This window comes from Cyanistes caeruleus, chromosome Z (assembly GCF_971803275.1).
Source record: "Cyanistes caeruleus chromosome Z, bCyaCae1.hap1.1, whole genome shotgun sequence".
NCBI classification, from domain to species: Eukaryota; Metazoa; Chordata; class Aves; order Passeriformes; family Paridae; genus Cyanistes; species Cyanistes caeruleus.
This window is the reverse complement of record NC_141732.1, coordinates 49,507,912-49,652,090: the sequence shown is the minus strand read 5'-3', so window position 1 is coordinate 49,652,090 and position 144,179 is coordinate 49,507,912. Positions and strand designations below refer to the sequence as shown.

The 144,179-nt window shown below is 38.4% G+C and overlaps 3 protein-coding genes and 1 long non-coding RNA gene across 30 annotated transcripts; all 4 read right to left on the bottom strand.

Moving 5' to 3' along the window:
• Positions 1-576: 576 nt before the first annotated feature.
• On the bottom strand, positions 577-5,947 carry LOC147648431 (uncharacterized). Its single transcript, XR_015280292.1, has 2 exons — positions 5,823-5,947; positions 577-5,067 (listed from the first exon to the last, which is right to left on the bottom strand). It is a non-coding gene; the product is annotated as an uncharacterized LOC147648431 (long non-coding RNA).
• A 14,429-nt stretch (positions 5,948-20,376) lies between these two features.
• ZDHHC21 (zDHHC palmitoyltransferase 21) lies at positions 20,377-61,772 on the bottom strand. Of its 26 annotated transcripts, XR_015280286.1 has the most exons (12): positions 59,962-61,476; positions 58,673-58,765; positions 55,221-55,346; positions 52,703-52,903; positions 52,199-52,313; positions 51,847-51,945; positions 49,023-49,134; positions 47,909-48,047; positions 37,753-37,869; positions 34,732-34,853; positions 24,190-24,233; positions 21,975-23,697 (listed from the first exon to the last, which is right to left on the bottom strand). XR_015280286.1 is itself a non-coding variant. In XM_086867628.1 (11 exons), exons 4-11 carry the CDS (start codon positions 52,736-52,738, stop codon positions 23,565-23,567), a joined length of 795 nt encoding a protein of 264 aa, XP_086723754.1. In that variant the 5' UTR covers positions 52,739-52,903; positions 55,221-55,346; positions 58,673-58,765; positions 59,962-61,476; the 3' UTR covers positions 20,377-23,564. The 26 variants fall into 26 exon arrangements, 16 of the variants coding, with proteins under 16 accessions (XP_086723754.1, XP_086723753.1, XP_086723755.1 ...); XR_015280283.1 differs by lacking the exons at positions 34,732-34,853; positions 52,199-52,313 and adding an exon at positions 30,564-30,606 and having other exon boundaries at positions 20,377-23,697; XM_086867628.1 differs by lacking the exon at positions 34,732-34,853 and having other exon boundaries at positions 20,377-23,697.
• A 6,556-nt stretch (positions 61,773-68,328) lies between these two features.
• CER1 (cerberus 1, DAN family BMP antagonist) lies at positions 68,329-71,881 on the bottom strand. Its single transcript, XM_023943457.2, has 2 exons — positions 71,241-71,881; positions 68,329-70,357 (listed from the first exon to the last, which is right to left on the bottom strand). The coding sequence occupies exons 1-2, from the start codon at positions 71,760-71,762 to the stop codon at positions 70,064-70,066; spliced, it is 816 nt and encodes a 271-aa protein (XP_023799225.1). The 5' UTR covers positions 71,763-71,881; the 3' UTR covers positions 68,329-70,063.
• Positions 71,882-80,001: 8,120 nt separating this feature from the next.
• On the bottom strand, positions 80,002-143,171 carry FREM1 (FRAS1 related extracellular matrix 1). 2 transcript variants are annotated; one of them, XM_023943444.2, is made up of 36 exons: positions 142,901-143,171; positions 137,531-138,062; positions 132,258-132,352; positions 130,952-131,253; positions 130,292-130,488; positions 129,294-129,617; positions 127,776-127,884; positions 125,706-125,837; positions 123,794-124,138; positions 122,939-123,081; positions 122,194-122,390; positions 120,976-121,066; positions 119,784-119,951; positions 119,046-119,254; positions 118,169-118,262; positions 117,523-117,775; positions 115,508-115,705; positions 114,104-114,289; positions 112,911-113,107; positions 111,821-112,049; positions 110,067-110,211; positions 107,614-107,755; positions 106,015-106,210; positions 105,030-105,294; positions 99,769-100,183; positions 98,835-99,036; positions 98,233-98,377; positions 95,955-96,084; positions 94,482-94,554; positions 93,449-93,598; positions 92,024-92,262; positions 91,265-91,312; positions 90,831-90,989; positions 89,722-89,837; positions 82,794-82,879; positions 80,002-81,425 (listed from the first exon to the last, which is right to left on the bottom strand). In XM_023943444.2, the coding sequence occupies exons 2-36, from the start codon at positions 137,759-137,761 to the stop codon at positions 81,226-81,228; spliced, it is 6,411 nt and encodes a 2,136-aa protein (XP_023799212.2). In that variant the 5' UTR covers positions 137,762-138,062; positions 142,901-143,171; the 3' UTR covers positions 80,002-81,225. The 2 variants fall into 2 exon arrangements, with proteins under 2 accessions (XP_023799212.2, XP_086723741.1); XM_086867615.1 differs by having other exon boundaries at positions 130,958-131,253.
• Positions 143,172-144,179: the final 1,008 nt, after the last annotated feature.

Here is a 144,179-nt window from a genome sequence, read left to right as displayed (position 1 = left end):
TAAAGTTGCTATTAGCAGTTCATAAAGAAAATCAAAGATAGCTTCTAATCCTATTGGCCATAAAGATTTGAAAAAACTGATTTTATTTGTTCTCAGTGAAGCTCTTTCTTCTTCAAACTATCTTTGTCTTGATGCTATAGTCTCAGTACCAGTTGTAGCTAACACCTAACTATCTCTTATTTTCAATTACTAAAGGAATGACCTCACTTTTTTTCTGTGAGTAACTTCTATGTCTAAATTAAATTGCAGAAAGCTTCAACTGTCTTTAATTTAGCTCTTCCATTTCTCTCCTCATTTTGTTTCATTCAAGATCCTAAGTCTATTGTCTCACATAGGGATCCTGAAAATATATCTTAAAGAGTAAATGTGTTTTGACAGAATTTTCAGTCTATTAGTATCAAAACATGGAAAAATCAGGTTTATTTCCTCATGATTTGAATTCAGTCATCATCAAGTAATATTGAAGACCATAAATTCCAACTAGAAAACAACTTTTTTTCACATAATAATTATAAAAAGAAGCAAAGAAATCAAATATCTGTGGGGAATAAAAAAATGAAAGAATCAACTGACAACTTCAGAACAGAAAAAGCAACTTTATTATGAGTTGCGCAGAATTTCTGTAGGTCCTACAGAAGATTCAGTTACAGCAAGGTGCCATAGCCTTGTTGGCACACACATTTCCTCAGTCATAATACATGTTCAGAGAAGTTAAAAAGGAAAACTATAATTTAATAGGTACACAAAGCATCAGTGCTAATTACATCTTGAATACTACAGTTGTGTGAATCTCAAACACATTATTGAAAGTACAGTTGCATTTTACATGCTGTAGAGTGATGCTTTAGAATTACATATTCGCTTTCTCCTGTTTTTAGTGAATTTTGAATGACGCCTTAAGCCAACACAGTGCACACACATTTAGACACACAGTTATGAGCACACCTTCACACAAACTAATGTTCATAGTACTGCTGACAAGCAGTTTCCAATGTAAGAAAACTATAAACATTGCCAGAGTGATAAGACAAACCAAGGCACTAGCAGATTCCCAGCGTCCTGGATAAAAGTATGAAGCACAAGCAGAAAAAGTTACTCTGCCGAGAAGGTGCTGCAACTGCTAAACACCCCACAGAAGCAACTCTAACTGGAAACATATTCCTAAAATGGGTCTAAAGACAGAGAGGAGTTAGAGAAATATGTGCTTGTCAGTGAGCACAAATATATTTTTCTTGGCTAAAGGGACATGTTTTTTTAAAGTCATCAATGAAGGAGTATTGAGAGTGATCAACATCTTAATTCTACATTAGTGCATGCTGTATGTGTGTAATGTATGTGCACTGCTACTGTGTTTTTCCTTGATGAAGGAAGATTATTCCCCCCATTCCACAACAAAAAAACATTAAACAATAGAGATGAACGTGCATCCAGTATTTACAGTTCTCCATACAGACCCTTCTGATTTTAAACAAATTTATTCTGAGTTGTCCAATTCTATGGAGTACCTGAACCAAATATTTTTTATAGACAGAAATGCAGTGGTTCCGAACAAGAACTAAAAAGTCTATATTTATAATGTCTCATATGCCTAACAAACATTTCTTCAAAAAGATGTCTTGTGGGTCAGAATAACCATTAGATAGCTAGTAAATGGTCTTGTGGTATGCTGTTGGCACATTCATATAAAGAGAACTGAACAGCTTATGGATATAACCTTATATCCTTTTACCCACTCCTCCCCCTGATATTTATAGAATTAAGATATGTTGTTCTAGTTCCATGAATAAGCACAACATGTTCAATATGTCCACAGTTATACTGACATTTGTTTCTAAATCATTTAATTAAAAGTCATTATTGAGAACAAAGGATTCATTAACAAGCGGTACATCTGAACAACTGATGGAGTTGTTGTGTTATGAATATCATTTTAATCCAAATTAGAAAACTGCACAGATGTGCTGCTGCAAAATATTGACATACTGCAACTCCCCTGGAATGTGATTAACATTTGTGTTAAACCAAAAAGTACATTAAAACCTGGATTTACTAATAAATTTAGGATTGGAATAATTCTTTTTAATGCTGAAATACGGCATCTAAATTGTTATTATTTTAACCTCTACTTGGGATCATATGCCCTATTAATACAGCCATAATTCGATGTGATAAACTTTGTACTGATAGACTTTTTATTCCAAAATTTTTTTATGATGTTTTTGATCATTAGATCAAGCCATTAAGCATGACAAAATGTCCAGTATTTACAACAGATCAGGAGCTTTTCATTGTCTCTACACTGTTCTTAATAAAACTTGTGACTTCAATATTTTTTTTCTCAAGAGTGAATAGACAGTTTTTCATTATCTCTACTGCAGATGCATGTAAATTTGTGTACAAAAATAGGACTTTGAAATTAAGGAGAGATTTTCTTTAGAATATGTATTTTCCCTCTATAGAATTGCATGAAAATGGTCTGGAAACCAGAGACATCTTTCAGACTTCGGCACAGATTTAACAAAATAGCTTTCAATAGATGTCTTGGGTGTAAGTATTTGGAACCTTTTCCCACAAGAAAAACCCAACAGCCTATAAGCAATGTTACAAAGTTTTGTAAATAGCTACTTAGATTTTGATTTTGAGATCTGTAAAGCAATGAATTATTAAATTTGTGAAGTCAAGCACAAAACATAATTATGACTATAATCCCAAACTAGCCATTTGTCATTAATGAAGGGACAATGAAAAAATATCTAGTGTTTCTATGGATATCATTTTCTCAGTCACCCTCATCAGCATTCCTCCTCACTTTGTAAATGGAGATTTTACAGCAAAAAAAAGTTTCTAGATTATTTCTCAACTGTACTGAACAGCACTTCATAAACACATTCTGTCTCTTCATGTTCTTTCCCTCAACAAAAAGTTTAATGTAAAAATAGGATGCAGAACTAAGATGGTCATATTTACACAACCTGAAAGAAAGGGATAATGAGTTAACAGTTTTCTATATATTCACTTATTTAGCATATTAAAGGTTTACTTTTGTTTGCATTTGGTTGTTTATTGCATTCTCAGTAAAACTTTTGCCCTCTTGTGTTTTAGTAAATATGTCTGTGTTCAGGAGAACACAGATGGAGAGTGTATAATTTATGTTTGTTTGGTTGTTCCCTGACAAACCACATGTTGTTACTGTAGCCAAATAAAAGAATATGAAGGAAATAAACAGCAAGATGGGGAACAAAAAGCACCCTAAAATCTTAGCACTGTAATTCTACTTTGTTTAAAAAGAAAGACAGCATGCTGTCTTTCTTGATGAGAATAGTTGAATGTAATTACTTTAAAATTATCAAAAGCCAATATTCTAGGTTTTTTCAAATGGAATTTGATACTAATATTTACACACTGAAAAATAGTTATAGACAGCTTATGTGTAATAAAGCCCCACCAAGTTTATAATGATGCCTGTCATAAGAACATTTGTTAATTAACTTTTTTATAACTATGAGTAACCATCTTATACGATATTTACCATTCCTCATAAGGCATTTACAATTCTGTGTTTACAATTATTCAAGAAAAACAGAAGCAGAAAGATGAAGAAGTCTGTCTTCCTTGTTTTTCCACTCAGAAGTCTTAATGTTTTACTTACACTGCATATTTTGGATAGGAATTAACTGTAAATAAGTATATAATAAACTCTGTGATAGTATTTTTTGCATGGTATGGCATTGCAGTGTGAGGTTTTTCTTTTCTGAAAGAAAACAATTAGAATTGTACACAGGTTTGTCTTAGATTTCACAGCTGAGAATTTTTAAGTTAGAAATATGATGCAAAATAGATTTCTGAGCTAAAATATCATTGGATTTTTACTCATAGAGAACACTCAAGCATTCTTAAACTTCCTTTCCAAAGTGTGCATGAAATACACGCTCAAGACAATGAACATTTATATTACATGTATTTTACAGATTACAGTTCAGGATAAAATACTGCAGTGAAAGTATTGATTTTCTTTTCCCTTTGGAAGCAATGCCATCTCACTGAAAGCTATACTTAGTGAACACTATACTAAACTTACGATGTGCTCCTTAATAAAAGCAAGCCTTAGTACACACAATATTAAGGAAATACACTATGCAAACATTTTGTAGCATCTACGTCTAAACATCTGTCAGTCACTTTAACAGATCTTCTCAATAATATACAAAATTACAAGAAGAAAATCTGATTAAAGATCTAAACATGAATTGAAAGATGTTACTAAACAGTGTAACCCCCGGCAAAATAACAGGTTAACAAAACTGCTCTTCATAATCTACATTCTACTGTTCTTTTTAAAGTTACCCCAGCAGTTCAAAAGTAGCAAAGACAGAACAATTCTTCTTCCCTGTATTCAGAAACTACAGAAACAATCACAAGCAATAGCATAATTTAAATTAAATACTCCCTTCAGGTTTGACACTCTCACTGAAGGCACGTATCAACATCCACCTTTGGAAAGATAACGAAGTCCTTGCAAAGCAGTGTAGGAAGGCAGTTATAATCAGAAACCTGCCTTCCGTCCAGGCACTGGGATGTGCTCTCCACTGGTGCTCCACAGACCCACTGCCCAAGAATAAAGTGCCTATTGTCTCAGCACTGTACTAATTGTAAAAACACAGCGCATGCAGAAAGCATTATAATTATCCAGACAAACAAGCAAAGGCAATCAATGAAGGAATGAAAAGGATAAAAATATGCCACCAGACAAAGCAACCCAAGAATGAAATTAATATTCATAATGGAATGCAAGCCAGGCAAATGTCCCTTTCATGGCATGGTTATTGCATACAAGAGACCATTGTCCACAAGGGAAAAAATCCGTATGTGGAGAAAATTTCATGTAGTTCTGCTGAGGAGAAAAGCTTTTCATTCCCAGAATACTTTCTCCTGGTCCCACTGTTTTGATTAAGTAAAGTTTTGGGCTCCTTTGCCTAGTAACATTAAAAAAAGTTGTCTCTCAGGATCCACCCTTCCCTGAGCTCAGAAAGGTTTGTTTTTTTTCCAGCTCTCCGCTTTCATTTGCAGCTGTATAAATATGAACAAAAAAGCCATGCTCATCCAAACAAAGAAAAAATGGACTGAATATGCATATCCTCATTAACTAAATTTAATTATGACAAGCGGCATATTAATCAGTAGTTGCTCCAGTTACTGCATTCATTGGTAGGGAGGAGGACTCCAAATTAAAGAGAAGCGTGGGGGACAATTGCATAGTGATTAGGAGGCTGCTCACAACATGATACAATACACTTTCTAAATAATTATTCAGAGGAAACAGAATAAAGAGGCAGATTGCTCTATTTTTAAGACCAACTCAAGAACAATTAGCCAAAAGCATGATGACAAGGCTGCTTTCTTTTTTTCCGTGACTGCTTCCACCTCCACGTTCTCATACCAACTAGCCTGGCAAACTGAAAAATTTGCATTTCACAGAGTGCAAGAGTGGGGAGGAATTAAAAAAAAAAAAAAAAAAAAAAAAAGGAAAAAAGATAAAAGAAAAACGAGAGAGAGCTGAGGAGAAGAAATAAAATGAAGAAAAAGACAAATCCCCTGCTGTACTTGCTGCTGTTTTAATGAAAAGGCCCATGCCCCTACAGCAGCAGAGAAACCCTATCTATCTCACTGTGAGGTTCGGAGCTCTGAAGAGTCACTGAGCTGGAGCTGCAAACTGTGCGCTCTGAACTTCACAGCACGTGCATTGCAACAGTGAAGGAGGAGTTCGGAAAGAAAAAAAAAAACTCTTCCAGGGAGAGGAAAAAAAGGTTATCACACCAACTTACCATCCACCAGGTCCTGGCTGACATGTCATAGCAAAGCTGCCATTTTATGGAGCTGTCCGATGCTTTTCCTGCCATTACGCTGTCAGCAACCTTCATCAGATGCAGCTCAATGGAAGATAAGACACCTAATCAAGAAAACATCAGCAGTGGCTTGCTGGGCTACATGTAGGCCAATCCTTATCACACTGCATCATGGGAAAAGCTCCTTTATTAGCAAGAACTCCAACCTCACTGATATAAAGACAAGGATCAGGTCTTTTCTTCTTTTTTTTTTTTTTTTTTCTTTTTGTCTGAAGGGATTGGTGAAACTAGCCAGCGCTCTTTGTGTATCATGTGTACACCAGTTTAGTATCTCGCAAGTGGGCGGCTAGCTGCATTGCTGGGCTACACGGACTTAAGTTTATTTGCATTCTTCTCAGTTGTATATTGTTTGACATAATCCATGGTCAGCTCTGAGTGTAAGAAAGGAGGGGAAAGAAATTATTCTGAATTAGTCTCTCCCCCAAGAAGGACAGAGGGTTTGGCATGACGGTGGGGTCCTGGCCCAGAGGTCAGAGCACACGTGTGTGCACACGCGGATCTGGGCGCTCACACCAGCGTGCACGGGTGGGCGTCCCAGGAACACACAGGTAGCAGCTGCAGCTGGATGAAACAGGGGCTGCCAAAGGCTACAAACTCTGGAACCGGACATATGGAAATAGTTTAACTCTTTGCAACCAGCCTTTAGCAAGAAATAGGAAGGCTGTAAGTCGTCAGGAGGAGACGGGAGGGGGTGCAGTTAGAATTTCAGTGGCACAGACTTTTCCTCCTCCCTCTCCCATGGATGCTCTTGATCTCCTCTGCTCTGGATGATCTATCTGGGAAGGGGGGAGGTGAGTGGGCAGGGAACTATTTTAATCACGGCTCCCTTCTGCCCCACAGCTCCAGGTCACTTGCCTCTTCTACATGCTGCCACCAAGGTGAGAAGGCATTTTTTTTCTGCAAAGTTTTCCTTGCAGGGCTTTCCTCCTAATGAAAATTTGTCATTCCCTGAAGGAAGGACTAGCTTAGAAGAACGAATAAATCTGATTTTGTTTTAAGGTGCAGAAAAACAAAAGTACACACAAAAGCACACAGAAGAAACCAAGAAACTCTGGCTTACATTTAAAAGGTACACAAGGAAGTACCAGGATTTGCCAGTCCTGGATGAAATGATCAGCATCAGTTTTACTGATGTATTGCAGATTCTGTATGTGCCCTAACAATAAATCCCTCTGTAGCAAAAACCAAATCAAATCAATCACCCTCTCCACATCTCCAAAATTTTATCTTTAAAATTAACAATCAAAATAGTAACAATAAGAATAGCAACAGTAATAACAACAAAGCAACAGCAACAATTTTTTTTATATTGTTATTTTTATTGTTATTATTGTTATACTACTATTTTCTCTTTCTTTTTTTGTTTCCACAGGGGCAACTCCTGAGTTAAAGGCTCATTTATTTAGGTCCTGAAACACTGACAGCACCTAATGAAATGACCCTCTGAGGCTGTCCAGAATCCTGAAAACACAATAGCTCCGTAGCAGCAACCAGCACATCAAAAGATAAGAGCCATTTTCTCTTCTTCCAGTATGCTATTGAAGTTGGCTTGCAGCCTCAGTTTCTCAGTTGTTTTAAATACACTGATGAAGCCAGCATCAAAAAAGTCAGACTAAAAATTAATGGGGATTTTGGACATCCCAATACCCTAAATTTGCATAGCTTTTTCTAGAAGAACTTCTGTACAATAGATGAATGTTTCCTTTTTAATTTTGTTTAGGTCACAGTGATCAATTGGGACATGAGAAAATCTGTGAATACTGTAAAATCTGGCTATGATCGGGAGCTGTGGGGTGGCTCAGCACACTTAGAGTGCACAGAAGGGATTAAGTCTGGCTCTCTACCCTACATACTGCTCAAACAACCCAGCTTTGTGATAAACATTATAAGATATGAAGACCACCAGTTTATAAAAACTGGAGTTCTATCCAGTTTTTGGCAAGCAGTGCACAGGCAGATGTCCTGAGGCTGAATCTTTCACTGGCCTTCACTAACAGGCTCATCATGTTGGGGGCTACAGAAAGCAGTCAGCTGTGGGTGTGAGATAAACCTTGGACATGTGCTTTCACACAAAACCCCTAACTTCAAACATGCTAACAAGCATATTTGCCAGCGCAAGGGAAAATGGAACAGCCATTGAAGAGGGAGATTCTCTGCAGTTTCTCACCCACTGAAGTCTGATCTCAGGTGAAGAGACCAATTGCTTCAGCCACTAATCTGCCTTACTAGGGCAATTCACAAATCCCCAGCAACACTGTGACGGCTGGGAGTGTGAGCCCACACTTTAGGTAATCATGAGCCAGTTCACTGTGCTTAAAAGAGGATAAAAGTTTTATCACACAGTAGCAAGCTGAGAGTCTCAAGCTGCTCTCAGATGCCCAGCCTACAGGAGATCCAATCTTGCACCAGTTTCTTCTACTGTCTTCAGTGAACTGTGGAGCTGCTCCATCCCAGAGAGCTCCTGAAGTTTCAGAAAGACTACGCATCTCCTATATCCACAAACACCCCATGGATATTTGCTTTTGTATATTCAGAAAAGATAGAGTTAATGATGAGCCTCCCTTCTGCTGCTGCATGTTGCCTTCTGGCATCAGCTGAAGGCAGAATTGGGATTTCTGACACCCAGGCAAACAATGCCTGCAGTGCTGGTCAGGGTGTGCTTCCCCTACACATGCTGCTCCCATGCCTTCTCCTGCCTGCTGGGAGGTCTGTGTTTCCCCCAGCCATGTCTGTTTTGCAGATGGGATTTTTTAAACCCTGTAGCATGTGGAGATACCACATCTCGTACACAGCTTGAAGATACAGTCATACCCAACACAGACACATATATGTTATTTGACAAAATTTTTCAGATGACCTCTTTTTCCTTTCAGAAAAACACAGATTTATGAAGTAAGCATATGGTACAATATGCTTGTTACGTAACAGCAGTGAATTTCAAGGTAATTCAGGCTTCTATAGTGATATAAGTTTTTTCAAGTGAGCTAGATTATTCAAATTAAATTTTCAAGTGAATTTGACCCAAATCCTAGTATCTGTCTTCCTAACACATTAAGAAATAATTGCAAATCTGGCTTTTCCCCAAAGGTTTAGGTTTTTGTAAGGTTTGTTTTCTCTTGGCTGACTCAGCTTTTGATTCCTCTCCAAGGAACTGTTCCACTTCATACCCAGAAGGAACCTTCAAGAATGTTTTAATTTATTTCTATAAGGTCCCAATACCTACTAATAGGTTCAAAGAAAGAATTCACTCCACACTCCTCTGGAAGATAAGCAGTGCTGGGACAGAGAGACCCAAACTAGTATTGTAGATTTAAGTGATTGTAAAAAACAAACTCATCCATACTTGCACACACTCACTGGTGAGTGCCCCTGAAGCTGGGAGACCAGTTCCAACTATTTACAGTGGCAGAATTTATAGGTTTTAGACAGGTGTTTGGAAAGCCTCTTTGATTTTCCCTTCTTTCACCAGGTGCACATACAGCCCTGCCTCAGACCTTCGTGGGAATCCAGAAGGACTGCTGATCTCCAGAACCTATCAGTTCTTGGGAGACTCCTCCACACTGTTCCTCAGTATGTACTTTTCCTGTTTCTCCCATTGTTTTCTGGTAAATATTTCAATTCATTATCATTGGCAGCTGCAAAACTTGTTGAAATAAACTCACACAGAAACATCCTTAATGGCACAAGGCCTTTTCATTTCTATTAAGGAAGCAGTACATGGCTACAGAAGCCTGACAATCTGCTGCCTTTGACTGTTACATACCCTGGAAAATATAAATTGGATTATTCCTTTATAATGTGGTAGTAATGGGGGTGGGGAATAACTGCTATTGACTTTGCTTAGCCTTTCTATTTTTCCTCATTTGACATTGGAGAAGAGGCAAATAAAGCTTTTTAAAAGATAATTAAACCATGGCAGTGTTTACCCAAGAAACATCTTTGTTGACTGTCAGAGTGATGAAAACCCATCCTTCCTATGAAGCCATTTACTGGGCATCTTACAACCAGATGCTTCCACCTAAGCATTCTCCTTCTCGTGGGTAGAAATACTTCCTCTTTTGTGAAGCTCTAGGGGTTTCCAAGACATGGCAGGATACTTCCAGGAAAAGTAAAGAGCTCCATAGTTAAGTCACAGATTCCTGATAGAGGATCCAGTAGAGGCCACAACAGTTTCACTGAAAGTAAAAGCGAAGGCTGACAGGAAGGCTGACTAATAGTGTCCTTCCAAAACTGATTTTGCTGATAACTGACATTAATGCTGGTTTTGCATTAATTGACATTTGGTGAGGAGGGAAGAAGCCACCCATGGAAATTATTTTTCTGAGAGAAGCTGCTAAGAGCTTCCTCTGTGCCTTGAAAAAAACCAGTAGCTGGCTAGCTCTGGGAATTTACAACCTATTAAACTATTTAGAAGCTGAGTCCGCCTCTGTGAGATTCACATTTTAAACACAGGCAAGCCCTGGAAATCTCTCTCTTGGCTTCCAGCTTTGAAGATGTCACTGGGTGCCAGTCGGACTGGGCCTGCGTGGCCAGACCAGGCGTGCCCCATGCAGCCCAGCTGAGATTTTCTCCCCTGAGGGGTGCTGAGCAGGCTGCCGAGCCCCTCACCAGGGAGTCCACTGGGCCCCGTCCTGCCGGGCCGCTGGGACCCCTTCCCAGTGGGGCTGGGCCCTTTCCCGGTGGAGCCCGCCGCTCCTTTTTTCAGCAGCACCGCTGGGCCGTGCTGACCAGGGGCTCTGCTGGTGCTGGGAGCAGCCCTGAGGACAGGAGCCAGCAGGGGCAAGAGGTGGCTGCTGCCAGGCTGGGTCTAGGAGCAGCCACGAGGCTGAGACTGTGGGGCCGGAAAATCAGCGGAACCAGGACAACAGCATGCGGTGCTTGCTGCCTCAGCATGGCTCTCAGTGAACTTTGTTTGTTTAGCCGCTTTGAGCCAGCCATGCTGCAGAGAGAAGGACAAAAATGGCAGCAGGAGCTTTTCTTGTTTCCGGTGCTGTGCATGAGGGAAAGCGCTGAGGGGAACCAGCGGCCGGCACGGCTCACACGGTGTCGGCACAGGCCCCGTGAGCAGCAGCGAGAGGCACAGCCAGCGATCCCCCCGATGCACAGCCTGGATGAGGGCAACCTTTCAGTGCTGCAGAACTCTGTAAAAGCTGTTTCAATTGATAAAGACTGAGAGCAAAAGAACCTATGAACACCACTTGTCTCCCGAATAAGGAAAGGGTGAAGACATGTAAAGAAAACAACATGGGACAAAATTAGTATTTCCATACAGTTGCAAACTAAAACCACCACAAACACTCTTACTTTTTGTCCTGTCACAAGTGCCTGCTTCCAGGTCTAGCACAGCACTTTCTTGGGGCAGGCAGAAAATAGAAGGTGGCAGGTACCACCTGGGGTGGCCATGCTATGTTCCAAAAATCTAGAGACTCAGTTCCCAGTCTGATGACATTCAGGAACAAAAGTAATGTGAAAGTATTTGTTTCAAATAGCTTTTTGAAGCAATAGATGCTAAGTACTGACTAGCATGGAAATGTAGTGAAAACTGTTGTTATATTCAAAAGTACACATCAGTCCAACTGAGAGACAAATATGATGGTTTAACTTGAAAAATGAATAATGATACAATTTCATTATGTCGAAAGAACTGATGCATCTTGTGTGTATATATATATATATATATACACACACACACTTGTGGGCTACGATATATTGCAAATTGGGCAAAAGCCAGTCAGATAGCCAATGCTGAAGGCATGCCCAGAACTTGAATGTTCAATTGTACATTCAATTGTACATTCTAAGGCCAAGAATATTATTAATTTGCATTATTTCCATCAAAATAATTCATGTGTAATAGTGAATCCAATGCACAATAAATCAAAATGCTAAACTTCTAGCATTCTTTTACATTTATTTTTTAAAAAAAGTTTATAAAATACAGTACCTAACTTCTTTCATGTCTAAAAATACTTTTCCCAAAGGAAAACCATTATTCAAATGTGAAGGTGGAGTTACACTTGCCACTTAAAAAAAAAGGTTGATATTTAAGAATTGTGTGTCTCACACAAGCGCTCTTTATTCAATAAATGCCTGTTTCATGAGGAGGGTAGCCTTTAATGTTGAGTACAGGATAATACTCCATCCACCTCATTTGTGGATTGGATTTCATCCCTGTGAGCAATGTGAGAATCATACAAATCTGAACTGTATCCCCTGAGATTCAATGCTAAGAAGCCCAGTAATAAATGGAGGTCATTATTCTGCTTGCTCACAATCTCCTTAAAAGAAGGGGTGGATTCTTTTCACCTTCTCTTTGAAGAGAGGGGTATACTGATAGGCTTTATCAAATACAGTGCACTTTTGTAACTGGATGTGGTGCAAGCCCATCTCCAGTTCAGTGGCTGCCAAAACAGCTCTATCAGCCAAGACCAAAACACTTACATCATGTTCACTGTGAGCTGGCATGGACAACAGTAAAAGCAGAGGGCTCTAGGGAAAGCAGTGCCCTTACACCACACTGCATTGCAAATCAGAGGGGGTGGGGTAGGTACTAAAAAAAAACCAGAGCTGGTTGCTCTCCTTTCCTAGGACACTGTATGCAGTAAAAGTCTGGAAGACAAATCTACCCCTCAGCAGTGACCCCTTGCCATTTCACTGCCGTGAAATGCTATCCCTTTACACAACAGTCCCCAAAGACTGCAGTATCATGCTGTGCCGTCACAACCATGCCAGGTGCACTCACGGTGGGCAGGAGTGGTGGGGATACTGCTGGCCAAACCCAGCACCTGCATCTGGAGCAAATATATCACACACGATTGAGAAACCATGTATGCCACGTAGATATCAGTTCACAACTGCTGGACTTAGCTAGCTCTATCCCATCCTTTTCACACCTCACAATTTCTAATTAGTTCTTTACATATCCAGGCTAACTCAGCTGATTACTTGGACATATTAAATGCTATAAAAAAGTCTAGATGGATTTCCTTTATTTAATATGCCATGGAAATCAATAATCTCCAAACAGTATTCCTACTCTATTTGAGTTCCATTTCACAATCATTTTCACAACTTTAGTTGCTCCCAATATAGCTTTCTGTGTTTAGCATTATTGTTAGCTTGGTGTGAGAGGTGTCTCATGTTCATGTGTCTGCATCTTCCTTTTGTCCAGTTTCACCAGATAAATGTTAGCACACTGTGCACAGCGTATGAAGAAACTCAACAAATTGACTAATCCTCTGCTGCCACATTAGATACCACAATTCTGCAGGAAAGAGCAAGTATGGGTAATTAGAAGTCCACAGGGAACTCAGTGGCACAGCACTAAAAGAAGCTAGCCCCATTTCTTTCAGTTCATCATCTTTCTATATGAAAGCAGTGAAGCACAGAACAGCAAGCTGCAACTGAGAAGAACAAACTGTGTATAAATAGAAATGTAACATTTAACTCACATCTGGAAAAATTACTACCTATCTGAAAACTGCTCCAGGGTCTCAGTAGTGTTTTTTAAAGCTTGTTTCTGAAAGGACTTCATATAATAATGTAGTTCAATTCATCTAAGCAACTCAAAATTCTAAGGACATATTAGACAAATTTAATGAATTATTCTAACCATCTAGCTAGTGGTTTTATAATCACCTCCTCTGGGTGATTATAATCAAAACATATTTAGTTAATGATACAGATTTCTACCTTCAAATGACCTTTGGCCTTGTGAAATAACTGCACAAAATGTATGGATTGAGATAGTATATCCTGCAAAGAGATCTCTAAACTTGGAGCTGCTGTCCTCCTCACAAACTAATTATACATTGCATATTTGCTATCCATTTTACATGATAATTAAATTCAGCTCAACATCTATAGTATTGGTTTTGTACAAAACTACCACTGTAATACAATACAGACCTTCACATTCAAAGACTTCAGGCATTATAACTGACTCTGCATTTAAGATATGTTTGCCAAAACCTTTATTAGATCTAGGAACAGTAAGTGGACATACGGAGCCTTGTCAGTATTCTCCTAGATGGAGACATAGTATCTTTCATAACCCCTTTTAAGCAATATATCAATGTTTTTTACTGCCTATCTTTTGTGAGAAAACAAGCTGCTCTTTCAACCATTCACATATATTTTTTCCCCAAATTTGATAAACAGAAACAATGTGCTAAAAAAAATTTGATATTTTGTCAGAATCAGCTGCAACTAACTATCAGAAAATTTGCCATTGTTGACTTTCTCAAACAAAAGAGATGTAATTGAGATAATTGTTTCAACTAAATACTGCTCTGTACCATCTGCCATTCAGATTAATTCAAGATCTATTTGTAAGAATAATGGTTTCATTCAGACTTCTCCAAAACTGCAAAATTGTTCCTATGAATCATAAGTGCACACAGATTTCAACTGTGACAGTTTTTTTTTTTATTTTTCTTTTAATAAGCAGATAAAATGGGATATATAGGGAGTGACACATCTTAGGTGTAGTATTAACTCAGAGGTTAATACTTCTCAATTGCCTTTGAATTAATTTTTCAGAAAACAGCACCTACATTTTAATGAGAATACTCCCATACCTGAATTTTACTAATACCTGAATTTTAATGAGAATACTCTCTGAGACACATTTGGCTGGCTGGTACATTCAGAAAAGGAATAATTTTGCTGCATTGAAAAAAACATGCAGGTGAGAAATCTATCTACTGGACATGATTATGGCTGACGTTCAACAGTTCCATTTTCAGTTCCATTGAGTTCATTCCACTTTCAGTTCAACAGCTCCATTTCCAGTGCTACATTTTCTAAGCATCTGCAGTTTCAATAAATTTGAAATGTCTGGTTTTTGAAAAGTGAGATATCTAGGGAATTCGCAGGAAGACTCAGGAAGGGCACACTGTATGTCCCATCCAGATGCATCCATTCATAATTCTGCTATTCCAAAGGAAAGCTCCAAAGAGTTGTGCTTAATGGAACAAAAGCAGCTGAACTGATGGCAGCAGAAAGGATAGAGAGACCAAGTAAGACTGTTTTTCATTTAAACTGCTATTACTTGAAAGTGAATATAAAATTAGTGACAAAAATTTTATCTCCCATCCACAGGGAGTGTGGGCTGCTCTGAGATCTGGAGGATGGTGCTAGATCTCTGTTTGTGTGCACAAACAAGAAAGGGTCACAGAGCCACATTGCTACTCACAGACTCCTCTGCAGCCCCATCTCTGTGTGGTGTGCTGTGGCTGCAGTGCTGTTACTTCCTCTATCTGAAAACATTAGGTTAAAAAGACATGCCTTATTCATCAAACAAAGTTCCTTACTCTCCGATATGCAGCAAAAAGTAGTTAAAAAAAGAACATACTTGGACCAGCAGAAAAGGCATTGCATGTCCTCACCTAGTTCATACATGTAGCTGTTGCTTCTTATGACCCAAGAATACAAAGGTATTACCTGTTGAATTTGACTCTATAACAATATCTTTTTCAGAGTCATGAGGCTATGAGGTCATTTGACTACTCTAAGGAAAAAAAACCAAAAAATCTTACTGGCTTTTTTGTTCTGGGTACTGAGGTAGAAGAACGGGGAAACCAAATTCTGGGTTTTCAATGCCAGATTAAAACACCTTGACATAAAGCTGAACAGCTGATGATGCTGAAGATGTACTAATGAAGAGACAATTTCCAGTCCTGGCTGTTAGTGATACATAACCAGAATTATTCCTCATCCATACACATGCTGCATGTATGTTTTTGTAAAAATATGCCCTGAATATGTAACTGTGTAGAAAAAAGCCAAATTGGATGTAGAAAGGTATCTTCAATTTCCCTACAAGTACTTTCTATAATGAAGGCATATACATAAAGCTTCAATATTTGAAAACAAAGTACATTTTCTCAAATGATTACCTATCATATACTCATCAGTTATCCTTTAATCCAAATTTGAAGTAGAAAACTGAATAGAGTTTCTTATGTGATCTCTTTTCTTGGTGTATCCAATTTTATCAGGATGAGCCGAAAAACACGTATGTTTCAAATCCTAGTCACCGATGCACTGCTGGATGCTAGGCGGCCAAAATTAGGCGGCGTCACGTAAGGACATGACGTATGGCATATGGCTGTTTCTTCTGAAGTTGATTATCCAGGTTTCTGTAATGTAGACAGCACACCTTCAGCACTGCAGCTTTGCACAGCTCCCTCTTTAGAAACCCAGGTGTCTTCACTTATAGAACCACAGGTCACACAGAGAACTGAAGGCTGATATTCTGAGCCCCAGACTTGCAGTCTAACCCTGTGAGTTAGCATCCATTAACTATTAAAACAAATGATCAAACTCCATCTCTATAGGAGTCACATTTCTGCACTGTCCACATTTGAACATCTTACACTTTATACTTACCAAAAAAGACAAGCCCATTACCCACATGGAAGCCAACAGACTGGATTTTGGGGGTTTGGGCCACAGCTACAGGAAAGTCCAAGCTTAATACAGTAAAAGTGAGGTTGGGAAACATATGCTAAACAGCAACATCATGCTGTATTTCAGGAATAAATTATTACTTGGGCTTGAAGGAGTTGCTACTTCTCAGCAGTACCCTTCCAGTTTATTTTATGTTTATCTCTGTGCAAATGAAATACAGCTTTTTGGTTTACTCCATACAAAGAATTTGCTGCACATGTCTGTTCTCATACTAATCCTTCAGCAAAGAGAATGTTTTTGAGATGGGAAAACTAATGAGAAAAATATTGTGAAACTAGAAGACATAGAAAAAACGTGCTGTAACTGATACAAATTATGGCCTGTTTTCTTCAGCTTAGCTTAGCTTCATTTCATTCAGACTAACACATCCTCCATTCTTTCTCAAGCCTGTTTATTCAGCTTGAAATAGACTGGGTCCAATTTTCTCTCCAATTGCCTTTCCACATTATTATTTTGGCTCATATGGTTAATTAATCAGACTACAGGAGTGTTTGCATGTACTTGTTCATATGTACAACCTGGCCACCTCTTAAAATAAATTTATAGACTCAAAAATAATGCTTTATTCAGTTTATTAATTGACAAAACTCATCAAGAAATACTTTTAGGAGCAACACATCAAGAAATACTTTCAGAAGCCTTAGGCACTAAAAATACCAGAATGTAATTTTAAAATTATTTTTACGGGCAACTGGGAAGAGATCCCAGTTTCCACACATTGAAAAGATAGCATGCACTCATACAATCCAATTGTATCTGATGTGTAAACATCAAATAAATTTCACTTCAGAGATAATCAGATTTGAAACTATTATATGGGGAAAGAAGCCCACTGAAATTTCAGGCAAGAGAAACTGACATTTGGGCACAAGGTAAGAGCAGATTTTTCTGGAATACAGAACAGAGACTTTTATGTCTGATCTGTGGAAAGATCACAATGGAAGTGATTTTTATTACTGTTATTAACTGAATCCAGTTATTGGGTTGAAACAGAAGATGCAAGGCCAGTACCACAAACCATCACTATGTGGTTTATCCCTCCTGATCCATTAAGTGACTGTTCAGCTATGTTAATCATTTCATCCAGACATAACCACTGGTTTTATTTCTTGGGTTTATTAGGATTGCAGTGATCTTCTCAGGTGTCTAAAATCTTCCCTGTATTTCTAAAGCTGAGACTACTGCTTGCACTACACCCAGCAGCTTTTGCTTTATTTCTCTCTAAAATTTTTTCCTGTGACCATTGCTACACTTCTTTTTACATCTTTAAAGCCAGTACTTCAGTCTACTTGAAATAGACTAAAACATGTGGAATTTTTCTGCATTAAAATCTGACATAAGTTGAAATGTACACAAAACAGAAGAGCTGCTGATTCAGATTCATTTCAAAAACTGTTCCAAGGATGAACAATCTAATACACTGTAAACAAAAAAACAACAACAACAACAAAACAAAACAAAACAAAACAAACAAAAAACAAAAAAAAACCCAAAACAAAACAAAAAAATAACCAAAAAATAACCAAAACAAAACAAAAACAAAAAATACAAGCTGAAGATCAAAAAATCCCAAACTCTTATTTCTGTAATTTGAAAAATGGCAATTTATAGAAATCTTAGTTGATACCTGCATCAGAGGTTCCTACTCTGGCTGGAACTGTGATAATGTAGGCAAGAAATTTAACCAATACTGTAACAAGTGCTAAGTACTAACATTAGTTGGTAAACTACTCCTAACAGAGAAATTACCACCAACATTCAGCCCTTTTCTTAAAAGCAAACAAAGTTCAGGAAGTACCTCACTATTTAGCAATTTTTCACAGTTCATTTTTTCAAAACAATCATTTGGGATTGTAGCTTTTTCACTTGTCACAATTAAAAATATACGCTAGTGAGAGTAATTTGTACGATAATTAGAAAAATCTACAAACAGATCTGAAAAATACTAGTAAACAATTTACACAACTTTAAACCAATATAAATGAAATTCAGTGAAGAGAAAGAAACTTTTAAATTTTTTATTCAAAAATAAGATTTCATAAAAATACAGGACAAAATAATTCTCAGTAGAAAGTAAAAAATTAAACTCCAATTTAAATAAAATTTTAAAAATCTCACAGAAACTTTATATGAAATAAACAAAGATAAATTAAAAAAAATACATTGCTTATAAACTGAACATACTCTTGCATTTTCAGATTTGCTCAAAAGAATACCAGAGTATTTCCTGTTTTGATATTATTCAGTCATTCACCAGTACATTACCATTCAGTCATAACCAGTGTTAGACTTCATCATTTTCAACAACTCCAGTAGGAACTTCCTTCAGCTTTATTTGAAAACAGTCAAGATCAAACTGAGAACAAATGAATAAAATTCAGTCACATACAAAATTCAGAATGCTAGTTTACAAAAATCAGTCCTACTTTTCTGCCTGTTAAATAGATAGAGTGATAATTTTCTGTCTGTAGATTACTGTGATATACAGGTATTAGTCCTGGGAATATGCATAGAAATACCCAGAAATGCACAGACATTATTAGTTAAATTTTGTATTTTCTAACTTGAAAACTACTGTAAATATAAGTTATTCTTACAGTTATACAGTTGATACTTAGATGGCCCTTGTTTCAATAAGTGGCTTTAACCACTCTGCCATAGTCTGGCCAAGACACAAGATACCACTGGACAATTTCAGCAGAACTGGAATCCTAGGCCTTATGCAGTCCACAGATACAAGTATTTCAATGCCTTCCAAGCTCAAACGCTCAGCCACTGAGAAAGCAGGACAAAAATCTTCTGAGGAACACTTTCTGAAGTGTCCAGTCACATAGTATGTTGCCTAAGTATGGACACTGTATTTAGAAGTACCTATTCTTCCCAAAACCAGTTTCTAGCAGCATTCAGCATCGTACTGTTACTTTCGAGATCCTAATACTTCAACTAATTTAGAATTAGATTTAACTTACTAGTGGGACAAAATCACCTCCCTCAACCTGCTGGCCACACTTATGATGCAGCCCAGAGAACAGGTGGTTTGCAGTGCTGAAAGCACACATTACCAGGTTGTGTTGAGAGTCTCGTCAACCAAACAAGGTAACTTGAATATCCTGGATTCTGAATGTGAATAACAATGTGATTTGTCAGGATCTGCTGGTTTTGGATGAGGTAGTTTTCTTCAGGGTAACTAATGCAGGTCTGTGTTTTGGATTTGTGCTGGGAGGAGTATTGATAACACAGGAATTTTCTCCTTACAGCTGAGCCACAAGGAAACACAGTGACAGGGCCTTTTTTGCTCCTTACACCATCCTTACACAAGGAGCCAGGAGGGGACACAGTTGGGATAGCTGACCCCAACTGACTCCCAGGATATTCCATATGACATGGTGTCACACTCAGCAAATAGAGCTGGGGGAAAGAGGAACACATGAATGTTTGGAGTGTTGGTGTTTGCTTTCCCCGGTCACTGTCATGCGCACTGCAGCCCTGATTTCCTACAGCTGGCTGGACACCTGCCTGACCAAGCAAAGAAGCAAATTAATTCTTTATTTTGCTTTGCTTGCCTGCATGACTTTTTCTTTATCTATCAAACCTATAGATTGTCTTTATCTTGACCCAAGAGCTTCACATGTTTACTCTTCCAATTCTCCCCCTCATCCTGTTGTGGGGTGGGAAACAACTGAATGGCTCTGTGGTGCTTTGTTGCTGGCTGAGGTTAAACCAGGATACATGACATTCCACTTTGTGTTTTATTAACCATGTACTTACAAACTCATGAATCAAAATAATTATCAGGAATATCTGAATAACAGCTCAGAACATATTTTAGAAGTTATGTATGTAAATAAAGACTGATGTATAGAAAGTTTATTCTTAAAACTCCACATGTATGAGAATTCAAGACTCATAACTCCTCCTCAAGACTGATATTTGTGTACCTGAACTACTAGACCAGCTGTGTGACAGAACCTCTCCTTAAAGCAACAGATCAGAGGACAGATTTGCAGACATTTAATGCATTGTCTTTTATTTTAGACATCAGCATTTTTCAAATCAAATCTCAGATTATGAGAAAATCAGATCTCTGATTATGAGAAGATAGCAAGTTAACATTTTTAGGTCCTACCAGAAATTATCCCACACTGAAAATAAACCACTACTTTCAAACGTTTTCAAGGAGGAATTCATTGGTTCTTTAACTCTTTGTGCCTCTCAGGAAATCAAATATTACCAAGTCAGAAGACAATATTCATGTCTCTCAATATAGCATGTGTTTTCCTGATATTGTATTAGGATGAAATTTATTAACACTGTAAGATTTTTTAAATGCATAAAAATGACAAACACTAATCAATCTCAAAAATGCAGTTTCTACTTAAACAAAGAATCTTAAAGAAGACTTGGAGGGAAAGGAAGCAATGGTTCGAAGGATTCAAGAATTTAAAGGTCTAAAGGATTTCAAATTGGTTCATAAAAGTCTGATTTTTTCTGACAAAACAACTTATGCTGAGAATTAGTTTCAGAAACATTACTTGGAGAAACTAATAACATGATAAGGTCCTTCAGTTAAAATTGAGAAAAAAATTATTATTTTTACCATTTTAGAGGCCTCTCATTCAAAGAATAAAGTTTAGTACCTCCTAAAATATTAAGTCTCCCCAAATTCTCCCCTTTGTCCCTCAAATACTTAGAAAAGGGACAGAAATGTACTAGCAGACTTAATCATCTTACAAATTGATTCCTAATGTTATGATGAGTAGGAGACTGAGAAAATGTAGATTTCAAAGGAAATCAAACAATATGGAAACATTTGAGGATGTGAATTTGTGAAATTAGCACTCATGGCGGTGCGGGACACGGCCACTGCTCCTGAGGATGCTCCAGGGGCTGCTCCCAGGGACCTGCTATCCCACAGCAGCATCCTTCAGCTGCCCAGCGGCCCCAGGAACCATTGGCGCCCTTTGTAACTAAGGGTTCTGCCTCAGCTTGGTGCCCCATGCATGGTGCCATTCACTGACACAGCAGTACTGGGAAGCCAAACACACAATTGCATGCTCCATGGTAAATACACCAGAAACAGTGAAATTCTTGGTTCTCTCTCTGAATCAGGTTCAGAACTGTACAATCTGCTCCGATGACTGATTAGCATTAAAAACTTCAAACTACGTTTTGCTCATGGAACATATAAATACTGGCACAGAAAATGAAATATGATTTCCCTGTATATCCCAGAGACTAAAATGTTGGGGGGTGGGAGGGGGGAGGTGGGGCTGGGGCAGGGGAAGGAAAAGAAATAGAGCCATTACTTTATTATGTATATCCACATTCGTTTAAATTTCAAGCACTGCTCCAGCCTTTTCACACATTTCCTCAAGTTTCTTTTTGTTTAAATATTACTGCCAACATGCCAAAATTGTCAATACCCCTTGAAAGAAAGTCTAACCTCACTACAACTGGCATGAAGGCAAAAAAAAAAGGAAAATGGCTGAACATGAGGCTTGAAATTTAAGATAATAAAACATTACATCTATTTTTAAAAGGACAGGAAAAGTAAAGTTGGATCAAATATTAGACGTTTAAAAAAGTTTAAAGTTCAAGTGATTTTTAAAATATATATTTTGGAACTTTCAATGGATCATCAATATCTGTTAATTCAATAAAGGGACACCTAGCATTGGCAGTAATTGACTGTAAAAGAGTTGATCTGAAAATTTTTTGCAAATACCATGAAAAATCTTGCCCTTCTTTTTTGTAATAATAAGTAACAAATAAACTATTACCTTCTGCACATTCTACATATATAAAATCCTGACTCTGCATCTTTTATTGTGTCCTGCTGCATGGCTGCTGTTTAAAGTGGATCCTAGTCCTGTTAGACTATGCAACAAACACAGTAAGCAGCATAACTGGGAACACTGATCTGTGAATTTCTCCTAGAAATCCACAGTAGTTTTCACAATCATCTTACATTAGTATTTGTATAGATACAGAGGGCTAAAGTAAGTAAATAATTTTTCCAGATACAGGAAGACCAAGCTGGTACTTTGGAAATAGTTATCATTTTACCAGATCTGAAAGATGCTTTCTTTGGTTAACTTCTTTCATACTTAAAGGAACAACAAGCTATCTTCATCAACATAGTACTCTATTAGTTAGTAGCAAATCTATATTTATGTATAAATATTTATAACCACTTTTATTTTCAATATACAAACACTTAGACCAATTCCAGCTAATTAAGACTAAAGAAAAGTAAATATAAAATTTTTAACTTTATTGACAATATACTCTTCTTTATGGTACATTATGATAACTAACTACCTCTGTCATTTTTAAAAGTAATCATTCTAGTATTTGCACCAAGCAACTTCTTTGTTGATTATTGCTGATTCAAATCCTTGGTATTTAGGGAAAACATGCTTTGTATCTGCATAGTTTACCCTGAAATATTTCGTCCCTCTCACTGACATAAAGACATGAACACTTCTCATTACATATCTAGGCCAGAAAGTAACCGTAAACCATAAATTGTTCTCTATGTAAACACACATTTGTGTGCCTTTACAAAACCTCTCCGAGAAAGGTTTAGGAAGTACTCTGCTTCAGCTTTAAATGTAATCTTTAATAGTGCAGTGCTGCAGGATTACTTCTATGTATTATATATTACTGGCAGAATCATGGAATTTTAAACATATGTTGCAGGAAAAAACAGACATTATTATTATTATTATCTAGCTAGACCTATTGATAAGAATCTTGAAAAAAAATTAAAATTCAAGGCAGAAAAAGACACTTAGTGAGAAATCTAACCATCAATGTAAACTTCAGTGCTTCCTACACCAAAAATAAAAAAGAAAGAAAAAGGAAAAAAAAGGTAAACAAAAAAAAGAGGCAGTATCAAACTGGATGAAGACTACATTCCAGTTGTTTGCTTTTGGTATTAATCTCAAGGACAAAAGGAATCTCTTTGGAAAGCTAATTTTAAAGTAAATAAGCCTGAAGTTTAGTTGTTTAACTTGTACTAATTTCAGAATAGAATCAAGACCATAACTAAAATAATGCCCAGGTCACACTGTGATACCTACAACTGGATTTTAATTGACTTAAAGACTGTCATAGTCCTATTATCATAAAACCTGTAATGCACTTCCAGCATGGAGGACCCATCTGTGCCCAGCATCCATCTGTTTAAACATGATTGGCAAAGTGGTAGGGAACTCGCAGTGGTCGCCTCTGCCTGAAAGGAATAAACCACAGGATCTTCCAACGAGTGCCAAAAACTTCTGAGAAGGTCTGCTGCCATGGCTTTCGGGGCCTCGATCTACGGAAGACAGCATCATTAGCGAAAGACAGCATGCTCACAGTGCACTTCAGTCAGCAACAGAAATGTAGGTTGGCTGGAGTTCCAATACTGGACTCTGATGAATTGTGTCCAAGCACCAGAAATACAACTTTTATTTCATTATGACGTGCAGCTGAGACTTAAGTTTGGAGAACAGAAACTGTCTGTGTCATCAATCAAACAAAGGCACCTTTTGAAGCACAGGCAACCTCAATATTAATGAAATGTATGTCAAAGCACTGCAGAAAGTATCTTTTGATCTGTACTTTTGGAAAGAAAATATAGTTCCACTGGCTTTGGGTAGGGAAAGAAAGGGAACAACATGAGGCTATTTTGTGTACAACCACTATTAAAAGATTAGTGAGGTGCTACTAGAGATAGGAAGTACAGAGCACCATACCATGCAAAATCGTCTTAACAGACAGCTACTCCCTTACCATTTAAACAGTGTAGGAATTTTACAGAACTTACATGTCTTCGCAACAGTGTGACATTTTTTCTATACTTGTAGTGTCCTGTTAAAGAAAACAAAAACCACAATAAAATTGGTTTTTTTTTATGTTACTAACCTTTAAAATGTCATTATGTAAGTAAGTAAATATAGCAGGGAATGAATTATTAATGTACACTGTTTTACGTTAGTTCAGTAGGCTGCATATTACACATATGCCATATCAGTTTTAAATGAAAGTGAGATTACATACATAGATTTTAACTCAGTCTGTTAAATGATTTTACAAGCATGACATGAAACTATACTGTGCAGTTTGACTACAATACCAAAGAATGTCAACAAAAACTTACAGCATTATTACAGCTAAAAATAATTCAGATATTACAATTAATGCACAGGACATTTAGAAGCAATGAGGAAAAGGTCCACTCTTGCCATACTTTCCACAAGCACTCATTCCAGACTTGGAGTATCCCACTGAGATAGCCACAGGAAAAGCTAGTAAAATGCAGTCACTAACAGACGTAGTATTTTGAAAAGCAGGAGCTAGTCAGAAGTTTTAAAACCATTAGCTTCATGAGTCTTATAATGCAAACAGCACAACTGAAAATATACCATGAGTTTCTACAGTTCCTACAATACCAAATACAAAAATTGTTCTCTTAAAATATAAAAGCTAAATAATGTGCAGAGTGAAGGCAATCCTGCAGCTAACAGCAACTTAAATTCATACTTCAATTACAAAATGTTAAGAAAAGTTACAGATCAGTTTTATCTTAGATCACCCCCAAATAAAACTTAAAATTACCAATAGTACTTTTTTCTCACTTTTACTATGGATTTCACGAAAAAGCTTCCTTTGTGAGTATCATGTAGGGGTTTCAATACACATATATAGTTCATTGCATCCCAAAATCACTTGTGAAGTTCAAAACACAATTAATTGAAATATTCTTCATGATTTTAACTCATTTTCATTGATATCATTTTCATTCCCTTTACTTTTCATTGATTCAGACCTGCACTTAATGAACTTGTCAAATTACATTATAATTTGGATAAGACCAAGAGCTAATCTCAGTTGTCCCAACCACATACAGACAAAAGGACAATGGTTTAACTATGCTGCAACTTCATCATCTGGAAACATTACCTAGCACTAAAAACCATACTGTGCTCCTTGATTGTTCCTGCATGCAATTCAGTGGCACTCCACCACTATCTTTCATAAAGTTTTAAGGGGGAAAGGTGCAATGTGAGTGGGAAATAATGTACAGGAAGCTGATTTTCCTGCTCCACAAGACATGGCTGGCCCAACCCCCTTTCCAATTTTTCTCCTTCTATTCTACTTCCCACCTCTGAAGTGTTTTGGAACAGGATCCCTTACCACACTCTAAACAGTCAAAACCTTAATTCTGTCCATGACCTATCCAGCAGGATGCTCAAGTTCTTGTCCAGAAGTTTGTGCAGAGAAGGCATGCCCACTGAAGGTTATATAAACCATGCTGGCCCCATTGTTAGGTGGGTTTTAATGCCTATTCAGCAGTGAGGGAGGAAAGGACTGGAGGCAGCAAACTGTAAATACTGCTTCTTGTTTTGATTCCCAGATAAAATGCTGCTCCTCTCACATTACAGGCCTGTTTTCCCTCTGTTGCCCCAAGCATCAGGAAAGCTTTGCAAGACGCGAGTCATTCACCTTCTTGTCCTTATTACTTGACAGCACACCCAAGGAATACTTTGTTTCCTTGGACTGGCTTTTTGTTCAGCTTTTGTCAGAGAAAACACCATCTCTGCTGACCACAGAAATTAATGACTGGCTTTTTTGATAAAAAGGACTAAGTGAACAAGAGATTACTTCCTCGGCATTTCAGCAGGGTGGTAATAGCATTTTAATGAGATGCTATAGCTCCTTCTGTAACTGAAAAAAAATATCCCAGTCCCAGGAATTGTTCTCTGGTCAACTCAAAGCTGTTTATTAAATAGTACAAAATATTGCCGTATTTGAAAGCAGTGATGGAAAACTGGTCTTTTGTAACACAGTAACATGCAAGTCTACACGCTAAATTGACTTGTAGTTACAGAATATTTATGCTACCATTTCAGAAGAGGGGCCTTTAAACCAGCTTTAGGTCCAGAAGTAACATCTTAAACATGGCTTTCTGCTATGTTTCTGAACATTGTTTATTCATTAATACACTTGTACTGCTCCCTAAAATACTGTGTTTTAGATTTTTGGGGGGAAAAATCATAGGTTGGAAACTGGAGATTGTGTTTTAAGTCTTGTCATGGCATGTTATCAAGACCTGAAAGGTTCTCATGAGGGTCCACTCCCCTCAAAATTGTAACCTCTTAAATTAACTAATTAATTTAAATTTAATTTATCTTAATTAATTAGGGTAAAGCACCAAACCATGAACAAATTAACTAACTTCCTTTCCTTTCCCTCCCTCCCTCCTTTCCTTCCACACTTCCTTCCTTCCACACTTCCACACTTCCACACTTCCTTCCACACTTCCACACTTCCTTCCACACTTCCACACTTCCTTCCTTCCACACTTCCACACTTCCTTCCTGCCTTCCTCTCCCTTCCTGCCTTCCTCTCCCTTCCTCCCTTCCTTCCCTCCTCCCTCCCTTCCCTCCTACCTCCCCTTCCCTTAAAATGCCAACAAATACTTTAGATTACTTTCGCTTTACAGTAAAGAAACTGGGGCTGACCAGTGAGCCCTTTGCTTCTTGGATACTTTTTCAAAATTAAAAAAAAAAATAGAGCCACATTTTAAAAGCTGAAAACTAGCAAAGAAACATTGCTCTGAAGTTTAGCTGTTTAACAAGTGCTAGTGACTATATGTAGGAAACACAATACCCCTCATACCTTCCCTCCCCCAACACTGCTGCCAAACAGGCTCATTTGAAATGTACTTTCATTTGAGAGTGAAACCAATTTACCTTTTGACATGAAAGTGAAACTTCACAGCACCCCAGGAAAGTCAGTAGCCCCTCTTGAGACAGGAGATGAAGGAAAAGGAGAGTACCACAGCAGAGTTTTGACTGTTATGTAAGGCTTCCTTCTCAGACATGATTTTTTTTCTTTTGGAGACAAAGGACCAGAATAAACCACTATTCTTCTGAATGACAAGGTGGTCTGCTCACTAAGACATCTCACAAATGTGTTTCAACTAGAGTATCATCTCTCTTAATTATGCATTTGATGTATACCAAGGTTTTGCCACAACATCAGAATTACTGCGTTCAGCCTAAGAGGCTTTTGCTGTCTGCATCTACTATCAGCTTGGATTACCATTAATAGAAATAGAACTCTGCTAAGATTTTTTTTTCAGACTCAAAGCTAATGCTAATGTTAAAACCTTTTTTGAGCACTGGCTCTCATCCAAAAGTTTAAAGTAACTTGGTAGGAGCAAATGTATCAATAGATCTATATATATATCACATATCTACAGAGTCCTAGTAATCTCTAACTCTAAAAATACCTTATAATTTGCAACTGAATACAAGATGAAATTGACAAACACAACTGATTAACATGACATGATGGATCATCTGGATTCCCAAAGTCATCATCCAGATTGGAAATAAAAATTGTTTTTGCACCTGGTTATTCAGAGATACATATCCAACGTATCGGGCATATCCAATGATAGGCACCTTAAAGCAACTAGAGAAAAAAACCTCACACCTTAGTGAGATAGGAAAAAGGAAATTAGAGAAAATAAACACACTTGTAGGAATAGCCAAAAAGCAAACTGTTCTGATTCCGCTGAGGGAAGAAAAAATATGTGGGTTTTTTTGAGGATATACTTCAAGTCCGTAACAGCAGCTTGCTTGCTCTGAACTAAGTAAGCTACTGACACAGCTAAGACTGCTGTAAGAGGAAGGAGAAGAATGAAGAGAAAGAGACACACATAAAAGCACCAACAGAGTTCTGCAAACCAATTTCGGATTCACTCAGAAATGAATGCATCCACATTATCTCCAAAGACAACTGTACCTTTTGCATATATGCTTTTATGTAGCATAAACATCTGCCAAAAAAAACCAATTCAAATATCACTTGCACTGTCTAACAAACTCTCCTATAAGATGGGTTTCATCATGAACTAATTTATCATGAAAAAGCACATGCAAAGGGTATTTTTCACTTACTAATTAATGTTTTCGAAAGCCTAAATTGTAATTTGTAATTTACAGGACTAACTCCAATGCATGCAATTATAATCCCTGGCTCAATTTTTCTTTTGTGTTTGCTTAAAGTGACATGCAACCATTACAGCTCTATTAAATATCTGCAGTAGTAGAATGCAAGCATCATGAATGCTTTTAGTATTTTTGAATGTTCAGTAGAGGTGAATCAGCAGAAAAGTATCATGAAGCAGAAAAACAGAAAACAAAACTTGCAAGCCGTCCTGGATTTGCAGCTTCTGCTTTTATCTGAAAGTTCAAGACAACACATCCTTTATATAAAGGGGGTTTTTTGGTCTTCTATCTAACATCCTTTCATGCTGCTCATGCAAGTGACAGGTGAGAAACTCAAGAATATAAAATATTAAACATAGAAAGAATATATCATATTTTTAAAATTTTCTCTTTTTTGGTACTAAATACATATTAGGTTTACTTTGGCCACTTTTTAGCATTGTTTTCTTAACCTAGACTTTAATGTATGTATATATTGTATATATGTATTTTCTTAATCTAGATTTTAGATATGATGGTTAAGTTTATCAATTATAATTACATTCAGCTGAAAATTATTAGTTCCATTTTAAGTTTAAACTCCCATATCAGACTCATGTGCTAAATGAAAAATAAAGCTACACTGTTACTTCTAGGGAATAGTCCTGCACTTTATGCTCTGATTAATTCAGTTAAATAGATTTCCAATTTATTTATGGGATATCAGATAATGACTCAATGAAAAGAAACCATTTACAACAGAGGCAATATAAGCAGATCTCTTAACTTCAGACTATTCCAAATCCATGGCATGTTTGGTGTAGATAGCTGCATGACAAGATATATGACAAAACATATTATATTTATTGATCCTTACAAATACCTTAAGACAAAAATATAAGGGAAAAATATATAAGAAAGCTAGATGTTGTCCTCTTCCCACAGAAGTCATTTTAACGGTCTGGTGTCTAATTCTGACAAGCAACATGCAAACAAAATGTACTCAGCACCAGGGACACTCAAATATTATTTTCATAATTACTTATCTTCAAGTGGTTAAAGGTACTACCTTTACTACTAGAAAAATAGGTTAGTAAAAAAACTCCCTTTTTTGAGTGATGAACCAGGGATAATTTTGACATGATATTCCATTATATTTTATACTCCTTGTACAATATAAAATCTGATTGCATTTTCTAACTTGCACTTTTTTCTTAAAATATTGTAAATTATTAACTTCAATAAAAAAATTCATATTTACATAAGACCATGTAGTGACCTAAATATAAGAGATGAGAACTTTTGCTTCCTAGAGTCTCTTACAGTTCCATTTATTCCTACATTTTAAATACCTCATAAAATAGGGGGGGTTTAAAACAAACTAGTGTTTTATTTTTATGGTAAATAATTATTTAAAGATTTCAGAATATATTCATTAAAAACGCTAAACAAATTGCAATCCGATTTGAGGGAAATAAGGTAAAGATACAAAAGAATTTACATAGTTAACAAAATTGTATTCAAAGACCAGGACATTACTAATTCCTGACAATATAACTGATAGAATTTCATGCAGTCTTCTAATAGGAGATCTAGCTATAGGTGGATTAAAGGTAAAGACAGGAAAAGGGGAAGGGAGAAGAATAACGAGGAAGAGGAAGAGAGATAATGTTAACATTAAGTTATTTTCTGTTAGTAATTTCCAATTACTCTTTGGGGTTATATATATACTCTATAGTTTATATATACTCTGCTTTCCCTCTGTAATTACTTTATATCTTACACTATATTGTAGCCACATAAAGAACACAATTGCCTGGAAATCCTAATTTCCCTTACCAATCCTAATTTTTAATATGCTAAACTTAATTACGAGGATTAATAGTTCCTTGATTACACTTCTGCCATGTTTGAAAAAACAGGAAAAGCCCTTAGTACTTACTAATCAAAATAGAATTTAATAGATTATCTGATTAAAGATATGATTGCAAATATTTTTAATTACAAGATACTTATTATTAAAGACAAAAAGCATTTCAGCAGAACTAGATCGCTTGTCACTCTGTACAATAAATCAGCAATGGATTAATACTATAAAATTGCAAAGAATTAAAAAGCTCTTGCTTTTACTAACAGAATAACTGCAGCTACATTTTCATTATTTTAAAACTCAATCTATGTAAAAAGGTTGAAAAATTACCTCATAAAATATCCTTGCTAATTTAGGGTGAAAAGGAGAAACACTGCAACAATAAAAAACAAATATCAACATTTTTAAAAGCTTCTAAAGGGAAAAATGTATGTGGTAGGCACCATATCGTGCACGAGACAGGGGAACAATGTTTTTCCTTCTATCCTTCCTAAAGAAAATAAAGGGAAATTTCTCTTTTCCACATCCAGAAAGTACTGATGCAACAGGATACTGGCATATCATTGTACCTCATTCAAACAGTTAATTAACAGGAAACCCTGGTAGCATTAATTAAATTAATAAAGTCACTGTCCACTTAGTTTGTGATAATACATCCACTACCTTGCACAAAGGCCACATGGTATCTATTAAATTTATAAAAGCCTATCCATTAAATAGTTCTGCCTCAGAGAAACAAGTTAATTACTAAATAATTTCAACGCAAAGTTTTTTCTCTGCAATACTAGCATAAATCACATTAAATCATATTTAATGGACCATAGTGAAAGAATTAAGAAAATTTCTTTTCTTCTACAGAAATAGTTTGTTAGAACATATGGAAAAATGAAAACACTGTTTAGTGTTTGAGATAAAAACAATCAAAGGTAATCCTTTAAAATTAGGGTTCAGATTAGTCTGCAAAGGATGCTGTTTAACTGAAACATCTGGTACTGTTACGTTGAGAGACAGGCCTTTTTTAACTTTGGAAATGAGATTAGTAGATCAGTTATTTGTAAGTGTCCAAGTAATTTCTAATTATTTTATCTGGGTCACAGATAATCTGCTTTTACAGGGCTCCCACAATGACATCAGAGGATCACTGTTGAACTGATTATCCTGTTACCTTCCACCATCCATGGGAAGACTGGATTTTCCTTTTGTACAGAGAAAGAGAAAGAAGCGGCTGATTGCTTCAGACAGGTGGCAGCCAACAAAATAAAGAACACCACAGATCTTGAGAGGAAGAAAATCTCATATATGCAAAAGGTACCAGCTTTCAAAAAACAGTCAACAAACTCAGTACTTCTTAGCAGTGTCTGGTGCAATTTAAAAACTCACTAGATAATAAAAATAATCAGAAAAGCCATTATGTAAAAAACAGCATGCCATTCCATTTTTTGCATGTTCTATAGTAATGCAAATTGCTATAACATAAGCAATAGAAGAATCCTGCAGTATAAATAAAAAAAAATGTGTTTTGTCATCAATTAACTCTTAATATGAAAGACATAGAGAAATAATTTCTTAAAAATAAAATGGAATATGAGTGAGAGAAATAAAAAAGCCAGGGGCAGTCTTCTACTAATATACAAATGAGCATCCTGGCCATTCCACCTTTTTTAAAAAGACTGAATCAAAGTGCTCTTTTTAAAAGAGCTCTGTACCTTCAACCTTCAATACCATACATCAGAAACAATCAGGCATTCATAAAAGAGACTTTTTTTCCTAGGTGAATTTATGCCTTTTCCTATGAATAAATGAATAAATAGGCTAATTATGTGGGGATTTTTTTGGAAAACAGGTATCTGTTACATATAAAAATGAGAGAAAAATTCTTAAGAAACATGTCAAGAAAGCATGTCTTGCAAAAGCAATCAAGTTTCTGGGTAATATTTGACTTAGCTTCCCAACAAATTTTATTATTTCATATAACTAAATGAAAAAAAAAGGAAATGGAAATAAAAATTAGTAACACAGATACATCGTTCTCAATATTTTCTTCTAGCTTAAGCACAAAATACTGTATTCTAGATAAAATTTGGTTTTGTCATTTCAATACAAGGTCATTAATAGGTGCACACAACTGTTGCACAAGACAGACTGTCTATATTTCCCTACCCACCCCCCAAAATAAGACTTCAACACTTTCTGAAATGGACAAAGTGATAATTTACCCATAAATCATACTTGTACTACTTAGGACAAACCACCAACAAAACCATATCTCTACCTTCATAAAGTGTCTATACCGGACCTATCCTCTTACCCTGTAGAGATTCAGGCCAAATACTACTTGTGGAGTACAAGCAGCTAAAGGAGATCTGAAGTCAAGAGTAACAATAATCTTTAAAATTGCTACTTTCAGTAGGAGAGCAAAAGAGTTGCACCCTTGTAAGGTGCAACTCCCAAAATTCTTTCTGGTGTGTTTTTCTTTGTTTTACTTAAAAGTTTGCTTCTACTTTCCAAACAATGTCATTTAAAACTCATGCTGCCGGAGAATGTAAGAACACGGGCTCCAGTTAAGGAATATAAATATAAAATTTCCAGTTAAGGAATATAAAATTCAAAATTGTGCTACAAGAAATGGCGAATGATAAAGCAAGTAACAAGCACTAGAGGGAGGCAGGCCTTCAACATAAATGCATGATCATTTTGGAAATTGCCTCTGACAGTGTTTAATTCATTGGTGGAACCAATTTTTTCCATCCAGTTCTCTAAAAACTTGTATACTTTAAGTAAGAATACTAATGGTTGATGAGATTTTAAGTGGAGTATCTTTTTAAGAGTCCTAGAGTTCCTAAATTAGGATTTTAAATTTCTACCTATTTCAGAGGCTTATGAATTGGAGAAAACTTAGATACTTCTGTTTCCAAAGTATCCAAATAAAACTTCCCCAAGAGTCATGTAAAGTACATACTAGGAGAAGTATCAAAGTTCAGGATGATAACAAAATTAGAGGCATATAAAGCTAAGGGAAAGCAACTGGGGAAGGAGGATGAAAAGAGCCATGTGCCCCTTCTGATAGAAGTGTGTTTCACATATGCTAGTTTCTAGGGAGAAAGCACTAATCCTGTACACAGAGGCCACCTCAGCTGCTCCCCTCTTCATCGGAACAATTCATGTCAAAAGTTCCTCTAAGGACAGTTTTTGCCAACCAGCTGCTCTCCTCTCATTGTAGGAAGTCACCTCCTTTGCTCTTTGGCTTCCTGGACCTCCAAATGAGTTATGAATAGCCCTCTGCTAATGATACCCTAACAGTGATACCACAATCACAGTAGCAGCACATGTACTCAGAGAAATTACTGTGTGGTAGGTTACTTAGTCTATTAATCACTTTATCAAGCACTATAGCCTCAAGAACATTCCCCAATAAGAGACAAATTTTAGCATACAACTTAAAAAAGTTCTCATTTTTACTGGAAAGCACATTTTTTCCGAGCACCTTGATATCTATAGACCACACATGAAGCAGGATAACAGCAGAATACACACATATGCACAACACATACATCCTTTTCTTAAAGACCTTTTAAAAAAATTATCTGCTGTTATAACCAATGACAATTATGCAATGACAGGCAGAGATCAGTCAACTGTGCAAAAAATCTGAATTTTGCAAAGTGCCAGCACACATGGCAGAATACTTCACCTGCACTTCATAATGTGCTGCTTTGCTTTTTTTAGCTACTACCCCATTCTACAAAATATGATGGAAGATATCAAATGTATTCTTTCCATTATGCATTCAGACATTTTATGACTTCTCAAAAAATACAGCAAAGAGGAGAAAATGCCAATCCTATGAAAACCTATGAAAAACTTCTGCTCATTCTTATGCTTTGCCAATCTAGCACTATGCTCAACTCTAGTAGCGTGTAACTCAGCTTCTAAAAATGTACACAAACATCACAAATGCAAATTTATTCTACATATTAAACTTTATCTATCTGGATGCTGTGGCAAAAGCGTAAACCTCTGTAAGCAAAAATTAAAAATATAAACCAATAATCTGAAATTTTTTAAAAAGCATGTCCAATACTCCTCAAAAAAAAAGGGCCTTGGCTTTATATTACTAAGATGGAAAAAAAAAAAGCTTTTGGCTTCCTTTCTGGGAAATTATGTAATGATGGTCAAGCAAGTTTTCTTATGGAGAATCAGGAAGTCTTGTTACAAAAGGGTTAAAGTTTTATAAATCTTAGATTTATCTTCCTTTACAAGAATTTTTGCAGCACTTAAAATAACAGGTAAATAATAATGTTAAACAGCAATGAACCTTAGCCTATTAGACTCATTCAGCAACAGTTTGCACCCACCAAAGTTTAGATCACAGAGCTGCAACGCTTATTGTCTCTACTATTTAAAAATAGGGTTTTTTTCCAGGAGCTGTGGAATTAATCTTGGTATGTTAAACTGTAAGAAGAGGCACAAGAGCATGAACTACAAAGAAGTGTATTACCTGTTCACCCATACAAGCAAAGAGAGTTGCTTTGTTTCTGTCCAAAGGCCCCGTGCTCTTGTCCCTTGCACACATTTCTAGGCAGCTTCAGCAATCATTGAAATTAATGCTTTCAATAATAGCTGTGGAGCAATTCATATGACATGAATGCTTTAACTGTGCATATCCATGCCTCCAAGCATCATAAGTTTCTTTCAAGGTCCTTGTCTGCACAATTACACTTAAATGATTGTGTTCTGCTATTAAGTTTTGATCTATACCTTACACTAATTCCATATTTAATATAGAGTTCACTTCAGACACAATTTGCATAATTTGCACAGGAAGGCTAGATGCTGAACTGTAACTCCAGCACAGTACACAGTAGAAACATCACTGCTTCTTACTGTTCATGGTTCATTGCTTCTATAGGGCTTGAAAGTCTTGCACTCTCAATGTGCTCAAGCTTCTGGATGGGTATACCAGTTTTGTTGTTTCCCTACTTGACCACCACAGGCATGTCTTTTGGGAGCCTGCAAAGAAACTACTAACTCACCTGCTGCCTTCTCCTCTGCCTTTTCCAGCTGCTAGCCAAAGCTGTGAGTGCTTATGCAGGGAAGCAAGTCTCCACACTACAATGCTGGCAATCGAAAAACCATTTGTACAGAAAGAGTTTCTGACACCACTTGTGGACTAAGCACAACTGCATCAAACACACTTGTTTTTTTTGTTTGAAGCGTGACTGGTTGTTGTCATGCAGACTTCCTCAAAACTACTGTATTCTTGCTAATTCTGTATTTACAAAGAAAGGAATGAAAAGGGAGAGGACAATTGTGCTGCTGGTATGAAATGCCCTGAGTGAGGGATGAACTATATGACCTACATTCTTTAGTGAGTCAATGCAACAGCAGCCACATGGTGTGAATGAATTAATGACTGGAGATACACCAGCAATGGATTTCTACTTCCACACCAAGCCCATCAAGCCTAAAAACATATCCATGTGACAACAGTCCCTTTGCTATTGGGGGGATAGGTAGGATGTACAGTGAGAGACCTTAATGAACATCTGTACTTTTTAGCACCTTCCTCTCACAGACCATCCACATCCACAATTACTGCAGTATGTCTGTTTCACAAGGTTTGGCTTAGACAACAGAAAAGAGTGTCCAGGAATACTGCAGCTCAGTGATTATGATTTCAGCAGAAAAACTGAACTTAAAAATGCTATTACCCCACACTTGTTCCAGTGTAGCTGCCAACTCTGTAAGTAAATAGGATGTACTTCACAGTATACTATACAACTGACAGAGAAAGGAAACACTTTGCAGAAGTTTATAAATAGAGTGCAGTGGTGGCAACAGCCTGGAAGTGTTAAGGCTCGGGACAGTGAAGTTACAACTGGGACTTTGTGACTGTTGCAGTGGCAGCACAGTTGGTATCCTGTGTCAGAACAAAAACAGCCCAGGTTTCAGGTATATCTGACAGAAACAGGTTCAGTCTGAGAGGTCTTATTTCACATCCAGTAATAGTACCTGAATGGATGCTGATGGTCACTGTTAAAATTTAGTCCAGCTGGCACACAGAACAGAATGATAATCTTAGGGTCTGTTCCCTGTTTTCATCTATATCCTATCTGTGGTTTAGTGCGTACTGATCAGATGGGTTTTCTGATTCTTCTCATATGTATATCCATTTAACAGAAACTAGAAAGACATTAATATTTCAGTATCTGAGCAATTAGGCTCACTAAGTTTCTGCTTCTGTCTCACCTGTTACTAGTGAGCAGAACTCACCACTTCAGCTAGACAGCCACCATAGTGGTGGTCTAGGAAAATCCCAGCTCTAGATGATGCAGACATAAAGGCAACATTTAAACAGGGAAGAGAAAACCTGTCAGCAAGACCCTGGAACAGAAATCAGGCACACAGTAATGGTGCATAAAGGTAAATCTGTTGACTTGGGGATTGAGATTAAGTGCAACATGCAGTATGGTAGAGTAGCTGCAGAACAGTAATAATAATAGACAGCATAACTACCGTGACAGGAAAAGCAGAAGGCAGTAAATATGTAAAGGTAATACAGTAAAACCAAAAAGCAGGATTACTTTATCTAACATAATTAAAAACTACACTGTAATTTTTTTTTTTCCCTTTATTCCATACAAAAGAACTACACAATTCAGTTGGGAGGTTTTCTATTATGTACCTACAAAAGTTAGTGCAAACCTTTGTAATTCCAAAATGAAATCTCAGGCAGATATCCAACAGTTGTAGCAACAAAGATGCTTCCACCCTGTACATTACTGTCTTTAAAGAAAAGGTTCAGCAGGCAAGATCATAGACTCTTTCAACATGTACATATCCAATGTACTCACTCTCACGTTCAACAATATTTTAAACATTTGTATGGATTCTCAAGATAACTTTAAAGAATCTGCTGGCAGCTATTAACTTCTAATGTACAGAACACAATGTTATGCCAAAAAAGCTTGTTTCTTGTACTCATTTATTACCTTACCAAATTCATTTAACTGGAAATTTTTTCCATGGAGAGGATTTTTTTTTCTGTATATCTAAATGCAGAATACTAATCTGGACTATACACTGCATATGATTACATTCTGCAGTTTAGCAAATAAATAGATGAACATAAGCATATTTATCAAAATACTTAACAAAGACACTGCGTTCTCAAAATTTGATTTATCAGTTAGCCTCACTGTCACATAATTTTGACCAGGATACATAAGAGTTTAAAATAAAAGAAAAAATCAACTGTGTATCTTGTACACTGTGCAACTCCATGGCAAGGTATGAGGTTTTTTTACTAATACAAATCAGGAAACAGATTTCATGGTGGAATTATTAGAATTATTTGAATTACTGTTTGTTAGAAAGCTTCTTAGATTTCACTGGTGTCAAGAGGCTGGACAAACCAAGTGTTTTTCTAGTCTTCCCTTAAATGCAATCAGCTTTTATGCTTTGACTAATTGTTCTGAAAATAAAACTAAAATATATACTTGTAAAATTAGATACTTACAGTGAAAATACCCATTAGCTGAACGTAAAAGAGTCGACTTATTCCACCTAGTATTATTAGACCCATGAAGGCAGATATTCTTAGGAGAGCAAGTTCATGTCTAAATACAAACACATCCTAGAACAAGACAGAAAGAAGAGAGAGACTTTAGCAGTCACAAATTAATTAGTCTTTGAACCAAACAGAAATATTAGATAAGAGTTGTAAAAGGTGTTCTCAAAGTCTTAAAGCTGAAGGCAAATATTGGATTTTGAGCTACCTTGCACATTATTGATGTATTTATGTTTTCAAAGCAGAAACCAACAATCTTTTCTTTATACACATTAACAGTTGGGGGTTTATTTTGCCAGACTTAAAAAAAACTCCTTCACGTAGTTAAGGTTTTGGGAATAGATCAAGTTCAAATGAGTTATTTCTAAATCTTCCACCTCAAACTGTACCAGACTATTACACACAAGCTACATAATACAGGAAAACTACTCTGTTAAATAGTCTGATTTATTAAGATTCTTATACCTTGGCTACCAGGCACAGAACTTTTGCCTCACCTGTTCTGAAATAAAATAATATTCCAAGATTAAAACTTGAAGGTTGTACCTACAAAGTCCAAGTATCTGTACTGGATTGTATTCACTTGTAGTGCTGTCTGTTATCCAACATAAACTTATCTCCAACTTTTAAATTTTGGCCTTGAGTGGATTATTGCCAGTTTGGATAAGGATGAAGAGTACAGATGCTTCAGGGCACACAGAAATATGGATGTATTTGATCAGCTGCATAGGAAAGTCTGCTCTCATCCAGCAGAATATACAAAAAGCATTGCAGACAGTTATGTAATGTCTTCAAAGACATTATTTTTATCACAGGAGAACATTTTTACGTAGCAGTTACATTAGGTGTACTGTGAGTACTGTATTCACGCTGCTGTGAGTTCAGACTCCATTCTCTTATTTTTAAGTTACAATTATGTTCTGAAGACTGTCTTCTGAATGTACACATTTGGTTTTCCCCTTACAAAAGCTAGATCATGGCAGGAAAGTATTACAACCTTTCAAGTAAACTTTAAATTACAAACAGCGTATAGAAGAGAACTGAATGAAAAAACACAAAACAAACAAAACAACAAACAAAAAACCCAACAAAAATCCCAGCCAACCAGTAACAAAAAACAACAACAAATTACCCCCCCAACACTGCTTATGTTCAACTGCTTATTAAGAACTTGAGGATGAGGGATACTGTGTTTTAATTAAACAGAGAATAGTTAAGGCAAATTATGTTTAGCAAAAACAAAAATCTGATTTTTCTTTTAAATAATTTCCATGAAGGTTCAAAATATAGACCCTAGGAAAAAAGTTTAAACTGCCTACTAAATCTGTGAAGAAACTCAGTATTTAATGAACAAGTAGAAATCACTAGTTAGGGAGCTAAAACAAAAAAAAATGCCAACAGTTTTTTTCCGAAAAATTGTAATGGCACGTCCCCTCTCTTCTCCCTTGTTAATACTGGCCTTTCTTGCTGCTGTAGAAAATGTATTAATTTCCATTTCTTTTAAACTTTCTTACTCGTTTAATGAGTTAATTCAAAGATAAATCGACTCAAAATAAAAGGAGTCATACTATTCTTTATTTCCCTTTCCATTAGCTAATGAAAGCTTTAAAGAAAAGCAACAACAGTTGCACTTTTACAACTTCTACTAGCTGTAAAATACTTCTTCATATCTTCATCAGTATGTTTTATTATATTAGAAATGCTTTGATGTATTCAAGCAAAACTTCACAGAAAACAATAAAATGTAAGAGAAGAGTGCCAACAGGAAAGTTACATTCTTAATCTAGCATGACACTCCTCCATTACCACACCCTGCAACTTTAATTTAGAAGAGTTCCTCCTCTTGAACATCATTTTTAGCATGAAAAAAAAAAATTGCCAAACACATGACAAAAGAAAATCCTAGCATACAAAAGAGAGATTGAATTTTTATCTGATTCTTTTAACCCACATTAAACTAGGGGTACAAAAAAGGATAGACCTTGCACACTAAAGATCACAGAATCATAGAATCACAGAACAATTCTACAAATGCATTGGAAAGGACCTTAAAGATCACCTAGTCCCAACTTCCCTGCTGTGGAAGGGACATCTTTCACTACAGCAGGTTGCTCAGACCTCCATCAAATCTGGCCCTAAACACTTCCAGGGATGGGGCATCCATAAATTCCCTAGTCAACTTCCAGTGCCTCCTTATCCCTGATAAAGAATTTCTTCTTAATACATAATCTAAACCTACTCTTGTCAGTTTGAGACTGTTCCCCCCTTGTCCTGCCACTACAGGCTCCTATAAACAGAATCTCTGTCTTTCTTGTGGGATCCTCTCAGGTAACAGAAGCTTTCTCTTTTCTGAGATGAACAAACCCAATTCAGAGTATCACAGAATCATTAGGGTTGAAAAGTACTTCTGGAGATCCACCTGCCAAAGTAGGGTCACCTAGAGCAGGTGACACAAGAATGCATCTAGGTGGATTTTGAGTGTCTCCAGAGAGGGAGATTCCTCAACCTCCCCAGGCAGCTATTCCAATGCTCTGCCACCCTCAGTGTAAAGAAATTTTGCCTCTTGTTGAGGTACAATGTCTTGTGCTTTAGTTTATGGGCATTGCACCTCAACCAGTTGCTGGGCACCACCAAAATGTTGTCTGGCACCATCCTCCTGACACCCACCTTTGGGATGTTTCTATGCATTGATGAGATCCCCTCTCAGTCTTCCCCAGACCAAACAGGCCCAGCTCCCAGAGTCTCTCCTCACAAGAGAGAAGCTCCAGACCCCTGACCATCCTTGTGGCTCTCCACTGGACCCTCTCCAGCAGCTCCTTGTCTCTCTTGTGCTGAGGAGCCCAGAACTGGACACAGCACTCCAGGTGTGGCCTCACTGGGGCTGAGTAGATGGGGAGAGTCACCTCCCTTGACCTGCTGGCCACACTCTGCAGCCCAGGATACCACTGGCCCTCCTGGCCACAGGGGCACTGATGGCTCATGGACAACTTGTGATCCACCAGGAGTCCCAGGTCCTTCTCCCCAGAGCTGCTCTGCAGGAGGTCAGCCCCAGCCTGTGCTGGCACTTGGGGCTGTTCCTCCCCAGGAGCAGGACCTGACACTTGCCCTTGTTGAGCCTCATTAGGTTTCTGTCTGCCCAACCCTCCAGCAGATCAAGGTCCCAGAGAATGGCAGCAGAGCCTTCAGGATCAGCCACTGCCCACAAACCTTTTTTTTTTACATGCTTGGTCACAGCCTGCAGAGTGATCTGTGCCATCAGCTTTCCAGGCATAGAGGTGAGGCTGACTGGCCAGCAGTTTCCTGGGTGCTCCTTGTTGCCCTTTTTGAAGATGGGAGTGACATTGGCTTTCCTCCAGTCATCAGGCACCTCTCCTCTATTATTTTGCAAAGAAGATGCAGAGTGGGCTTAGCAACAACATCTGCCAGCTCCCTCAGCACAGGTGTATGCTTCCCATCAGGGCCTGTGGATTTATGGCTTTGTCTGCCTAGCCAATCTCTAACCAAACCCTCAATGGCCAAGGGCAAGTCTTCCTTTCTCTGGCCTTTCTCTCTTGCCTCCAGGGTCTGGGATTCCTGAAGAATGGCCTCAGCAGTGAAGTCTGAGGTAAATGAGTAATTCACTCTGCCCTCTCCGTGTCTCCTGTCACCAAGTTACCCATTTGATTTCAGCAACATTCTCACATTTTCCCTAATCTTTCCTTTGCTGCTGATGTACTTGTAGATGCTCTTCTTGTGGTCCTTGGTATCACTCGACAGACTCAATTCCATCCGGCCTTGTCTATCCTTGTCACAGCCATGCATTCTCTGTCAATATTCCTCCCATATGCCCTCTCTCTTTTTCTACATCCCTAGCAAATAAATTCCTAAGCAATTATGATCTGGAAATCAATACTGAGCCCTCAAATCTGCACAGACAGAACAACATTTTTCTATAGAAAACCAAAGTATATGCAGTAACTGAGTGTTTTGGCAATTAGACTTCAATAATAACATGGCTTACACAATTCTAAATAGTAACAGAAATATTTAACATTAACATAATTAATGTTTCTTCTGAAAACAGAAGAAAAGACCATTTTTAAAAGCCATTTTAAAACATTATTAATAATAATTATAATTAATATATTATAATTTATAATTAATAATTACTCCTTATTAATAATAAGGAATTATAATGTATTTAGGATGTTTCAGCTTTGCATGAAAGCTCAATGCAATTAGGTTTTAATATTCCTTTTTAGAACAAAAACATTTTCTAACAAGAACATTTTCAGTTGAGAAAACCAATCAAAACTATAATCAATCAAAACTACTCAATAATTAACCAATCCCTCTTTCAATGTGTTTTGAACAGATCCTCTTGATCCAACACCACTTAGTATTCACCAGTCTCAGTGCAGAGTACTGAGACAGTGTGATTTCTTGAGTTCAGGATGCAGGCTATTTTTGCTAACACAACAATAATACAGACTGAGACAGAAAGCATATACACAGATTAGCTGACATCATCAATACATGAAGACTTAGCTATCATGGCACAACAGGGTTTTGTGCCACTGCAGCTTATTTTACATTGTGCCAGGCTGTCATATACGGCTTTGGCACACATATTAAATGCACATTCTTAGTAACGTGAGAACTTTCCTTCAGATAGCCTCTTTCTACTCTTCTCTATGTCAGCTCCACAGCCTAAGTGGTCTGTCAAAACTTCAGTTCACATGTGTTGCTGCCACTGCCTTTCTAATTAGCATTTCCTACACCACATATATATGCACTCCCTCTTAGCTGCTGCCTGTTCTAAAGGTTTCTAAATTCCATTTAGCTGATACTTCTATCCATCCAGTCAAACTTCATGGATTCTTAGTTACCCATAAAAATGGATATAAATGTGTACAATAAAACCTTGGCACAAAATATGTGTAGGTCTACAGGATTATGTTGAAAAACAGACTATAAACCATGAGATCTGGTATCTTTATCTCAACAGGCAATACTAAAACATTCTACAGGAACAAGTCTTTCTGACAGATAAACAAGAGACTTCCTCAATACCACAGCAGAACACATGCCTCATCTGCATTTCTGAGCATCAACCACTATTGATGACCCCTACAATGAATGCTACCACTTACTAGGCCAACAGCTACCACACCTTTACGCTATCGTACACGAGAGAAGTCAAAAACAACAATGGGTCCAGCTCTAGATCGTAGTCCATTATAAGATCACTGTTTCCAAATTCAACTCTCTTTGCACCCTAACAACAATAAAAAAAAACCCAAAAAACCCTCAGAAACATATAGCAAGCCCCTGCCCTGTGCATCACTGTGTTGTTTTCCAGGATTTCCAGTATTCCTTTAAAGCAGTACACTGTACTGAGGACAGAGCTTTCTGCAGAAAACACAGGACTATTGCATCTGTTCCAGAACAGACTATCTTCATAATTTTTCATTTACAAAGGAAGATTGAAAAAATTTATCTTTATCCTCTACTGAAATACGACACACAGAGAAATTTATATACAAGAAAATATATTAAGAGGTCCCCTTTTTCCTGGGGAACAATATTTTGTGTAACACATGATAGCCTGCTTCTCTGTGCTCAGTTGTACATGCCTGGGATGTCTGGGATGTCTGCCCCAGCCTGCTGATGAAGCCAGTCTATCAACTTGGTTAACACAAAAACAGTGCATAATACAAAAGAAAGCCAGGCATTCCAGAAAGAAAACTGAAAAATACAGACTGAAGGTTTTATAGGAAGAAAGTGTAAGTACTTAATTCAGTGTTCATGTACTGTCCTTACAACTACACTGTAGGAGAGCAGGGCTGGGCTCTGGGCTTTGCAGAATGATGAGAAGAAAAATTTTGATGCTTTCATTTTTTAAAAAACTCTGCCATCCTGTAGATAATTTTGTGATCCTAAGAGAAAAAGTTTCCTTTAGTCTCTCTTTGCAGTGTAAATGGACTTTGGATGATACATATTTCCATATTTTAATTAATATTAGCCAATGCATAATATTAACAGTACTGCAAAAAAATCCTTTTCTGAAGTCAAAGACAATGAATTTTAATTGCAGAAACAGGAACAAAATAAAACTAAGCCAAAGCAAAGGAGCGTAGGTTTTTGTATGTCAGGACGTTTGGCTATGACAATTATTGTAGCAATATTTCTAGCAAACAGAATGTATCAGCAGAATTTCTTTTGCTTAAAAGATTAAAAGCCTTCTATAAATAAGGTAAAATACACTGCCAAAGCATTTACTTTTGCAATTTCACCAGCTGTATCTAGAATCTGTGCCAGCACAGCCATGGAGAGAGCAACTATGTAGTGATGAGAAGTCTGGTATTTATTCTTCTCATCTCACTATTCACAAGATTGACTACTTCCTAAAAGATACAGGCTTCCTGACTTTTTTTTTCCATGAAGATGTAAAATTAAAAATATTCCTGAGTTAACCTCTGAAAATCACTGAAGCTAGCAGAAGAACTAATATGCTGATTTTATTTGAACAATACATTTTTCTTGTGCTATCATCCAACATAATCAATTTAATTACCATCTCCTTTATTTCTAGCAGTAATTGCACTCCTCCTGCTGGACAAACAGAGGCAACAACCACAACCTAACTTCCTGGCAGTGTATCAGTTACAAGAACCAAGCAATGAAGCAATTTTCCGCAGTAAAAGGTAAAGCTGAAAGATTGCCTCTCTATAGAAGCGGCTTCCTCCAGTACCTCTAGAGCTGTCACCCTTAACTCAGAATAGTTAATTAAAAATTTTGGGAGTTTTCTTTCTTGACTCTTTAAAAATAAAAACACAAGTTTTAATTTGGAAGGAGATACTAACATGCTGATCAAATTTTCGTAACACATTAATTAGTACTGTAATAGAATTATTATTTCACAATAGCACTAAAAACAATTTTAATTCTGCAGCTTCTATGTTATGCACTACTTTATATCTGAATAATAAAAATTTAGATGAAGGCACACTGCCAAAAAATTCACAAGTATTTTTAATAAGCAAAAATAAGCTCATTCCAGATGGCTGCTTAGAAAAAAAATTAACCAGTTCTTCGAATCTAAAGTGCTAGTGCTATATACTAGCCCCTGTCAATTCAGAAAATATAAGCTCTCAGTTACAGCCAAAATTTCAACAAAGAACAGTGTTTTTGTGAAAGACTGAAGGTACTGCACTCTGGAATGCTGTAGTACTTCAGCTTTAATTGATATATGAAGATAAAAGGAATCTTGCAGAATGCTTGCCTAAAACCCTAACTACTACTAAGCCAATCTTCTCACTGGTCCTCACCTCTCACTGGTGTCAAAAAGACATAGCTCTGACAAATTATTCTATGGCACATACCTATACAGCATCACATCCTTAGCAACTCTTTAGAAAATCAGCTTCATGGAACTCTGGTGTCATCTTCCAGGCAGATATATTGACTAGGCATACCAACAAACTATTTTAGTTTTCTCTACTTCACTGTGTGCTCTCCCATTCTGCAGCTGAAAAACTGAGAAAGCTAAATACTATTCAGTCTTACACTATACTTAACGAAGGTCAGAACTGCCCAGACCTGCTGACCTGCTGTGCTCTCTGGGTTTTTATACCATTACAAACATATTTTTCTCTCTGGGGCACAGAATACTATTTTACATATATATATATATATATATATATATATATATATATATATATAAAATACTAGAATACTATGAGATATATATATATATATATATATAAAATACTAGAGTAATATTATAATACTCTATAGCACAGATTCACTTTTTTAAAAGGAAGAGTGTAATTTGAAGTGTTCACATACGGAAATTGATAAAGCCATAAAAAACCACAGGGAAAACTAAACAAAACTAAGCAGAGCAAACTACTCAATTTCTTCCACAGCTCTCTATAAACTTAGGCAGTCAAATACAGGAACTTGATCCACTCTTCAGGCAAACACATTAAAACAGGTTAAAATAATTGTTGCACATATGTTCTGCCTCCCAACCTGCCAACTGTCAAAGGGCTAGATATTAAAATTAGGCCTCTCTCCAAAAGACATCAAATGAATCCAGTTATACTGGTGAGAACAAGTTTTATACAGATTCATACTAGTTTTTTGAACTGTCATCATTAATGATTACTTTTTATCACCTCTTTAGGTATTGTAAAACATCTTACATGATTACAACATGATTTCCCTTTCCTTCTCTTGCACAGACCACCTCCAAGCAAATAATTTGGTTACTTTTCATAATACTTTTAAAAAGCAAGGCTAACAGACAGAACTTTGTCTTGTTACCTAACACAGTGTAATTACACAAAGTGATACATTCAGGCAACATTCACAATAAAAAGGAAATACCTACCATGATATTATACTATTAGAAGCTAACAAGTCTGTTTCAGTGCCTATGGAAACATGCTCCAAGAAGACAGCAGATTATTTTCTGTTCCATATTTCTAGTGTCCCTTTAATGATTAAAATGGAAGTATTGATGTAGATGGAAAAAATAATTAAATTCCTTTAGAATACATATTTTTTAAAGAAAGATTTACAAAACTCCTCAACTTCAGAATGTTCTACATAATAAAAACTTGTTATCTATGAATTTTAATATAGCACATTTATCAGTTTTGGATTATCCAAGGAATACAGTCCTCGTACAATTTCAGCTCTCCTTTGCCATACCATCTTCACATTCACTTTTATGGGAACATCGCATCCACTTCAGACTGGTACAGGAACAAAAAAGTAGATCAGAAGACTATGCCAAATCCTTTTTCAGAAGTAGAATTTTTCACAGAGTGGAAATCTTATATAATGTAAGATACAAAATCATATGACGAATTTTAGTCGTTCAAAAAAATGGAAAATGGGACTTGCCTTACCCACAGTGAAGAGTCAGGTTCCAGTAGCCTGGAAAGATGAGTATGACATCACCAGCAGAGAGTATGCTGGGGTATCACATCAACACAGAATTAAAAAATCTTCTGCACCTCAGTATTTGGAAAAACATCTCAACAAAGTTTAGACTGCGATATCTGAGATGGTCTTATTCTTTTCATTTGTGACATTTGGAATGTTACCCAATTTTGCAAATTATTTAAACTAGTTTTCTAGGTTTTTCTCTTTGGCGTACCTGTATTTGTTGTAGTCCAGTACAAATACAAAGTTCGTTTCAGATTTAGGTTAGAAGTTTTTATGCTTCTTCATAAGCAAGATGGCATAACACAGATATAAAGAAAAAGGTTCTAACTTTGCTATTCTGGCACTTTCAAGCACTGAGAAACTTTCATGCAACCTTCTTCAACATTCTGAATACTACAGATAATAGGCATAAATGAGCACCAGATAGTGACTTTACAATATAAGTTTCATAGTGGAAGAAATTCCTTAATTTTCTACTCTACTCCAGCCAGTAAGTTCATTTTCTCTCTGTATGCAACTCCCTTTTACCGATGACGAGACATGGAAATACCATAACTATTTATATATTGTCCACATAAAGCAAACCAAACTTCATTCTCCCTTAACCATATAACCTTTTCAAAGAAATAGAAAATACTGCTACAAAACCAATGTATATTTTTCCCCTTGCAGAATGATCATGTGTTTTTCTCCTTTCTTAAAAAAGCAAGTTCAGCTTTTTAAAGCATGATGTTAGGATAGCTTTATATTCTGCATAAATCTACTTTGGAGAAAGTAAAAGGAAATTTGAATACATCTAAAATAATTACCTTAATTCTTTCCAGTACTCATAATCATTTCTAAAGAAAGCTAACTGGTTCTTCCCTCCTTTCCTAGATTTCCAAGAAAACTAGTGTTAAGTTTTTAACACACAGAAATCATACACCCTTTCATAAAAATATTTTGTTACTTAGCATAAATCAGTTCGCTTTATGTAGCAATATCATATATCAGTTTGCTTTATGTAAATAATTCTGCTTTATAGCTGTACATAATATCATACAGCTAGTTGAACTCTCTTCACTGAGAGTGAAGCTGAGCCACCAAAAATGTGTAGTAACTAGACACCAAAACAAATTACGTTGCAATACTATTTGTTAGCTTCACAGAGAAAACAGGCTCTTACCCAGTTTTCTTTTTTCAGAGGCAAAAAGTAGTAGTAATGGCAGAAGTCAAGTATCAGCGTATAGGAACTAAGGATCTGGGTGTAGAAACACAGCTGTAAAAACAGCCAGTGATTGTCTTCACCAACACAATTATTAATCCTGCAGAGAAACAAAGTGTGTATATATAAAAAGAGAAAGACAAATACTTTAACACTAAAGTTATGATACTGTGAATAGACTTTATGATTGTTTATGGAGCAAACTACTGGATCCCTTGCACCACAACTTAAAGTGTAGGTTGCACTACTGAGATGATTGCTTAGAACAGGAGACACACTTGTCTGTACTTTCACATAGCAAAGATTCTGCTGCAATTTTAAGTAAAACTTTAGTAATAAAACTGGTTTTTTAGAGTCTGCAAAATTTCACAGTTATATGCCTTATCTTCTGCTACTCAACACATTTCTCAGGTTGTGAACTACAGAGAGTCCAAAAACTGGAAATGCAAATGCTTTAAAATAAATGTGAACACAGGCTACCCCAACAACAAAGAAATATGATTTAGAAATGAGCCAAAGGCACAGAATACAATACAGGCATCCCTATTCAGAAAGTCCCGCATACTCCAACATAAGAAGAGTAAAAGAAACACGGGATTTTATCTATATTAAGTACAAGATCAGAAACCTTCAAAACTGGGAGATAGTCTGCTTCACAGAAGTTACAAGGATGCAATTTCATGCAAGCATTGGCACAGACATCAGTACCAATCTAAGCCAGCATGACACTATACTGGTACTATCCTCTGAAGTAGCAAAAACATGACAAAAAAGGTAGTTTGAAAAATGCCTAAATCAACATAAGGGGATCCTGATGTCAGTTCTGACCTCTGCAGTTTGTCTTGCTAAACAGGATACTTCAGAACTATTTGCAGAAATGTTTATTTTCACTTACTCTGAGTTTTACTGGTAGATATATGAAAGCTCAAATTTATTACTTCTCTGCTTTAAATGCCTAAATGATTAAGCACCACTGGGAAAGAAAGAGGAAAAATGAGCAGCAGTCAAGATCACAAAATTCAAAATGATTCACTAAAACAACAGTAGATTATTAGAAGAAATGTCCTGGTTTTACCATGGACAGTGGTGATCCATCCTCCTCACACAATGTCCACAGCGACTGCAATGGTGTGAACGCTTTGGTCTCATCATATTGCATTTGTTACATAACTCCCAATGTTCTCGTTCTAGGTGAAAAGGTAAAGACACATTAGAGAGATTTAAACTCAGTAATGTGTGCTTACAATAAATCTGTATGCTTGTAATTCTAATTGAAAAAAAAATCTTACTATGATCTGAGAAGGATAAGCACCACATAAAAAGCTTTTTCCCACTGTGACATTAATTAAACTGGAAGATATTACTGCTACTGTGCCAGTTTCCCTCTTCAAAATGTTCTCTCTTCCTATAAATTTCTACAAAGTAGTTATTACAGTACAGAAGCTGTGACTCAGACAAGGAAGATTGTAAGTCAGTTATTTCATTACATTTCCACTGTGAAAAAAAATTATCTGCTAGACAGAATCAGGATGCAATCTCACTGCTATTCCAGAACCTCCTAAGAAATACTGCTACTGCTAGCTAACTAAAATATGACACACAATGCTTCAGGAGCATCTTCCACCTCAAAGCATTTTAAAGACATGCGTATCACCATAAGCAACTTTACACATAACACAATCAAAGAAAGTCAAAGATTAGAAAGAAAGAAGAGATAGGCTTGTATTTACAAATATATACTATATTTAAATTATTAATGTGACATTCTTTAAAAGCTAATCTTCAGAGATACTGAGAAGCTGAAGGTACCAGGAGTACTGTTCCCAGCTTGGCTATTCAAGTTGCTATCTCAAATTGCACAACCCAAACTAGAGGAATTCTTTGAAAATGAAAATTCAAATTATATGTTCAAAAAATTTATCTTCACATGGGAAACAAATAATTCCAGTCACAAAAAGCATATGATTTCTGTCTTTAGGGAAAAGAGATGGACAACTGAGAAACTTAAATATTTTGACTGTTCAACTTTGTTTCTACATAAATAAACATTTTTGAGGCACAAAAAATTTCTCAAATCTCAGGGATATAGGGGAAAAAAAAGGAAAAAAAGCTTAATATTTACAGTAGAAACATTCTGAAATTTTATACTGTAAAACACTGTCCCTATGTAAACAAAATAAAGTTATATTTAGCACTTCTGAGCCACCTGCAGGGAAGCTCTAATCTGGTCTTTCTTGCTGCAAAATAACATTTGGACACTAGAAGTAAAGAAACCCAGTATCTGAGATCATTAAACTAGTAATAAGGACAGATGGAAACTGATTTACAATCTGTTCCCATAAATCCAGTGTCACAAAGGTGTCACTCACTAATAGGGCAGCTACCAGCAGAGTTGAGACACACCCCAACTCATTTTTCAACACAATTTATACTATGCAAAAACGTATCCTCCTGTCAGCCTACAGAATACCAGAGAATTTAAGTGCTACCTCCAAAAGTACAAACCCCCTGATCTGTCACACATGGAATCAAAATGTTGAAGTCATGACATAGCCTAAATGTTTCACCTTCAGAAGTACTTATTAAGTATGACTGCCGTATGGACTGAATGGAGCATGCAAAGGTTGGAGAGCTATGCAAAGAGATACTTTAAATTAGGAAAAAACATTTGTGTACAAAGGGAATTTGCACTGCTCCTGGTATTTTGAAGGTAAATGAAAACTCCAATATAAATGTAACTAGGGAGTGTCTCCATTATCCAGCTCAGGTTGCAAAATCCATGTTGCTCTTCCTGCAACTACAACTCTTGACTCCAGTACCTAAGTCTGAAACACGATGTTTTGCTGGGTCAAAGGATCTGTTTCCAGGAGCAGAAAGAACACTGGCATGAGGTTTTCTGCAATTAGAGGTGACACAGCTGAATCGCAGTCAGATACACCCCTTTCCATGATCAGCTGCCTACTTCAGGGACACTTACCAGCGCTAAGGCTAAAAAGATCATGTTTCCAAATACATTATCCTAGATTTTGAGTAACATAAGGAAGAGAGAGCAAAATTTTATTCTGGGCATTCACAACATCTCAAGACAAGACTAAAGTATTCATCCTCTGTATGGGGTACATTTTCTTCACTCAAGAAGTGTTATCTGTTAATTTGACAAAGCTCATGCTGTTTAACAGCCCTACTCCATTCTAAACTCCTAAGTAAAAGCTCTGTGCATTAGATAATAGCACCCAACAGTTCATAAAAACACCATCTTTCTCTGTGGAGAATCATTAAGGTTTTAAATTTCCTCTGACCTCTGGAGCACTGGATACCATACAGGAATTGTGGGATAAATTTACAAGGACAGAAAGGACTTGCTCCATTAAGTTGCAAGTTTACAGAAATGCAACGTAATTAACACCATGGTTTGGGGTTTTTTGTTAACAGCCCATACAATCATAAGACTAAAAAAACCCACACAGGTAGAAAACAGCACAGGACTACCTTTCACCACCATTTTCAAAATCATATAAATTTTCTTAGACAGAAGCTACAGAATTAAAGTAACTAGCCACCTCTAAACATTTTTCATTAAGTATTATCAAGTTAGTAGCATATGCAATATGTTTGAAAGTCTAGAATGCAAAAAAAATCCTTCCATATAAAAATTTCCTAGCAGAAAGTCCTACATAACTGAACTTTCAGGTAGAAGACAAGTTTTAGAAAAATAAGTTTTGAGACTACACAAAGAGAAGTGCTAGAAATTTACACCTTAAAAACAGCAACATACTAACCTTATTTAGCAGGTACAGCTCATGCTTTCCATTAAATCTCACCCAGTCAAATTTATTCCTAATTAGTTTAAGGATATTAAAATGACTTTCATTGAATTATATAGAAACAATTTAACATACCTGTAATTGGTATCTTTGGATTTTCAGGTAGTTTTCCTGGATCTGCGACTGAGGCTCTAAATAATGAAGCTATACAAAACAATGAGCAGAAGTAATAACCTAAAAAAAATAAATAAGCATTTGTTAGTCATTTTCATATGTACCAAGTACACTACATCAAAAATACAGATGCTTCAGAACTGAGTTGGAAAATATTCAGCCTTCTCATTCAATTCCAGATATATTTTTGATATTAAGTATACAACATTAAATACTCCCCAATAAATAGAGTGAAAAACATAGTAAACAGTTCTGATAGCACGTGCTACTATGACCATACTACGGTTTTTAAGAAGGTCTGCCACAGTCTTACCACACAAGCACCAATTGTACCACACTTCAAAGCCTCCATATGGAAGATATTCCCAATAGTGCATCTTCACCTCAAATTTGCTCCAGCTGTAATTCAAGCCTTTTCCCCAGCAAACCTATCAGCAAAATATGCAGGGATGTATGACAAAACTAACAAAATTCAGTTTGTTTCCAGTCACCAGTACTATCACACTAAATTATGACAGGCACTTAGGGATGTGAACCCAAAATCCTGTCAAAAAGTTCCAAGTTCAGGACCTGAAAGCCACATTCAGGCTTTTCACCGGTTTCCACAAAAACAAGTTCTGCAATAACACCTGTGAAATGAAATGTATAGACTTCTCAGAACATACAAATGTAGGACACATCCACTACTCTTACCCTTTATCTTATCCTTAAGTCTTTACCTTCACCTTAGTTTTTATTTTCTGACGGGATTTTTTTTTTTAATGTATGTTAAGTAGAGACACTATTTTATTAGTAGAAAAAGGTTAGAATGACTTACACAAAACTGCCACAACTGAAATATTTCCCTCTTCATAATGAGGAAAAAGGATGACCTTTGGAATGAAGATTGTATTGTACAGCCACACGAAGATAATTAGGCTCATGCAGCACCAACCCTGAGGGTCAACCACAAAGTGAATTCGTTGCCCCATTGAATGCAAACAGGTAATAAATATCGTCACACCCTGGGAAGATAATCCTAAAGAGATAAATAAAAATATATTAAAAAAAAGGGTAAATTAACTAGTATAGTGCAACCTATAGGGTTCATACATTCAAATCCATACTTTCAAGTAAGAAAGAAAAAAAACCTGTCAGCTGTTGATTTAAGGAATTACATAAAATCACACAAACATTTCACATACATTTTTTTGAGCACCAGGTAGCAAAATATTATATCATTTCATTAATTATTTATATCTGGCTAAAAAGCAACATTTATCACCAAGATGCAAGTAAAAACATTATTGGAGAAAACTATTAAGTAATAGGTAAAGCAGCAACTGTCAGTCAGGCGGCAGCAGCAAGGAAAACTTCCATCAAAGTAAAAAGGTTGAAAAGCAAATGAAGAATAATAGGGAAATATTTATGTTCCACAGAGATTCACCTCACCTATCTATTGTAGTCTCCCCCCTACACTTCATGGTCGTTTTCTTAAAGCTTAAATAGTCAAAATCTTCACTAAGAATTCAGAGTTTCCTTGCTTAAAAAAAACCTCCTTTATGACATTAATAGCAAACCAAGGGAGAAAGGTGTCATTACCCTGAACTCTTTCACATAGATCATAAAAATATCACAAAATAAAACATTTTCGATTAATCACATACATTTTAGTGGACTGGGTTCCTTTTGGTTTTAGACTGAAGAAACCTCACCAAGTCCTATAATGTAAACTTCTGAGTTTCATAAACTGACCTCCACAACAACACAGCACTAAGTCCTAATCACTACTCACAACTATCACAACTGCTATTTTTTTTTGTCAGACTACCTTCATACACATATTTTATTATTACAGTGCTCATATAAATCCCAATCTTACCCATTAGCTCCCCCAGTTTGTGGGTTTCAGGAACCTTGTCCATTTCTTGATGGATTTCTTTTTATGATTTCAGTTTCTACTTGCTGCATTGAAATTTTGTTTATCAAACATCTCTGTTTCCAGGGGTTTGGCTTACTTTTTTCATGTTTCACTGTCCTCAATTGCATTCAAAATTTCTGTACTTAATACTATTCACAAATTTAATTAATTTCTGTTCTTCTTTTTTTACAAGTCTAATCAAAATCAAACCCAAGCAAGCTGTCATTTTTCCATACTTCTCCTTTGCATTATTTATCATAACCCTTTGTTTGCTAACTTCTAATGTAACAGTGCTCTCATTCAAGTAGCAGTGTACTAAAAGTTTATTTTTATTCTAATAATACCGAATTACCTAACATTTGCTTTTAGAACCATATTGTATATTGAATAAAGCTGCTGTGCTGTTAAAACTTGGTTTTGATAAATATAAATATATAATGATAATTATAAAACCTATAATCCCTATAATCTCTTTTAATATCTAGCACGCATGCACTACTGGCTGTTACATGCATTATATCAACATATTACACACTTATGTACAGACTCTAGACATAATATAATGTAATAAATAATAATATAATAATATATATTAATAATACAATAAATATAAAGTATCTATAAAGATATAAAATGAGGTTATTATACTACTGAGTCTGCTAGTTCTTAATGTGTCTCTGTGGTAAGCTAGCTGTGTGTCGTGGTTTTAGCACTAGCTAAAAATTACCAGAATACTTATTGATTTTTTTCTTTGAGATACGGATTAGGAGAAGGGAAAAACTAGGCTTAAAACTTAAAAGGGATAAAGAAAGTTTATTAATAGAACTACAAGAATAAGAAACCAGAATAAAACCTCCAGGAACTCTTCTTCCCCAGCACTCAACCTTTCCCTTGTCCAACTGACAAGAGACAAAACCTGGTGGTTAAAACAGTACCAACTATACAATAGTCTTTTCATCAGTCTTTGTAGAGAGAGGAGTTCTCTCTTGTCATTCCATGGAGAGTTCTCAAAACAGTTTTCTCATGGGTTTTCATTCCCATGATGGCAGCTGCCTGGGAGAAAAACTCTGCTATCATGCCCTCCTCCCATTTTCACACCACTCAGAGGTGTGTTCACAGGCCATAGACTAAAGGGGTATTACTTTAAGGAAGAGTTTTTCAAAGGCAAAGGTTCTCTTCATCTGTGTCTGTGATCATCTCTGGGAACAGAGGTTTTCTCTTTTTTGCCTTGGGGGCCAAGGGTCTTCATCAACTCTCACTTCTCTTTCTCTGTTCCAGCATCTCATGGGATCACAAGTACTTCACCATTTGCTCAGCTTCATCAATGGATACCTTTGCTCAGATCTACACTTTGAAATACTTCATTCCCCCCAAATACTCTTTTATGAATAAAAGGAGTTTTTCAGAACATTATTGTTCATCTCCATGGCCTTACCCAAAGAATATTTCAGCTTATTTAGCATCTCCTCATTCTCCTTCCATCTGAGGCTCAACTCCTTCTTTTACTGACTTTGATGGTTTATGTTGTCTCTTTACATGTTGATCACTCACTTTCCTCTCTCTGGAAAGGGATTAAATCTGCAGGTCTCATCTGGGTAGTGACAGGGTTAAAATCTGGCCCAAACTGCAGCAGATATTCACGGTGTCAGAGTTCAGGTGTCCCTCTCTCAGCCCAGCAGCCACAGGGAAGGAGCAGACAGTTCTTGGCCTGGAGCTGTCTGTGTGGCCCATGGGGGGGTGTCTGCAAGGGTCAACAGCTGCCCAGGGGTCCCCTGGGAAGGGCTGTGGCCACCCTGCTGGTACAGGACTCGGAGGCTTCCCGGGAGAAGCCAGAGCCACAGCACAGCCTGGCCTGGGGCCGATGTCCTGCAGCCTCCATCCCCTGCCCGGGAGCCACTGGAGTCCGGCTCAGCCCCTTCCCCCAGGCCAGACAGGCCATGGGTGGGGGGCAGCTGCACCAGAGCTCTGGGACCTTTCAAGGCCAGAAACAAAGAGAGCCAGAAGCTCCCAGGCTTAGGTTTAAAAGGTGGTATTCACAAAGGTCATTTCGCTTTTCAGTGGTCAAAAATACTGTCAATTCTCAGAACTGGCCAGCTATTGGCCAGGTCTCAGGCAGAGAAGAAACTCCCAGCAGCCTCTCTCAGAGCCCTTATTTACATGGGTGTTCCTTACTTTTTTTCTAAATGCCAATCCATCACACTGTGGCAACCAGCAGGTTTAGAACAAAAAAAACCGAAAACATTTTATATACTTCTAAGCATGCACTGATGAAGGACCCATCTCATCAAGCAGACAAGCTGAGGAAGAAGGTGAGCAAACTGTACATTTAAGTGCTGAAAAAGAGACAGACCAGATCCCCACCAAGTTCATGCATCTACAGAAAGCCTCTCTGCATGAGGAGAAGCAGAGCTTGTCAAGCCAGATATGGAGATGCTGAGCACAGCAAAGTCTGGGAGCCTCTGAGCTCCACCACCAAAAGGGGATGTTGAGATGAAAAACAAGGGATGGGACCACCATGCTATCTAAGATGATTTACTGCTCAAGTAAGCCAGATATGATATCTGACTCAAAGGTGTGAGATTTGGAGAGGAGTAACAAGTCAGCCGTAGCTCAGGGTAGTCATGGGTTTCTTCTTCACACGGCAATATATAACATTTTGGTCCAATAGGCAGTTAACACAAAACTTGTTTCTAATTAATAACCTATCACCTTTGCTTAATTTTGCCACTCTGCGTCTGTCTTTCAGCCAATAAACTGATAGGTCGTGTAGCTACACACACCTCTATTACAGCTTCTATATTCATAGCCTACCCTATAAGTCACATTATTACAGCTTAAACTTCTCACTATTTTACCTAATATAATTTCTTACTTACTCAAGGCATATTCTTACTTACAATATGGGAACATAAGTTATAATTTTTCTACTTAATGTTTGTGTACCTTTATCATTACATTAACTCAAGTTCTTTCTAAGGCTGCAGATTGAACCCTTCAGAATCCACGGAAGATTCTATTTTTCCACTTCCCACAGAGAGTTCCTGTTCCACCTGCAGCTCTGACCTGCAGAGCAGGTACTGAGCCCTAGCAGCACACACGGACAGGAAGCTCTGTCCAAGAAAGCCTCTGACCCATCCGTGCCCGAGTTCTGTGGTATAGGAAGCATGGGGTAAGGAAGAGTGGTGATTCCCTGCTTCTCTCTCAGACACCTCTGCTGGCTCAACCTGTCACCTGGCAAAGTATGCTGCTTGCCAGGGGTCTGCATCCTGGATACCGGGTCTGCATCCTGGATACCATGGACAGAATATTACTGAGACTGGTAGCAGTCTGGCCCTTAGACTATTACCCTCAGCTGCTCTTCTGTTCAGGCACCGTGGACACAGCCAGGGGAGACCAGAAGTGTACCAAGCATGACTACGCAGTTCACAGGGTGTTGGCCTGTAGCCAAGTCTGGTAGCCAAGTGGTGTTCCATTCATGCGCTTGGTGAACAGGGAGAACTTGAGGAGAAGGAGACAGGCAGACAGATCCTGCAAATGAGCAAGTGGATGTGCAGCATTTACATCCACAGAACCTTCCAGGAGGCTCAAGAACTGAGAGTGAAGGGGAACAAGATCCACTTGAAATTACATGGGGTAAAAGCATCTTTGCCAAGAGGCTGGTCAATTGGCTTGGGGAATGCTTAAACAAGGAATGATGATAGAGGAAGATGGTGACCTCTGAATGAGCAAGGATGTGGTGGTCACAGTTTGCAACCAAAGAAAGCAGGATGATGTGAAAAACAGAAATCTTGAAATCAGCCAAACTAAGGTGAAGTGGGGCTACACCAAGTGTATGTCCTGACACAGGAACACCACTTAGGTTCACTAGGATAGGGTTTGGAAAACCAAGGTCCTTCTAGAGTTGAATCTGGTGAAGGATATGAAATTCCATGAGAAAGATTTGTATGGGTAAATGAGCAGCATAATAAAGACTAGAGGAAATTTCAGCCTGCTGCCAAAAGTATCAAAATTATACAAAAATGTCAAAGTACCTTTTTCCTTCTGGAAATTTTCAGCTTTTTTCTTTTGTGGGTAAGACTACCTTCTAGAATCCCAGGTCCCTGAGACCTGTGGGAATGTGTAGAGGACAAAAGACTTACTCTGAGAGAGGGAGGATCAGATTAACAAATTTTTAAGTGAACTGGACCTAACACTTCCATGTGACCTGCTGAGGTGCCAACCTGAGTGCTGAGAGAACTGGTCTTGTCATTGTAAAGTCATTCTCACTACTTTGGAAGTTTTATGCTGATAGGTGACATTCCAGAGGACTTAAGAAAACAAGTGTCAATGAAAACCCTGTTTTCAAGGACAAGAAAGAGGAGTCAGGCAACCACAGGCCTGCCTACTAGCCTCACCCTGCTCCCTGGGAAGGTGAAGGAAACAATCCTGGAAACTACTTTCAAACACATGAAGGACAAGAAGGCGACTGGGAGGAATCACCATGAATTTACAAAGGGAAAATCATGCAGACTGACAGAAACAGAGAGGCCAAAAAAGCCAAATGTAGTTAGAAACACTGCTGACCACTGAGGAATCCATTTGTTTTCTATCTTACCAGAGCAGCAGAGATTCCATGACTTCATAGCACCTCCTCAGAATGGGGAAAAAACAGCTCAACAAACAAAACAGAGTGACATAATTACTGAAATACTTGCTCCTCAGTGACCTACTTTTACAATGTATAAGAAATAAGCAGTGAGAGAGATTAAAGAAAAAACAGAAGGAATGCCTATCAAGGGAATATATTCCAAATTTTTACCCCTCAGTGACTTACTTTTGCCTGCATGACCATATTCACTTTTAAAATTATGAAACCAAAATAAACATCAGCCCCCCTCAAAACCATACCTTGGATGGCAAATTCCAAAATTAAGCCAGAACTATGCAAATATTGGCCTCACTCTCAAGACAGGGTGATTTTTCATCTGTCTTCTGTATCTTCTGGAAGAGACAGAAAACAGTGTGATACACTAACAACCATTATCACTTGTTTTAAAAGCAGCATATAAACAGGTTACTTTCTATTCTGTTTTTCAAACCCCACATTACTGGGTAGAGCTCTCTCCAAACTGACCTGTTAATTTTAACTAGCATTCCTCAAATCTCAGTTCTAGGCCATTTCACAATTTTAATACATATTTAAAAGGATGTAAGGGTTCAGAGAAAGTATGTAAAACTACACTACTGACTGTATTTCAGTTACATGCATTTGCTTCCTGTCTACTATAATGATAAATAGAGTTTTATATTTTTCATTACATTTCATCGGCAATAGCCACTAAATTATGTTAAAATATAGACTTATTCTGGCAAAGTGAATTTTTTCCCTTCTTGGCTTAGGTACATGCATAAATAGATAAAGTGAGGAATAAAGAAAAACTAAGAGATTCAAAACCAGATAACTGGGAATGAAGTACTAGATTAAAATTTAAGTTACAAACAAAGTGAATTTATTACTTTCAAATACAGAGTAAAAAAAAAGAGACATCTGTATATACAAACAAGCAATGAAATACTCCAAGCAAAGCAATTTTCCAATGAAATAATTTAGGAGAAAATACAGAGCACTAATGTCAGAGGTTTTGTGGTTTTCTTTCTTTACACCCTAATTTATAGCTATTTCTTCTAAATAAACAACTCAAATACAAATAATTTGAAAGCAAACAGTAGCTGTGCCTATGAAAAGCTTCAGCTGCACCAAAACATGACTGAGTCTTTCCTACATGATCAGGAATTGTTCTTGCCTTTCCAAAAAGTACTTTTATTACAGGATGCCTGGACAGAATTTTTTCATAACCTTTTTCTTTTTGCCCACTTCCATCAATGGTATCATAAACACAGTATTTTGTTCACTACAGTCATCTACAATATGACACTTCGTGTAACATCCACAGAATAATGAGCCCACAGAATCAGGCAGGCAGGCAGAAAGTCAATTCCAAGAAATGAGAAAGCTTTGTGTTACCCAGAAGTGGTAACGTATATGTATACAATATGTATAAACTGCTTTAATAGACTCATTCTGCAACCCTAGAAAAATAAAAAGTATACAATTTTGCATCAAGACTGTCCCAAAACATAATTAGAAAATTGTATTTCATAAATTCACCCAACATGAACAGTACTCAATTTCTCACCTTCAGAAGCACAACAGACAGCTCTGGGGACATACTGTTTCTTGCACACTCATGGGTGTTGCATTGATACACAACTAGAAACTGTGCCTCACTTTAGCCCTGCTCATTAAGAAAAGTGTAACTTCTGAAATCTGACTTCCAGAACTTCTTTCACAAATCCTTGAACAAGTAAGTGCAGAACAACACAAATAAGTAACTCATTGTATTGTTCACCATGAAACCAATGTTCACCAATGTTAAGATTCCACACAAATTGAACAATAATACACTCTATAAGACACATCTTAAGAGTGAAAAAAAACACCACTTTCTAAAAAGGCTGTATCCTAACCAAGTCAGAAAAAGGAATATAAAATACAAACAAAAAGAGCCATACTCCTCATAATATTTGTGATACCTAAGGCAAGGCAGCAACAATCAACAGCCCCCGCAATTTCTGGATCCAGATGCATTTTTACACCAGTGACTTTCCTGAAATCTTAAGAATTACTACCAAAGATTACTGATACTAAAACTAAAAATACACTTCAACAGGAAAAAAACAAGGTGGACTTGAACCAGTCAACTAAACTTCTTTTACAAAGTAGATTTTAAAGAAGTAGCATTATATTACCAAGCATCAGAATAGAACTGTCATTAAGCTTTTTGCAACTCATCTGTTTAACCAAACAGAACAGGCATCAGAATATCAAGTTAACATAAGCAACAGCATATTTTTGGTATGACAAAATGCCACACACCTGGCATTTCTCCTGCTTACACAATGGATGGTTGCAGTAGGCTTTGGCACAACACAGTTGCTAGGTGGCTGTTGACAGGTTTGTTGAGGCAGGCAAGACATTCCCACCCAGTTACTTTTCATTGATAGGATCTAGCAAAGCATACCTGTAAACAGCTACTGCATCTATAAAAAATGTCACTTGTGCTTGGAGAGGGATGTGGCACCATATTGACATATGCATACCTTACCCTCCTTATCGCAACGAAGTTCTCGAAAACTATCTTCACCTACTGGTGACCAAACAGCCACTTGTGGACAGATAATGTGTGTTACTTTAAGAGCATTACTGTTTGGATCATCACTCTGAGGTAAACGAAAACCTGCTATTTCATGTGACTAACTACTGGAGCTGGGAAATCAAAGTGTGAAACCAAGGGAGGCCAAGGCCACCGCATTTCCTTGTTCCGTGCTGCTGGAACACACAGCCAAGCAAAACCACGTGTCTCTCCTACTACCACCTCGATACCGGCAAACACCCTCCTCCTCCTCCTCCTCTACACGGCATCCAGCACCCTAGAGCTGCATGAAGGCGACTGCACTATTTCTTTATTGCACAGCCGGGGAGATACCCGCCAAGTCTGCCCAGAGTTTCCCTAGCCAGCTCCCTGCACAGACAGCAGCAGTGCTGGAGAGGAGGTGCAGAGATGGAGGCAGCCCCGCAGGGGCCCGCCCGCCGCGGCGGGGCCGAGCCCCAGGTGCCGCCGAGGTGCCGCCGCCGCTCCGCCGCCCCTCCCGCCGGCCCGGCCCGCCCGCAGCGCCGCTCCCGGGGCAACGGGGGTCGCGCGCGCCGCCCCCCGCCCGGGCACGCGCAGGAACCAACCGTGGGCTTCCGCCGCTCCAGCCGCGCGTGCGCCCTCCGGGCGCCCCGGCGGGCGGGACCGCGTCCCGCGGGGAGGGAGCGGCGGGGGCAGAGCCGCCCTTCGAACCCGCCCGATCCGACCCGGCTGCCCCTCACGGCCGCGGGACCGGGACGTCTCGGCGGGCAGACGGCGGGCGCGGCACGGCTCTGGACCTCGCCTCCTGCGCGGGCGGAGGAGCCGCTTTGGAGGGCTGGTGTGGCCAGCCCGGTGGGAAGCCCGTGTGGCCGATCAGCCGCATCTCCCCAGGGCTGGAGGTTGTAACTGGTCCGTCCCCGAGCACAGACTCCAGTCAGCATGAGCCCTTCTCCGTACTTCATTTTTGCAGCGTCCCTTTGCAGTCCCTGACAAAAACGAGTGCTGCAGGCAATGCTTCTGCCTGAGTCTCCAGGCTGCTGCAAGGAGAATCCGGGCAGCTGCAGCCGGTAGGCCTCATAGCTTGAAGCTGTATTATCTCAGTAGTATAGACTCACGCTAGCTTCCTTGAGAGACACTTGCTTTACTTTGTATGTGGTTCCACGGTAAGTGAAACCACAGCTCACTGCAAGGAGGAGGAAACCCCCACCTTGCAGATAAGGACATTCTCTGCCTTGTCTCTCAGAATCTTAGGGCCAGCCATGAAGAAAAATGTCTCTGGACTACGAAGATAACACCAGAGCCCCAGTATTTTTAACACCTTTGGCGAAACCCTGCTATTATTTCCCATCATAGTAAGATGGTGCAAGACCAACTCCAGGGACACCAAAGTCAAGAAAGAAGCAGCTGTATGGTGACACCACAGATTTATCGCTGTTTTCCAGAATAGGAGCATGAATGTGGGTTATGTAGTGACTGATCAAATCATGTATATGAATGCGTGAAAGGCAGAGGAGCCATTTCTTAAGCACACTCCGTGTGTCCTGATTTGAATGCTACACTTGCCCGTGAACAAAGAATTACTCTTGTAATTCTGTACTTTGCATCCTGGCCTCTCTCCTCAGTCAGCACAGACCAGTTGTAACATTTCTATGACAATCAGGTTGCCTGCTGTGCTGTGCCCCTTGCTCACACGGGACCCTTACCTGGCCACAGAAGCCAATCTTCATTTAAAAAAGATAATTCAGACCCGTGAGGGATTAGCGGTGGCTGAGAGCCAAAGACAGCTTGTAATGGACAAAATTTTCAGTGTTCCCAGCTGGGAATCATGCCTTGAGCGCCCATTGCTGATGAACATATAGGATGTTTTGGCTACCTAAAGGTACCCCATCTGTCTGAGTGGCATGGTTCCCACTGTAAATTGATGGGCTCTTACCCTGGAGCATTTTTCCTTTATGGTGATGGATGGAATGTATGAAGAGTCATGTTGTGAGCACTACCAATGCAGAAAACCCATCTTTATTACTGATCACATTCTTCCTAAAACTTAATCATAGCATGACTATTTTGGGGAAAACAAAACAAAACAACAGCAATAAAAAAAAAAACTAAACCAAAATATGTTAGTGTTTAGGTAGTTTTCAAGCTATTGTCAAGATTTGGTGCCTTGTCCTGGACTCTGTGTCCACTGTCTCGTTGTCTTCTATTACACAGGGCAATTGTTAACATTTCAAGCTAAAGTTGCTCTAATCTGAATATGTATTTGTAGCAGAAACTGGAGGATGTCCAGAAGAAGAAAGAATCGTGTTCCAGGTAAATCACAGAAGATCAGTTCTTTCCGAACAATCTATATATGTCAATAGGAGCAGGTAACTCTGAAAATAACAGATGTATTAATTGGATTGTTAATATGTCTATTAAGGGGAAAAGAATAATTAGAAAAGCTGTTCTTCTATAAATATTTATAAATAAAAAAATCCAGCCTCTGGCTCTATTCCATGACAAATTTAATATTTATATTTATGTCTATATATAAAAGACCTAATAAGCTGTGAAAACTTTTCACTGATTTGAAGAATGAATTTTGATGGGGAAAAAACCCAAACCAAAACAATCAAGAAATTTAAAGGAAACCACGGACTAGGGAAGTAAAATGGAAATATAAGAAAAGAATAATAGTATGATCAATGAAGGTTTCATGTGGAATGAAAAAGAACCAGTCAGTAATATTATCTTCCATTTGAATACCAAGCGGTTCCATTTCTATAGTGGTACCCTGATAATGGTCAGTCTCTAGACCTGTAGTCCTGCCAGACAGGTTGTATGTTTTCTGTTCAGGAATGTAGAGTAAACACAGCTTGTGGAACAAAGGATGTTGTCTTTTCTGGCTTACTCATAGCACAGCATTCCCCTTTTGTTAATGTGTTTTTTGAGAAAGCACATTGCAGGAGGAAAAACAGGCAGCTGTGTGCTGGACTTCCCAACTGAAAAGTCTTGGCCTAGAGATATTACCTGACTCTTTCACGAGAATATCAAATCCGAATAGATAGATAATGATTCTTTCTGGTGAACTCCATTCTGTGTGAAAAAATGTATACCTACGGGAGTACTAGCTTTGCATATCAACTTTACATAAAATCCAATATGGATGTATTACAGAAAGATCATTAGAAGTCTGCAAAATTATTCACTTTCTTCAGTGCTGCATATTGCACAATGGCATAGGATTCCTCTTGGATTTTCTGATGTCTGTGTTGTGTTGTTGTTGCTGTTTATAAATTATCAGAGGAACCACCAGCTGCCATCCTATAAACTTTATTGGCACTCTGTAAATATTAAATCAGCCTGCTAAAATCAGGCCATGTGCAGTAACAGCTGAGGCTCTGTTATGGAGAACACATGCAAGAGAGAGGTGTGCACTTGTGATTGCCACGATTCTTAGAAGACCCTTGCTTCTTGAGACTGTTTTCCAGGATTCATTTTTAGCCCAGCAGTGCCCCTTGACCAAAGTGCAGAAGGGACATTGTCTGTGCACAGATACATACTGAGCTGAGAAGTTAGCAGTATTCAGTTTCTTGGGTCATTCTAAAATTTGTTGCTACCACATTCCTACTCAGACAGTGTCCAGCTGCAGATGGCCTAGCATTAGTTCTTCTAATGCCTCTCTTCCCCCAAGAGTTGCTGTCTAAAGACTAGGCAGGGCAACAGACTGCTTAAATATTCCACATCTTTGCAGTGTGAAGGTGAGTTTGAACAAGCTCCAGCTGATACAGCCTAGTTCAGAAGGCACCTTAGGTACAGGCCTGCTCAGTTTGAACACCCTGACTGTGGGCTGTAGCCACCAGCAGAATGTCAGATTAAATGACTGGTAAATGCAGTAGTTATACCAGGAAAAACTAAAATCCCTCAGAAAAGCCCTTAGAGAAACATCAGCCTAATCCTAACTTTCTTATTTATTATTGTTGTTGTTACCATTGTTGTAATTATTATCATTATTTTTATAATTGTTATTGTTATCGTCGTTACCATTATCATTATTAAATGAGCAGTAGTGGTAGTAGTAGTAGTAGTAGCAGCAGCAGCTTCTGGTTAATTTTTTAATTTTCAAGTGAAAATGCAGTTTGCTGATGCCATCGAGCCTGAGGCCCTGTTAACAGGACAATTTTGTTGTCAATGAGGATAGTTAACATTTTATCAATATTCTTGCAATAGCTAATCCCCATTCTTTCTCACCTGAGCAGAAGGAGTGTGCAGAGCTGTGAGGGAATGATTTCATGTGAGCTGAAGTTGGTGCTTATGTGCCAGATATTCAAAGAGTTAGGTTTAGCACAACAGAAAGTACAAAATATTTATAATTCAATACCAGTGTTTCCTGTTTCTACTGGTAAACTGTCTGATGGAGGACCCAAAGTAGCCCCAGTTCCACACCTCTTAAAAATGCACCATTTGGCACAGCACATATGTTTCCACATCTGGGAATCCTCAAAGAGCTGGCTGATGTCATTGCAAAGCCTTTCTCAGTGATTTTTGAGTGGTCTTGGGAATCCAGAGCAGTCCCAGCTCTCTGGAAGCTGGAGAATATTTTCAGGTTTTAATACAAAGAACTTGTCTTGAGGAGGACAGAAAATGCAGTATCCCGTCAGTCTCACTTCAGTGTCTGGTAAAGTTATGGTGTTTATTCTGGGAGATATTGAAAAACACCTAAAGGACAACACAATCATTGGTCACAGCCAGCACAGCTTCATGAGGAGCTGTGCTGCTTATCAAACCTGATTTGCTTTTATGACCAGGTAACACACCCAGTTATCAAGGGGAGACAGCTGGTGTAATCTTTTAGACATCAGCAGAGCTTTTGATACCATCTCTCAGGGGATCCTTCTGGACAAAATGTGCAGCCCACAGCTGGATACACACATCATGTGATGGGTGAGGAAGTGGCTCGTGGGTCAGGCACAAGGGGTTATAGTGGATGTGGTGACATCAGACTGGGGACCCCACTGTCACTAGCGGGGTTCCACAGGGCTCCATCTTTGGCCCTGTGCTCTTCAACATCTTCATAAATGACTGGATGTAGGACTGGAAGGAATAAGAAGCAAGTTCCCAGGTGATACAAAACTGGGAGAAATTGATGCCCTTGAAGGCAGGGAGGCCCTGCAGAGAGACCTTGACAAATCAGGGGACTGGGCAGTCACCAACCATATGAAGTTCAACAAGAGAAAGTTCCAGATTCTGCACCAGGGGTGAGGCAACCCTGGATGTATGGACAGACTGGGAAATGAGATGCTGGGAAGCAGTGTCAGGGAAAGGGACCTGAGGGTCCTGGTCAGTGGAAAGCTGAACAGGAGCCAGCAGTGCCCTGGCAGCCAGGAGGGACAACCCTGTCCTGGGGGGCATCAGGCACAGCATCACCAGCGGGGCAAGGGAGGGGATTGTCCTGCTCTGCTCTGGGCTGGGGCAGCCTCAGCTCCAGTGCTGGGGGCTGGTTTGGGCATCTCAGTATAAGATACTAAGCTATTAGAGAGCATCCCAAGGAAGCCAGTAAAGATGGTGAAGGGTCTTGAATGGAAGGAACCGTTATGCAGGTGAGCTCACTTGTCTGTTCAGCCTGACTGAGGAGCCTGATGAGAAACCTCATTTTGGATAACTTCCTTGTGAAGGACAGGGGAGGGGTAGACACTCATCTCTTCTCTGTGCTGACCATTGACAGGACTCAAGGGAATGGCCTGAAGTTGTGTGAGGGGAGGTTGAGGTTGGATATTTGGAAAAGGTTCTTCCCCCTGAGTGTGTTTGGGCACTGAAACAGCTCCCCAGGCAAATGGTCACAGTACCACCCTGACAGTTTGAGAAATGTTTGGACAATACTCTCAGGTACATGGTGTAACTCTTGGGGCTGTCCTGTGCAGGGTGTCAGGAATTGGACTCAGTGACCCTTGGGGGCCCCTTTCAACTCGTCATATTATGATTCCAGACATGATTATGCAGCTGTATAGACTGGCAGAGAGCTTCTGTCTGAGTAAGGAGTCTTGTTTGCTCTTGCAGCAAGAGGCAAGTGAGTAGATTTATGAGAAAGCACTGCAAGAGATTTCACCACCTGCCAGTAAAAGCTAGTCAGCTGAGAGCCATGGGGTTAGTTGTGAACGTTAGATGGTGAACAAAGTACTGAGCACAGCATGAAGTGCAGCCTCAGAGACTTTTCCCTGGAATGTATGGTTGTACAGAATTCAATAAGAGTTTGATGTAACCCTGGTGTTTGATGTATTTACAGGCATTAAAGCTAGTTGCATTAAATCCACAGAATCCAAGAATAGCCTGGACTGAAGATTTATTCTGCTAAAGCAGTAGGCAGGAAACAGCACTTCTCTTCGTTGTTTTCTACACAAAGCACACCCATCTGAGAAATAGACAGTGGAACAAATGAAAGGGCAGAAGTATAGAAGCTCTGCTTGAAACTGGTTAGAATTTTCAGAGAGCTCTGCAATAAAGTTTTGTTCTGTAAAGTAGGTTTGCACAATTGTCAGGTTTACATTGTCAGCATAGCTGCCCTGGGAAAGCTTTCATTACAGAGAGCATGCAAGCTCTGAGTAGACACTGGAACACTAGGGTGTGTCGCAATAATGTTCCTATTGAAAGCATGCACATGGTCATATGGATCACACCCATCACCTTTCTGATCCACAACGTTCTGCTTGTTGAGGCCATCATCATTATGCACAGAGAGCAAAATCCTGTCAAGCCCTCGATAAAACATATTCCTAATATGGATTTTTTAAATGCTGAGTTATCTGATCCAATTAACGCATTGATTGATTTTGCAAAATACTGTGCTAATTACATGCAACCAGTCATTGCTGGGTTAATTAAACATGCATCCAAGAAACCTACAGCACTAATCTAATTAGCAATTACCACAGCTGTCATTACCTCTTTTCACCTACTTTAAAGCTGTGCAAATTGACACTAAGAATCTCGTCCTGCAAACTCCTTACATGAATAGCTTTCTTTGACTCCAGTAATGCTTCAGCACAGAGAAGAAGCTTTAAAAATTAGGCTGAAGACTTCGCAGTCCACAATATAGTTTAAGTTCAGACATCCTCATGATAAACTCATAGCATAGCCGTCAGTTTTGTCAAAATTACAAGATTGGAAGATTTTTCTTTTTAATTGATATGTGATCATACTGGGAGTGTCCTAGCTTCAAGTGGTTGCTTGCAAGTATCAAACCTAAAAACATACTTGCATTTCAGTAAACAAAAACAATAAAAAATGTGGATGAACTTCTTATATATTCAGACAGCTTTAAAACATGTGTCAAACTCTGAGTAAAATGTCTCCGAACACTTGGCTTTTTCAGATTTAAAAAAAAATACATCAATAAAGAGAAAAAACTTGAGAACTTTAATGCTGTGAGTGCTTTTCTTTTTTAGGCTTAATTAAAAATGGACACCAATTTTAAAACACAATACAGGCATGATAAGACCTTGATAGGTAGTTACTCAGATGGCATCATTTTATATATATGCCATAGCATATAAACAACCATGTATAGTTTTCACATCAGTCCTTCATGTAAAAGAGTGAAGACTTTTCTTGAGTTTTAGTACACAATTTTTATTATTTAAAAACAGTTTTATATGTAGTAAAAGGTAACTATATACTAATCTTCTATTCATTCACTGCAAGTGGCCTGAAGAAGCAAACAGCTTCACACCCAGTATCAGAATGTAATTCAGACGCAAATTTTTGTAAATATTCAACATGGATCTTGTATTTCAAAGCCATGCTGCATGTATTTTCTGAAAGAATATTAAGATACTTCTAATCCCATTGCAGTTCAAATACAAAGAGTCATTTACCCAGCCCTTGAATTGACATTGAATAAGCTAAGTCAACAGTGATTTCCAGTACCCTAAAAAAGAGCTTTGATAGTTTAACTACAGTGGCCCAGAGCAGATCTGAGAGCAGATTCCCAGAGGACTGAAAAAACTGGCATAGAAATATGCTGAGCTCTGTTGCTGGAAGCTGATCTCTGTCTGGTGTACCAGGTCTGCAAGAGAAATCCAGGGAGAAGCAGCTGGAGAGAGCTGGAAAGCCAGCAGTTCAGCTAATCGTTAGTCACTGGTGCTGTGTTGCCTATCACAAGACTCCAATGCTTCCTAGCAGGGCTCTCTCAGCTGTTCCTGTAAAGTTGTTAAGGTACTGCTATATGATAAAGTCTTTCTCAGATCTTCTGTTGCACAAATGCCTTTCCTGCTTTAGTTCAAGCATTGAGAACACAATTTAAACTTTATCTTAGATTCTCTGACAATGTTAAAATTCACTGGACTGGAAAATGTGCATTGTCTTTCCACAGTGAATTTAAATAATAACATCAGTGTATTCATCTATGAGGTTTTCTGTAGGAGTATGGATTTATATTTTTTTTTCTCCTTCTGCAGTTGAGCACTTTGAGTAAAAATAAAAGTACAGAGCAAATGCAGACATGTGGAAAAGAGAGCACACAGTTTCTATGGCAAAATAACCCTTTGCCATTATCTATTGGTGTAAATTGTGTGGTATATTAGTTTTCAATGAGAACTGAGCTCCAAGTGGGATCAATCAGTATGACATTAACTAGTCACAGCTTCCTATGTACATAATGTTCATTTATGTTTTACACTCTACAGCCATTATCTTGATGTAAAAGTAGACCTGTTTTTGTAGAGAACAGACTAAAATCTCATCTTTGTTGCCAATAGAGCTACAAATTGGCACTCCCTGCAAGCAAAGGCAGTGAAAACAAGTTAACATTTGGGTTTTGCACAGAAAAAATCATGTTATTTCACACTTTGTTTACTAGCATTCTAGAAACAGTGATAGGAAGGGTAGTAATTTTTTTAAGTTTTCCCCTGTTAAAGTAAGACCTTTACACATAAGCTCAATAATTTTACCTCCTTTTCCTTAACAGCTGCAGGGAAACATTTATTATACTTTAGGTAAAGTTATTGTTGAAACGGAGATCATGTCAAAAGTCTACATTTTTAATGTTTTTTTGTACAAGGATGATGACAACTTGTTTGAATTTTTTCGTTGGCAAATTCTTATGATTAAATTAAGAAGTACTTTCCACAGGTTAATTGTGCTCATGTACATTTTCATGCAAGTCTGACAGTAGAGATCCAGTCATAGGGTCTTTAATCTTCAGAGTTTCACATTTGCACTCTTCTACAATCATGATTTCTTTGACCACTGGAACAGAATCAGTGCAGTTGAGATCCAGGCGCTTCATGGAGAACTTGCTGGGCAAGCAGTGAGAACAAAAGGTATAAAGATGATCTTCTGAACCAGGAACATGAAAAGAACTACATTTTCCAAAACACAGGTTATTCTGTATTGTCACCTTCTCACAGCTGTTATGAGTAACACCCTGAAACAGAAAGCAATGTTAATGTTTCTGATGCAGAAATGGCCCATGGACTTTGCTAGAAGGCATAAATGAAAAAAAAAGGAAAAACAAAAACCAGTGCACTTTTTTCTTCTCAGAACAAACAGTACAGGTTTCTAGACAACATCTGTATGCATGTATGTATGTATGTCTGTGTGAAATAACTAGTTCTGGATGTGAAAAGACATGGTCCTTGACAGATTGTGATTACAGAAACACTGAGAATAGATGGTGATTTACAAGGAATGCAGCACTTTTACCTATACTGTTTGCTTGTCTTGATGTTACAATGTGACAGAATGACATCATCTATGTATGGGACAATTTACCAGTTCTCCAAAATTCTCAGCACAGAATTAGACATAAGCATCAGTTTTCTAATTAATACAGGAGAAAACAATCTTTGCTTAGCTGTGAGAAAACAACCAGCTTTTCCTGTCAATACTTGTCCTGAGAGGCTGTATATGCACACACACACACACGTGTGTGTGTATACACATACTTATCTATACATATATATAGAGAGAGAAGATCATAATTCAAATCTACAAACAGTTGAAATGTATATTCATTGAATGGATAATTACTCATAATTTCCCTGCCTGCTTAGACTATGTCTGAATATCAATGCATAAAAATAATAAATAACTCTATAAAAATTGAGTCTGTGGCTTTCCAGTGCTGCAAATTAGCAGTTTGCCTCATCAGACTAAAACTTTTTCATTAGCGTCTTTCAGCCACTTATCGTGAGCAAGTGTTCTGAAACCCTTTGACTAAGCCACTTGAATAACCCATGTCCCTTTAGTTGCTGATTACAAGAGACAGGGGAAAGGCCTGTTTGTTGATCTTGGATACTTGTTCTTACCTGGGCAAAAGGCAGGGTTCTGCAGTTTTCTTGGTGCATTTCATTGGTCTTGATTGGCAGAACAACCTCTTCAGATGCTGAATTTTTCATGAAATGTTCCCAGAATTTCTTGGCATCTTTTCTGTAGGAAAATTCAGACTCTCTCTTGCTGGAATAATGGGGTGGAGAGAAGTTTTCCACAGGAGGGATCTCTCTGGGTGCAACCCAGGTACTCGGATTTTGGTCTGCGTGGAGTCTCGCATTGGGAAGTATGAATCTGGACATTTTTTTCTCCTCTTTCTTCTCAATTCCAGATGCTGTCTGTGGAATTGATACAAAAAAGCTTGGTACTTTCAGTGTCTCTTCAACTCCTGCTGGGTTCTCACTTACCAGCTCAGGAGAACTTTGACTTTTAAACAGATTTTTGTCCAGGTAGAGAAAGTGCTGAAATGGCCTTCTGCTATTCCTTTGCTGTGAATTTCTCTGTAGCTCTGTGGCTCCAAGACATGAGAGCACTAACATTTGAAGGAAAAACAGCGACATGATCCTGGAAAGGGCAACCAAGTAGATCTGCTGCTATTGCAGTGCATGTAGTATGCTGGCTTTATACAAGAACCTACAGTCAGATTATAGCAGAGGAGAGGAGGGCTCAGGGGAGACCCTGGTGGGGTCTAATTGCATTCATTTACTGTAGATTACAATTATGATAGGGAAGTTTGTGCTAATGAAACTCTGTTTTCAATCTGAGTTATGTGTATTAGAAGCGCCTATCTAAAATCTAGTATCCCAGGATGTTGTGGAGGACAGAAGGAGTCAACAGGAGGAAATGTTTGGATAAGGTGTCTAGTTTAGGCTGAGGATTTAGGTAAACATTTGAGGTTGTGTATTAGAATGTTCAATGTGGTCTTCATTGTTTATTTTGACTTTCCATTCCATACAGCCAGAGACTGTCAAAACAGGGAGTGTTATTTCATTACAATAGGAAAAGGCAAGCTGATTAAAGTTTGCTGAAACAGTAAGTTCAATCTAGAGACTGTGTTTTTAAAAGTTAAGTCTAACTTGGACTTTGAGATTTGGGATATGACCCAAGGTGTGCATGACTAGCAGACTGCTGCTCAGACAGTCAGAAGAATCTGTCAGGAGGCACTAGCCGTTGTTTCATCTCCCTCACAGCAGGTTTGCAGCTGCTGGAGTGCAGACATGTCACCAGCACAGAGCAGAAGGTCTCAAGTGAAGAAACTCTACTTCCTGGGTTTTCAAAGATTATCTAACAGTGCCATATCCTGTTCAGGCACCAAAGCCACTCCAGGCATCCTATAAAGTGATAATAATGATAAAAGAACATTTAAGTAAAATGTGTTGAAAAAGATACATTTATGATTCTGGCTATCAAAGTCTCAACAGCAATACCTAAAGACTACTATGCACCTTAAAACAGAGGCATCTCTTGCAAAATTTCTATGTTATGCAACATGTAAGAAAAAATAATCTGCTAGAACAGCACATAAAGAAAAGCTTTGGGAAAAGGAAAAGTTATTTTCAACAAATATTGCAAACAGTAATCCTAATATTAAAATACAAAAAAGAAATTCTGCTTCAGATAATTTGCCATTTAGGTACTCCACACACTTCTGTTTCTGCAAAGTTTGTATTATTATTGAAAAATTAAGTTGTGCTTACCAGATGTATGATGTTACTTGACCTTAATTTCCAGGGAATTTATTTATTGCCTAGAGCTGCAGGTTGAATCCTCATATCATTTCTGTGTTCACCAAAAAAATTGAACTGAAGCAGTTGACTTTTGTAACTAAAATACCTTGTATCTGATTTGTATTGGTAACAGTCACTCAAAAGTATTCAGCAATGACAAGAACATTAAATTTTGAGTTTTCCTTCTTTTCCTCTCTGTTGTAGTTGCTGAAGAGCCCTGAGACTATACATAGAATATTATACTATATTGTATTATGTTGATGCAGAGAATGTGGCACATTTGTCAATGCCTTTCAAACATGAAATTTGGCTGTTTGAAGCAAGATACATATTTGCAGGTCATCTAAGTATGTCTCTGATAATGCACAGATAAAAATTAAGTAAATTGTAGAACTGGAATGACTTGGCTTCCCAGACCATCTAAACTAAGCTGGCCTGGGTTTTTCCTGCAGTGTAAATGTTAACAAGGTATGTATAGAAATCTTAGTATTGACATATATGTAGAGATGTTTTGGTAGATGTCATATTGCAGTGCAATGGCAATGAAAAAACCTCTTCAGAATCAGAATCCACTCCTGGTACATACCATTCTCTCCTGTAACATACAGCAAGAAGAAAGGCTTTTGAGGTCTTCAGATGTAAATGCACACATTATTATTTACAGAAGAGTAGGAAAGAAGACTGAAGGAAAGCAGTATCAACAAGTCACACTGCAAGCTGTTCCACAACCCAAAGACTGCTTAAACAACTCTCTTCACTTCTAGGTCAAGCCATTTCTAGTTCCTGATTCTAGATCTGATGAGACCCAAAAGCAGCACTCCAGCTTTGGTTCTGCCAACGAAGTCTAACACTGCTCCTTCATGCCTATAATAGTATGCTATGGCTGTTTTCTAAGAGGCAAAGTCGGTAAGACATGGAACGTGATACATTTGGGTTTGTTCAATATCCAAATACTGCCATGATCTGTTTTGAAGTCAGCTGCCTATGTAACTGTGCAGAAGTAGCAGGTCTCTCAGCCTCTCTGCTCAGGCTAAAGCATTACAGGAAGGTATCCCAGCTCAGATGATCATTTTGAAGTTAAAAATAGCACATGTTTGGAAGTCTCTTTGTGGAGTCATCAACTGCATAGACTAATAATTGACTACAGGGATTGGACTGGGCATATAATCATTAGTAATCCAAATATGCTCCTAATCTCAGTTTTCCACAAAAAAAAACCAACAAAAAACAAAACAAAACAAAAAAAACCACCAAAAAACCCAACTGTTTCTTTTCTAAAAACTTGTTTTCCTGCCTGTTTACCCTTTCATATAAGCATAACACATTTTCACTGTGCTCTAGTTGTTTAGTCTTATGGCTATATGCAGTAGTGTCTCTCAAGCAGGGTTTGGTTTGCCTTCATAGTAGCAATTTATTCAGGATATTCTGTTATCACTAGAAATAGCCACTATGACTGTTTGCCCATCCTTTTAAAACTGTCAGGTCTATAGATGATCAGTGCTATGCAAATGCAAAGTGGGATATTATTCATTTCTTTCAAAGCTGGAGTTTATTCAGTCATTAGTGGACATTATCTACAAAGCCAGTTGATGCCTAAAAATAATTCTTGGGCACTGCTTGAATTACTTGCCTCCTGTTGAGCTAAATAGTCTCATCATACTATGATTAATGGTATAAAATCATTAAAATGGATTTTATATATAAAGTCCAATTCAATATCTTACAATTTTCAAAACACATGCTATGTAGACAAACTTGTATCCAGATTTATCTTTCACAGATCCCATATGAAGACCTGAGAACTAATGAATTATCACTATGCAGTTTATTCTCCAATAATTGTACTTATCAAAGAAGGCCATCTGTGGTCTTTGTTTTACTGAGTTTCAGGGAAACAGATCACATACAGGCCTCATGGGAAATTTTTAATTATGAAACCAAGAGTCTTTTAACAAGGCATGAGATGAAAAAACAGTCAATAGGTTTGTTTAGTTTTGTACCTCCAACCTTAGTTACTCTACATCACAAACTCCCCTCTGTTTCAAATACTCTCTTGCCCTGTTTTTTTCTTCACTCATTTATGTTTTCCTGTTTACATTTCTCCGTTTCTTTTCTGTGTTCTGGCAACAGAACAAAGAACAGCATTAAGTTTTATAATGCAGCCAAAATGACGGTGCTCACACTTTAGAATGTTTTACTTATGTCTTCAGTGGGGCTAGGACGAGCATCCTTTCACATATATTGGCCCATGTTCTCCTGGCTGTAGGTACATTCACAGGATGCAATGGGTGCTTCCGTTTCTGAGCAGTACTGGCATATATGTGCTGCCTAATTGATAGTGCATCCAATTACAGACCCAGCCTGAGGAGTTCTCTTGGACATGTAATTGATTGCTGCAGATTGCTTAGGCATGGGATGAGGAAGACACTGGAAAAACCTGTGGGACAGGGAAAAAGGAGTCTAGGAAAAGACACATTTCAGTTTTCAGTAAGATGCATCTTCCTAGGTGAATAATTTGAGAGAGAGAGAGGTTATTCACTGAAGAATTTGACACCACCAACAAAATGTTTGTAATATAATCCAAGGAAGGTGCACATAAGATTAATTTTATTAAAATAAAAAATATAGATTTATCTTAAATTTTTTCTGTATGCATAAAATACTATTTTGTTCACTCTGGTTATATGAAATACTTCAGATACCAGGTTCTTAATCACAGAATCATTAGAGTTTAAAGGCACCTCTGGAGATCCAACCCCCCTGCCAAAGTAGGGTCACCTGGAGCAGGTGGTACAGAAATGTGTCCAGGTGGATTTTGAGTGTCTCCAGAGAGGGAGATTCCTCAACCTCCCCAGGCAGCTATTCCAGTGCTCTGCCACCCTCAGTGTAAAGAAATTCTGCCTCTTGTTGAGGTAGAACTTCTTGTGCTTTAGTTTAGGGCTGTTACTCCATATTCTGGTTTTGGGCACCACTGAAATGTTGTCTGGCACCATCCTCCTGACACCCACCTTTGGGATGTTTCTATGCATTGATGAGATCCCCTCTCAGTCTTCCCCAGACCAAACAGGCCCAGCTCCTGCAGTCTCTCCTCACAAGAGAGAAGCTCCAGACCCCTGACCATCCTTGTGGCTCTCCACTGGACCCTCTCCAGCAGCTCCTTGTCTCTCTTGTGCTGAGGAGCCCAGAACTGGACACAGCACTCCAGGTGTGGCCTCACTGGGGCTGAGTAGATGGGGAGAGTCACCTCCCTTGACCTGCTGGCCACATTCTGCACCCCAGGATACCACTGGCCCTCCTGGCCACAGGGGCACTGATGGCTCATGGACAACTTGTGATCCACCAGGAGTCCCAGGTCCTTCTCCCCAGAGCTGCTCTGCAGGAGGTCAGCCCCAGCCTGTGCTGGCACTTGGGGCTGTTCCTCCCCAGGAGCAGGACCTGACACTTGCCCTTGTTGAGCCTCATTAGGTTTCTCTCTGCCCAACCCTCCAGCAGATCAAGGTCCCAGAGAATGGCAGCAGAGCCTTCAGGATCAGCCACTGCCCACAAACTTTTTTTTCACATGCTTGGTCACAGCCTGCAGAGTGATCTGTGCCATCAGCTTTCCAGGCATAGAGGTGAGGCTGACTGGCCAGCAGTTTCCTGGGTGCTCCTTGTTGCCCTTTTTGAAGATGGGAGTGACATTGGCTTTCCTCCAGTCATCAGGCACCTCTCTATTATTTTGCAAAGAAGATGCAGAGTGGGCTTAGCAACAACATCTGCCAGTTCCCTCAGCACATGTGTATGCTTCCCATCAGGGCCTGTGGATTTATGGCTTTGTCTGCCTAGCCGATCTCTAACCAAACCCTCAATGGCCAAGGGCAAGTCTTCCTTTCTCTGGCCTTTCTCTCTTGCCTCCAGGGTCTGGGATTCCTGAAGAATGGCCTCAGCAGTTAAGTCTGAGGTGAAGAATGACTTCAGTTACTCTGCCTTCTCTGTATCTTTTATCACCAGGATAGGCTTCCCATATAGCCTCTATCTTTTTCCACATTTCATAAATTTCTTCTGTTTGATAGAAGGTCTCTGCTCATCCCTGTAGGTCTCCTGCCCGTTTTGTTTAATTTCTTGCTCATGGGAAAACATTGGTCTTGAGCTTTGAGGACTGCTGAATATTGACCAGCTCTCCTAGACTCCCTTGTCTTCTGTACCTCTAAGCCATGGAATTCCTCTAATTAGGTCCTGTTGATTAGGGCTGCTTCTGATGAAAATAATGCATTACCTCAATGCCATTAAAAAAGCCTTGACTAGAGCCTGTTTTGTTCCTGTTATTTGAGTACAATGATATCAAGAACTAGAGTCCACATAGTTTCTTAAAGGGTAACAAGAGAGGAAAACTTCTTTTGAAGATGACTGAGGTTTCTGAGGGACAGTGACTTTTTTCATGTTCTTCTTTAAATCAAGAATCATATTAAAATTCATTTTTATAGACTGACAGTCTTGCTTGAATTCATTCTTGTTGTATATCTGCTTGCAGACCTATAACTTTTCTTAGATTTATTTTTCAAAATAAACAGCATTTTCTCTTTTATATGTCCTCATGGTACAAATGTCCTTATAGTATTCACTCAAGAATAGCCTCAAACAGAAGAAAAAACTGAATTCAGAAGCTGCATAGAGTAAAAAGCAGGTATATTAAGTTAAGTGCATTTATACTATGTTAAACACTTGAGTAATTATCACTAGAAAACAAGCTTTTGTGAGATTTTGAAATTAAGAAATTCATATTCACCAAAGTATATATTGCAGGTTTTTATTACCACACATTACAGAGTTAAACATGACAATATATATAGTGTTCTGAATAGAAGACTTACAGCAGCACCAATCTTGAGATGTAAATATTGCTGAATCACTAGTATTCACTGAATCTTATGCATAATTATATCAAAGTTATTTTTGTAATTTGAATGAATAAAGACTTTAATACATTCATGATTCAATAAAGTATCCATGTGTAGAAAGAAGATCTGGAAATTTTTTTTGATATTTTTCAGACTAAGTACTTGATGATATATATATATACATATATATATATATATATAAAGTTAGTAAAAACTCAAGTGTTTTAGAATATTTTGGTTTAGAATAAGTGCTCCTGTGACCTGTTGCCTATCCATTTTCTTCATAACCATTGGCTTTGAGTTAACTACCTCCCTGTCAAGTTTTTTTTAAATATTGATGTATTTAAAAGATACTTGACAGGGAGTGAAAGTGGTTAAAAGTGACAAGCACACACAATGCTTACAGAGCCCATCCCTGAATAGAAATCTAAGGTAACTCCTAGGTTCTTTTCACTGAGCATCTTGATTCTGTTGCTCTTTGGTATGGATATATGGATAGTTCTGGTGAAATAAATCCTTTGTTTATCCAGAAAGTGTGGCATCCATATGTGAACACCAGAATTTACATGCTCCTTTTCCTTACTTTCAGCCATTTGAAATACTCCTGGTGATGCTGATCCTCTAAATACTGATTTTTCCTGGAGTTTACTCAGAGTCTAATTGAAAAATGCTGAAGACAAAAAGATCCCCAAAGCTTCTCCTACAGTCCTACAGATAGACCTACAGTCTATCCATTACTGAACTCCTTAGAGGCAATAATATCCTATGCCAACAGAAAAAAAATAATTATTTGTCCTTTCCCTGATTTGTTTTGTTCTTTGAACTCCAGTATTCAAATAATAAAAATAAAAGATGTAAAGATCTGTGGAAAAATACTTATTTAAAGACAGAAAAAATAAAATTTTTTGATTAAATGTTTGGAACAGTTAATTGTATTAGAAAAAAATTCAGCAGCCTTTCAGGGCAGAAATATATTTGCTCTGTAATAGAAGAAATTTAGTTTCATTAGTGTATTGTGTTAGATATACTTCAATCAGTAAACTCATGCAGTTTGCACAGCTAAGAATCTTTTGTGTAGTGAAATCTTCATACTCTGCAATCACTTTAAAGTAGTTAAAATGAAGTTCAGAAAAGGGAAGATTTCCCCTACTCTCACAAAAGCAAACCTGAGGTCACTGTTGTGTCAGATGGCAGAAGTAATTTATTAGTTACTGATCAAGTAACAAGCACCTTTGCAGAATCCTTACTCTGTTGATATAATTCATTTATTATATAATTGGGAGAGGTATTTGAATAGGCTTTGTCTAATTAGCACCAATAAATTCTACAGCTTTCATTTTAAAAAGCCCTAAAGAAATAAAGTTTATATTTTTGTCTAAGTCAATTTTCCCTGGCATTCCAGAACATACCACTAAGAGATATTGAGAGTGCTTTTTAGACACTTACTTTTTTTTCTGTAACAAAACCTTTCAGAAATAAAAACAGATGTAAAACCAGATATTTAGAAGTAGTTGTTTTGAGACAAATAGCATATCTATGCTGACCTACAAAACTCCTTAAACAAAAGAATTTCTGACTAGAAACGTCTAGAAACTTGTCATAAATATTACCATAAAAAAAAATTCCTGGAAATCCTTTTGTCTGCATCTGTTGATAGCAAAAAAAAAAAACCCAAAAACGGTGAGGAGGTTCTCTCACTGAGTATGTTTTTTTCTCCAGTTCTGTGATGCACTCATACTTATTGGCAACAGTCCTTTCAGGAAGGTTCTCTCCTATACAGAAAGACTGTTCAGACTTTTCAGCTGCTCACATTTTGATTTGACTTGTCACAGGCAAGAAGGAAAGATAAGTCACCAAGCATAACAGAGGCAAATATATAACCCCTGAAACAGTGTCCATCTCAGAAAGGAGAGGTGATTCTGCTCTGTCTATCCCTTGCAAGACTGAGAAATTGCTATGAGGAACCCAAGAAGGAGGTTTTGCAGCTCTGTTGCAAAACTGATCCAGTGGCTGGCTGAATAAACCAGCAAAGGGGGGATGAACTGCTGGCAGCAGGCAGGCAGATGGGAAGGATGAGAGTTCATAGGTACAGGGCAAACTCACCCTACTCACTTCCAAACCAACTGTCACACACTGACTCCTGTTGAGAGGAGCTTTAATTTATTTTTTTTAGGAAGCCTATGCATGGATCCTCATTTTATGTTTGGTTTTGGGTTTGTTTGGGTTTTTTGTTTGTTTGTTTGTTTGTTTGTTTGTTTTGGTTGGTTGGTTTGGGTTTTTTGTCATTTTAAGGCTGGCAGTAAAATGTCCCAAAGCAACCTTTTGACAGGTAAAATATAAATCTACTATACTGTTACAAAATAGTTATAATGCAGCTATATTTATCTAACATAATAAATTCTGGCCAGCTGGTTTTTTTCTATTAATTGCTGGGTTTTAAGCCTTTCTCAGAAATAAATGTGGGTTTTTAAATATTATTTTTAAAAGCCTCAAATCCCTAATAAGGACTTAGATTAATACTTTTCCAAAGCCATAGCTGCTTTACTACAAAATATATCTCATGATTACATTGGTTTATACACACATACAAATCCTATTGATGTTCATGTATCAGTGAATATCCCCAGATAATATCCTAGGATTAAGTTTACATGGTTTTTTTTTAAATAAATCATCATTTGCTATAGTATTTGATTTAGAGATGTCCCATTATTTAATTACACTAAAAATTACAGCACCATCCTGCAGTTCTGGAAAAAAAAAAAAAAAAATTAGAAAAAAATTCCTTAGGAATGGGAAACAGATGCAACTCTGTGTGGGCAGACCCATTAGGTTCTGAAGCTGGCCTTAGGAGGTGGAAGGTAAATTCAAGGCTTTGCTCCTGTTAGTACTCTGTCACCGGGCAATGTCCAGCTATTTGTACCTTTGTAAGATGTACTAGTGCATCACCAAAGAAACTCCAGTACTCACGTGATGTCACTCCCATTATCACCCAAGAACATCTGTTTTTAAACAGCTGTTTACCCTCATTTTCAATCCCAGCAGTATATCCTCTTTTTGTGCCTGCAGAGTAAAACTGCAGTTCACAACCCTTCCTTTAAGAGCAAAGCAAATCAACTGACATGGTACTTTCTTTAAAAGAAAAAGTACTATTACACAGAAGTGTGATGAAAGACTTGAGACTCTGGTATAAAAATACGTATGACTAAGTGACAGATCAAAATCTTTGGGGAGATTTCAAAACCTTAACCTGAGATTAATTTTTGCAGCTGATCTCTGTACCTTGGTTAGGTGTATATGTAAACGTCTCTGACAGCATATAAAACAAGCCTTGTTGATAACTAGGAAGGTTTTGTAATGCACCTAACATACTGAAATAGCATGAATGTCCATATGCTTTCAGAGGCATCCTCCATCCATTACAGCTTTCTTGAACACATATAGCTGTTTGGCTTAACCTTCTTGCAGTCAGTTGCCTGCCATTTTCCTTGCTTCTGCACAAATACACAATTTCTTCCTTTCACTGGAAAGTGGTGGGAGCTTCTTCTCCAGTTCATGTAGGTTACAGGCTCTCCTCCATTCCACTCCCAATGTCCAGGGTTGACTTGGTCATTCAAACCTGTGTCAAATCAGTAAGACCAAATCAGTGATGTTTATTGTCATTGGAGCCAGATGTCAAGAGAGTCATGTTGTTCTGTAAGTTGCTCTTCATTAAAAAATGCATACTGAGAGAAAAAGAAAACAACTGGCAGAACACAAGCAAAACACAATTTATGATTTAATTAGTCCACTTTAATCACAGTTAGTGCCATATGAATAAAGGAAAGTACACTTTTCTGCAATAGCATATATCTAAAATGTTTTTTTCTCCTTTTATCTATTATGTCTCTATCATCTCATAGGTTTCTCTTTGGATACTTGAAATAGCAAGGAGTCTGGACAGCATCAGATGCCTTCAGATTTCTTCTGAATATAAAATTCTGCAGATCTTTGTAGACTAGGTTTACACTGTTTAACAGCTGTAAAATTAGCTTGTGTTAATTAGTACAGTATAAATCATATCTTTTCCCCTAGCCTCCTCAGAGTTACTAAGATCAGTATGTGCTGCATATAATTTCATACATGACCTGTCATCTTAGGAGGGACCAAAATAAGGAAATTTGCATTAAGAATCTTGTAGTCTTTATCTTTGTCAAACAAGCTTATTTCTTTCAAGTTAGCAGAATTATGATACCATTAAACATCATCCAAAACTAACTGTGTTTTTTGAAGTTAATTTAGTTTACCTAGTGTGTCCATCTCAGAAAATTACTAACACCTGATAATTGCAGTTCAGAATCAAAGAAAAAGAGCCAAATTGAAGACAGTATAGCAGAAACAAGAAGGGTTAGATAAAAGTGGTAGCTCTAGTATATGAACTAAGACAGTCATTCACAGAAAGGAGGTACTAAGAAGACCCATGCAAATTCTTTGCATTTTTCATTAAATGTTAAGTGCTTAATAAATCTAAAATTATATGATTAAATGTTCTTTAGCTTATCATCTAATTAATTAACAAAATTTCTTACACAAGATGACACCATTAAATTAGAAGTAACAAATAATTATTTAAGTTAAAACAAAACAAAAGAAAAAGCTAAATTATGGATAAATAAAGTAACAGTCAAAAGAAAGATGAGATAAACAAAATTGAAGGAGCTGCACCAGAACTATTTTCACAAGTTTGTGCCAAAATAGGAAAGGTTTCAAAATAAAAACAGTCCAGCAATAGACATCATGATAAACTCATCTTTTTGATAAAGACTTATAAAAGTAGCCAGCTAAATTATGGCTTTTGGTTTATGCCTTGCACTGAAATAAGAAAAACAGCAGAATTTGAGGACAGTACACTGTTTGAAAACTAGACTTGAACTGTTGCAGCATTTCTGCTTTTCAACACATACAGGAACTGCAGCCTGCAGAGGGGACTTGCAGCCAATATACTTACCTATCCAAAAGGGCCTCTTCCCACTGAAGTCCCACAGCCACCGCATATGTTGTTCATTAGCCACACTTGTTAGACTCCCCAGGTATCTAGGCTCAGCGAGAGAGGACAGAGTAGTTAGCATTCCACAGAGTGACAGACTGCTCCCGTCAACTTATCAACAATGGATGTTGATTCTATTATAAAGCATATAAATAACGAGTCACAGGAAAACCACAGCTTACTGGCATGAAGGAATAATTAATTACCTTAAGATGAGGTCATAAAATTGTGGATTACATGGGGAGGAACCAAAATCCTAGTCTTATTTTTCTAACAGAAAAAATAAATCAGCTGGGCAACTGAAAGAAATGTGTACAGAAAATATGTGCCTCATACTCATAAACCGTGTTTTAAACTATTGGTACAATTCTTTATACCTTATTTTCCATGCAATAATAAACTTCCTACACTGAAGTCCAAGCCACTGAAAGATACAACTTCACCTATTTGGTAGCAGAGCAGGAGATATCTTTTTAAAATCATACTTGGACAATACTGAAGCTTTGGGTAATACATTTAAGTGGTAATGTGGTTTTGAGAAGCAATCATAGAATCACAAAATCATAGAATGCCCTGAGGAGGAAAAGATGCACAAAGATCATCAAACTAACTATTGGCCCTGCACAGGGCAGCCCCAAGAATCACAAAATGATTCTTAGAGCATTGTCCAAATGCTTCTTGAACTCTATCAGGTTGGTGCTGTGACCATTTCCCTGGGGAGGCTGTTCCAGTGCCTGAGCACCATCTGATCTAAATCTCCCCTGTCACACACGTTCCCTAAAATCAACACTCAGGCTGTTACATCAATCACCCCCTCCACCACCCCCCATTTCCTTCCTCTCCTTCTATCCCAGCCCTTTCTTTGTTTGCATTTTCATCCTCTTCAAAATTTTGGGTTTCAGCTGAGACGTTCTGGTTCTCCATCCTGTGAACCTGTGCACAGTAAATGCAGGTATCCCATGGGTTCCCCCTGTTGTTCATCACAAGAAATTTGGTATCTGAAAAGACTAAAAAAGCAGTGCATTTTTCAGAGGGCTGTCTGCAGTGACTACACATTTAGTTCAGATTGGAGAGAAGCTGTGGTATGTATTAAGCAGACTATTTGTGAACTAAGTCAACGCATAAGCTCTGCTCTGTGTGTGTACTTACAGTGTGCCTGTTCCAAAGGAGAGTTTACAAACCCTAGCCACTGAGTGGCCTTGCCACTGACAAGTCTTCCAACCAAACATACAAGCACCAGCTACTCTTAAGGCTACTCTTAAGTCATGTAGAGATCAGGCTAAATCTTTAGGCATTAAGGGACAAATGTCATTCTTCACATTTGCTGGGGACTGTCAGCCATCAGTGGCTCCACTTTCTTATTTATCCATCTTGGTGTCTGCGTTGATATCATATCACCTTTTTACATGTCACAGCTGGTGTTGCCATCCCTCTGATGCTGAGCCTCTGGTGCTGACATTTCTTTTGTCCTGTATTTCTGATTGCTGCTCAGTCTAAAAGTTATGCCATCCCCTTCAGCCTCCCAGAATATCCTGGGTGACAGTTGATAGGGCCAGAGCAAAAAACACTGCTCATAAAAACATTTTAAGAGAGCAAAAAGTGTTTCTAACATCAGAATAATTAAATGGTACTGTAAGGATTTCGTTCATTTTATTACTTTTGCTAGATAACAGAGACAAAAGATCACTATTGCCCCAGATGAAGTAATGACTGTGCTTTAAGACCTGGGGCAACAACCAGGCCTGAAGAATGGCATAGCTGACTTGAGCTAAGTATGGAGACCATGAACAGATATTAGAGTGAAAGCCCACCATTAAGCCTGCTGCCCAGTTAGAGATCCATGCCTGGAGCTCCATTCCTTTTGCTGCCCTGTATGTCTTCTAAGAGTACTGATCCCATGGATTCCATATGATGCCACTCAAGATAGGGGAGCAGGAAAGATATAAATGAGGAGAAGTTCAAAGCAGCAATCCACAGTATTCTGCACAGTCCTTACTGCATGAAATCTGGACTGTTTCTTAATCTAGGCCCACAAGGTTAGGATATGAAATAAATTCATTGTGTTTCTGAGGGGGGATGCTCCTGCTGCAAAGTCCTCCTCCATTATCCCTGCAGGCCAACCAAAGCAGCAGGGGTTGGAGTTTCCCTCTGCTCCATGCTCATGGTGGATCTGCCAAGGCCAGCAGGACAGCCAGGGGATAGCCCTCACCCTGCAATCATAGCTGCGCTGGGGCAAGCACTGTGCAGTAATGTGGGGCTCATCAGGGGCTCTCTGAGCTCCCGGGCCAACAGAGCATGCATGTAAGATCACACTGACATACAGAGGTACACTCTCCTCACCTAGAGGTGTGGCAGAACAGCCTCAGCACTGTCTGGTAGGGGTCAGGATTGTGCACCCACTGTGGTAGAGACCCCCAAATCTGCACCCTGTGAAGGTGTTAGCAGGGCTTCTGCTGTGCCTCTCATCACGGTGAGACATGCCTGTATGCCCCAAGGGTGACAGCCTTCCACCCTTCTGGGCAGATTTGCCAGGCACAGACTCTCCAGTAAGCTAGGAACAAAGCTGTTACACTGACAAACACTGCCTGGAAGTTTCGTACTCCACCACCTTCTACAGACAGGGAAAAGCAAGCATATTTAATTCAGGGTGTTCTCCCAGGCTAACTGCTTCAGCAGCAGCCTTCCATTCTGCCTCACAGTGACTGTGATTGCACTGACCCAATGGACCTGAGAAGAGGTTTGTGCAGCAGTTTCTGTGGCATCACTACCAGGTGAGCAAGAACAAAAATGGAGCATTTTTTCTGGCTTCTGTTTAAGGACACTCAAAACCCAGGAGCTAAGTAATTTACTTTAGGTGAGCATATCTTACTTCTGATTGTCCTAGAAAATGTGAAACCAAAAAGCATCAGTGTGTGTCAGCAAATGCTCTATCATTTTTGACATACAGGTATAGTCTGAGTAATAACAGTTTCGGACTTCAATCCATGTACCAGGGAGAAACTTCATCACTGTGAAAGGAAAGCACTGCAAAAATTATTTTGTAGTTTAATGTTTTCTCTGTAGGAGTGCTTTCTAACTACAGCTCAAGAAACACAGTACTGAAGAGAGAACAACTGTTCTAATTGTTACACCTAGTTAAGCGGGATTATGTATTTCAGGGAAATGAGAAGCATCCTGAAAGAACACAGCACTTCCATAGTGCTACTCACTGAACCTCAAGGCATAGCATCAGACACCGGAAATTACAAGATAAGGTTATTTATGGAGCTGTGTGCTTCTAACACTTCCTAATGTAAATTAGTCAAGATAAGAGGTTATAATTCCTTATTAGGGAAAGAAACAAAAAAAAAAAAACCAAAACCAGACAAACAGTAACCAAAAGAAGCTACAATAAACCCACACACATCACTTTTTTTCTGGGCTAAACGAGCCATTTAAAATTGTTCCTGCATACTTTATGATTTTTCTTATTTAGTCAAGAGCATACTTTATCTTAGAGCAGTTGCACAAATTAAGGAAACAATTTGGGTAGCTTTTGACCTTGAAGTATTATATGGAAAGTACTTAGCACACAGACTTTACTGATTTTCCATTAAATTGTGTGATACCTTTCAGAGTCTTGTACCATTTTGGTAAATTTAAGATTGGCAAAAACAACTTGACTAAGTATAAAGGTGTCCATGGGATTTTATTTGAACTGCTGTAGTAAATCATCAGCCCTATACTGATGCTGAAGGGGGTGATGGGGGTGGTGACTGAAAGACTGTGCCTATATCAGCCTTTTGTTTGGTCACCTAAGGAGCTATGTGATACCTTGAAATAGGTTTCTAGTATATCAACACCTCGTGTAATTCAGAACATTCAGATGAGAGTGGCAGACATGATGCAGTGCTTGCAGGAGCCCTGCACTTCCAGACTAGCAGCTGAAAGTCAGTGTAAACAAGGCCTTTAAAATGACTCTAGGTACCGGGATCCTCTGCTGGAGTAACACACAATGAGTTAAACCATATTTGTTAGCAAACCAGTACTGGGAGAAGAGGGCTGCTGTCCTGCTTTGCACCAGGGAACACTGAACCAATATGAAGAATGTAATATATTACTTTAGATGTGGTTCTGCCTGTGATTCCCAAGGACTGAGGCCACATGTAACTGATATAGAACTATCAAACAAAATAACATGTCCTGCCTTACACAGCTAGCAGTAAACTACCTGAAATCTAATCATATTTTAGCTTAAATTAAATATTCAACTTCAAAAAAGATAAAGGTATAATATGACTAACAAGGCAAAAGACACAACTGTGGCTTCTATATATCCAGTTCTTCCATCCCTTCAGTGGCAGAAATGAAAGCATCTCACATACGAGTGAGCCCTGCTGTACTGACCCTTGGGGAGGACATGTTCCTGTTGGATAAACAAGAGCTGTGGCATAAATCATCAAAATTGCTTCTAAATTAGGCTGCTGTGGGATCACTCAGCCGTAATATCCCCCAGATGCTTCTCTTCACGTTGCCAAGAGCCTCTTCATGCATAAAAACAAAGCTAGAAAAATGAGTTCTTAAACCACCTTTCTCTCCAATGAATTGGAGAAGGGTTAGAAGTAGTGCAAGATTTTCACAGCAATTAACTGAGATTTCCCTGTCCGCCTCCCCCATCTCCAGTTTAACACTGACATACAGAAACTTGCACCAAGACAAGCACATATTTTTGTCTGCTTCTACCCCTGTACATGGGAACTGAAGAAAAGTGTTGTATTCCACCTCTAACAGATGGATACAATGTATGTCAACAGGAACTCCAATAGGCTTGCATTAGCCCGTGCATATGTAGTTACATCCAGACAACAACTGCTTCCACAATAAATTGGTAGTATGACTTCGATGGAATAGAATCACAGACTATCAGGCTGGAAGGAACTTCAAGGATCATCTGATTCCAACCTTTCTTGGCAAAAGGACAGTCCACATGAGATGGACCAGCAATCTGACTAGGTGAACCTTAAAAACATCTGATGTTGGGGAATCTCCCTGGGGAGAGTCTTCTAAGGGCTGATCTCACAGTGAAAAAAAATATCCTTGTATGTAATTGGAATCTTCCCAGGAGTAACTTGTTCCCATGGCTACTCATCTTTTCTATGTGACTCCTTGTAAAAAGAGAGTCACCATCTTCTGCTTTGCTACCCTCTAAATACTGAAATTTGGTGATAAGGGTTCCCCTATGCCTTCTTTCTTCACATGGCAGGCTTTGCTGTCCTTTGATCATCTTTGTAGCCCTTCTTCAGACACTTTTCAGCCTGCCTACTGCTGTATAGTTTTTGTATAGCCAACTCCCAAGTCCATCACGTCAGGATTGCAAGGTTGTCTCAAAAAGGGACAAAACTTGCAGACTGTTAGTGAATCAACTTGCACAATGCTTGGGGTCTTTTCCCTCTTCTGTATAACAGAAAAATTCTAGCAAGACAAATGAACAGGAGCTTAAAATTATGCCATTTTTGTAGTTATAAATTATTATTCTTTTTTTCATGGAAGTTGGCTGGTTTACTGAAAGTCAATTCAAATATTTTCATTTAATATCTAGTTTGTTGATCTATTGACAATTGAGGACCTACCTCCATGGTATTTTTATTTCCCTGTTGTAAACATTTAAACATCAATAGAATCAGTATTAATAACTGAAACACTGCAGTTATTGGTGGTGATGATTGCTGGAGGAGCTGGGGAAAAGCACAAGATAAAATGTAATAAGTTACGTTCTTGTACCACATTTAAGCGTGTTCCTGGAGCTGTACTTTTGTAAATCAGTTCCAGATGGAGGCAAGGAGTACTCCATTTACTGCAATAAATCTTCCTTAGTCCATGCTAGTATGACATTAATTGAATTAGGACTCATTCCTTGTGGATTCAGTGATACGCCTTGATTTTTAACACTGTCATTTAGCTACTGTTGTTTACATTTATTTGCTTTTATTCAGGTTAATACCTATATTGCACACTATAGCCTTCATCGAGAAGCTACCACTTACAAAAAATATGGGTCACAAAGATCACACTTTTTAGAAGATAGGAAACACTTCCTGGTTGAGTGACATATGGTTCCAAGAGATCAATTCAGTGTTAAAGCCTTCAGAAAAAAAATAAAATATTCACAATTCATAGCTTTGTTTGCTAATAATAGCATAATAAAAGCAGATAATAAGTTCAGCATGATAATAAAAAAAAAGCATGATAATAAGTTCAGGAGCTGAAATTGTAAGTAAACCAAGTGATAACATAATATTTGGGGTGAACTCACAGGATCACATAACATTTACATTTTAGCAAAGACTATCTTCCATCAGTTGGGAGCTAGTAGTATCAAGACTTTTCTTTTGCATGTTACCAAGACAACATAATCTGGCATAACTGAGTGGAATGAATCAATGCTTGTTATGCATGCTTGCCCATGATTCAGCATGTCCTTCCACTACTTACGGAACATACTCTGTTTCTATAATTTCCAGCTCTTCCCTGCTTCAATTTTCCTTTGTTGTAATGGAGAGGTCTGGAGTAATGTAGAGGTTTGTTTGAGCCCTTCCCATTTTTCAGATTGGTTTTCAACCTGGTGCTCACAATTCCAGACAAGGTACAGAGTATGGCTATCCTTGGACAAGCTTCATGTTACCATTGCTAGCATTTTTTTCCAGGGCTAACCTAATACCCCTACAGCCAAAATCTCAAAGCAAGTGACCAGAAAACAAGACTGGTAGGTTTTTTATCTCATACTTTGAGACAACTGGTTTTTTTATTGTTGTTGTTGTTATTGTTGTTATATATAAATAAATTTGGCCTCAAGAGCAGCATTGAGCTCTGGGCAACAGCAGTGCACAGCAAATGCATGATGGTCTCTTACTGTTCTCTGCAAGCCTGAGCAGCAGTGTTCCAGGTGACCTTGTGATTCAGCACCAGGAAGTAGCAGCTGCCCTCATGATAAGTCCATCCAGAGGGACATTTCTTCATAGCTACCTCCTAAAATAAAAGAGGAAGAGGTAGAAGAGACTTCTTTCTGTGCACAGATAGTCTGTGCAATAGTTCGTGCAAACCAAGCATGAACTTTGGTGTCTATAAATAAAGCTACAGTATTGCTTAACAGAGTTAAATAAATAATGCCTGACAGAGGATCCTAAGATTTATAATTAGTAGCTCTAATGGTGATAGTAGTATTCAGGGCAAAAAATCCTCTAAACATTTTATATTAGTTTGGACACCATTTTCTGTCTCCTGTAATCTGTACTGAGAAAGCAGTGTGACAAAATTCAGTATGATATCTTAAATGGTGGGGGGGAATGTATGTTTACAGAAAACCTAAGAAAGCTTATTTTACTCAATTCCACCTGTTCTCCCCACAGACTTTGTTCACTGACTGTGTTATGCCCACATTGTCACAGGCCCCAAGTCACTAGTACTCATGCGGTTTGTCACAGGAGCACTCTGGATGACAGGGAGGAAAGACAATGGCATCATTGAAGTCCTTATCATATTCCTGGGAAACTTTTGTTTCTGCTGGAAGCAAACCTAAACCTGGATAACATTTATTCCCTGTTTGAGTAAATAATAGTTACAGGAAGGTCGTCTGCTTTAGGGTATCACCAGTCCTAAATTTCATGCTCTGATATAGACATCTATACATGGCTACTTTTTTATCTTGCTTTGGAAATTCCAGAATTTCCATGTTATCCCATCACACTGAAATAACTTCTTTGTGCTTTCTTCATAATGCAAGAGACCCTTTATATGTGGTGTACAAGCCTTTTGAAAAGAGTATAAGCGCTGGAATGAGAAAATGTCATTTGAACATTTGAAGGAAACTAATTACACAGAACAAGTGAAATGAAACAGATTAATTAGGTCTTATATTAGAATTTTATGCCGTGAAAACTCTTCTAGATGTTAAATAATTTTGGAAAACAGCACGACTGAAAACAGATGGTGAAAATGCTCATGGATAAAAAGGTTTCATACCTTATGTCTTGATCTTGGTTGAACTGCAAGTTCTGCCTTATCAGCCTGTGGGATTTCTGTTTTCCTAAAGGAGATGACATTTATCTGTGGTTGTGCCTTCTTGTTGGTTTCAGCGAAGGAGGTGTCTTCCTCTGTTTTGAGTGATATAATCCCATGATACTTCATTTTACAGTATCACACACACAAGAACAGGAGAGGAAAAGAGAGGGTTAGTACATACAAGCAGCTCTTAAATAAACTAAATAAACAAATAATAAAAATCAATTATTATAAAAATTATTGTAAATCAAGGGAAATTACACCAAAATAAAATAAAGATACATAGAAAAATTAAGTATTGGACATAACAAATTATTAAGAGCTATAAAGCCTGGAAAGAGCAGAATCAGAAAAAAATAATGGAAATGTCCAACCAATACCCATAATACTCTTACTTTGAAAACCACATCTGTTTCATTTCTAAATACAGATGAAGGCTGAACCTGAAAAATATAGAACAGCAGAATGAGATGGGTATATTCATGCATCATAGAAACAAGAAGACTTTATGCAATAATTACCTCTAGGTTATACATCATGCAGAGCATGTCTTGGGTTTAGTTCTTTCTCTTTTACTATAAAAACATAATTTCTGAAAGGAGCTATTAAAAAGCACAAAGTATACCATCCAGTGTATAATATTTAATGTTCATAAAAACAGATTCCAGTAACATTTAAGGTCACAATAGCAAAAAGTTACTAAATACCTAACTAAATCAATATAGCTTAAGCAGGAGAATCAGTGGGCAAGGTTTAAATACATATTCCTTGCTTAAGCTAACAGTATTTTCAGCTTTATAACTTCAGTACCAGATGAACAGCTTCTATACATTTGCCTGGCTCCAACATCTAACTTACATAGCTTTTATAAGATTAGAAGTTTCATAATTGCTGAAGTTGCTTCATGCCTGTTTCCACCCCCAAGTCTTGATTTTATTCCTCTCTTGAATAAATGGATCCTCAAAATCAGCTTGGTTTGTTTTTGGCTTTTTCTTACAGTTTTTTTTAAATAGCCCCCAGGTCTGACTCACAGCAAACTCATGTAGTTACTATGTGGTCAGAGAGAATTGCTACAAAAATGGCAGTTAAATGAAGATATCACATCACAATAAACTCACTTATCAGTCCATCACTGAACTAGAGAAGTTTCTTACTATTCTGCCATTTCCAGTTACTCTCAGCCTGGTCCTTGACCGATTCGCCAGGCTGCGCTCCTGCTGCAGGTCCCCTCCGTGCTCTCTCATCCCTTTGGAGGGAGGCAGTGGGATCCCTTCCAAGGAAATATTGCCAGGCCTGGAAGGTGATGAGGAGCCCAAGGAAACTGGGAACAGTGTGCCTCTCCCCCAGAAGTCATGCTTGCTTTGGCCAGAAGAGCGGGAATAGCTGCATTGACCTGAAAGCATAAAAAATGGCAGATGGTCTGTTCTAACTGCATGAGCAGAAAACTGGTTGTGTTGACATGGGCACATAAACAGCTTGTCCTTGAAAGCTGGATGATTCTTTCATTTGAAGTAGTTGATTTGCTGTTTGTTCAGTCACCCTCGTTTCTGGGGTTATCTTTAACTATAACTGCAATTAGTACCTATATAAGATTTTATATGTGATGCATCTGTCTACCCACAGGTCAGAATTTCAACCAAGCATCTGCTGAAAATACCTGGTTTTATGCTTATATTGGGCTTTGAAGTGCTGGGGGTTTTGGCCATGAATATACAGGTATCTTTAACTACCACAGATGGTACTTCTTGCCCAGAGAAGATTCTTCTTGTATATCCAGGACACTGTTGGTTCAATGAGATCATTGCATCAATTAAGTCCTGATTTACACTAGGAATGCTTAGGAGAGAACAAATCTGAAATTTTAAAAGGACTTTTTTTAACATGAAGCCTAATTCATTGCAACATGGATATTTTAAATGTTGTTTCACTAAACACCAGAAGAAAAAACACTATTCAGAGGCCAGAGGATGCAGCTGCTTTTCTAGTTATTTCTACAGTTTTCTTATGTTTCTGTTTCTACATTGCCTCCTTTTTGATCTGATTTTAGGCACACCACATTTCATCACTGAAAAACACAACACTTCAAAGACTAAACTCTTTGCTGTGAAGTTTTAGACTGTAGTTTTTAAGCATTGGAAAATATATTGCTAAGACATGGGTTAATTTGTTATGTTCCTTTTTTGAGAGGGCAGTAAATCTCTTTTAGAGGTTGTGTAACAACTAAATTATAGCTGGAAAAAAATTCTCATGGATCTAAAACCAATTTTTCCCACTTTAATAAATGAGAACTGAACTCATGTTATGAAAAGTAATTTCTTTCCTGGCACTTCTCTCATTTTGTACTTGTTGCTTCCTCCATGCTAAAGAAATGTTTCCTAAACATAAAATGTTTCCTAAGAGGATGCATATGATTTTGTGAGTGAATAAAGAGCCTGCAATTGTTGAGCCGTTTTTTTCTAAAAAGATATTTGGCAGTTTGATCTAATGATGAGTGTTAGGAACAACTTGTGGTTGAAAATAGGTAGCTACTCAGGCAAGATTGTCCCACCTTCTCAGTCATGAAGATCAAAACAGAATACCTCCTTTTGAGTCCAAAATTTTCACTACAGCTTTTGTCCGTGTGCCAAGAACAGCATTCACAGGGGAGTTCAGAACTACTTCAAAGACTTCATCATCTTCTTCTAATCCGTCATAGGTAATTGCTACATTCCACATCTTGGTTGACACTCCTAACAGAAATAAACATTTTAATTACTCTTTAAGTGCTATTTCAATCAGTCAGGGTGTCAAAGAAATAGATTAATTAACATGTCTGCAGCTAGAATGGAGTAGATTGTGTATGCTATTGTGCTCCTACTGACTGACTGGGCTCCTGCTGTTCTTCCAAATAACATTTAGTTTGAATTTGTTCCTGGGTAATGATGATTCAGTTGAAGTGCATACACTGTAACAAAAAGCTGCTGTAGATGTGCAAAATTGCACTGCAATGCGTAGACTTAGAACTTCCACTGTGATTTTCAAGAGAAAATGTATCATAGGGTTTTTATCTGAAAATCTTAACTTTAAAGATGGAAGAGTTATTTAAAATACCTACAAATGGACCAAAACCTATGTCAGATTGAAGTTCAACCTTCTAGGCAAATCTTAGCATTGTTTTTTCTTGTTTCCTTGTCTTTACTGGGTACCCTCAGGCTTGTATGTGAATGAAAAAGGGCCTTGGACATCTTGAATAACCTAACTTGTTCTCAGTTTTATCTAAAATTGACTTGTGTCCTGAGCTTTACCTATAATGACTGAAGTCTTTAAAGCATGCCACAGCTCAGCTCAGGGTGAATCCTATCCAGTGTAGTTGCTGGGAGATTAGGAAATATTATTTCAGCACTTTTGATATTTTAACTGATATAAAAGACTGTAGGCAATCTCATGCTAAGTAAGAAGGATATAAATTCACTAAAGAAGCCCACAGTGCTTCCAAAAAATGAAACCAAGTCTTAAATAGTATTCAGATTCTCTAGCTATAGATATTTAAAAGATTGCACTCTCCATTGCAAGAGTTTACTGTTCCAGAATCAGTGAATTAATTTTAGAGTTATTCAGTGCACTATTTCATACCTGGATCAAACTGAACAAGCTTGGAGGAAGTCACAGTGAAGTCCTTTCCCAGCCTAGCAGATATTTCATTGACCTGAAAAGAAATCAAACAGTAAATGCCATGCTGTGACCCATTTCACTGAACTCCTTCTGCTGCGTGCTGAAGGTACTTTGCACATCTCAAACAGACAGGCCAACCCATACATATACTCAGGCTGGGAAAAAAGATAAGGACCTGAAGAATAAACCACCTTTATGTGCAAGTCTCATTCTGTCCTTGCTCATGGCTTAGAAAATGCTTCATAAAAAAAAAAAAAAATAACAAAAAATCCCTATCTTACAATTTTACTCATTCCCCTCTCAGACTTGACAGCTCCAGGTAACCCTGCTGCTCACCATGCCTGGGTACCCTGCCACACCTGGCTCCTAGACCAGCATGTCCTGTCATCTCACAAGAGCAGCAGCAACCTGGCCATGTTTTCCTATTTGGCCCTTTGTGATATCTTGAAAGAAGGTTTTTCACACAGAGCCTTCTGTCATCCCGAAAGACTCATTAGGATAGATGTGAGCCCTGCATGTGTAAATATAGGGATTCCAGCAACTCCCTGAATTTTCAGAGGAAGCACCAGGGGACACCAGTTTCCACACTGTGTATGTGTTCCAGCTCTTGATGCTGGAATCAACAGTACTGCAAGTGAATTTTCTGCAAGTGACTGCTAGAGTAGAATCACCAGAGTCTGTGAAGGGTAGGACAGGATGGCCCCTGACGGCATCATTAGCAGAATACCCACTAACTTCAGTAGAAAAAAAACCAAAATTATGTTTCTAATTAGTGCTATAACCCTGAGAAACCATCAGGGTGGAAAATGGTATTTCTCTAGCTAGGGGAGCCGATAAAATACTGGAATTTCCATTTCATGAGGAAATACAAAATTTGTGAAGGCAAGTTGCACAAAACCTCTTTTACAAAATTATAGCCTGCAGCTTTCAGTCTAGTCTTTTTGACATAAGACATAGGCAGTCGTTGAAGATACAGGGGGTTTTCCTAGGCTATGGGCAGTAGGAGGAGAAATGGAGAAGGCTGCCATGGCTGTGTGGTTGAAGACCCTATACCTCCTGGGCTCTTCCAGCCTGAGAAGGCAAAACAAAAGCCCCAAGACCCCAGATTGCCCAAAGCCTGGATTTTAAAGTGGCAGACCCTGGAAACCAAGCTTCTGAACACAGTGCCAGAGGAAACTGCCTGCTCTGTTTTTTCATCAATACTGAAATGCTGCTCCAAAACATTCCAGGTTTGGTTAATTAGTGTTTCTACTCAAAACTCAAGAAATTTTGTCAGAAATGTTTCAGCCATCTGTAGTAGCAAGGACAGTGTCCCAGCAAGTATGAATTGAATCACATGGACTCTTTGATGATTACTGAATTATCTTTATGTCTGAGGAATAAAACAACAGTCTGCACTTATTATTAATTGAGGTTGTTAGCTTTTGGCTTTACCTTCACGGTTATAAAGGCAGACTCCCCCGAGTGTCCTGCCCTGGTGATTTTCAGAGACATCACTCCCATGTTTTCACACACCTCATATTCAGTTTGCAGCATTTCAATTCGAGACCACCGCAGCTCCAGCCTGTGGGAGAGAAAGGAATGTGCATGTAGAGCAAAGCCACCTGGCCAGCCACCCCCCAGCCCCTGCTGCTCAGAGGCTGTGTGAGGAGCCCTCTCTCCCGACTGCTGATTTAGCCAATACACATACTGAGTCTTTGTCTCCAAATCAACACATTTGTGTGATTTAACTGATTAGGAAAAGGCAGTAATAAACCTTCCAGACCAGCCCTGATATACCCTAAACCACACTTGAGTCTTGTTTCACAGCCAGGGGAATTCTGCAGCAACTTTAAGAAGAGCAGCTTGTCCATAACAATAGGCCAAGACAAGTTATCACTGTTTATCCTGGTTCCCTTTAGCCTTGGAGTTTTATCATACTCTCGCTTCCCAGTCTTTTCTCAGCAATATCCTCCTTTCTACCCATCTATCTTCATCTATTCCCTAACTCTCCTCCTGCAGCATACGGAGTATGCCCTGGGAATTTCTGTCTCTGTACAAGGGCCTTCTCTCCTCCCCTTACTTTAGTCTCTGCATACTTCACTCTTCAACCATTCCCCTATCTGATTCCAGGTGTCTTATGCACTGAATTTCAGAATTGTTTATGGAGGATGAGGGCAGTGTCTGAACTTCAGAAGATTGTGTGCTGCACAGGACAGTCAAAGATCTTTCCTTTTTTAAAGCTGTTATAAAAATTAGTGGGAGTCAGAAAGGAGTGAATGAGAGTGCAAAGAAGCAAAATAAGCTGAGCTGTTTGAATTTTACTCAACAAACTTCTAGGCCTTTCACACGTGACTAGTTCTGTCAGCAGTGGAAATTTCTTCCTGTCCCCCTCTATCCTCTGATGCTAATTTTGTGGGAAACACATTTAGAAGCTGTGTTGCTTTATTTTTGCTAAAGAAGATAGATGTGCCAGATGTAGTCCAGCAGCATTCAAATAAAAATGGGACATGAACAATAAATTGTGTATTTTGAAACAGTGATCAGTAGGTGATAAATACTTTAAACTGAAAAAAATATCTCACAAGCTTTTAAATCCAGTATTAAAATAATGTTTTGTCACTAAAATTCCCATTTGTTCTTCTAGCTGATAACTTCACTTTAACACCTATTTTCTGCAAAAAGAGCTTTCTCTTTGCTCTTTTCCTAAAGCTGTGCTATGCATTGCCATTAATTTACAAGGAGTTGCACTTTCCCATGAGAAGTGGCATCACAGAATGGTGGTTTTAATGTTGGCTCATCCGCAAGCCAGCACAGAGCAGCTGGGCTGTCCATGCTCAGATGTGTTTGTGTATAGGGACATCTCTTGGCACAGCACATAAATGCTGCCTCCAGCTCAGCTCAGTCCTTGTCCTCTCTCCAGCGTGAAGGGAAACGCTCTGCCCCTAGGTACAGCTCTCTGCTCCTCTTTCTTTACCATGAGCCCTGGTTTGTGAGTAGCAAGTTTAGCCCAGAAAAACTACATTGTTGTTGGTTTTTTCCCCCAATTTCTTCTGATTAAATAAGTTTTTTGCACATGTAGCCCTATTTTCAGAAATAAAGAGAAGCACTGCCTCTACTGAGGAGCTACTCTCACTTACGGCTTTTATCACCAAAGCACAGTTTGGATGATATTTTAATTTTTCTACATGAAGCTTATCATATGTACATACAAGGAGGTGGTGGGAAGTATGCTTAATACATGCAGCAGATGACAAAGAAGATGCTGTGTGATTTCCACCTTCTTTGAGTGCTCTTTTGCAGAAATATGGCGCTCACAGCTTTGTCATTTGAGAGCATCCCTTCCATTGTAGTCTCAAGCTTGCAAAAAATGTATTGCCATCAGCTAAGGGCAAGAGTGACCTGCAGCTGCAGGACCATGTTCATGAAGCAGTAGTCCCATCCTTCAGCACACAGCATCTCAGCTCTCCAAATGTCCAACTTCCACTAAACGCAGTATGTTTCCCGGGGAGGCCCTGAAGGCCCTTGAGAACTGTGACACAGGCTAACCTGGAGCTCACCCCTCGTATGTCACCTTCTTGAGGGGTGTATTTCACCTCTCCTACCCCAACAAAAGCAATGTCAGGTTGCATTGCCCATGTCTGCATGGTTTCCAGCCCAGCACCTGTTCATCTGCCCCAGGGGGCAGCGAGCACAGTGCAGCACAGCCCGTATCACCAAGGAGTGGAGCTACCTTTGGGGTGCTGCAGAGTTTCCACTGGTGTCTGTCACTCGAAACTCCAAGTTGTCTGAATTCACTTCTTGTGATTGGTTGATGACATAAAGTATGATTTTGCTGTTTAAATCCTTTTGGCTAAATCCTTCCTGAATGAATCCACCTAGGAAAGATGAGTAATATGCAGGTAACCAAAAGCCTGATAATAAGAACCACATTGTTAATATTGACTCTTTTCAACTTTTCTTTTTGTCAAGAATCTGAACTTAGAGAAATGCAGGTTTATAGCTAAACAGCAACATCTGTTCATTATGAGCCCCCACAAATTTCTTCATGTGTAACCTGTTTATCAAAAGGCCAAATTCAATAATAATCTTTTTTTTCCTTGATAGAAATAAAAACATTTCTCAACAGCAGCTATTAAAAATTATCTCAAACTCTTTGAGGACTTACAACAAACTTAAGACTCAGGTTTCATTGCAAAAATTTTGTTACTACAGTCAAACTTTGCCCAAAGTTTGCTAAGAAATTTTGATTCTCTCTGTCAAGCAAACATTAACAGGATAGGACTTAAAATTTGGTCTGGTATGGCCCAAAACAGAGATTGTAAAAGAAACCACCTGTTGTTATATTTTCCAGGTAGCCATAATGAGGACCTCGCAAAATCTTAAAAATTATTTTGTCATCTTCTGTATTGGGGTCAGATGCCCTCAGGGACTTGGCAGTAATAAAGATCCCATAATTGCCGTTCTTCAGCAGTTCCACATCAGAAAAGCAATGGAGATGAATGATTTTTGGTGCCATTTTGTCCAAATGATCCACCTAAATCAAAGTTAGAGATTAATTTTACAACATCAGGATATTCTCTGTCCTGCTTCTGCTAAAATCTTGAAACTTGGTCTTCAGGAAATATTAACAGCCTCTTCATTAGTATCAGGGTTTTGAAACACAGAATTTTGACATGCAGTGCAACCAGGCATACTTTGCTTACTGAAACATGCCACATAGATACATACAAAAAATCACAGTAAACATATATGAGCCTATGATGAAGTATGAAGGACTTGAAAACAGGGGAAATTGGAAGTGAACAGAAAGATTTTAGCAAAGAAAGAAGAGTAGGAGCAGGTATCTTACAGAAACTCTCAGAGAGAAGACAGGATATCTAGGTGGGGAAGCAAAATGGCTGTAATTCAAGATTCCTGTGACATGAAGATCAGCAGTCATACTCACACCCCCATGTGTGCAAATCACAGGGTCAGGCACCAAGTGGGAAAGCAGAGCAGGAGAAAGTTCTATCCTTCCCACAGTTGAGATTCCTATTTAAAATTTTTAGCATGCAAGTATTAAGTATATAAGTATGTACTTGCTTATCTTTATGCATTTTTGCAAGTAGTTAATTCCCCAGGTTAATTATTCATGGAGCACAGAAAGCAAATATTTTAGCTGCACAGTTAAATCAGAGACTGCATCAAGTACTAGCTGTAAAACTGGTACATTTTTGACCTTATCATGCTATTTATCTCTCTTAAGTAGGCCTGTGGTCACACTTGCCTGAATGGTGAATGCCACTGGCTTGCTCTGCACCCTCCCATTCACGATGAAGCCTTGGTTAGTCCTATCTGTGGCAACAAATGTAAATCTGTCAATCTGGGAATTCCCACCTCGGTGCTTGTATGCAACATCCCTGTTGTCCACATCTTGCTGTGTGAAATTGTACTGCAGTAGCACATCCCCATGATAATAGAGATGCCCATACTGGGGGAGCTGAGCCAAGACAAAGGTAAGGTTTTCTTTCGCAGTATCTGGGTCTGAAAGCTGCAGGACATCAGAAGTAAGAAGTGCCATAGATCCTTCTGTTAATCTTAACCCCATGTTCCTAGAAAGAGTGGGCAAAGCCTGGTCAGCTGCCTCCAAGGCGATCTTGAATGTCCCATGCTTAGTCCTCAGTCCATTGCTGATGATGAATCTGGCAAAGAGAGGCAAGGCAGTCTTCAGCATCTGTTCTTGATTCACCATGTACTGAAATGAAATGATAATGCAGACCTTTACTACAGGACTTGCCTGTGTTGATACTGCAAAAGTGAAAGAGCTGGGTGGAGCACAAACCCAGACACTGAGTAGAGTGGATGTAAAACTTAAAAAGGTGAGAGCAGACAGCCAGGTATGTGACAGGAGTTACAATGCCCTGGCAGGGATTGAGCAGATGCCAGAGGAAAGGCCTTGAAGATCAGCGGTCAGAACAGAGCTGATCTAGTCTTCTAGCTGAGATACAGGTGGAGAAAATCTAAAAGGAAAGGCTGCCTGGGGGCCTTATTGTAGCTTCTGGCATATATATTTTACATATCATTACATATCAAATTCTCTTCACTTTACCTGGCAGTAGCACCTACAGCTTACAGAAAGAGGTATGAGAAGTGCATGACCTGCCTGGTTTGGTTTGAGATTCTTTCTGTTCAGTGTTACAGATCTTTTCTACCCAATGCCCCCAAAATCATCTGAAAAACAAACTGGATTAAGATTCAGCCTTTTCCCACATCATGGGTTTGTTAGGCACTACCTATATCTTTAAATTTTCATATATTCAGAGGGGCTGGTTTATGTTTCTTTAAAAAAGTGAAGTAAAGTTTCACTGAAATACTAAGATAATGGACAGAACTGTGCAAATTGCATAGAGTGATGTTACAAACATAGATATCCATCACATAAATTTATCAATGGTCATATCTGCACAGCTCTTCTTCCATGCTGGTAATTTCTATCAACAGCCACATCGTTTCTTGTAGTTCTCACTCAAGTAGTGATGTTTCTTTAAGTGCAAAGATTTGTTTATTCACTACAGATAGTTCTCCTTTCAAAACTAAGAGAAAGGTTCCCAAGGCTGTAGAAAAAATCTGTTGGAAGCTCTGCTGTTATTGACTGGGGTAGAGTTCATTTTCTTCATAGTCACTTGTATGGGGCTGTGGTTTTGATTTGTGCTGTAAATAGTGTTGATAACATAAGGATGTTTTGGTTTTGTTACTGCTGAGCAGTGCTTACACAGCATCAAGGCTTTTTCTGCCTCTCACACTGCACGACCAGTGATTGGGCTGGGAGTGCATAAGGACTTGGGAGGGGGCACAACCAGGACAGCTGACCCCAGCTGACCCAAAGGATATCCCAGACCATCTGGTGCCATACTCAGTGTATAGAGACGGGGGAAGAAGGAGGGAGGGGGAGACATTTGGAGTGGTGGTATTTGTCTTCCCAAGTCACTGCTGTGCATGATGGAACTCTGCTTTCCTGGGGATGGCTGAACACCTGCCTGCCCACAGGAAGTAGTGAACGAATTCTTTGTTTTGCTTTTCTTGTACGCACAGCTTTCGCTTTACGTATTAAACTGTCTCTATCTCAACCATGACTTTTCTCACTTCTACCTTTCCAATTCTCTCCCCAGTCCTACCAGGTGGGGAGGGAGTGAGCAGCTGCCTGGTGCTTAGTTGCTGGCTGCAGTTAAACCATGACAGAAGCCTACCAGCTGGGTATGGGCTTTTGCCATATGAGTGACAGCATGGCCTGCAGAAATTTATTATTAAATTTAGTTGTGGAGAAAAAGAAAGAGAAAAACAATCTTTTAGCCTTTTAAATTCCTCTTAGATTTCATTGGGAAGATCATTATTTCTGTATTTTCTTCTGAAAAGAATTACATGCAACATCTTCATGCCTGTTAGAAAAATTTTTGAGGGTATATGAAAATTGCTCTGAAAATGTCTCACAATCCTTCATCTCCCATCAGTTTACAGCATATAAAGACAGATACCTGTCTTTCTTTATAAATTGCAGTGATTATGCTGCACAGTATGTGCAAAAACATTTTGGAAGGTGGTTTTCACACAGGTTTCTCTGAGTCAAAGCAGAGTCTGCTGTGCAAAGAAATTTGTCTCTAGTACAGTGGGACAGTTGTTTCAGACAGTATGAGGGCCAGCCTAGCTGGCTGCTTTCCACCTAACAGTCTTTTCTACCAGTGAAATGGGGACTGGCTGACATTTAGTAGATTATCTGTTTCCCTTTGGTCTTTTGACTGCAGACCTTGAAGAGGTATTTTTAAAAGTACAGGGTCAACACCTGGTGTATTGCTGTGTGACTTGAATGTGAGTGACTTTCAGTAGGTCATGGGGCAGCTTACTGTGTCACACAGACTGTCTACCTAAAGCTCCCATTGCCTTTCACCAACATTGGATGATTAGAGCTTGATCACTTGTATACTGGCATTGTGCCATGAAGCAGATGGGAATGAGCATAGGCAGACCAGGGACTATGTAGCAGTTAGAAATATGTTTACTGAGGATGGTATTCCCAACTGGGAACCTAGAGACATCTGTCTACACTGACCTAATGCTATTGTGCCAATGGTAAAAAGGTTGTGCTATTTGTAAGCTTTCAGAAATCAAATACAGAACTAGAATAATGATGATAAATACTGTGTTAGGAGAAAAAAGGGTAAAGCACCTTCAGTCAAGACCTTAACCTCCTCCCAAAATGCCTAGAGGATTGAAGCAGAAGTGAATTTTCTCTCATTCTTTTGATTGCTCTAAAAACATTTGGATGATATCTTTAGTGAAAGACTTAGATAATTCAGTTCATGAAACTGAAGATTCATCCAGCCTTCTCCAGAATACCAGACACGAATAAAGCTCACGTATACATCGGACTGAAATTTACCATGGATTTCATTCATTCATTTCTGCTGAATTTCACAGGTAATGAAACTGCCTATGTCTAAGATGTCCTTCTTCTGCACTTTGGGAGATTTTGGTTGTTTATTTCTGGTTTATGTCTGCTTTGTAATTTTACCTCAGGAGTAAAGAGCAGACAGTATTCTCACTCTGATGAAGTTTGGGGTACAATTCCCAGGCAAAGTTTGGAGGACATGTTGCATGGTTTGATTTCACAACTACCAACATTTCATGCTTTCTGCAGCTTGATGGCAATGGAGTTGGCTATAGGACCTACCATCTGTCATGGCATTTAAAAGATAAAAATGGAATCATAAATAGTGCCAACTCATTACAAAATCGAGCCAGCATGTCAAAATGGAGGACATTAGCATGTTCTTTTAGCATCCTGCTGCCAGCATCTGATGTCAGGTTGCTAATCACTTGAAGTCATCTGTCCAAACAAGCGCTGCCAAATCTTTCTTCCAGGCCAACAGCACCAAACAATACAGGTAAATTTATGTCTGAAGGAAGTACTTTAGTGGGAAGTAAAAATCTGGTCAGTTAATTCCTCCTCCTCCCACAATTACCCATATAATTAATTCCTTGTTGAAATAATAATACTGTTCTGCCAGAATATTTATATGTCTACATAAAACCAAATTATTTTCTAAATGATAACATTAAGTAACACAATTGTTTGGATTAAAATAATTATCAAATATCAATATTTATTAAAGCATCATAACCTTACCTTTATAAGACTGACTTTCTAGTTTGTTCTTAGTCATTGGCCTAAACAGAAAACATTGGGTTTATCCACTTTTGCAATTTGCCTAGAATTGTTTGATCTGTTTTCGTTAGTGTGATATGGAAGTCATACTGACACAAGCCACTATGCTACACCACCCAAACTAAGGCTGGCATGACTGCAACCTTACTCAAATAATCTAATCTAGTTTTGGTGAAAATGTTTCAAAATTAAGAAACAAAAAACCAGGGAATAAGTGTTCACTTTTCCTGTAGTGAGTACAAGTGAATCAGACAAATCTCTTAACTAGAATTTCCACCACACTGAATGCAGAGGAAGGGATAGTTAAAAATGTTTAATCTGAGGAAAGTTTCAGAAGAACTTTTGGGTTAACTCTGGACAATGCTACCTGACCCAGTATCACAGGGAGATTTATTTGATGTCTCCAAGCCCCACTTGCTTGACTTGCCTGCAAAAAAAGTTCTCGAACTGGATGATGCAACGTGTTCTCCAATTTCATCATGCCTCACAGAAAAAGCCGTTCAGATCAGGAATTGATTCTAGGTGGCTGTAAAAAGGGTTTTCTCCTGAACTGCAGCTCTTAGGAGCCAAGTCTTTAATTTTTCTTAGTCACAAATGAAAAATAATAAGCTCTTAATTTTGAATTTTACAGTAAATCCATCTTCTGTCAAAAGCTATTCTCAGAAAAAAATTACCAATATTAGCAAAAAGTAATTATTCTTCCTTTAGAAACATTTTCTTTATTATTGAGCTGTGGATTTACCCCAAAATTTCAAGTGTCTACATGAATTTCAATATGGTATTGTCGTATTTGACACTATGGTATTGTCGAATTAAATTAAGTGGACTGGTTTTCATTATATTCCAGAATACTTAGGGATTCAGAAAACTCATAATCAAATTAATAGGACAAATTATATCAGAGAAGAAAGCTTGCATTTACCTGAATGGACCAGCTTTACCACATCCAGCTGTAGTGAGAAACCAAAGGAAAATTCTACCATGTTCTCAGTCCTTCTCTCTCACTTAAATCTTAACAGCTGTGTATGCCTGGGTGCTATAGTAATGTTGAAGCTAGTATTGAGTAAATGTGTCTCTGGTTATGTTTTCAGAATCCTTGAGAAAATGAATTTATTACCAAATCATTCCCAGCTATACTTATTGCAGTAGAAATAGATGTGCTATGTAAACATTGAGAATTCACACAGAGCCTCCGGCTCTTTTTAATTTTTTTTTTTTTTTTTTGGCGGGGGGAGGGGGTTGGGCATTTTGTGTTGTGCAGTGCAGGATTTTTAAACACCCCAAAAATTCAAGGGGAAGAGCTTGAGGGGTGGGGTACTATGCCTTACCTGAATGTATCTTCACGAGCAGCTGCCTTGGCTTTGTGAACATAGCAGACAATCTGTCGTGCTACATCCATTTGACTGAAGCTCGTAATGGAGATGCCAGGATAGCTGATATACTCTATTTGTCCATACTGGGGTGGGGAGGTTATCACATAAAGGAGCTCCTCTGGCTTGTCAGTACCATCCAGTGCAAGGAGGACATCAGTTGTAATGCAGCTGTGGTCCCCTTTTGGCACACTTAAAAGTTTCGTAAAAACCGCTATGTCTCCTGCAGAATAGACAGAACAACACTAAAATAGTCATATTGAACTGGATGATCTCTTCTGCATTGCTTAGTCACAGGAAAGCCACCATTGGTAGAAAAATGATAAGACTTTATAGAGAAATTCAGCATGGAAAGAACTTCACGATATCTTTATTCTGACCTTCTGCTGAAAGCAGGGTCAGCCATGAGATCAGCCAAAGCCACATTCCTTAGGGCTTTATCCATTTGGAACCTGAAAACTATTATCCTCTTGGGGCCAAGGATGAAGAGGCTACAGCTGCTTTTGGCATGTCTTCCAACCTTAGCAGGAAAACCTTTATGTTTTTAATAGAGTTGTAATAAAAGAAGAGGGACCATGAGACTGTAGAATAACCTGGGAGAGAGAGCTGTTTCTGAACAGTCTTTTGCCTACCTTTTTATATTCTTGCCATTTTCCTGTGCTGATTTACTCAGACATAAAAATAGTTTCAGAAAGATATTTTCAGTGCTATCTTCAAAGCTGCTGGGAGTCTTGGGAGGCAAACTACAACACATTGCATTTGGCAGAGGCTTTTCAAATCCCAAGACCTGGCCAACAGTGAAGTCCAAGCAGTTAAACTTACAGGATCTGCAGGGACACTTGCCAGGATGTATATAGTGCTAAGAAAAGGATCAGGACATGCACTCAGGTATCTTGGTTTCAGAAATAGGCACTGTAAAACATCAAGTATAGTGGATCTTTACCCTTTTCCAAGTCCTTGATATTTACGTAGAAGTCCACAGCTGGGGATCTGTTGTACCCATCCCAGAGGTAAAATGTGAAGCTGTCTTTTTTCTTGGATCCCACAGCTCCTGTGTGGACATATCTCACAAGGTTCATATCCACCTCTTCCTGAGTGCACTTCATTCCTGTTCGGAGAGTCACCCACTCTTGTCCTACCTAGAAAGCATAAGCATCCTTCATTAACTGATAATCACAAATACATCCTTCCCAGTTAATTGTGTTTCTTTGTAGTTATGTAGACTGTTAGTGGCAGCTACCTGGCTTTCCTTCTATAGGCTCTTTCCTCACAGTATGTTTTGAAAGGCAGCAAATAACTGGAGTTTTTTTCCAGCAGATACAAGGCTAGAGAAGATACAATGATCATTAATGAAATAGAGTAATAATAGATTAATAAAATAGAGTAATATGAAGTTTAGCCACTTTTACTCTAGGAAATAAATTTCTGCATACTTCTCAATCAGACACAAAGATAAAAATTAAATCGTCCCGGACCCAGCTTATGTTTTCTATTTTTTCATTTCAAAAATCTGCTCTTGGTTCTATCTGAAATCGTAGCTAAAACTGTATCAGAAATAACTTCAGGGAATCACAGAAATTTAGAGCCCCAGAGGTCCTTAGCTAAAAAAAAAAATACACTGAATCACATCATAACATTTCTTGCTGTTCTAGTACCCTAAATTGGACTGATCCGTGAATTCGACATTTAGCAGAAGTAACAGCATCACTAGATTTACAGCAAAGGTTATCAAGGGCAGAGAGCATATATATGTGCCCTATGTGTTCAAACTAACAGACTCCAGTCAGCAGCTGTCTCTTGCCTCAGACTTAATTCACAAGTCTTATGTGATCCACAGATTGAGGTTGAGATCCAGCATCAAAATGCTTTCCAAGTTCACAAGTTTTAGAAATGGAATTTTATTTCTATCACATAAGCATGCTATTTAAAAGAGGAAGTTTTTTCCAGCTTTGTTCCTTTTGCTTATTTGAGGTCAATGGATTGTCATCTCATCTTCCATTTCTAATCTTATTTTTTGCCATTCCTTTTGATATATCTTTTCCATCATCTTGATTTTCCCTTCCTTCCCCCTGTGCTTTTCTTCTACTTGATGAGGTATTACTTACTCCTTCACATGCAACTCCTTCTATGCTTTCTGAACCATGAAGTAACTGAAGTAAAGGCTTGTTTTCTTTTTTATTTTCCTTTTCTTCTTTTTTCTTTTTTTTTTAAATAAAAGACTTTCCCCCCCAGCTTGACTTTTCTTTCTCTGTGGGATGATGGGATGATTATCCCCGCATCTCTTTCAATTTTCAATTCAGATTATCTGCCGTGGTTTTTTTTTTACTTTCCATCTTCTCCTGTTCAGTGTCTGGGTTATAGTGCCAAAACCTCTTGGGCAGCATCATTGCTTGACTCAAACACTCCTTTAACAATCAAACTGGCCAAGTGTTTACTTTAAAATATCACAGGCATTTGGGAGAAAAGGAAAATGATCTTCATTTTGCACTAAAAAGAGAGAGTTCTTTGTATGGCTGCTTTTTGTTGAAGTACAAATACTAACCTTGAGCTGAAGCTGACCATTTTCTGGAAGTCTTTCAAATAAGTAGTAAATTCTCTCCCTGGAGGTATCTTTATCTTCTGCTGACAGAACAGCGCTAGAAATTATTTGAGTTTCACCTATGTTCACCTCTATATTGTTCTTCCTGAAAAAATTAAAAGTCATGTATTGATGCAATAAAAGCAACCTTTTCAACACGTAATTTCTCTGCCAGAAATAACCAAATGCTGACAGAAAATACATTTTCAGAGAGAATTGAAGAAGCGTGCCTATTTCTGTTCAAAAGAGAGAAAAAAAAAGCAAAAAGTGCATACAAGCTTCTCCTTACAATGGTGACAAACAGCTCTCTTATTTCCCTGGACCCTATTCTGCTTACCTTCATACAATTTATAGGAAGAAGACAATGTAAACAAATAGACTGCATTGTTACTGCTAATATAGAGCACAGCAATGATGAACTGATTATTTAGGAAACGACTGCCTTTCAAGCAACTGGTCTTCAAGGCTCACCTCTATCTGTAAGAGAAACAACCATATCTAACTGGATTCTTCTCTATGCTCCTTCTAGCACCCACATCTCATTCTGGGAAGAAGCTCTCAAGAGGAATGTGTAAAGGCCTTAAATTCCCCAAGGGCACTTTCTGTTGCAGGATGCAATCCAAAAGGTGACAGATTGAGGTTTTGGCAATCACTGAGAATAAGAGGCACTGTTTTCCAGCCAAAAACATCCCATCACAGGATCTTCAGTCTGTTGACCATAACTAATGGAGATGAGAGCTGAAAATCCCTGGGGTTCCCTGAGCACCAGAAAGTGTCCAAAGATGAAAACATTAAGAAAAGATTACAGGTACTGCCCAATATTCACCTGTAAGACACTGCACTAGCATAAGGAACTTTGAAGCCTACACTGAATATGTAGAATGTGTCAGCCAAATCACCTCAGTGCCAAACTGAACATTTTCTTAAAGCACTACTGCTTAAATACTGGCAGAATTCTCAGTGGAGAAGTAACAGGCAAGAGCTACTAACTTCTTATAAAGGAATAGCTATTTTGGGAGTAGATGTCTCAATCTATGCTACTGTTCATCACAGGAATGTCGAGTGGTGGACCTAACATTGCCAGACAAGGAAGCAACAGTTTCTGGATCTAGCTGGGCAAAGCTAAAGACACTTGACTTCTTGCACTTCATCATCTCCTTTTAGAGAGAGAAGGTGGAAAATGGCAGATCAATCTATAGCATTATGTGAGGGATAAATAGGCAATTATCAGTAATTATCTGTACATGATATATGCATACATAAATTATACTTTTTATTCTAACTGAAAATTGTCATTCTCTCATGTTAGCTTTATGTGGTCATTGAAAATCTTTTAGCTAAGAAACTAACATTTGTTATTGTAGGAAGCTCTACTTGGGAAAAATAACATTAGAAATTCTTTGCAACGGGAAATGTAACTCTGATATGAAAGTAAGCCAAATACCCTGAGGGATCAGAAATTCCCTCCTTAGTGGCAGTCTGCTTGACAGGTTGTGAGTCTGAAATGCAAACTTTAGTGTTTCAGAGCTATACCCACAAAACCTTTGGACTCTTAGCTTCCCATCTGCCTGTCTGGAGCTGGAAAACAGTCACAAATATGTAGGTCCTGATGCTCTGTGACAAGTCATCAGTTGCAGATCCCAAGGGATGAGCTCCTTTTTAAAATGTCCAGGAGGTTTGGCTCTTTTGCAGCCAGCTGCCTATCTATAAATGGTCTGCCAGGCCATTTCTGACCATGTCTAATCCATCTATGAGTCCTGGTTTTGAAGCATTAGGGAAGTTAGTGTGTGCCTTTGCAGCAGCAGAATTATGGCAGAGAAAAAGAATTTTAGAATATAAAAGAAGAGAATTACAATCTGAAAGCCCTTTCCCTGCTTCAACCTTGTGGATCCTCTCACATTTTCTTCCAAAATCCAGAATTGCTTTCAGAGAGGTGTTTTAGGCAGGTGTTTATTTCTCTCAGAGAGAGGAAAAACAGTACCATGGCAGTCAGTGTTCAGCAGAGGCACAACACCTGGCAAACACCTTGTGAAAAACAACTTATGAAAAAAAAAAAATGAACACATTTCCCCAGGCACTTTTTCCTCTATTTGCTTAATATAGAGCAATACTAAGCATGCACTTCTTTCATTAATTTTTATTTTTTTTTTGTTAAATGGATCTACAGAGATCTATATAGAAACATTTTTACTGACATTAGTCTGTTACTGGTTATGGCTTCCTCTTTGCATCAGACACCAAAGATGTGGTTTAATGGTGAACATGATGGGAGGCTAGGTTGATGGTTGGACTTTATTATCTTAAAGGCCTTTTCCAACCTTAACAATGGTATGATCCTAGGATTTGGTGTTTTGTGCACTTTTCCATCATTTTTTCTGAACACATCCCACTGTCATAAACAGGAACATGTGACTTACTTGCTCAGCACTGGTTTCTCATCATTAACTGGAATGACTTTCACTGAAATGGTTCTGAGGACTTTATGTTTTCCATCTGATAGCTGAATTCTAAAGCTGTCAGTGAGGTTTTCAGAGTTGTCATGCATGTACATCAGCTTCATTCCTATGTGAGGCAGGAAGAGGGAGAAAAATAAGAGAGAAAGAAAGGGAGAGGAAGAATGAGTGAGAGAAATGGAAAGAGCAACTTAATCTGACTCCTGCAAAATCCTTCATCATTTCACTCTGCTTCAATCACCTTTCTTCCATCTCCCCTCCCCATATGCCAGGGTAACAATAAACTTGCCTTAGCTACCACAAGATGAGTTTTATGAGCCACTGCTGTTCAGTGATCTAACAACATACTATTGACTCAAGGTCACCAGCCTGACCTAAGCAAGGAGTGACTCTCCAAAAAAGGGCTCTCTGTCAATCTGAAAAAGGTACATTTCTTCTCCTCCTCTCCTTATTCCAAATCACTTTGATAGGGACCATAGAGAAGGTGAGACCGCCTGGAAATACTTTCCTGTGCTTTAAATAGCCCTCAGGCGACTTTGAAGAAGCCTTTGGAAGGACAGCTGGCTTCGTATCTATGACCATGGACAATCAGAAGTTCTAGGACAAAGGTGGCTCCTTCACCATTGTGGATAACAAAAGGAAAAAGCCAAGAAGGAAAGTCAAAACCAAGACTTGGGAAGGCAGAAGAATTTGGGGTAGACACCTGATATTTCTGGAGGTTCATATTGGACAGGCAGAGAGACATAAATTCTTTCCTCAGGTTTTGAGGGCTGAACTGAAATTTGAGTGACAGTATTGAGTTCATGCCTCTCTTCATATTGATAGATTCCACATTTCACTAAATAGCCACAATCATGAGGAATCCACTATATTCCTTGCAGTGTTAAATCCACTTTTTTCATTACAGGTAGTTGAAATAGATTTGCTGTTTTAAAGCAGTCTGACTGATCATGCTAAGCTGTGGAGTCCCAATTTGTACATTTATTACTAGACATATGGTAAATTGCAGCCTTTCAATGTCTGAAGAAGGTTTATAGGAAAGATAGAGACTTTTTACCAGTGCCTGTAGTGACATAACAAGGGGCAGGAGTAGGTTTAGGTTGGTCATAAGGACAAAACGTTTTACAGTAAGAGTGGTGAGACACTGGAGCAGTTTGTCCAGAGGGGCTGTGGAACACTGGAAGTGTTCAAGGTCAGCTTGAATGGGACTTTAGGCAACTTGGTCCACTGCAAGTTGTGCCTGCCCATTGCAGGGGAAGTGGACTAGTAAAGGTCCCTTGCAACTCAAAATGCTCTACAATTCTGTGATCATTTGAAGAAGAACTTATTCCCATGATCAGTTAACGTGTTTTTAAATCAGTCTTGTTGTCTCTCTATTCTAGGTGCTGTAAAATGTTTACAAATCTGTTTGAGGATGTTACATTATGTTACACCATATTACATAATTCCTTTTTTTTTTTTTTTTTTTTTTTTTTTTTGTGATTTTCCTACTCATATTACTACCCTTTGTGATACAGAGGTCTCCCAGGATGATTTTATTGGCAGTTCCTCAAATCAATAGACAAGAAGAACATTAAATGGGACAACTTCCATTCCTCAACACTTTCTTGAAAATAAACATAAGGCAAATGAATAAATAAATGATGAAGATTTCTTTAGTGTGCCACTTGCCTCATTAAAGGAAAGAAAGACCATTGTCAGAAAAATGCTGCACCTACCATTCCTCAGTAGCTCCATGGAAAAGTCATGAACAAGCAAGCCATGGCTGTGGTGATCATGGTTAATTAAGTCTCTATAATGTAGAACATCACCGCCGTGAACACCATTAATAAGGAATCCGTACAAGGGCCTCTGCACAACCCTGAACACCAGAGGGTCTTGAGGCACATCCAGATCAACTGCATTGATAACAGACAGGTTCAGCTCTTTCATCTCTCCTTCCTGAACCTGAATGTGAAAGAAAAAACACCCAATTCTTTTACATTAAAATAAATGATAGAATTCTAGCATGGTTTCATGAGTAGGGTATTTTAGTGTACAAGTGTATCTTTTGATTCATCCACCCCTTACCCTGTGGCTTTTTAACCAGCTACCGATTTCAACGAGTTTAAGAGACACAGAGAAATTTGCAGGTTGCAGTGATGAAGAGAGTTGAGATAAGGAGTTTATATTTGCCCAAATTAATAGAAAATGTGTTACATAAGTCAATGCCAAATCTAATGTTCAGAAATGCACAAAGGAGAAAGCCTTTAAATACATAAAGGTATCTAAAAATATATATATATATTATATATATATATTTATATATATATTATATATATATTTATATATATATAAATTTATATGCATCACTTTTTATTTATAATTTATAAATTTGTATGATCACTTTTTACTTTACAGTAAGAGTAAGTTTATACTCTGTGCTCACAGAGCTATTTATATTTAAAAAAGTCTACAGAGAGGGGAGAAACTATGCCAGAAATATAAAAAATACTCTATTAAAAATGTGAAAGCTCTTGAGAATTCAGAAGAGGCCTAAAGATTGCTCTGTATTCTAGATTACTTATTTGTTTAAAGATCTGAGCTATTCTTTTTACTAAACTTCAGATTTCCAAGAGCTATGCCCTGCTCCTATCTCACTGAAGCCCTGTCTTACAGGTTTACATAGGCTGTTTCTGAAGTAGGCTGAACTACAAAAGTAAGGGAAATATACAGGGGAACAGATATCAGGTCAGTGCTCTTATTTATGTTAAAGAATGGTTTCTCCTTAAAGTAGTTCTATGACAGGCATTTTGCTTATTTCCTTACAGTAATATTCCTGGTTATGAATTCTGGAACTTCATCATTGGTTGGGCTGATTAGCACAAAAAATGGGATCTCTGCTGATCTATGTAACCCATCAGTGACACAAAGTACAAACTTGTCTTCTGTCGGCTCCATTTGCAAGTGCCTAGCTTGAACATAGTTTATATTCATGGCTTTCAGGTGCTTCAGCTGAAATGAAACTACAGATTTTAAAGAGAAAATGAGTTAGCACAATATTTTCATGCCATCTAGTTTTATCCATCATTTAAAACATTGAAACTATGTCTTTTTTCAAAGAATAAATAATTTGAACTTCTTCAAAATTTCAAAACTGTAGTTTTTTGACTGTAAGAGTTACATTGCATGTATTACTGCAGGGCACAAGCCCTTTCCCCCAAAAAATACTGCCTCATTCTGCTTCAGCTGTTTCAGCCCATAAATATGGGCTGAAACATATATGTATATAACACAAATAATATGTAGGAAAATATCTGAGGTCCAAGATTCCTTGATAGCACTGTGTTAATCACTGAAATTGATGGTTTTTTCCAAGCTAAATGATTCCATGATTATATTATTCTAGTAACATTTTATTTGGCTGACAGACCACAAAAATGAGGCGTTAAAGACTCAGTGATTGCAGGTTTCCAGCTGAGAATGCTGGTAAAAGCTGGTAGCATTACAAAGCATGTCACAGTCTGTTCTGCTGAGGGTGAAACCCCCTAACACAGTTTGAACGTGGGCAAGGGAAGTCACCATCGAAGTCAAAACACCATGTCTATCACTTTTGTAACATTGTCTTGGAAACTAATGTGGGACCCAGGCTACTGCATTTAATTGACAGAGGTATAGATGATGGAATGCTGAATCTTTTCATGGGGGACTGAAGAGGAAGGCAGGGAGAGCAGAGAAATGTCTTGATAATGTCATGACTTCTAATAGATCTCAGCTGGTTGCATAAAACAAGTATTGCCTTGTTTACTTCAAGGGCTAATTCTTCACATTTGCAGAGCTTCAGTCTCCCTTTGAAGTCCTCCCACAAAGTCCCACTGCTCTTCATTTGCCAGCACCTGCACTCCTCAATAAGCCCATATTAATGCCCACACCTGAATCTGCACCACCAGAGCCCACTGCAGAGCCTTCCACAAGCCCTCCAGGTTTAATCTGCTTGATTATCATAAATTGTTAAAACTTACCTATGCTTATTCCCATGTTGCTCTTCTCAAACCCAGGAGAAGGCAGTATATTTTCAATGTAGCCAAACTGGGGAGGAGAAACCAACACAAACTCTAAGTCATCTGCAGTGGTGTCAGGGTCAGTGGCAAATAAGTGATTGGTAGTAAGGGCTGCTGAGGAGCCCTCCTCCACCACAAAACTTGCACCTGTGCACAAAAAACATGTTAAGCATTATTGGTCATGAGCTCATTTTACTGTTGTTTTTGTTAATAAGAATGGAACTAATAACTGAGGGGGGAAATACAATAAATACTTAATTACTGAGGGGTTTTAACATTTTTTTTCTCTGCTTTCACCAACATCTCTGCTTTTGCCATCATAAAAGTAAAGAAGAGGATCATGAAAATATTTTACTGGTTAAGTTATTAGGTAAGGTTTATATACTGCTCAAAAACAGTTGTTACCTCTGTTTGTCAGAGCATTAATTACATGAGAGCTGTTAAGAATTGCTCATAATGAACAATTTTTCATGCATCACTTCTTAATTTCCCTGCTGAGACAATGCTTCATTTCCAGAACATTACTTGGGTGAGTGCCTGCAAATTACAAAGCTATTCATACATATGCTTAAATATTCTCTGAGATACATAACATATACCTGATACATGCAAACAAATGACATTGAAAGACACAAGCAGATGGAAAACATACTTCTAATATGTATATCACAAACCACAGTAAAAAGCCCAGGAAATTGACTGAAATTTCACACAATGGGCTGCAGCTGGACAAGATTTACATAATCAACTCTATTTCCATTTTAACTGAGTTTCTTACATTCTGAAGAGTACTTGTGAAAATGTGGCTTCATATCTATTAATGTATAGATTTTGTCTTTATTTGCTAAAAGAATGAAATATAAGTAGGTAGCAATGATTCTGTCCCTTCATGTAAGGCCCAAATTTCTTTTTTATACTCTACACACAAAGGTAAGTAAAATATCTCTATTTATGTTTATGCTTTTGTATAAACCTGACACCCGTTGAGCCACAAGTTAAGTCCAGGGACAAGATATTGATCCCTTTTACCTAGACACAGCCTACATACACAGCAATTAGCATGTGGACAGGGTGGGGAGCAGATCTGAGCACTCTCATTTCTAACCACATGCTCTAAACAAGCAGCTGAAGAGCAGCAAGCTCATCCTTGCACTGCCAGCTGGATTGGGTGTTTGCGCTGTACAAGCAAAAGAAAATAAAATTGATGGAAATTCTGATCCAAAACTTTTGTATGTTGATCTCAACTAACTACCTGTAATGCTAAAACTCAAACAACCAAAAAAGCCATCCTGAGTCATCTGTTAGCCATTACAGTACTGTGTAGCCCTCCCTCTTTGTACTGCTGTAGTGAGAAGAAGCTTTCACCTGTTGCAATTGATGGAGGCTGGTTATCCACTGGAAGTACAGTGATGTTAAGGTCATAGACAGGAAATGGATCATCACGTGAAACTGGAGGAGAACGAGGTCCATCATAACAGCAGTCTTTCACATCTAGGCCAGCCTCACCATCAGAGACAATCAAGGTTAAGATCTCAATGGAAGGAGTCAGGCCAATCTCACCGCCTGGGGAAAGATATCATGTTTCAGAAGAAATTATTTACCAAAACTTCATGAAGATTAATTTTTATCCTGCAAGGACAGTCTTCAGTATCAAGTATCAGAAGAAAAAGAAAGCAGCAGCAAAAGTACTGGAATTCTTAATTCTGGCTGGTGAGGGTGCTATTTGGTTAGAGATTCGGTTTGTTGTCTACAATTAATTTTAACCAGCTCACTTCTATGATATAATAAGACGGTATAGAAAAGAGTCTTAGTATTATAGAAATTATAATGTTACAATTGCAGTGTTATGATATTCTATTACATAGTAATAAAATGGCTAATAGTCCTCAGGATTCTGTTCTTTTTGCACTAATGTATGTACAAAATGTATATTGTGTAGAAAAAGTGTTTTTTCTGCACTCCTTCTCAAAGAATGTTGGAAAATATTTCTTATATATGAATATGTGTAGATGCAGATGTGTGTATATATGTATATGTATATGTGTGTATACATATATATATATATATGTGTTCCTCTATGACAGATGGTAATATCCATGATCTTCCAAAAGAAAAGTTTTTAATATGGCAAGTAATACCTGTATTCCTATATGCTTCTTATCCTTTCAAAATGGACTATAACAAGGGCCGTACTTTATTGTTGTACTTTATTACTGTACTGCATATTATGTCTATGTGTAATCACATTTAAAATGTGGCCTGATACAGGACTGTGAACTGCCACCCCTAGCAAGAAACATCTGTGGGTCAGAGTACTCCAGCTGTCAGCACTTCTGGCAGCACGTGTCTCGTATTGCTGCAAGATATTATTAATAAACAGCCTGCAAAGGAAAGGCAGTGACTCCCAGACTCTCCTGCAATACCTAATGAGAGCACAATTAATGTTAGAAATTTGGAAATGAAAACCAGAAACACCACACTCTTGAAGGTGCCCCTGTAAAATATTCATTCATTGCCCCTGCAAAATATTGTCATTGAAATACAGCTTGTGATATCTTTAGAATGCAAAATAAAAGTTTGTTATTGGTGGCCACAATTAAGTACTTCCTTTTCAAATACCAGCTGTTCATTTTAGACAGTGCCAAGCTTGAAAAAAAAAAATCTATTCTCCATGCTAACACAAAATTACAGAATAATTAAACAGAAGACCAGAATGTTTGGGGGGAAAAAAAAGACTAAAGCTGTCATTCAGAGGTGTAGAAAGAGGACCTCTTTAATCCCAATGAAAGGATAAATTCAAGTAAGAAAGGGGGTTAACCAGCCCTTGATTTCTGCCAGTAACTAAAAAAAAAAAAAAAATTACTAACAATAAAACCACAAAATAATGTCTTTTTAACATTGTGTTTCTCATGAAGAAAGTCAGAACTTCCTTTATCTTGTGGTAAAGAAAGACTGTGAACTGTCCAAAGCAGATAACCTTCTAAACTGGAGAGGTAAACAAGAAGTACAAAAGCGTTTTTTGATGTGTCATGAAACACATCAAAATACTCTCATTTGTACTTAATAATAATTTTACCAAAAAAAGCCCAAGATATGTCAACAACAGTGAAAGAGTTCCTCTGGGATTACAATGCTTTCATGTACCTGTTCAAATATAATTTTCAGTTCAAGCAGGGATTTGGAGAACATATTAAAATATTTGGTAGATGTCTATCATCACCCCTCTGCTTTAAAGCCAGTTAATTTTTTCCCTAGTCACAACATGTGGTTTCTAGGAAGTTCCTACTGGAATTCCACAAAGGCATGGATTCAGGTTAAGGTTTTTTTACTAACACTTGTCTGACCACCTTTCAGTCGAATTCTGTCCTCAGCTCACTTACTAGTGTGCTTGTATGTGACTAAACCAGCGACGACATCGGCTTGGGAGAAACGATCCACGGCAATGCCAGCTTTCCTCACTACGCCCTGGTAGGGCTGGCGGGCCAGCATGAACATCAGCTCCATGTCATCGCTGTCCGCGTCTGTGGCATAAATGTGCTGTGAGGAGAGAACTACTGCTTCACCCTCCAGGCAGTGGAGCACGGGAACAAGGCCTGTTTGCATAACAGGTAGCTGATCATTCACAGGCAGCACCTAATCAGAAAAATAAATTAAGATTTTCTTATTGCTCATTTCATTGGAAGCCGGTTAATTCAGGACACTGCTTTGCAGCTCAGACTAACAGTATGATGCCAGAGATGGCAGATATCAGAGTATATTGGCATTTCTCCATGGGCAAAAAGAAACCAGCTGAATTGAGAATAAAAGACGTAAGTAGACCAAACTAGATAATTATAGTTTCAGTACAAAGCATAAGTCAAAGCTCCTCTCAAGTTTGCCACATAAACCTGAAACCTAGGGTTTAAATGGAAGCCTAATATATCCATTATCTTCCAGTTTCCAAGGTAATGCAAGGACTTTCATAAGCCAAGCTTTGGACCATTTGCCTCCACACAGACAGTTCTCAGAAAGATGCAACACACTGACCTTGACATGCAGGATGAACTCTACAAAATGGATGCCATCTGTGGCTGAAAAGAAAACATCATCAGTGAGAGTCTCCGAGCCGTCATGACGATATCTGTGAAAAAAGATTATAGAGATGCACAAATTCTTCACAAAGATGAAGAAGAATTGATGCTTTCTGGTCATGCCCTACAACGTGTGTCCCTCCTCGTATAAAAGCTTCTCCCTGTGTAAGGGTGTCCAACTTAACAGTGCTGATTCAGCATCAGAGTTCCCCAAAAGGGCTTTTGGGGTATCTTAAAAGAAGAAACTCCCCAAAGTAAACCATTCAGCAGTCAGAAAAAAGGTTTCCCTAAGGCTTGTGAGGTTCTCTGGCTGCTTGTGAGGTGTTCACCAAACACGTACGTCACCATGGTAAGTGCCTACTTTCTAACACATGGAAATAGAGCCAGGGAGCTCTAACTCTGCATGAATGTGTCATGTCTTGTTCTTGCCACAACTAGAAAAGCAAAATTTTCATCTCTATACTAATTAATTTTAACAAAAGTTTTCTTGTAAACTAACCAAGCTTAATAAACATACAACTTCCTTAAAAGAAAATAGCTGGCAACCTTCTTCACAGGAACTGCATGGCTGAATACAAAACTAGTTTCCTCACCAGTGCCTTATAGAGAAACCTATCTCTAGCAGGCATGCTGATTCCCATTTCCTGGCCACACAACAGCTCATTTCACGGTGACATTGCAATCCCAAAGCTCAGACAGCTATCTTGTCCTGGAGCAGCTCTGCCAGAGTTGTGGTGAATATTGCTAGCCTCTGCACCCTGCACCACTTAAGGGTTCAGCTCATTCAGCTGAGAGCCTCAGCCACCACAAAAGACAGCCACTACTCTTCTAACCTGACTGCCAGGGTACACAGGTCCTCATAGGAAAGCCTGTCCCCTCCTTTCATGGGAATGTCATCCAGCTCCACTACCCCATGCTGCGGCTGCCTCTGCAGGAGCAGGAAGAGATGCTCCCGTTTCGTGTCTGCGTCAGAGATGAGAATGTGTCCTTCTGTAATAGGGGTCATGCCACCCTCTTCCACTCTCAAATGGGTTGTAAAGACCTGCAGGGAGAAAAAATGCTGAGCTGTCTGTGCTGTTGCAGCCCTAAACATATATCAAACAGGGTTATTCTCATTTGTTCTGCTATAGGGATGTGTAATATCTTTTAAAAAATGCCAAAGGATATACTCTTTTCTGCTGTGCTAGAAAAAGCTAAGGAAATTACTAACAACCAATAATACATGCATCCTAGTTCTTGTCCCACTCCTGGAGGATTCTGACCTCCATAGGCAATTAGCAACACAAAATATACGGATGCAGTTTTGCTGACCAAGATGTAACATATGTGTTTTTGTATAGATACATAGATGCCAAAGGTAATCTCAGTTTAGCACAGAAAAACCCATTGCACACCCACCAGACTTTACCTTATACTTCTATCCCAATGCAAGCTGTGTGCAAAACTCTGAAACCCTGATCCCATGGAAAATTCATTTTTTATCTCAGTAAAACCAGAACATTTCTCTGCATTTCTGTTTTTTCCCAAAGAAATTTCCAAGTCCTTCCTTCTCACTTTCACCACCACCCTACCTCTGGGGCCTGATTGTCCACAGGAAGAATTGTAATATTGAAGCAGATCCCATACAAAGTGCCTCCATGCTGATTGCTGACAGAAAAAATAAACTGGACTTGCTGAGGTTCAGGTCCAATGTCCTGCAGGGGTGGCATGTAAGCAACTTTCATATAGTTCACAGCATGCTACAAAAAGAGAAGAGGGGTGCATGTAAGAGGAGATAATGGGGATATCCATAATCCATCATATTAGGGATCTTTATCATCCCCTGTTCAGGTGTTATCCAGCCACCAAAATAAATTCCAGAAATTTTGCATGTACTCGTTAGCTACTAGCCATACCTTGATTAAATGCTTCATTAGGTACAAATTAGGTAAATACAAGTTCAAATACTCAAACCTGTAGCAAAAATTCCAGATACAGCTTAGAGGCGGTAGCAGAGGTGATAGCCTGTACTTCTTTATGGATCCCTTTAAAAATGCTGGTCTAAGGACCTTTTCTAACTGTGGCATTAAAATACATGATTCATAAAAGCTAACACCTCCCACAGCAGCTGAATTTGCCCTCATCAATGTGAATATTAACTGCATGTCCTGTGTTTCATGGTGAGGACAGGCCAGTGATAGGAACATCAAAATCTTGCATCCAGATACCCATCCATATAAGGCATACAATTTAGGATCTGTAGGGTCAGAGATCTCATTATGGTACTGCAGTGATCATTATGCAACTTTAGCCATACGTCAAGATATAAAACAGGACACTTTAGTATTTGTCAAACTACAAAAGCATAAAAACTTAACTACAAAATCCTGAAAAAAATTCTGTTCTGGCCTGTTCCATCCTATAATACATCTTCTGGTGGAGACACTGAAATGAAGCAGGAAGCCATTTAAGGTCTCATTTCCTCATTTTGTGTACTTTTTCATTCCTCCTACATCATGTGTACCCAAATTCAGCCTACCCAAGCAACTGTAGCCCCTGCTGGTTTTAGGATATTTGTATTAACATATTGCAAATCTGAAGCATGATACAAATTTGTTTTAAAATCTGGTATTGGAATAGCAGAGTTTTGAGCTTTGTAAACTGAGCTTGTGATAGTACTGCTGCTCAGTTTTCACTTCTTGTTTTCCTGTCAAATAAAATGTTACACTTGTAACATTTGAAAATGGTTTAGAACTCATTATGGTATCAGATAACATAACAAACCTGAGTAAATGACTGCAGTGCAAGAGCAGCAGGATCCTTGACCAATTTGGGGATGGTGTCCACCATAAATAGCTTCCCAGCATCTGAGTAGCTACACAAAAACATGTGTCACATCTTAGCTAGCAGTAGCAAAGAACAAGAAAAATAGCCACATAGCTCAATCTTGCATTTCAAATTACCTTCGCATTTCTGACTGCATTGAAAGGAAAAACATTTTCCTTTCTTCCATCCTTGTTATCCCTTTAAACATTACCACAGAAAACTGACCAAAAGTGGTCATGAAAAATTTTCTCCTAATTTACAAGCAAGCTCTGGAATTGCTGCAACTTCGTCTCTACATATCTCTACATATTCCAGATACCATTTACGCCACCTGCATTTATTTTTAAGTAAGAAAATTAATTACTTATGGTTATAAATTTATAATATATTGCATCTTATAAACTCTGAAATTAACCAGTTCTCAGCACCTCAGCTATCCAGCAGCAGTAACCAGCAAACTAGATAATCATGTGGCTATTTAATTGATTAGGGAAACAGCCTTCTCCCCCAGCTACATAATGATCCTTTGCTGCTTGAGGTCAAAATTGGAAGTGTTGATTTTCAGCTTAAACCATACAGTATCTGGATTTCAAACTTTTCATTTAGGAAATCATTGCTGATGCTGTAATGAGATTACAACACCAGTGATGTAAACTTCTACTACACCCGTTCATTCCATACCTCCCTTGCTCCCACAGCATGCTCTGCCTGTTTTCTGCTCTGCCTCTTCCTAGTCCACAATCAGCAGTGCCTGATACATATTCTTGAAAAAGTTGCAGCACCTCCTCTCCTCAGTCTGGGCAGGCACAGGTCAACCCCATTCTAACACTTAGAAGAGGTACTGTGACTTGTGCTTGAGGCTGCATGGGATCCCACGAGTCAGTGTAAAATGCATGTGAAACAAAAGGAAATATTTCACAAGATTTCTTGCTTCTTATTTCTTGTTCAACTATGCATTACCTATTTTTTATTACTCTGTGTATTATTACCCTGTTCCTTCAGGCTCTGGCTTACCCTTAATCATCAACAGGAGAGCTGCATCTAGCTATTGTCACCTGCACTTTCAACAAACAGATAAAGAACTTGAGGCACAAGTATGTTACTGCCACTGAGGTTGCTCCTCTTACATGGGTTGTTCCCCTGTCCCACATGGAAGGTGTGTCAGGTTGCACCTACCCATGGCTGCAAGAGAAAAATGGGGAAGTGGTTATGTTGTATGTGAGCTCCCTGTCTTGCTCTTCCACATCTGTGAAGTGGAGATGTTTCTTAGTGAGGTGGGAAATCTCAGTCTCCTTAACAACCAGGTGACGGGTTGCTCCAGGAACTTCTCTGGGTAGCTGGTCATCCACAGGGATAATGTGAACCATCATCACCTGGAATTGGGGAGACAGTAGAACCGTCAGCCATTCCTCTCAGTAAGAGAGCAGCTGTGAACCAACATGCACCCAGAAGTGGATCACTGGACTATGAGATACAAGATGTGGCTGTCAGGCCATGTCATCATCACATCAGTAGCAGAGGCATATCACAGTTAAGGGCAAAGCTTTTAATCTTAGAAGTTTCCCTTCAAATGCAAAGTTAAATTCAGTATGTTGGACTCTTGCATGAGAAAAATAGTCTATTCTCAGTTGACTTTAGGAGAGTTGTTTAATTTGTTTGTACTGTCTCTAAGTACAATTTGTTTTCAATGTTTCATTTTGTAGTATAGGAAATAGTCTTTTCTACGAGCTTGTCTCTATTCAGCCAGGGAGAGAACAACCCCACAAGAACAAGAAATAGCCCTGAAGAATACTGTTTGTGGTGATGACTATCATCAGAAAAAAACTACACCAGTTTTATTTGAAAACCTGTCAGAACCTGTAACGTATCAGCCATTTGAAGAAAAAAATCAGGAGACTGCAAAGATGTTTCCATTTCATACCTGTGGCTCTGAGAGATTTGGAGGGTCATGGCTATCACATAGCACAAACTCAAGGGAATCTTCAAACACTTCTCCTCCCAAATGACGATAATAAATTATGCCATTAAATAGATCCCTCTGAAGAAAACTGTTGACAGAATACCCTGTTGAAATGAAGAATACATCTTCCATTGAACACTCCATTTATACTACAATACTACAGTACAATTCAATACTACAATAAAGTTATGCTTTAGCTGTGCAACTGAGGAAGAATAATGTCCTCTTTTCCACCCTAAGTGAATTAAGTCCTTTGAAATGTTACTCATTGTCTTCCACATTCTCTGAAGATCACCAACAACTTCTTTTTTGTGTCACTTAAAGATCATTCAAAAAATGAAGCAACATAGCAAACAGGCTGAAAGCCCTGTTCAGAAGAGAATTTGCAGGACTAGTAGCCCCTGCAGCCTAGCAGAGGAATTTCTGGGTTGTTGCACAGGAGAGCTTTCTCATCATTACATTACATGATTACATTTCTCATCATTACATGCACAATTAGCATCATGTATTAACTCTGAATTTGTCACAGTGCATGTAAACTAACTCCTGGCTAGCCCAACACATTTTCTAGATAAAAGTACTGGAAAGGAAAATAGACTCAGAATGGAAGAATTTCAGGATAAATTATGGACGAAGGGACAGTTATCCTAGTGCAGAGACCAACATTAGTGATGTGGTTTTACACTACAATGAAAGAAGTCCAAAACTGCCATTTTTTGTCCTGAGCCAAAATAACATGTCTAACTGTAACATTTACTGTATTTTTAAAAGAAGGGGGACAAAGAAAAGTGTGCTTTTGTGGATGTGTTTCTTTACCTATTAAGTTTGGTCCTGGTTTCTTCATGATTTCTCCAGCCTGTGATGGCTTGGTAATATTGAATAGTATGTAGTCGTCACTGGAATCCATGTCTGAAGCATGAAGCATGGAGCTCTGAATCAGCATTGTCTGTCCCTCGTGAACTTCAATGACCACATTGCTGATCAGAAATGGAGGGCTATCATCTTTTGGGAGGATATTTATCGGAAACTTATGTCGAATACTGTGGGGGCCATCAAAGATTCTAAATACCACAAAGTCTTTAGTAGAATCACTGTCATCGTGATGGTAATGAACAACCCCAGCCTGAATGTCAGAGACGGTGAACAGGAATCCTTTCTGTCCTGTCAAAATAGTGGAAGAAAACACATCAAAAATGTGTGGTTCAGCCCAGAAAAGTAAATTTCCAGGTTGTGAGGGGGAGAGATGAACAACATATTGCTAACTAGATAAATCAAATGTAACTCCATCTAGGAAAATAAAAAAATTGTAGGAGTTGGAATAGCTAATAAGAATGCAAAATTTGCAACTGTGAAACCAGAGAAAATCCTCCAAATCTCACTAAAGGTAACTAGAGACACCAAAGATTTTTTTTAACTCTGGTTGTTTCCACTTTAATTTCAATGTCTACTTTCTTATCAGACCATTTTACATGCATTTTAAGCATCAAAGAATATAGTATTTATAGTTAAAGTTCAGGATTGTGTTGCAAGTAAAATATAATGACGTGGGGATTTTGGTGTATTGATATTATTGTCTCTAATAAGACAGGTTTATACCTCTGCTTCACTAGAAATGTTATGTATACAGACAAATATACAGGCAAGTTAAATAATTCAAGAATTGCAAGCTGGCACTAAAAGGTATGATCTCCTCAGAGCCACCAAGTAAAGAAACCAAGCATTTCTCTAAGGTTTTACAAAAAGAAGACAATTGCCAAAAATTGTGGTGATGTTTTCCTTGGCATGTACCTATGCGGACAGACAAAAGAGAATAAGGTGCAGTCACTGGAGACAAAATATCCACCTCTGGTTGGTGCATGGTCATCTTAGAATCCCTCAAGCTCAGTATGGAAGGGCAGGACTGCCACCAGGAGATGGGCCCTGACTGGCTGCACAGTCTCCCTAACACTTCAGTCTCTGGGGCTGAACCCACCCAGCACTGCTGACTCCACGCTGTTCCTGTCTGTTGCTTGGCAGCAGGATGATCTTGCAGACACTGGACTACTTGTCAGGAGTTTCCTGAATTTAAGTTTACTTCTGAATAGTTTTTATATTTGCTAGATTCAAAACGCTAACTTTCCTTTTATTTAAATAGTTTCTTTATGTCTTTAGGTTATCCATTTTACATAAACACATTCAGCTATCAAAAATCTCAGCATCGATATTGGCAGCATGTTCCCACTCTGCCAAGAGCAGAGTGATTGCCATTACACAACCTTTTTCCCAAGCACTGAGACCCCTTGTATGCTGCAGAGCAAAACTAATAATATTGATAATGCAGAAGGCTAATGAGTTAGAAGTCTAATTTAATTTCCACTTCTTGAAATAAACCTTAAAGCTGCTGGTAGCAACTATATCCGAAGGTTGTCTGTATTTGCCAGTAAATCAAAATCACTTGGCATTCCTTAACATCTGCAAACAAAAATGTAAGAACTAAAAATGTATTGACTGTGTTCCTCCTAAACCATGTTTCTCAATGAAAGCATAGCTGATCTCTTTAAAATTTTGCCTTTGGAGTATAAACATGCATTAGGAAAGTAAAGGTTTAAATACTGATTTTTTGAACATTCCTGTTTTAGTACCCATGTCTAGCATGGTTGTAGCAGAAGAAGGCGGTCAGCAGAGGGAGCAGAGCTGCTGTTTTATCATTGAGGAGATTTTTCCAGTCTCTGGAGTTGAAATTACCTACCTCTCACTGACAGCCGCCCATGCTGTAAGCCATCAACTGTGACCAAGCGAACGTTTTGGATGTCATCATTGTCCACAATTTGGAACTGTTGCCATGTGATGGGTCGGGATTGTCCCTCTAGGAGGTTGAGGCCTGCAAAGAGCAGAGACTTACGCCACTGTCAGCATCTAATACTTCTGAAGTTGTTTCCAACCAGGAAAGAAAAACCCAGAATGTTTAATTCTATCTACATATCTCCATGTGAAAGGCATTCCAGTGGAGGTTTAGATTGGATATTAGGAAATATTTCTACATTCAAAGAGTGATTAACTTTGGAACAAGCTTGCCAGGGCAGTAGTTGAGTCACCATCACTGGAAATGTTCAAAAAACAGGTAGACATGGCACTTCATGATATAGTTTAGTGGTCGTGGTGGTATTCAGATGAAGATCATTTTGGAGGTTCTTTTCAGCCTTAATACTTCTATAATGCTAAGATTCTAAGGCCACCTTAAAGTCTGATAACAGCTTCAGACACACCTGAATCTGTTCACTGTCTTCAAGGAATCTTTTTCAGAGAAATAAGCAATTCCAATATTGCAGAATGCACCTAGTGCAGGTAGCTTCATGTCCAAATTGCACATTGTGCCCTGGCTAGAAGGAAATAGCTGGAGCCCCAGGCAGAGAATCACGAATGTGCACAGACCCTTTGTCTAAAAAAGGGTATGGGGTGTGGCTAGTCACCCAGAGACTGCAGGAGCCCACGAGCAACAAGAACAAATGTCACCTCTGGAACAAGTACACACAGACTGGGATATAAAACTCAGGGATTCCTTTGTTCAGGGTCTCTCCCTGGAGATGCCCAGTTTGAGCTGCTTTTGTGTCGCTGCACCACAGTTAAATTACATAAAGGAAACAGAGAGCTAGGATTCTGGTATGGGAAACCCAGACTGAACCAGTAACGGAAAGTTGTCTGTTAGTGTGTGTGTGTGGTGAGTGCAGGAAGTCAAGCAGGACATCCATCAGGTCACTGGAGCCACCTGCTGTGAATGGCTTCAGTCCCAGCAGAGAAAGTCAGGTGGTGCAATTGAGCCTCACAGAGAGGGGCATCCGAAAGGTCAGGCAGGAAAGTTCCCTTGGCAGCTGGTTTCCAGTTTTCTGATAATCTAATGAGGCATATTTCTGGACACTTGCACCGGCAGGAGCATTGCACTTGAAATCTCACAATGTCTGAAACTGGGCATTTAGATTCTTTAGTGAGTTTGCAGATAAAAACATATATTGAGGAAACTTCCTTACAGAGGAAAATTCCTGACAGTGTTCCTTCTTACTTAGACAGTCATTTCAGGCAAGATTTCTCTGGAAGACATGAGGTATCTTCTTCTCAGCCCCTTTCCTTTTCTACTGTAGGAAAACTGCACTTTCCCTAGTGTTAACTTCTTGATCTTATATATTTTCCTTTTGATGATCAATGCATTCTAGATGAGAGAATCTGATCCCTTTCCAGAGCAGGCATTATAAATCTGTTTGAATCAGACTTAACCCTGTAAAGTTTCCAGACTTTAAATGGCTGGTAGTATAGCTTGCCCTTTTCCCTAGTCGTTCATTTTTTTCACACTTCCATTTTAAACAGCAACAAGACATGTGGTCTTTCCCACATGCTACCCTACTATTCCTGTTCCATCATATATTTGCCATTAATATTCATACTTCTTAATGTACAATTAATTCTTCTAGAAAATAGTATAAATATTATATATAATTATATCTTTTTCAATTTTATTATAGATTTTATATTTTATATCTACAAATAGATAAAAATTATATAAATATGTATAAATGCTGTATAAATAAATCCTGATTTTCCTGTAGCTCCATTTTTTCTTTATTTTTCATTCCAGTTAAGACATTAGATCTTTTTCAAGTTGTTGTAGCATGGTCCCTCCAAAATCAATATAGGGGAAAAATAGCTCTTTCAGTTTAATGATCCTTAGACTCCAGGTGTAAATCTGAATTTCAGAGCTTTGTCAAATGTCTGTGTCAAAAATGTTATTAATTCCAAAGCAAAATGAATTCAGCTTAAGAAATCTCACCTGTATTCCATGAAACACGAGGGGCATTCGTATCTGTTGTTCTGATAGAAAGATGCACAGCGATTGGTAAACTCCTTTCAAAGTACAAGTCATGCACCTCAAATTCCACCTGTTGTGAAAATAGATAAACTGCTTGTTGAAAACTGGAAACCAAATGTAGTTAAAATAGACAAAGTGCAGTCTCTCCTGAGAGATCTTACAGGCATCTGATAATATGTTAATTTAAAAAAAGCCCTTGATTTGGCTTCTAATAAGAGCCATGGAAGTTCTGCACAAAACTGAGTATCTGCATTCTTTACTCTTTGCAGTTAATTTTGTGAAACGTAGTTTGTAGTGCGTGTAATTTTCATTTTATTTGAGGAACAGTTAAATCATCAAATAATATAGAGCTTTTTTTAACTAGTAGTAATAAGAAGTTGTAGAAGACATTTCCTGCTCTTCTAAGAGGTGTAGGACCAAAAATAGATTTGACAGAAAATATATGCACTGGTACAGAAAAAAAAAAATTAAATTAAATTTAAAAAAAAAAAGAAAAAAATCAAACTCTTGAGTTGTCAGGCTCCAGAGCTGTCAAATTCTTGAATCAAATCTGCAATCAAACAATGCTGAAAGCAGAACGGAAATGAGGCACTTAAGGAGTAGATATTTTGGTAGGATGTCTTGTCCTCATATTAAGGAAACAGGGAAAGGAGGTTATTGTGACAGCCAAGAAAAGAAAAAGCAAGAGAACTTTTGTCAGCAACAATTGCCAGTTACTGTTGCTGTTGCTCTGCTTTCCAGACAACCCTTTCCTTAGCTTACCTTGCTCTCATTTTCTGTTCCTTCAGTTTTATTATTTTATTACCAACCATTTTGCTTTGATTGAATAATTCCTTGAGTACCTTATCAGAGAGTTATTTCATAACTTACTCAAGAGCCTGCAGACAGAAGCCTGATCTCATTCATCATTTGCATCATGCTCTCTGTGTTAGTGACCTGCTTTTACTACTCCCAGCAGGAACTGTTGGGAACCCCTTTTTGTTATCCCTAAACCACCATTATCACAGCAGGTAGGCTGTAAGGCCAAATAGTAATCCTGGCCTTTAACTGGTCCATCTTTCATGACTTTAAATATGTCATCTCTGCACAGGTCACAGGGATCAGTAACAACACCATGCAGGGATAAAAGCTGCGTGGAAAAGGCACGACTGATCTTTCCAAAGGCTCTGGGGTAGACATACAAGCACTATTCCTCTTATTAAAAAAAAAATCCAGTTTAGATATTTCTCTGAGGGAGTAAAAGGTTTTCAGTACAAAGAAATTCTTATGTAGTGAGCAATAAACATCTATTTTGTGTTAGTCAAGATGATGTGTCATAGTAGAAAGTGGCAAAAGATTTTACTTCTGCTCCTGTATTGCATATAGCTTTTAAAACTTTTTTCCCTGAAAAATATCCATTACATATGATTACATTTATTTCCTTTTTACTTACTCTTAGGGAGGTGAAAACCAGCAAATGTTCACACATCTCACTGTTACCTCATAATTCCTCCTCTCCGTGTGGCTGTTATTTGGAGGCTGATAAGCAATGAGCATGTCACTGAGATCCTTCCACGTGAAGGAGCCAACAGGTTTTGTGTGGTCAGAGAGGTGAGTGATAAAGCCCTGTGGAGGTGGCTTGGTAATGTTGAATATAAGAAGGGACTTTGGAGTTTCATTGTCTTCGGCATCAATGGTTGTGGTTGTAATAGGGGTTAAAATAAACTGATCTACTTCCAGGATGAACTTTGCCATTGGGGTAGCTTTGGGTATTTGGTTGGGAACAGCACCTCTAATCCGAACAGGGAGCCATGCATATTCTGTCTGCAACAGGAAAAAAAATTAGACAACTGAAAAGGCAAAGTAAAGTGCAAAAATAAATTCAATTTCTTTTAGCTTCACATAGCAAATCAGGGTACAAGTTAAAGCAATAATTATTTTGAAAATAAAAGTTGAAATATTTTAATTAGAAAATGCCTAGAGTAAATATTGAGACATCAAGAATATGACTTTCAGGTTCACTAGTCTTATTTGTGTCCGTAATTTTGGGCTGAAATTACTTACTTAATTTGATGTAAGTTTAATGAATAACCTTATCTGACAGAAACATGCACAAGCTGTTAATTATTATTAACTGAATATGTTCACAGAGCTCTTAACTTATTAATTACTGTACATGTTGAAGTCAGTGCAGATCATGCTGTATAAAAGTTGTGGAATTATGCCAGAATTAATTTTTCTCTCAGGATAAACTACTTACATCTGACAGTAATCAACCAGAGGTGCTTCTCTGTATCCATAATGGTCTAATCATAGACCACTGCCATGGAGATAATGCCTTTCATTAGCTTAGCTGGCAAAGTTCTAAGAACTGAAAAACTTAAAAGGCTCCCTATCTCTCTTCAAGTGTGACAAGGAGCAAAAATTTTATTAAAAAAGAAACAACAACAAAACCACAGGATGACAATCAGACATTATAAACTTGCATAAAAATCTACCTTGTGCAGAGTTTTGCTTCTGCTGTCTGAGAGATCCAACCTCACGGGGATGTAATCAGTGTCAGGTGAGGGGGGGTAGAGGTGTTGATACTGAATTCCCATCCCCAGAAATTCTTCACAGCTCATCTTTTTGTTGTTAATAACTCCTAGTCCCAGTGTACAGCTCCCATTTTTGCAGTGTTGGCCCAGGCTGCGCTCTGTAACCCAACATAGTGAAACTGTTACCGAAGCAGAAACCAACCAGGGAACCAGCCCATGCAGCTAAAGTAACCCTGAGAGAGGCTCCTTTCCTGACTTAATTTCTCCTACAGGGTTTTGTTTCCAGCTGACATCTTCCAACTCCATCCTCCCTTGGTGTCTTGGTTAGGTGCTGTCTCCAGCAACTACTTGTGCTGTTTCTATTGAGTCTTGGCACTGTCACATTGGTCCACATGTCTAGGAGCCAGAAACAGAATCCAGTCAAGGAATTATTGACCCAGATCTGTGATCTGCATGGCGCCTCACAAAATCGTCATGTCCCTTTCGTGCTCACGATAGCTCATTAAACTTCACATGACCTTCTCACTGTTACACAGCAGGACTGAAACAACCCACTGCTGCAGACATGATCTGCTGCATCTCTTCAAATGTGCTAAGGGAAACAACAAAAGCATGTCATACTAGTACCAGGGAAGAAGCCCCGTGGCTGATCTCCACGAAACTGCTCTTGCCGCACTTTCCGGGCAATAAGCTGGCCATGAGCAGGCAGGTGAGTTTCTGAAGAGATTATGGAAATGGAGCAATCCAGGTTTATCTTTCTGTCATAATCAAAGGTGAGGATATTCTTGTCAATCACCCTAGAGAGACCGTAGTATTCAGGGACCTCCAAAGCATGGGAGCGCATTTTTATGATGTTACAGTCTGGCTCAAGTAACTGTACATGAAGGGTGAATGTTTCTACAAATGTTTCCGTTTCTGTAAACCTGCAAGTGAAAGAACAAAATTAGTTATGTATCAATCCGTCTTCTTCTTCCAATTCATCGCTTGTGATTGTCCTCCTTTTCTAAACTGAATTACTTGAACCCCTTTCTCTCCTGTGTGCTCAAGCCTTGAATCACCATAATCCAGACCCTGCTACCCAAATCCTCCTATTTATAAGTGGGGTGTCTATGTGAAGGAAGAGGTTACTCGCTGTCTATGTATGAGAGTGTCTGTCCCTATCATCAGGGCAGTGGAGAACATGCAGTAGCCTGAAAGAGATACCTTAGGTTTCAGCTTTCGTATTTTCCAACTTCTGTACTGCATTAGTACATAGCTCTGAACTTCATATAAAGTGTTAGCAAGTTCTCTTCACAGCTAAATTAGACAAAATAATCCTTTTCCAGCCTGAGAGCCAAGGATACTGTTGCAGCTCCAGGCCCAAGAAGTATAAACAGGAAAACTGAGAAGAGCAACCTGGCAGGTTGGGACCTGAAGCTGTAACTGGATAATTAACCCCAACATGCAAATGAACCAAAACTTATAAAAGTGTGAAAATTCATGACTAAGAATCCACCTTGAGTCCATCTTGGGTCCATCTTAGGTGTAGCTTTGGTCAGGCTCTTGTGCTGACCGAGGCATATCCTTCGAAGGCCTGTTTTAATAAATACCTACTTTATTCTTTTAACACTGTCTAGCCTCTGTTCCAGGTAGCCTCACAGGGCATCAAAAGTACTACTGTCCCTTTCCTTAGCATAGTGAAAAATCACTGGTTTTGTGTAATAAGCCAGCAATACATACTACATGTCAAATGAGCATATCTGCAATATACTGTGAGAATTTTTTCTATAAACAGATGGTCACTTGTTGACTAGTGATGCAGCTACTGGATCTAAGTAGTTACAACATGTACAGCAGAACATGCTTTAACTGTGAAAAATTGCTTGCTCTTCCTAAGGTCAGCTGGGCTCCTGGTAACAGTGAAGTGTGACCTGCTTCTGCTGCTTACCTGTACAGCCTAAGCATGACCATGTCTTCATCTAAAATTGGACATCCATTGTGGGTATATTTGACTTCATTAGGAAGGAAGTGACAGTCAAAAACCTAAGAAGGAGAAAGAACAGACTGGCACCATGCTGCCAAAGATGTTAACTTCACATCATCTGTTCCACTTCTCTCTGAGTGCCTGGAATACATCAGACTGAGAAAATTCTTAATATTTAGTTCTTTCTATGAATAGATATTCACCTGTGCTGTAATCTCCCAGTGAGGGTCAGAGCAACTGGTTAAACATGGGGCTGCCAGCACTCCACAATTAGAAGGGCAAAGGTCACATGTGATTGTTTCAGGCTGCCAAGTCCCTCCCAGGTACAACAAATAGTTTGACCTCACCTTCTTTACCACTGCAGCCTCTGGAGTTAAGGGTGCAGATATATCCAGCAGTGAATACAACTGCAGTGCTGCTGAAAAGCCAGCCATTACAGCATTGGAATTTGAGATTTATTGACTTTTAAAGTTGCTCATGACAGTAGCTTGATTATATAGTAAATCTTGCTTTATGGCCCCTACTACTGTACCACAAAAGTACAACACAGTGAAATTTTTCTGTTAGAAACCTCACTAGCTCAGAGCTGTTCCTAGTTTTTGTGATACTGACTTTGTACCAGGAGCTCTTTTCTAGATCAGACATTATCTCTGTGTCATATAAACATCCAGCCCCAAAATCAGTGTAATCCACAGCACACAAGCAAGAAGATACCTTTATTTCCCTACCAGCTAATTCAAAATAGACTAATTCTTACAACACAGCTGATGCAGGCAAAATTTGTAAGTCTATCTGGCCACAGTTGAACCATCTAAGGCAGACACTTCTTTCAGGCAGATTGATTTATTTAATGGTTGGTTGGCTTGTGAAAGCAAGGCAATGAGGAAGAATTTATGCCTGACATAAATAGAATAAAGATTGCTTTGACACACCCCTTCTTTGGAAAAGGGATTTGGATTCTGAGGCATACAATTTTTGGGTTCTCAAATACTGCAGTGTGCAAGACTGGGAATTTTAATTCCCATGCAGTATTGTTTCTTTACTGAAACACCACCTGAAAGCTCCTAGCATTGATAAGACTATGTCTGTGTTATCCTTGTGATAACAGGGAGTCCCTACTCAGTCCATGGAGGATGAAAGATAGTCATATTTCATATCTACAGAGAGAAAATGGCATATTCTGGCCAGCAAGAAATCAAAATCACTGCATTTCCTAAGCATTTCACTATGAATATAAATGTATTTGGTTATATAGATTTCCACAGAGTAACATGAAATCTGTCCAACATTCACTAACAGATCTAATGAGGCCATAACTAACAGAAATTAATATATGTACATGATGTACATGGCTGACTGACTAGCCACATTTTTTTTTTTAAAAAAAAAAAAGAAGAGGTAATTTCTTAATGACAGTAATTTTTTTAAATATGACAAAAAATGATGCCTTGCATGAATTGCCTTTGTTTCCACAACCACTTTAGATGATGGTGAAATGGCTGAGGGACTTTAACAAGGTTCTAAAATGTTGGCTGAAAGCATAGCTCATAGGGAAAATCTTTGGATGCTCTGACTTTCAGTGCAAAATTTATGTAATAATTTAATTCTAAATTAATTGTTAATGCATAGTTAAATGAAGCACCTCATGACCACCTTGTGGATTTACACTAAAGGACATAAGAATTATTGAACTTTGTTTATTTCCAGCCATTACACAGAGGAGAGCTTACATCCTTCTATAATGGAAGAGTAGAGTTTCTCAGCTTTCATTATTAGTGAAAGGGTCTACTTCCAGTGAAGCTATTTTCAGATGCTCAAGCAATGTGATAACTTTTCTATATTCCTAGGCATTTTAAAATTTCTTGCCTGATTTTAACTTTCATCAAGAAGTGCCTTGTACAAAGTCTATCCTTTTTGCTTTTTTTTTTTTTTCTTTTAAGTAATGAGTTAGTTGATTTTCTGACATATATATATGGATTAACTTCTTGGAATAATCTGTGGTGTTATGGAAAATGTGCTTAGTTTTATTTGTTGGGACTGCTTAGAAAGGAAGGACAAGAGAAATTTGTTGAAAACAAAATTACTCCCATATGATGAAAGTTTTGATTATGTTGTGGCTGTTCTGATGCATATTATTTTCAAATTTCTTAGAAATATGTGCTCTGCTTTTTTTTTTTCAATCAAAAACAACAAATATGTCTTTTTCTTAATATCCTTATTATTATTATTATTATTATTATTATTATTATTAGCCTAATATCCTTTCCTTCTTAGTACAAACAAACATAAAGGAATGTGATATTTAAGTAATCAATTGGAGAGTTTTATATGATATTCTACCAAAACTGAAAATAAAATTAAATAGTTATGTGGTATGTTATCTTAAAGAAAAAAATAAGCATATTACATACAAAACCCATTCATACGGTAGTTTCAGAAACATAATGTTGTACACTGAAACTAAGATTCTTCACTGACATAAATCAGTGTAGAGCTCTCAAAGTCAATAGGATTTTGGTTGGATAAGGGTGCTGTGAGGGCCAAGTCCAAAGGGATTACAGAAGTCCAGATAAAAACATCTGAGCCCTTCCCTTGGCCGCTGATGGAGTCACTCCATCACAGAAAGACAATGGGTTGGCCAGGCAGCACCAGCCATTGGTGAAGCCATGCTGCCTATCTCAATTCCACTCCTTGTCCTCCATGTGCCTTAGCACAGCTTCTAGGAGGATCTCTTCCCTGATTTTCCCATGCAAAGAGTGGACGCTGATGGGTCAATTGCCAGGAAAGATCTACCTGTTTTAAGGAGGGTTGCTGTATGGATGTAAGGATGGTCCCTTTTCCCAGTCTGGAAACTGGGATTTCACCTGACTGCCATGACTTTTCAAGCATCACTGAATGTGGCTTCACAACTACATCAAACAGTTCCCTAAGGACTTTGGGCTGCATCTCACTGAATCCAATCATATCAAAGAATTAATGTTCTTAATTTTAAGACATCATTAGTTCCACATCTTAACTGGTAACATGGGATTGGAAAATTTAGAACCTTTCCACAAAGGTTTGTTACCACTGACTGACAGGGAGTCTACATGTGCATTGAGACGCAATCTGCTTTGCAAAAAGAAACATCTGGTTTATATTTCCTGATATTTTTTCCTTTTGTATAAACAGGCAACTCTAATTGTCTATAAATTCAGTGGGTAAGACAAAGGAAATATCTAAATATTTTCCTAATTACTGTCAAGCTTTGTTTTTTTTCCACTTCAACTGCTTTTCAATTACAATTTATAATTAAATTGTCATACATTCCTAGAATATTACTGACTTTAATGGTAGTAAACCAGATCACACCAGAGAAATTTTCTGGCTGCAGAATTTCCTGTAGAAAGATCATGAGTGGCACAAGGAGATCTGGACTCTGGCACCTTGTTTCAGGAATGGTGAAAGCTCAGGCACCACTAGCAGTCACGGCCTCTCTCCAGCCAGGTGCCCTAGGGCCACCTGTGCAGCAGAGCTCTTCCCTCTGCATGAGTCCCTGCAGCTTCCACACTCTGTTAATAACTCTAATAATGAATCTGTGCCTGGACACATATTCAGGGCCATGAAAGAGCAGGTGCTTAACAGAAGTGGGGCTGGGAGAGGAGAAGTTGTTTGGAAAATAAGGTGCAGCAAATGCACACATCTCCTGGGATCTCTTGAAAAGGGCTTCTAGCTATGTGCTTGAAGCATATTGGGTTGCACAGGACAAAGTGGCTATTTCAGAATACCTGGGCACATAGAGGCCACAGAAGAAGTTGAAAGCAATGCTACTCCTCAGCCAGAAAAATTGCCTACAGAAGAGGTTCTCCATAGTTTTCACATGTAAGTCCCTCATTTTCTCCTCCTTTTTAGATCGGATATTATGAAAAAATTCTTTACTGAAAAGTTGGTCAGGCATTAAAAGAGGTGCCCCAAGGAAGTGGTGGAATAATCCCCATACCTGGAAACATTCAATAGTTGTATATATGTAGGTCTTAGGGATATAGTTTTAGCACCTGGCAGTGCTGAGTTAATGGTTGGACTCCATGTCCTTTGATGTCTTTCCAGACTTAATGATTCTATGTTTGTATGAGTCAAGGACCATACTGGGGAAGCAGAGGTGGGGACTATGGTCAGCGTCCCTGTGCTGGCAGGAAGCAAGCCCTGGGTAGTTTCAGCAGATGCACTACACTATTTGGGGCAATTCTCTAGAGAAGATCACACATTGTCCTGCCCATCACCTCCTGTTTTCCCCGGTATTTCTCTCCTCCTTAGGAAGGCTGAAGGCTTAGGAAGCAATAGCTGATTCAGCTGAAGTACTTGTCAGTGGTTTGCAAAAATAATACTGATGACCAAGACAGAAGTTTTGAAACATCCATTGAGACTGGTAGCTCCTTCATTTATCTTCACAGAAGACACCAAAAACCCCAGAAAGGAAGTTAAAAATTATATTCATATACAAACACACAAAAGTGTATGCTGTGGCACAAACCAGAATTTTTCAAAACCCCAAAACCTGTTTGGTTATAAATCATTAAAACCAGATATCTTCTGCCTATAACATTACATCTTCATGACAGCTACTTTCAACTCCTTCCTGCTATAACTCAGGTGGGGCAATTTGTAAAGCAGTTGAGTAGAAGAATGGTAATATGTGAAATATATTTCATTAATCCTACAAGCTTGACATTTGAACAGAAAACAGGGGAGTTTTAATGTATTTGCCATCTGCTAACAATTTGGCTGTTGCAGAGCAGAACAAATAATGCTGTACACAATGCACTTATTGTATGTGATTATTTTTTTCTTAATTGCTCCTTAAGTAGTGGCTCCGTGACTAAAATTCAAAATGCTGTAGTGGGCTGTGCATTACTGAAGGGGCACTGGTTACCCTCATGTGAGAAAAATAAGCAGCTGAGAGACTGGAGGTTACCTCCTAACTGGAAGTTTTGAAATACCCATTCTTCACTTGTGAAGGGAGACTCTGACCAGACTCACTTCTGTGCACTTCTGCTAGTGAGCTCAGCTTTTGGATTTTAGGGTTTCAGCTCTCTGCCAGCTGTCTACTTAAGCAAAAGCCTGAATCTCACACAGCGTTCATTTTCATGCCTTTTAATCACTACCTAAAAGAAGAACAAAAATCAATAAAGCAGCTCATTTCAGTTTCTCTCAGACCTGCACACACTTACACTCAAAGCAGCAAAACAGAGCCCAAATACCTGTGGAGTAAGTTTCCCAACCCTCTGTGTTATTGGCTCATTAATCACAACTTCTACTTTGCAGACATCCTTCTCTCTGGGGATGGAGAACTTGAGGTCTTCCTCTGACAGGAAGACAGACTGTCCCTTCATCACTTTCATCCCAAGGTTCACACTAATAAAGGAGGAGCACACAACTCTAAACACAACTGGCAGCAGCAGAAACAATGAGCTTTGCTCAAATGGCTTCATATTATAAGGGGGTGCCAGCCTTTTTCACCACTGAAAAAATTTCTTAACAGTAAATTTCTTAAAAGGAGTCTTCTTCCTCCACCAGCAGATTTTTGCCATATAATGAAGGCATTATTATTCACAAGCAAAAATGTATGACATGTTTTCTATTAACAGGCTCTCCTTGACTGAAGGGCAAGGCAGATTTGGGCAGTTATGGGGCAGACATTTACAAAATATCCTTATGTTTTTATAAAATTCATTGGTCAAGCCTGACAAAATGATGAATATGTTCTCAAAGTCCTTTCAAGGCTTGTTAATCCTGGAAAAAAAAATAAAGAGAAAGAAAATTGCTATAAGGCATTGGGCAACTATAGGGATAAAAACATAACAACAAGCATATTCAAAATACTTTCACCATTTCTGACAATTGCAGTTCATTTCAAGCAGTAGATTGACTTCACCTTTGAAAACCATTCAGTGCACACATGCTAAGAAAATAGCAGACAATCCCAAAATCTGAGAAAAATTCAATGGAAATAAAGAAAAGATAATACAGTACAAATCATGGAAGTTTCTCATGCCCCTAGTTAATCTTTCATGTTTATTACCTCATAAGAAAAGAATATTTATTCTGTCATAAAACAAGCACTACTGAAATCCTTTTAAAAGCCCTATTTCTACAACCCTCCAAAGTAACTGAAGCTACAACCCAAAGGATAGGAAGTGATATTATTTAATGAAATTTGGAAGAACATAAGAATTCCAAGGCAGTACAGTGTCAACATTCCTTTAATTTCTGTAAATTTTTAATTCCCTGGCTACATATTTGCCGCAACCTTATGACCAACAGTGAACTTTCCTGAAAATGAATTTAAAAATAAATCCTTGTATGTCTCTATTTTCTTTGTTGTTGTTAGCAGGTAAGTGTTCACTGTTTTTGGCAGAATGACCTTTTGAGCAGCCTTTAACTGAACACACATTTTAAATTTCACCCAGTTTTAAATTTCACTGAAAAACAACCGGCAGTTCAGAAATTTTGTAAAATTATTCACTTCCTAAAGTTAAACAAGACAGATCCCCTCACTTCACCACCTATTTAAGACTGATGACATTGAGACTCACATATATGTAAAGTTAGATGTATGTTGACTATGTAGTCTTGAACAAAAAATTTTAACCCCAATTTTCTAAGTATTTATCTGAAAGTCTTTCCATTTTGGTTTAAAATATTGAAGTCATACCAGTCTGAAGAAAATCTGAGAGAAAATGTAGAATTCTACTGGTGGAAAAGGAATGGAATCCATGGTAGAATCCATGGCAGAACCATGGTAGGATCCATTATTTTCAGATAAGAAAATAATTAGAAATTTTAGGTTCAGACTAGGACCCAGAAAAGTGCTAAGAGGCAGTATATGACACTGACACATAGACCTGGTGGTTTACATCTCATGACAATGCCACTAACTCTTTGCTACATAATAGCAAGCTGAGACATAGATTTATAGTGCAAAATAGCTTTATTCACTGGCATTTTCTTACACAGCACCTCATCAGAAATTATTAAAAGCCTGGATAGTTTTGACTTTCTCCCCTCTATTGTGGATAGCTATCATAAAACTATGTTAAAGTTGAGAGATAGCTTCATCACCAGTCTGAAAATGGCATTCATGCAGAGGCATCTGCATTTTGACTCTGCTACAGCCCAGGTTCATCTGTTTCTGGTGCCTGCCCCATAAATTTCAGCATGCAGTACAGCTGTAAACCTCTGGTGCAGGCAGTGGTTTCTACGTTGCCTTTTCTTACCCTGCATAAAAAACCAGAACATGAAGTCTACAAGAGGAATCAGGAGAATTTTGATCAATTTTATGGTGGATGTATGAGACATTCTCTGCTACAAATTTGGTCCTGTTGTCACTGTGTGTGACAGTCTTGCTTTGACCACTTTAATTTGCAAATACAGCTCCTATATCACTATATGTTTGCCCCATATGTTCCAGGAGCTGGCCTCTACTTGAATGCTCTAGGACTGTCTCCTGAGGTGGCCAAGTGAAGATCTTGGGAAGTATAACCTCACTTTCCCAATTACTTATACAATGGCAAGAGATTCTTTCAGCACATAATGACAATAAAAATGAGAAAGTTTCGTGGAGACATCCTCCCCAACATCGTCAACATCCTCCCTATCTGTGAAGAAGGTCATTACCTCAATCAAGTTGTGTGTGCTACATGGTACTTTATTGATTGACAGTGTCCTGCTCTTCAACAGATATACAACTGCTGGTGATGCCACTGTCACATCTTGTGGCTGTTCTGGACTTCCTTGCAATCTCCTTACTTCTCTGCCCTTAATATCACAGCTGGGCCTGATCCACCTCTCCTATCCCTTGCCATGTTACCTGTGTCACATGGACATACAACTAAGGGACTGCTTAATTCCAAATGCATCACAATATTTCAGATATATTTAGTGGCCTAATGAAATAATGGTATTCATGAGCAACACAGAAAGAGTATCAGCATTCTGAAATTAAGCTGTTTCCTCATCAGCTTTCTGAGGGTCTGTCTATATGACAAAACAACTGAAACAACAGAACAACTCCAGGCTCACTGTGCGAGTACAAGCTCACAGAAAGCTACCAGCTTTTGTCCCAGAAGTGAAACAGTCATGTCAGTTCAGTGATCTATCATATACTAGTTGTTATCCCTCAGTGGGATGAAGCACAGGAGAAGCCAACACATCTGGATTTGTTCAGCCTGAAGAAGAGAGGCTTTATTGCTTATTTTTAGACTTCTAACAGAAGAGCGCCTGGAGCATGAGACATACAAACCTACTAAAATAGCAAGGTTTATTTAATAAACTACTAATCAAGGCCTGAGTTGCTTGATGTAACTTTGAAGCCAGATTTGCCATAAAACTGTCTTTTCTTGGAGAAAGAGGTGGGTGCAAATACCTGCAGAGGGTCTAAATCATGTGCTGACTCTAAGCTGAAAAGACAGAGCCATCTGACTGCTGGGATCTAAATTAATTACCTGGTGTATTTTTGCAAGACACAGCGTGATACCCTGCCACCTGTCCAGTAATTCCCCTGAGATCCAATAGAAACCCATACTGATATGGAAAATGTGGCAACAAGCAGAGAGACCTCCTTTCCCATAATTAGAGGCGGATTAGACAAGCTGGCTCTGAGATTTGGAAGCCTGGAAGATAAGTCAGGAAGATGTGCCCAAGGCATTGAACAAGACAACCTGACATTTGGCAGGGGGAACTCCAAGGACCTACTCATCTGCTGGCAACTCCTGCCCACTCATCAGACGAGCCTGGGGGGAAGGCAGAGGGAGAAGGGGCCTCTGAAGAGGCAGTGAATGCAACTCTGTAGAGTTGACAGAGGGCCATAACAAACTGGGGACAATGTGGAGGAGGGTTTCTGTTAAAAATTTCCTCCAAGTGACAGAACTGGCTTCCCCCTCAGGGCTGCTGGTGCACATGTGAGAAATTATGCAATGGTTTAATTACAAACACAACAATTAGAGAGGCTGATTCTGAGCAGAGCTACATTGATGTAAGTAAAAGATTAATCCAAATTATTTAGACAGTTATCTACTAATACAAATCAACTGAAAATAAAATCTGAAACAGCACTAGTAAGTCTCAGCTTTAATACCTATAACTTGACTAAAATACCTGTAATCACAGCTGACCTTGAGCCAAGTCTCAATGATACCCAAAGCCTTCATGGGGATTTGGATGAGACTTCAAGACTTTCTCTGTATGTGACAAAATCTCTGGTTGCCTGGGATATTTCCCTGAGCAGATGGATCAAAATTGCCCTATTCTTTTGCAAAGCTGGAAGGGGATAATGGAGAATGATTGTTGTGGGTTTGAAGTTGGATTGATTTGTTTTAATGAATGCCAGAAAATTTTGCAAGAAACAGAAAGAACATGCAAATTTTTTTAAGGACATTTTCAAAGAAAACAAGTAAGAGCATTCCATGATTTCTAGGAAATTAGGTGAATATTATTACAGCAATTAAAATCTAGTCCAGAGAATTGAAAGGATCATGAACTATTAAATTAGAGGGTTATCACTCCACAATGTGTACTCAACACATGCACCCCTTGGGCTGTTTGCTGTTTAATGGTTTTATTCCATGCACTACAAGCAAGGATCATGGGTCACCAAGGAGCTAGGTATTTGGCAGGGTGTTTGCTGAGTTAAGGAATGGCAGATAACACCCTGTGAGTAGTTACACCTTGGACACGTGCCAACAGCAGAGATGCATTTTGCCTGAGGTAAAGTGCAATCCTGGGTTAGCTGGGACTGTGACTAGTAGAATTCTCTAACTAGAAAACACATAATTTGCAATATCCCCTTTTTATAAACATTTGAAGAAACAGTGTGTAATAATCTGCAGAATTTGTTGGAATGCCTCAGCAAAACTCAGTGAAAGCAACTTATTTCTAAAAGGTCATGGTTCCAGATAAATACATAGAAATCAGCAGGAAATGTAAAACCTTTGTAAGCACACATGTGTTAAGGAACACACACAAGATTTATTCATACATGTGACTAATAAAACGCTGCCTAGTTTAGATGAACTGAATCAGCTGTCTCAATGAACATGAAAATGTAAAAATGCTGACAGACCTCTACTGCAAAATAAGTCTACAATTTTAAAACATGCATTTTAAAAACACGTTATCCCAGCTAAATTAAATATATCCTTTTTAATTACTTACTAGCATCAAAAGTTCTTAGCATATATTTCAGTGCTTTTTTTATCACAATTTTTCTAGTTTGTCTCATTAATAAGACAGTTCCAAGAAGAGAAATCTTATTTATTTCTTCCAAGTTTTAAAGCCACAAAGTTTTATTAGATCTGTTGGAAAAAAGCCAGCACAGTTGAGAAATCCGTAACGACTTGAATATTAGGATAAAGTTGTTTGGAATCCAAACTTTCCAGTTAATTTCTACTAAACCACTGGCAAAACCCAGTGCCTCGAAGTTAGAACTGAGCTTTCATCCATCTCGAGCTCAAAAATTACTGTCTGGCTGCAACATCCAGCAACAAACTGAACTCTGCAAGCTGTTAAGCACTATTACAACCACAAACACAACAGCATTCAGTGTGTACACCAAACTTGAATAAGATACTTACAGGTAGCAGTGTTTTCTGCTGCAGGCTGAACATGAGATCATACTAGAAAAAGAGGGAAAATGTATGTCACTGACCCAGTAATTTCTGTTTTAAAAGGCTGGCAGAGAAAGATATCCAATGAGTGAGCGACAGAAAGAAAGCAGAGAGGGGGAGGGGAGTGAGATAGATGAAATTCCAGTCTTTCTGGTCAGCTTGGCAGTAGTTTTCTCTGCACTAAAAATCCACAATAAACACTCCTTGCTTGCAAGACTGCTCCTGACTGCAGAGTCGCAAATTACAAATACTTTTGGGCTCTGTATGATAAGAGCACTCAGAGATGCCTGGTAGTGTTTATATTCAGTAATGCTTCCCTGCTAGCCAGCCCCAGATCTTCCCTTCCCCTTCTGCCGGCTAAGTCTGCTGGGACTAAAAATCAAGCTGCTGTTACTAAGGTTTGTTCTTTTTTCTTTTTTTTTTTGTCCCCACTTTTGCTAGTTTATTTCCTTTGGAAGATGCACAAACACACCACCACCACCGCCACCACAGCAGTATTCAAATTTTAATTTTCTTTTTTTCCCGTTCAGAACAGCAAGAAAGACAAAGAGTACAGGCAAAATCCTACCAATTATTAAATATCTCAGCCTTCTGTTACGACATTCACATCAGGTTTAACTGGCTGATGAGATTCTCAGTAAAAAAAATGCAAATTTTCTTAGGCAATACAGTCTCTGTGCTGTGAAAATTAGGGCAGTCAGGTTTACTCCTCAGGGTGCATCCATGAGCCTTACAGTGGTGCATGGATGCACCCTGAGGAGTAAACCTGACAGCCCTAATTTTCACAGCACAGAGACTGTGTTGCAAAGTCACAATGCAGGGACAGTCTATCTTATGTCCACCTCAGCACAGGGACCTAAAGAACTTTTTAAGTATACAGGGAAAAAACCTTTTCAGCCCAGCCACAGGGCATTGTGACGAGGGCAGGATGCAGCATGCAGAAGAGCTACTGGCTTCCAGGTTGCTTGTGTAAACAGGAATCAATCCCATCACAACTGTAGCACTGTAACATTGTCTCCCCTTGTCCTCCTTTGAATAAGCAAGCTAACTCTGACCCTCATATGGAAACAAAACCACAATGTAAAAATGTAAAACTGAAGTCAATAGGAAGAAAGAAAAGAAACAGCAGATGTTCCTGTGGCATGACTTATGTACAGATGAAGAAAACAGATGACTGTTGAAAATTAAAATGAACTCAAAGCTACACAATGTGTAATGTGATACAATCTGGCCTATATTTCCCAAA

Coding starts and splice junctions, on each gene's coding strand:
- ZDHHC21 (XM_086867620.1), bottom strand. CDS start 55,248: ATGCTAAATAAGCTGAAATATTCTTTGG. Junction 51,946..52,702: donor TTCAGTTGTGGCAGTTTTGT/GTAAGTCATTCT, acceptor TATTTTTTTTAG/GTTATTACTTCTGCTCATTG. Junction 23,698..24,189: donor TCACACTGTTGCGAAGACAT/GTAAGTTCTGTA, acceptor TGTCTTCCGTAG/ATCGAGGCCCCGAAAGCCAT.
- CER1 (XM_023943457.2), bottom strand. CDS start 71,762: ATGTCGCTGTTTTTCCTTCAAATGTTAGTGCTCTCATGTCTTGGAGCC. Junction 70,358..71,240: donor GAACCCTGCCTTTTGCCCAG/GTAAGAACAAGT, acceptor TTTCTGTTTCAG/GGTGTTACTCATAACAGCTG.
- FREM1 (XM_023943444.2), bottom strand. CDS start 137,761: ATGAAGCCATTTGAGCAAAGCTCATTGTTTCTGCTGCTGCCAGTTGTG. Junction 130,489..130,951: donor GGGCTTCTTCCCTGGTACTA/GTATGACATGCT, acceptor GTTGGGTTACAG/AGCGCAGCCTGGGCCAACAC. Junction 106,211..107,613: donor ATGGTCAGCTTCAGCTCAAG/GTTAGTATTTGT, acceptor TATGCTTTCTAG/GTAGGACAAGAGTGGGTGAC.